At 38.4% G+C, this 144,179-nt stretch overlaps 1 protein-coding gene, 1 long non-coding RNA gene and 1 pseudogene across 17 annotated transcripts in view; 1 reads left to right on the plus strand and 2 right to left on the minus strand.

Moving 5' to 3' along the window:
- Window positions 1-3,563: 3,563 nt before the first annotated feature.
- On the minus strand, window positions 3,564-51,848 carry LOC147998332 (uncharacterized). 3 transcript variants are annotated; one of them, XR_015646683.1, is made up of 3 exons: window positions 51,750-51,848; window positions 12,204-12,339; window positions 3,564-5,119 (listed from the first exon to the last, which is right to left on the minus strand). It is a non-coding gene; the product is annotated as an uncharacterized LOC147998332 (long non-coding RNA). The 3 variants fall into 3 exon arrangements; XR_015646685.1 differs by lacking the exon at window positions 51,750-51,848 and adding an exon at window positions 27,120-27,217 and having other exon boundaries at window positions 3,822-5,119; XR_015646684.1 differs by lacking the exon at window positions 51,750-51,848 and adding an exon at window positions 50,868-51,092 and having other exon boundaries at window positions 3,830-5,119.
- Window positions 51,849-60,264: 8,416 nt separating this feature from the next.
- Window positions 60,265-61,280, plus strand: LOC147998333 (uncharacterized; annotated as a pseudogene).
- A 20,446-nt stretch (window positions 61,281-81,726) lies between these two features.
- Window positions 81,727-144,179, minus strand: part of Il13ra2 (interleukin 13 receptor subunit alpha 2) — a 64,141-nt gene continuing 1,688 nt past the window's right edge. Inside the window, exons 1-14 of one of the 14 annotated variants that reach the window (XM_087599021.1) lie at window positions 144,028-144,179; window positions 141,141-141,204; window positions 108,464-108,627; window positions 108,230-108,309; window positions 106,491-106,611; window positions 96,416-96,530; window positions 94,660-94,811; window positions 93,556-93,709; window positions 92,905-93,025; window positions 89,693-89,877; window positions 87,841-87,986; window positions 86,401-86,545; window positions 82,705-82,820; window positions 81,727-81,928 (exon numbers count right to left, since the gene is read on the minus strand). The exon at window positions 144,028-144,179 is cut by the window's right edge and continues 108 nt beyond it. In XM_087599021.1, the coding sequence (XP_087455147.1) occupies window positions 81,872-81,928; window positions 82,705-82,820; window positions 86,401-86,545; window positions 87,841-87,986; window positions 89,693-89,877; window positions 92,905-93,025; window positions 93,556-93,709; window positions 94,660-94,811; window positions 96,416-96,497 (1,158 nt within the window). In that variant the 5' untranslated portion in view covers window positions 96,498-96,530; window positions 106,491-106,611; window positions 108,230-108,309; ... (1 more) ...; window positions 141,141-141,204; window positions 144,028-144,179 and the 3' untranslated portion in view covers window positions 81,727-81,871. Of the gene's footprint in view, window positions 81,929-82,704; window positions 82,821-86,400; window positions 86,546-87,840; window positions 87,987-89,692; window positions 89,878-92,904; window positions 93,026-93,555; window positions 93,710-94,659; window positions 94,812-96,415; window positions 96,531-101,145; window positions 101,267-103,944; window positions 104,130-106,490; window positions 106,612-108,229; window positions 108,310-108,463; window positions 108,628-114,988; window positions 115,522-125,196; window positions 125,555-127,881; window positions 128,010-141,140; window positions 141,562-144,027 lie in introns of those variants that run through there. The other 13 variants (XM_087599019.1, XM_087599020.1, XM_087599014.1 and 10 more) reach the window with 13 other exon arrangements.

Here is a 144,179-nt window from a genome sequence, read left to right on the forward strand (position 1 = left end):
CGGGTCTGCACCAGATGGTTAGTGTATGTGTTAGGATGGTGTATTCAGTTTAGGGTTTTTATGGAACTCCTGAATGTATGAATGGCGAGTCTCTGATTCATGCACCTGATGTTGGTGCTTTAATGAAAGCCATCTACCTTCAAATTTTTCCTGAAAATAAACTTTGCTCATATTCCTTCTCAAATATGAAAGTTTGAGGTTTAATAGCAATAATTTTATGTTTAATTAATCATGGCAAATGACATAGTACTATTTTAAAAGCACAATGTGCACCATAAAACTATCTCGGATAAAAGAATATAAACCTTTTAATCATGTATTTTTAAATTCACTGCTCATCATAACCATGTGGAAAGCTTTTAAAAAGTACAGATTCCTTTTGTCAGTCCTGAATATTTTAATTTAATTAGTTTCTAGTGAAAGCACACATCGGTATCTTTTTTAAAGTTGAGCAATTGACACAAGCCATACCAGTACTGGGAGAACATGTGTTAAATGCAGAACAAAAGAATAACTCAGCTATAGGATCAAAAGAAAAGATAGAAGTCAGGGACTTAACGAGAAAAATTCATATGCTCTTGCAGGCCTGTCTACTGCTATAATGATGATACATGTGTGTTTAAAAGGAAGGTGATAATGCCTTTATCAAGTACCAGGAGGGCATACAAGAAAGAGTAGAAAAAAGAGATTTACCAAGCATGCATTTGCTGCAGTACACAAACATGCAGGAACATGAATGCACTGTGAATAAATCTACCTTGGGTAGGGAGGTTGTTCTGATCAGAGGAACAGAAGGAGTGTTCTCAGGACAAAACGGCAACCAACAGATTGGGAAAAGATCTTTACCAATCCTACAACTGTTAGAGGCCTTATATCCAAAATATACAAAGAACTCAAGAAGTTAGACCGCAGGGAAACAAATAACCCTATTAAAAATGGGGTTCAGAGCTAAACAAAGAATTCACAGCTGAGGAATGCCGAATGGCTGAGAAACACCTAAAGAAATGTTCAACATCTTTAGTCATAAGGGAAATGCAAATCAAAACAACCCTGAGATTTCACCTCACACCAGTGAAAATGGCTAAGATCAAAAACTCAGGGGACAGCAGATGCTGGCGAGGATGTGGAGGAAGAGGAACACTCCTCCATTGTTGGTGGGATTGCAGACTGGTACAACCATTCCGGAAATCAGTCTGGAGGTTCCTCAGAAAATTGGACATTGAACTGCCTGAGGATCCAGCTATACCTCTCTTGGGCTTATACCCAAAAGATGCCCCAACATATAAAAAAGACACATGCTCCACTATGTTCATAGCAGCCTTATTTATAATAGCCAGAAGCTGGAAAGACACAGATGCCCTTCAACAGAGAAGTGGATACAGGAAATATGGTACATCTGCACAATGGAGTACTACTCAGCTATCAAAAACAATGACTTCAAGAGTGTGGCCAGGCGGCTCAGACGACAGAGCAGGGCTTTTGTTCCCAGTGGACTGTGTAGAGTGTACATGTAGTCTCTTGTCTTCTGCTCAACATAGCAACTCTTGATATTCAGGTGAAAGGGCATAGAATCGTGCTTCTGGCCAGGCTTTTGAACTTATTCTCAGCCCTAGGTCAAAAGAATCTGTCCCTGATTTCCCCCTTCCCCCTGTCCTCCATAGAAGAAGGATCTTTCCCTGGAGGAAATTCAGAAGAAACTAGAAGCTGCAGAAGAAAGACACAAGTCACATGAAGCAGAAGTTTTGAAGCAGCTTTCTGAGAAGCAGGAGCATGAAGAAAAGAAGTGCTCCACCAGTGGAAGGGGAAGCCCTGGGTCCTGTTAAGACTGAACCCCCAGTGAACTAGGTTGTTGGGGGGAGGGTGGCAATGGGGGGAGGATGGGGAGGGGAACACCCATAAAGAAGGGGAGGGGGAGGGATTAGGGGGATGTTTGCCCGGAAACCGGGAAAGGGAATAACACTTGAAATGTAAATAAGAAATACTCAGGGCTGGGGATTTAGCTCAGTGGTAGAGCGCTTACCTAGGAAGCGCAAGGCCCTGGGTTCAGTCCCCAGCTCCGAAAAAAAGAACCAAAAAAAGAAAAAGAAAAAGAAAAAGAAAAAGAAATACTCAAGTTAATAAAAAAAAAAAGAAGTGCTCCAGAAAGCAATCCCAATTCTGTCCCAACATCACCAGATGCTACTGTACTTGGTTAATAAACTGCACAGTGCTATTAAAAAATGACTTTGTGAAATTCACAGGCAAATGGATGGAACTTAAAAATATCTTCATGATTAAGGTAACAGAGTTACAAAAGAACACATACAGTATATACTCATTGATAAGTGGATATTAGCCAAAAGGAAGCTCGGAATATCCATGACACAAGTCACAGACCATATGAAATCCAACAAGAAGAAAGAAGATCACATCAAAGTGTGGATGATACAGTCCTACTCAGAACGGGGAAGAAAATAGCCAGATGGGAAGAACAACAATATCAACCAACCAGACCCTCACCAGCATCTGCTCTCACCTGAGTTTTTGATCTTAGCCATTCTAACTGGTATAAGGTGAAATCTCAGGGTTCTTTTGATTTGCATTTCCCTAAAGACTAAGGATGTTAAGGTCATCCAGAGGCTGCCCCACCTGGGGATCCATTCCATATGCAACTACCAAACCCCAACACTATTGTGGATTCCAAGTGTATGTTGACAGGAGCCTGATATAGGTGTCTCCTGAGAGGCTCTGCCAGAGCATGACTAATACAGATGAGGATGCTTGCAGCTAACCGTCAGACTGAGCACAGGGACCCCAATGGAAGGGTTAGAGAAAGGCCTGAAGGAACTAAAGGGGTTAGCAACCCTATAAGAAAAACAACAATATCAACCAACCAGACCCCCAGAGCTCCTGGGGACTAAACCACCAGAGGACCCATGGCTCCAGATGCATATGTAGCAGAGGATGGCCTTATCTGGCATGACTGAGAGGGTAGCCCCTTGGTCCTGTTGAAGCTTGATGACCCAGGGTAGAGGAATGCTAGGGTGCTGAGGCTGGAGTGAGTGGGCAGGTAGGGGAGCACCCTCATAGAAGCAGCGGGAGGAGGGAGGAAAGAGGGGACTTGTAGAGGGGAAACTTGGAAGGAGGTTAACATTTGAAATGTAAATAAAATAACCAATAAAAATGAAAAATGAGAAAAGTATGGAAGAGGAAGTTCTTAGGATAAAGTTACTCCTAAAGTTGAAAAAAATATTTTCTCTCCCATAATCAGTATTTCCAAAATTTCCCCAACTATGACCTCATTTTACCGGAGAAGTTTTCACATGACCCCAATTCACAGATATGTTGGTTACATTTTTGTTGTTGTGATAAAATACTATAAAAGAAAAGCAACTTATGGGAGAAAGGTATGTTTACAATTCCAAAAGGTCACAATCCATCAAGACATAAATGGCAACTGGAGTGTAAGGCCCTAATGGCTGTCAGGAAAACAGAAAGATAACATTGTGTTTTTACACAGGAAACAGAAAATGAGATACTAATTGCGTACATATACGTCTAGCAATCATGGCAGAAAGTATTTTAAAAGCCTTTATTTTCTGTAATTAAGCCATTATGCTTCTATGAGAGTAGAAAATTTCACGTGTGTAGTAAAATTACCCTAATTCAGGTTTCTCCTCTTGGGAGAGTTGTTTATCAGATATGCTATATATCACACATTTGCATTATGATTCACAACAGTAGCAAACTTAATGTTAGGAGATATCATGAAAATAATTCTATGGTTGGGGGTCACCACAAAATAAAGAATTGTATGAAAGGGTCAAAGAATTAAGAAGACTGAGAATCAGTGGCAATACTTGGCCAGAATATTTATTTTATTTAACCTGATACACAAACATATTTACATCTAAAAACGTAGAATGGTTGCGACAGCTATAATCCTGTTTCTGTAACAGTACCATGGCCATAGCTACTGGCTTCTCAACCTGTGGATGATGACCTCCACATGGATTGTGTATCAGATATTATAATTCATAACAATAGCCAAGGAAATGATTTTATGGCTGAGGATCAACACAAGGTGAGGGTTTGTATTAAAGGGTCACAGTAAAGTTGAGAACCACAGGTCTCAGTCATAACTTACAACAGACTCTAAACAAGTATGAGCTATTATCTCCTGACTCATGGTATAATATATACACAGCATGAAAGTCCAACACTGTGTGTTTCGAACACACTGTTCAGCTCAACACTGCAGTAAAGTCACCTGATACAGCATGTACAGATACTACCCATTCACAACACATTTTATTTTAAAGTAACCTTTTGGGATTGGGCATACCAACTCTTTAATTGGTGTCAAGCTTAGCATGATCCCTCACATTTGGTCATGCTACCCTACATTGTAAGGTTTATGAACTTTAAGGACATTTAAAGATATTTACGACATTTAAGGCATGAAGTAACAGATGTGGGGATGTTTTAGCATCAGAAATTACTCTTTATGTGATTTGGTTACAAGCTGCCCATATTTGTAGAGTGCTGATAAGCAAAGAAAGGTATATAAAGAAATAAAAAACATAATCAAAAATATTTAAAGAAATATAATTTGCATAAAATAAGTACTTGAGTCACTTTGATGAACTTAATTAAAATACTTTACAGAAGGACCAACACTACAGGTAAATAAAGACTTAAGCAGCAATTGTTAGAATCTCCAGAAAGTTTTAGCAATGAATAAAGGAATATTATTTTCATTGCATAGAGCCGATGCTTAAAACCTTTTAACTATAAAAGTGGCACAGGTCACAGTGTGAAATCTTTGAAATCATTTAATTTTATGTATCAATTGTACACATAAATGTATTCCTAGACTAGAAACCTATAGTGATAATCTAATAGAAAGCTTTCCAATATAAATCATTTCATAATATTTTGACTTCATTCCTTTTAGTGTTTGTTGGTTTTTGTTTCAGTTTACTTTTTTCTTTCTTTGATTTGTTTTTGAGGCAGGATCTCCTGTCGCTGAGGCTGACGCAAAAGTCCTTGTGTAGTCTTGTGAACTCCTGATCCTACTGCCTGTACCTTCCAAGGACTGAAAATGCAGAAATGCACCTCCATATCTGGCTTGATATTTCTGTAATTATAAAAATAAGACGTATTTATATATCAGCAAACACTTGACTAACATGCTCCATATATTAAGAAAGTGTCACAAAACAACTGTTAGGGTTCTTTTCCTTCTCTACATACCAATTTGAAATATCCTTAAAATACATCTATTTTGATTAGCAAATCAATTCAATTCATTTCCTCACATTTTCTATTATCCATGAGAATGCAAGAAAAAGGATTAATAGAAGTTAAGCTTCTTTTAGACCTTCGTTTTGGGGAAAATTTGTATCAAATCTTTGCAACTGTTATAAACTTGTAGAATTTCAAAATTTCCCTTGCCATTCTAGGAATTTGAGTGTATTGCTAGATAGTACAAGATAAACCTACTGTAATCCACCTAGAGGACCATCAAGATAGCGGTGAATGAGTTACTTCAAATGACCACAGAAAGTCTACTAAAGATTTTTCAAAGATCTTGTTAGAGTCAACTACAAGCAAGTTTTCTGTGGATTTATTCTCCTGAATCATTATTCCACAACCAAACAGTATACCGAGGCTGTTAAGGCATCAGATGGTAAAGATAACTTGTTTCATCTCTTGTCAGCACGGCAAAGTGACTAAACATGAATCCACAAAACCAAACAACAGTCAGCAAGGGGTTCACCTGAGTCTTCAAACTAGCAGGTGTTTCAAATATGCCTTTTTAGAAGCTGCAGCCAAGACAACAAAACAAACCAAGGCCTCTCTCTCTCTCTCTCTCTCTCTCTCTCTCTCTCTCTCTCTCTCTCTCTCTCTCTCTCTGTCTCTAGTGTACCAAAGGACAACTTCAGAGGCCATCTTCTATTGGCTCTTTTAGTATTTCAGTGATTTTATTTATTTTTTTATTTCATTTATTTTCACTAATTTATTAATTTATTCATTATATCCCAATATTGACCCTCATCTCCACCTAGTCCCCACTTCTCACACCTCTTCCTCCCATTCCCCCAATCCCCTTCTCTTAATAATTCACCTGAAACAACACCTCTCACTGAGCTGGGAACTAGTCTGGTGGACTCAAACCACAGTGATCCTTGAGTCTTTGCCTCCCACAACACTGGAGTTCCAGGCACAGGTGCTTCAATCTAAACTCAGGTTCTCTTGGCAATTTGATGTGTGTGTGTGTGTGTGTGTGTGTGTGTGTGTGTGTGTGTGTGTGTGTGTAATAGTGTAATATAGATAACTGGATGGATGGGTGGGTGGGCGAGTGGATGGATGGATAGGTAGATAGATAGATAGATAGATAGATAGATAGATAGATAGATAGATAGATAGATAGATAGATAGTGTGAACATAATGTGTTTGGTTATTTTCACCTCATCACTACCTCTTATCACTCCTCCCAGTCCCTCTGAACCCCATCTTCGCTACAACTCTCCTCTCCCATTTTGATGTCTTTGTGAATTTACTTATGGTTGCCCATGTGAGCATGGGTGCTGAGATTCTCAATGTGAGACATTGTAAAGGGGAAAATATATAAATACCGCAATATTGGCGAATTCTCAGAAAAACTAGACCATAACTTTTTTTTCATTTGAAGTTTTACTGTAAATCCAGAAACTAAGAAAGGAAGAGTCCAAGGGGGGAAAGTGATTCTATGTGTAGTGTGTCATTAGAGAAAAATTTATGTCCTTGGCTCTATCCTTTGGGGAATTGTTCTGGCACTTGGATTGCTCTATTCTCCAATAAGAACTAACTTCACTTCCCTAAAAGCCATGACCATGACTATTTGGGAATGAAGTTCCCTAAGGCCTTAGTTTAGATTGGCTTGCCTCTTGTTTATACTTTCCAAAGCTGTTTGACACACAATCTTTGAAGAATGGTCCGGATGGATAGCTAGGAAGTTATTTGCTCCCAGGCATTGAATGGACGAGAACTTGCTTGCACAGTATATATGGGTTCTATGTTTTCAATATTTTGCTCACCATTTAACTCCCCACAGGTCCTCTACCTTTACATTCTACTGCTGTGGGACAGGGAAACTGTCTCTGAATGACAAGACTGACTCTGGATGTGAATCCCATGCGTAATTTTACTGCTAGTTACAAGACAAAGATCTTTGTTTACTATGTGAATATATTCACCATTAGCTGGAAATCTGTAGACTGTTATTCGGAAGTCATGAAGAAATTAATTTCACTCCTAAGCCACCAAAAGTAAAACAAAATCTAGGGCAAAGGTAGTGCTTCAGGGAACATCACTTAATGCTTTAGATACAATGAGAAAAAAAAAAAACAGTGGAAAAACTCCAGGGCACTGACTCTCAAATGCCTATGTATGCACTATTCTGGATCAGTGGTATCATAACAACAGGGGAATTTGTTTTTAAAAGAACCAGTACAACTGGAATACTATGCCCTATGCTAATCACTCATTCCAGTAGAGAGTCATTTACTAGGGTTGCTGTTTATGTTTCAATAATCTCCTGTCTCAGGTACTAAGTCAAACATAAGAAACAACATTCCAATGTATTTCATACAGTGGTCAGATCATCTTGGTTTATTCCAAAAGCACTGCTAAGGTCAAAAAGAAGATAATTTTTTATATATAGTATAATTTCTTTAAGAAAAAAATCCAAGTAGTCACAGTGAAAGGAATGTACCATACTGACATAATATTAACTCAAGAAACTTGGTGGATGTGGGTTTATGGGAACAGTATACTATTTATTTTTAACTTTTGCCAACATAAAACTGGTGTAGAATAAATAAGCTTATGTTTAAAATCAGATCCTTGAATAGAAGAGTCTTGAAGTTATAAAATACAAAAACTATCATTATCAATTTAAATTTCCCAAAACATATTTGATAGATGGACTGTTTTGCAAATGAGAAAGTAATGATTAGGGAATACAAATGACCTGCCTTAACCTGTAGCTAGTCAATTCCAGAACAGACTCTATCAGGTTTTCTCCAACTACAATCCTATTATTAATGTATCAATAATGTTATATATTAATATGAAATACTGAATTAATACATTAATAATGTGAGATATTATTATTATCATACAATATAATACCATTACAGTTAATATATAATTATGTATATCATATAATTAATATGTACTATGTAATGTAATGTTAAACATTACTAGCAATATATAATTATATATTATATGATCATAATTATAATTGCAATTAATAAGTAGTTATATATTATATTATTGATCTATAATATATGATCTATATATGATGTTATAGATCAGTAATAGTATATAATATTAATATATACATTTATAACTATGTAGTATAGCTATATAATATAAATAATATAAAAATGATGCATACAAATAATATCTCCTATTATTAATATATTGATTTAACTTGCCATATTGATTACAATAAATGACTCAGTATTGCTATAGTATTATTAAAAGGAGTTACATTTTACTTAAAATTCTGTCATTTTTTTCATTTTCCCTAATATACTTTCTATGCCTTATCATAGCAGAGTGAATTTATCCATTGTATCTGTTATGATTTCATTTTGACTTGATTACATCTCCAAAGATGAAATTTCTAATTAATACCACAATCATAAATTTTTGGGTGTGTCTTTGAGGGCAATATTTGACCCACCACAAAGCCTATCTTTTCTGATAAATATAACCATTCTATTATTTTTGTACTCTCTTGTGTTTTTTTCAAACAATTAGTGTCTATGAATCTTAGATGTCTTAGACACTTACTGTGGGATCATGCTGTGTTTATCCACTCTGTTAATCTAGCCATTTAACTGAGTTTTCAGTCCATATACATGTAAAGTAATTGCTGATAACTTACATGTGCCAGTCTATGATTGCTTTTCGGTGTTCCTTTTTCCTCTGATCTATTCTCCCAGCAGTGTTGTTTATATTTCCGTAGGTACAATCTAAAATATCATTTTAACCAGTGTGCTGCTTTTACTATGATCTATTTTAGTTATGAATGAATTCAATCAGAAACAAAACACTCTTTTGAGTTCCCTTTCTATGTCTTTCTTCTATGATGCTATTTTCAAATTACATTCATAGAAACATAATGGCAGAAAATGAAGTTTTATAATTCTATAATTCTACTTTTATACTGTAGTTAACTTAAATCATAAAAGGTTTTTAAAGATCACAAACAGCCACAAGAGCTATTTTAATTTTGTTTAACTACATTAATTATATTAGTATTTACCGATATAGTTATTGTTTATTTATCATGATTATTGTTATTATTACTGTTTATTTCTGTGTAGCTGTTCTGTTCTACTCTATGTATATCCTATGTATATTATTTTGTATAGAGCAGGTATGCAAGGAAATAATAATCTCAGATGTTTTTCCTCAGTTAGTAATGTCTTAACTATTGTTTTAACTTATCAAAAGATAATTTGAATGAATTTTGTCCATTATGGATTTCTTCCTGGACAGAGTCTTCTTTAACAACTCTGTGTCACATGGCTTCTTGTTAGCTCACATACCTTTTTCCAAGAAAAATGCCAATTCTTTCTATCCTTTTCAAGATTCCCTCTCTTTGCTTTTCAAGAACTTGACTCTGTTTTGGCTGTGAACTTTCTTTATCTTCATTGGGGCTTTTTGAGACTTCTGGATAAGTCTTTCATCAATGTTGTACAGTTTGCAACCATATATTTTCAAGAATATTCCCTTCGTTCTCCTCATTTCGTCTATGCAGACTGTCTCGGCTGATTTACATTGGTTGCTAAGGGTGTATTCACTTTTGCTTTGTGTTACCTTCTGTATTTCAACACAACAAATGTGTTTTAAAATAGTTCCATTTTATTTATTTGCTCGTTTCTTTGTTTGAATGGGGTTCCATGCCAAGAGGTATCTAGAATTCAGAGGACCGCTTGTGGCAATCTGTTCCCTCTTTCTATCAGGTGGGTTCCAGGATAGAACTCGGGTTCTTATGAAAGTTCAAAGCTGAGCCACCTCACAACTCAACCTCAGTAATTAGACCATGATTTCTTCTGAATTTAGTCCTGAGTTCTTTATGTTGAGAACAGCCATGAGCAAAGAAAACTATCCATCATTAACTGGCAAAATATCAGGTGAGTTGCATTCGTGCCAGTGAAGGATGAATGAATGCAACCAGATGGTAAGAAGGTTAATCCAAAATACATGAAATAAATGAAATTTATTAGTTAACAATATCAAAAGTTAAGGGCACTAGAAGTAAACTAACATATCTTCTGGCCATGAAGAGATTTTACCTAGAAAACAAAAGAACCTGTGAATGTGTGGCTTCATGTACTTTAGTTTTTCTTATGTCTCATTCCTATCTCTTCTCAGGGTTGTGAATTTTCTAGTGTAAAGTAAACAAATGGTGTGGAGTGACTTATTTATAGGATTCTAGTGTCAAACATTAGATTTTATGTCCTTGACAACTGTGGGGTAGATTAAATTTTGAATGAGAGAAAACAGGCCAAATAATATCGACTACTTGGCAAGAAGTTTGAATTCTCCTGAAGGAAGTGGAATACAAGTAGATTTTAGACAACATATATGAGGTTTAATAGTAAATGCACTGACAACAACTATACTTGGCAAATTTCAGACTTCTTTATATTCTCAAATTCTTTCTTCTCTCCCCCTGCCACAACTGTTGTTGAGTCTTTTTTTTAATTGGATTTTTTTAAATTTACATTTCTAATTTTAGTCCCTTTCCTGGTTTCCCGAACATAAGGCCCTTATCCCATCCTCCTCCTCTTCTTCTATAAGAGTGTTCCCCTCCCCAACCACTCCCCCTTCTCACCCCACCCCCGACATTTCCCTACACTTTGGGTGTCCAGTCTTGGCAGGACCAAGGGCTTCTCCTTCCATTGGTGCCCAACAAAGCCATGAGTCTTTTAAAGGATTATTTCATTTCAATTAGTAGACTTTTATAATTAAAATTTTCAATTTTTCTTGGATATTTTTAATTTACATTTCAAATGTTATCCCCTTTCCCGCAGCATCCAACCACTCACCCCTTCCCCCCTCCCCACCCTGACATTCCCCTACACTGGGTGGTCCAGCCTTGGGAGAACTAAGGGCTTCTCCTCTCTTTGGTGCCCAACAAGGCCATCCTCTGCTACATATGCAGCTGGAGCCATCGGTCTCTTTGGATAGTGGTTTAGTCCCTGGGAGCTCTGAGTTTAGTCCCTGGGAGTTCTTGTGGGGTTGCAAACCCTTCAGCTCCTTCGATCCTTTCTCTAACTCCTCCACTGGGAACCTTTCGCTGTTCACTGGTTGGCTGTGAGCATTCGCTTCTGTATTTGTCATGCTCTGACAGAGGCTCTCTGGAGACAGCTATATCAGGCTCCTGTCAGCGTGCACTTTTTGGCCTCAGCAATATTGTCTGGGTTTGTTGGCTGTATGTATATGGGCTGGATTCCCAGGTGGAGCAATTTTTATGTTATTCTTTATTTGGTGAGTCAACATTCTCAGGAATCATTTAAAGACTTTATCCTATTGTGGTAAAAATTAGAAAGGAACATTTTCTATCAGTTCCTGCTAGTCAGAACTGCTCACTGCAGTTTCTACTCTACCAATGCAGTATATAAGCCGTCCTTTCCTATGTGTCTGTCTCTCTTTTAGTCGCCCTCTCCGCAAGGTACCCTAGGTGGTAGTTACCATGCCTGGCGCGCGCCCCTCCTTCTGTGGGCAAGTTCTCACTCCTCGGGGACAACAGAACCAGATCAGCATGCTCCAACTGTCTCTCAGCCATTTCTTTCACACACTGTCCTCCTTAGCCCAGAAAATCAAAGTTCCAGAAACTTGTAATTTAGCAATTAGATATACATGTTAATTCCTCAATCCACAATACATCCACACAATGAATTCACTGCCAATTAATAAAGTTATAAATGGCCCACCTAGACAAGATGCAATTGACCTAGTCCACCTGGATCTAGATCATCCTGCTTCGTCCTCGTCTCCATCTTGATTTCTCCTGCTCCTCCTCCTCCCTCCTTCCTAGACTTTTCCCCCACCTACCCTTCCTTCTCATCCAATGATAAGCTACACCTTATCCTGGACCTGCCTTGTTGCATATGACATCATCATTGTACACTTTATACATACTTCCTCTTAGTACCTGGAGAGTATTTTTAAATAACTGACAACTGAGGCAGGACAGACGGCTCAGCAGGGAATGGCTCATGCTGCTCTTGCCAGAGGATCCAAATTTGGTTCTCAGGACCAATCTTCAGCATCTCACAACCATCTAGCACCTGTAATTTAAAAGAGAAATGAGGGCTCTAAGTTCTTCCAGGACCCACAGCTCATATGCTCATATATGCACAGGCATAGATCCACATACATGTACATAATTAAAATAATAAAAATAAATCTTTAAAAAGAGAAATGAACCTAACAACTGGGTATAGTGGTGCATGCCTGTAATATCACCACTTGGAAGGCAAATGAAGAAGGAGGATCATAGGTTCCAGACAAGTGATAACGACCCAGAAGGCCCAAGAAGATGTGAAGCTATGTAATAAGGCCCAGGTTTTTTAAAAGATGTTTACAAAACACAACAATAAGACAATAGTGGGTGCTAGGACTCGAAAATTTATCATCTGCAGCAGTAATGCACACTTAATCATGGAGCCATTTTTCTAGCCCTTCAGTTGGATACATTTTATTTTGTGTATGATTCTGTATGATTCTTGGTTTTGTAGATGATTTGTAATTTGGAAAACAACATTTTATCAATTGTTGATCTTAGAGCCTGTGCCATTGGTGTGCCGGATTTTGCAGGCACATGGATGGAACTAGAAAATATCATTCTGAGCGAGGTAAACCACACCCGAAAGGACATGCATGGTATGTACTCACTGATAAGTGCATATTAGCCATAACGTATTTAATACTCATGATACACCCCACAGAACCAAAAAAGCTAAACAAAAAGGAAATTCCTACTTAGAAGGGGGAAACAAAGAAACAGAAGGAAGGGCCTGGGTGAGAGAAGGGGAGGAGAAAAGAAAGCAGGGGTAGGATCAGGTATGAGGGGGAGACAGGACAGAAGCCCAGAGGGTGAGGAGAATGAATGGAATCTCTAGAAAGTCCCAAAGACCTGGGATTGAGGAGGTTCCCAGGACCCAGTGTTGGTGAAATTAGCCAACATGCCCAACAGCAAGGATATATAAACTGAAAAGACCACCTCCACTGGTTAGACAGGGGCTCCAGTGGACGGATGGGGACACCAACCCACCTACAAAACTTTCAACCCAAAATTTTCCTGTCTGAAAGAAATATAGAGACAAAAATGGAGCAGAGACTGAAGGAAAGGCTATCCCACCCCAACTTGGGACCCATACCATGTGCAGGTACCAAACCTTGACACTACTGATGCTATGTTGTGCTTGCAGGCAGTAACCTGGTGTGGCTGTCCTCTGAGGGTTTCTATAAGCAGCTGCCTGAAACAGATGCAGATACTCATAGCCAAGTATTGGACCGAGGTCAGGGACCCCTGTAGAAGAGTTAGAGGGAGGATTGAAGGAAATGAAGGGAATGGCAGCCCCATAGGATGAACAACAGTAGCAGGTAATCTAGAACCATGGGTGCTCCTGGAGACTAAGCCACCAACCAAAGATCATGTAGAGGCTGGTGAGAGGCCCCTGGCACACATGTAGCAGAGGCCTGCTTTGGCCTCACTGGGAGAAGATGGGCCTTGTCCTCTAGAGGCTTTGATGCCACAGAGTGGGGGGAATTCCACAAAGGGCACACTCTCAGATGGGGTATGGAGGAAGAACTCTTCCAAGAGAAGACAGGGAATGGGGGAAACATTGGAGTGTAAATAGAATAAGTAATAGAAAGAAATGAAAAGTAAGTGAAACATACACCCCAAAGGAATCTCCACTTTGAATCATGTAAATTGTCAAATTTATAAATCAAATCTCCTGGGTATTTTTCATTGCTCTTTTGTTTTGTTGCTTTCCAAAATACTGTAAAGTCTTTTTTATTTGCTATCTATGGCTACCATGAATGTCTGCTTTCAGACACCAAGAAACAATTCATAGATCATATGAAGCTCAAAAAGAAGGAAGACCGAAATGTGTATACTTTAGTCTTTCTAAGAAGGGGTAACAAAATACTTAACGAAAGAAACATAGGGACAAAGAATGGAGCAGGCACTGAAGGAAAGGCCATCCAGAGACTGCTCTACCTGGGGAATCCATCCCATATACAGCCACCAAACCCAGTCACTATTGTTGATGCCAAGAAGTGCTTGCTGAAAGGAGCCTGATTTGGATGTCTCCTGAGAGGCTCTGCCAGAGCCCTACTGATACAGATGAGGATGCTTGCAGCTAACCATTGGACTGAACATGGGAGCCCAATGGAGGACTTAGAGAAAGGACTGAAGAAGCTGAAGGGGTTTGCAATCCATAGGAAGAACAACAATATCTACCAATCAGGACCTCCAAAGCTCCCAGGGACCAAACCATGAGTATGCACGAAGGGTCCCATGGCTCCAACCACATATGTAGCAGAAGATGGGATTATCTGGCATCAATAGGAGAAGAAGCCCTTGGTTCTGTGAAAGCTCATTTCCCCAGTGTAGGGGAATGCCAGGGCATTGGGGTTGGAGTGAGTGGGTGGGGGTGGGAGCATCCTCCTAGAATCAGGGAGAGGGGTAATGGAAGAGGGATGAAGAGGATAACATTAGAAATGTAAACACATAAACTATCCAACAAAATATTAAATAAAAAAGAGTAGATAGAATTAGAAGAGTGAATAGACTCAGGTGCTATAATAACTTAATAGATTGGATAGAATTTTCCTTAAATTTCTGTTACTGATTTAACTGCTTAAGACAATCATAAAATAATTAAATAAGAATATGTTAAATAATAAATAAGTGAGGCAATTAGATTGCAAATGACAATAGGATAAACTTCACACAAAAATATTATTTCTTCTTTAATGGAAAATAATTTTTTCATACAATATATCCTGATCAGAGTTTCCCCTCACTTCTCTCTGCCTAGATCCTTTCCACCTCCCCATTTTCCAATTCTATACCCTCTTTCTCATTTTCAGGAACCAACATGAATATTAAAAATAGTTTAGTCAAACAATACAACAATGAAAAGGCAAGAGAAATGCATATGTGCTCTCCCCACCCTCACCCCACACCATAAAGACACAAAGTTGCAAACCATAATACATAAGCAAAAGACCACTAAGGTTTTAAGAAATTACACAAACCAAGCAAAATGAGACAAACAGGCAAATTACCATGGAATTTGTTTTATGCTGGCCATCTACTGCTGGACATGGAGCCTTTCTTAATTTTGGTTTGTTTGCCCAGTAAGACTCCATTGGAGAAACTACTTTTTCCTTTGCAAGTAGATATCACCTAGACATAGCTTCTTGGTTAGGGATGGGAGATTGTGTCTACTTCCTCCTCTCAGCACTGAGCTCTTGTCTGGCTTGAATTTCTGTATGCCTTACAGATGCTACCACAGATTCTATGACTTTGTATATGCATCAGTCCTCTTGTATGCAGAAGACACTGTTTTCTTGAAGTCATCCATCCTCTCTGGCCCTTACAATATTTCTGCCTGACCTGAGAGGATGGGTTTGATGAAGACATTCCATTTAGGATGTTCCAAGTTCTCATATTCTCTGCACATTAGGTTTAAATTAACTGAATAAAAATACAAAATAGAATAACACATATATTCTGTCTCCAAAAATTCACTCTAAATACAGACACCATTTATAAGATTTATTTTTAAAAAATTGATTATGAGGACTATTTAACCTGTTCCTGCCCTCTTGTTTCCTTTCAAGTGCCCTTGACTTCCTGTCTAGGAAGAGACACTAGTCTCCCATCATCAAGTTTACTCCACCCAAAGGGTTACTATCTAGACATATGAAAAAATTCTAAAGTAAATGTCAAGTGAATGCCCAAGCTAATTGAATATGGGGCATGGGCCCTCACTGGCCAACAACTCCGAAAAAGCAATTTATTTCTGCCACTGATTTTTTATTTGTTAGCCTCTGGCATCAAGTATAGGTATTATTATCCCATAATAGAATGATCCCATTTTAACTCTTTCATATGTATGTATGTATGTAGATATATTTTAGGAAATTTCTAGAGTGGTAGGTTCCCCTAAGACATTTAAAAAACCCTTTAGTATTATTTGTTTCTCCCAGCTTGCTTTTCTACTCTGCTGCCCCTCTCCCCCATCCCAATCTATCCCCCCTGTTTTATAATTCTCTTTTAGCTACTTATACCAATGTTTTCTACTTCCTCCCTTTTAAAAACGTCTTTATATGACTTCATAGTAATGCCTGAACACAGACTATTTCATCTGTTGAGTAGTACATCCAGTCTAACAATGACTTTCTCCTAACACCATGACTCTAGCAGGTGTTCCGTCCAAAAGACTAGATACCTTAGCAGGCCCAATCTAGTGTTGGAGTTCTTCAGAAGTCCTAGAGAGCTGCCAGCTTTCAGTCTAAATTGGAATTCCTAATTAGTAGGTTCTTACGTCAGTTAGAGGTAATGGGTCAGGACAAAGGAGATGAACAGGAGGCTCTATCCTTAGTTTTGGCAATAGTTAACTTGTGGGGAAGGGAGGGTAAACTTTCTCTAAGAGTGAATCACCTAAGGCATCAACATTCCTCCAGTGGAAGTTCACACGCACAGGCACATTTATTAGGACACCAGAAGTTGCCATTCATGGCTGGGGAGGGAGTAAAAGGGAAAGTGAATGAGACTAGGAAGAGTTGCAAAACAGGAGGGTGAAAATGATAAAAACACACTACACAAAATTTATAAATCACTAATAAAATATATAGAAAAGAAAGAAAAAGTCATTATAAAAAGAGGAAGCATAATAAAATTAGAAAGACCATACTAATATTTAGGCAAAGAAAATAATCAGACACAGATTGTTACCAGAGAGTAAAAGGAATCTTTTAGAGTCGTAAAGGGAATTTATCAAGAAGATATAAAACTAGTAAATAAAATTTACAGGAGAACATCAAAATGCATAAAGCCAAAACTGGAAAGTTAAAAAAGAAAAAGCAAACAAATTCATACAGTTGGAGATAGCAACCTTTTTCTCTGTATACTTACCATAAAAATATTGACTGAAAATCAATTCATATAAAGATTTAGTAACATCAACATCTGACTTGACATAATGGATGCTCTCAGTGAGATAAACTATATAATCTGTCTAAACTTTGCCTTGGAATGTTTAAAGAGCTAATAAAATTTGGTTTTCTGTAATATTTTTATTTTTAAGTTACTTTATAAAGTAGCCCATTTCCATGAGGCACTTTCATAAATATCTCATTTTGGATGAGACGCTTGTCCCCTTTCCACCTAAAATCTTCTTCCTCAGCCTCCCACTTTCCCCACGTTACCACCCACATCCTGTCTCCACTTCCAAGTTCATTCTATTGTTCTTCCCATTGCTCTCCCTCAAAGTCTCTCCTCCCAAACTATGCTGCTTTCTAATTCCTTAGTTTTCACTCACATTTACTTCCACCTACCTACCGATATTTACCAGTTCAAACCTAGGATCTGCATATGAGAGGGAAAAGTACCTTTTCTCTTTGTGAAGCCCTTAGAACAGTCCCCATTTGTACCATTTTCTTTCTAATCAGGTTTCTCTTCATGATGAGAAGAAATCTCATGGGCAATATTTTCTTTCTTTTTTAAATTGAAAATAGATATTTTTTCATTCAATATATTGAATATCTATTTACTTACTGAATGACAAGTGGGTAGATTCAATTTCCTTGCTACTTTGAAAACATTAGCCAAGATCATGGATGTGCATGTATGTCTATATTGGGATGTGGAGTACTATTAGTTTATGGAAGTAGTGCTATATTTTTGAAAGCTTGAAATCCAAGTCAATTATTTGATATTATATAAAAGTGAGTTTGAAATTAACAATAAAGTCTAAAACAAAAAATCCTCCAACATATGAAATTTAAATAAAAACTTTGATCCTGAAGATTTTTCACCTCATGAACAAGCAAACCATAGAATTGTTTAGATAATAATTTAATTAAAATAAAAAAGTTCTGCAAGTACATTTAAGACATAGCCTAAAGTTAGTATTTGAAATTTTTTTACAGATGTATGTAGTCAAAGAAAGGAAGGATGCAGAAGCTTCTCAATGTTAAAAAAAGGGACACTGAATTCCACAGTCTGGCAAAGGAAGACGTTGAAAAATTATATAGCTAATATGAGATTCCACCTTACACCTATCAGAATGGCTAAGATCAAAACCTCAGGTGACAACAGATGCTGGCGAGGATGTGGAGAAAGAGGAACACTCCTCTATTGCTGGTGGGATTGCAAGCTGGTACAACCTCTCTGGAAATCAAACTGGAGGTTCCTCAAAAAATAGATTTACCTGAAGACCCAGCAATACCACTCTTGGGAATACAACTAAAAGATGCCTCACCATGCCACAGAGGTACATATTCCACTATGTACATAGTGGCCTCATTTGTGATAGCCAGAAGCTGGAAACAACCCAGATGTCCCACAACAGAATGTATACAAAAAATGTAGTTAATTTACAAAACGGAGTACTACTCAGCTATTAAAAACAAAGACTTCATGAAATTCACAGATAGATGGATGGAACCTGAAAATATCATCTTGAGTGAGGTAACTCAGACCCAAAAGAACATGAATGATATATACTGACTAATAGGTGGATATTAGCCAAAGAAAAAAGTACAGAATACCCAAGATACAGTCCAAAGTACTCAGAAAGTTCAGCAAGATGAAGGGCCCAAGTAAGGACACCTCAGTCCCACTTGGGAGTGAGAAGAAAGCAATCACAGGAAGGGGAGGAAGGGGGGACCTGGGTGGGAAAGGGGACATGGAAAGGAAGAGGGGAACAGGACTAAAGCCCTGAGGGCCAGCAGAAAGAAATAGGCAACCTTGGGAGGTAGAAGGGAGGGGACCCTCCAGAATGTACCAGAAATCCTGGGAGGTGAGAGACACTCAGTTCTCAAAGAAAGGGACCTTAGATGAAATGCCCTAAGTGGGGAGAGGGAAGACATTGAGCCCACCTCCAGCAGAAAGACAGGGCATCGAATGAGGGATGGGTTGCCATCCCACAGTCAAAACTCTGACCCATAATTGTTCCTGTCTGAAAGAACTTCAGGGATGGAAATGGGAAGAAGCCTGGGGAAAAGAATGTCCAGCAACAGGCCCAAAGTGGAGTTCAGCTCAAGAGGAGGCCCCAAGACCTGACACCATTACTTAAGCTATGGGGGGTTCACAAAAGGGGCCTATCATTACTGTCCTCTGAGGCCCCCAACACATATACATCAGAGGACTGCTGGTTCTGTGTTCAGTCAGAGAAGATTCACCTAAACTTCAAGAGACTGGAGGCCCCAATGAGTTTGAGATTTGATGTGGTGGGGAGTGGGGTAGATAGGGACATCCTCGTGGAGTCAGGGAAGCAGGGAGGAGGTATGGGATGTGGAATAGTCAGAGGGTGGACCAGGAGGGGAATAAAATCTGGAGTGTGAAAAAAAATTAAACAAAAATAAGGGGAAATTTTCATAACAAACCAATGGGGGAAAAAAGAGTTTTTCGTGGATTGCTGCTATATGTTCTCTTCATGTTTCCTCAAAACTTGAACACTTAGAAAGATCATGACATGTTGTATATCCCAGAGTTGATAAAACAGTCTGTACGGAACATCACTAAAACAGTATTATCATTTATAACCTAGGGAATAGATGAAAACAAAGATATAATATTTATGTTTCAAAGCTACTAGGTAATAACCCACATACCATTCTGCTTACTCGGCCATTTTATCTTGCTTCCCTAGTGAAACATGTCAAGCATGCCCTATATAAGATGAAGTCCACGTTTCTCTACATGTGGAAAAGATAAAAATTAATCCACAGTTCACTGGTCAAAGGTGATAGGATATAGCTTCTCAAATGGTTTCAAGGCACGATCTTTTAAATGATTTAAACCTGGCTCCAAGTAAGTCACATTTCATAATCTTTTTATCAAAACAACTGCCAGGACAGAAAGATTTTTAGCATGCCTCATAAAAACAGTTCCTTCAACTCTACTTTTCACTTCACATGAAATGTTCATTCTATTTTACTGGCTGAGCAGGGAATGGAATAACAATGTAACATTTCTATCTACTATGGTCTTCACATACTGTCATCCACCACAAGTCCCCCTGTTTCCAAAGTTGAAGAAACAAAAGCTCTCTTATAAATAAGTACAAGGAAATTAGATTAAAAAGTCCTCTTCATCAAAGCCTAATTTTTCAAGAACCAAAGGGCTCCTCCAACTTTAGCCCCAAAATCTTTCATATTAAGGATTCAAACTATTTGTCTTTCACTACCATAAACACATTTCCGAAGAATGCTTTGACTCTGCTGAGACCACCCTAAACCCGATCAGACACATCTCTCTCAAAATGAAAGAAAGATCAATATTAAATAGTGAAAAATACCATATTATCATATGTTTCCCATGTGCCTTTCTAGGAAAACAGGAGGGCAAAGGTGATATGAAGTGGGAAGTAGAAAAATGAGGAGGGAGCTCCAACTGAGCATGTGGGTGGAGGTCAGTACCAAGGAGGGGTTACAGACAACACGAACTCTTTTATGATAAAGGCTCAGGGAATCATATTATTTTATATTTACCGAACTACTTATGCACAATACATCGCGCGCACACACTCACACACACAACACACACACACATACACACACACACTCACACACACTTTCACACACACTACACACACACCAACATACACAGTCACACACACACTCACACACATACACACTCACACACACACTCACACACATACACACTCACACACACACACTCACACACACACACTCACACCATACACACACCCATACACACACACATACCAACACCCATACACACACACATACCAACACCCATACACACACACACATACACACACATACTCACAAACACACACACACACACACACACACACACACCCCACACTGCACATTATTTACTGTAAGTACTATTCTTAAGTCTTAGGATAACAGTTTGATTATACCTTTAAGGAACCTTCTTTAGATTTTTGACAGTTTATATTCGAAATAATAAGTGTCATTGATTGTATATTTTACAATATTGTGATGACTATGAGGCATGCTTACCCATAGAATAAATTAATTACTTATAGATAGCTAATGATTGGAATTCTAATAAAAACATTTTCCCAAATGTCTAGTTCAAAATCACCCAAGAACTACCATCCATTTGTACTTGGCCACCATGGTTTAATAGGCATGCATTGCTGACACCCAGTGGAAAGCATGTATAAAGCAAGTCATTTCAAACCTGAGAGGTTTCTTCCTATGTTACCTAATGTTGTATTTTACACAAAGGTACTCATCTAAAGAATTTTTGAAAATCTAGATATTTCTAAGAAAATATTGCTCATTAATGTTTCATCAAGAACCAATGGGTTTTGACCTCAAACACTGGGAGTTCAGGGGAGGCTAGTATAATTTTAGTGTGATTTAATGCAAAACTGAGGTCATAATAATACTGTATTCGCCTTAATATCAAACACACTGTGAGGTCGTTTGTCTTCCACATGAAAAGTTATATCCCTGTAATTATTGGAAGAATGAAAAGGGAGAAAACAGTGGAGGAAGAAATTTTCCCATGGAACCCAATATTTTGTGTTTTTCTGGCACATTAATCTTCACAGACATTTTAAATGCCTTAGGAAACTTGAATGCAAAACAAGTCCTTGTCTTCTCTTCATTCTTTTTTTACTGCTAAGATTAGCTTCCAAGAGTTTAAGACAGAATCAATAGTCTTTTGCCTTAATTGTCTAACTCCTAAAAGCACAGTAAGTCATTTTGCTGTTCAGGAAGTACATAAAAACTTCTCAAGTGACAACTGGAGGTCACTGACACCATCACCATGAATCTTCTTGTCAAGGGTTTGAGCAAAATAGTTGCTATGTTTAATGTCAAAGTGGCAGCTGCTCTGGAAATTTGTCAACTGAAAACCAAAACCATGTTACAGGACAGCTGGAAGAGATGTGTGTTTGTGCTGATAGTGAGCCAGCAGAAACAAGAAGTGTGACTTTGATGTTTCAACTTTAAGTGAACGGCAGAGTGATCACAGCCCTTAGCATGGTGTTTCTTTAAATCCTTGATTTTAACCAGGCAGTAAAAAATGTAAAACAGCCATGGTTCTTGACATAGGTGTGGCACAGTTTTTCCAAGTGCAAATTGTTCCCAAGTCTTAGGAATTGCTATGATTTTCACTTGAAATGCAGAATTTAAGTAATTAAGGAAGAGTCAACATTTTATGTGAAGTAGGGTTCTTCTGCCTATTGCCTATATAGGTGTTCTGAGAACACTTAAGGTAAGCTAGGCTATGCTATAATGTTTGGGGAGTTAAGTGTACTGGCATGAAATATTTATCTTAGGGTTTATCAGGCATGACCCCTATTCCTGTCTGTATGGAAAGCTCTGAAATCACACAGCAAAGCATTATGCCATATCCCTTCTTTTTGTTTGTGCTTTTATCTTTTGTTATTCATTTTTAGTTTTGAGACATTGTCTCCACTGACCTCTGACACAGGTTCCTCCTATTTGGACTTCTCCAATGCTGGGATCACAGGAGTGTGCCAGGTTTCCATTGTATTGTTCCTCAAGAGAGGGGATTTTTTTATCCAAAAATGAGAAAATAATCTGTGCAATATAGTGAATTTCTTTATAAGAAATGACAATAGGACTGATTTCATCTTATTTTTCTACTTCATAGAGCCTGGGGGAAAGACAATCAAATACAACTAATTAGGGACCTATCCTCTAGAATCTATGGTTGAGTATTGCCCTCAATGGGAAAACTTGTTTCTATGTAAAAGGTTCTTTAATTCACTGACTGCATTTTGTAGAATAAGAACCAAATTAGAAGGAAATTAGAATATATTTATAGAGACTTTTTAAATTACCATAAGACATAATAGAACAGTACATCTCACGTGTCAAAATCCAAGAATACCATATTCGTCCATTTTAGAACTATATGAAATAAAAACTAATTTTAATACCCTTATTTTGAGAAAAGTGAGACATAAAGTGGTTGAGGAAATTGTCTAAAGTGATATCTTTAGCAAGGATTCATGAAACTATCTGAACTTAAGGAATAGAAGCTCATAGCTCATACTGTTTAGCAAAATGTTATATTTTGAGTAGATTTTTGTCTTGCTTTTACAGATTAAAGCTCCAAAAAATGAGGGAAAAGTTAAGTAGCTCTGGGTAGATACTGCTTACCCATGTTGGTTACACTAAGACTCTGCCATCATCCAAGATCGTGAAGCCAGGCTGAGCAAACCATGTTGAACAAGCTAGTAACCAGAACCCTCCATGGTTCATGCATCAGCTCCTGCCTATAGGTTTCTGCCCTGTTTGGATTCCTGTCCTCACCATCCTTTGGTGGTGAACTGGAAGTGTACTCTTGAATAAACCTTTTCTCTCCAAAAAATAAAAATGAAATTCTTCAAAAACAAATACTAAAATATACTTAATCATTATCTCTAGGAACAAGGGTTGTGCTTGGTTTTTATTTGTTTGTTTTGACACTGGGTCTTGTTATATAACCCAGGCTGCCCTAAAACTCTACAAATCTATCACATCTACTCACAAAGTAAGATTATAGGTAATAAAGTAAAATAACACTTGTACAATATCTTCAAAAGGTCCTGAAAAAAATCATCCACAGAACACAACTAGGGATGCACTACATCCTCAGATTTGGTATCTATGCCCCACCAATAAATTGTAAACTCGGGCACAATTTAACCTTAATGTCTCTGCCCTGGTTTATAACAAAACAATTAGGATAATTTAGTTACAATGGCTGTCAGATATTGCACACTATGAGAAAGGTATAGTAAAAAGTGATTTATACTCACATTTGCAACAAATCAATGAAATAGATACCATATTTAGGTGCATGCCACTGAGGTACCGAGACGTTAAAATATTTTATTTAATTTAGTGAAAAGAAAATCAATCCTTTATTTCACGTGGTGCCTATTCCTAAACATAATGTCTATTAATTAGAAATTTATGGAAACCTTTGGGAAATGCTGGGTTTTGCCTTCCTTAGCACTGATTACACAACCAAAAGGGAAATATGCTGCGAATGCAGGAAAATGTAAGAGTAGGCGAGTCCTCTTCGCAGGAGGAAGCGGGTCAGTTCTACCTGGAAATGTCATAGATTGGCTTGAAGAGCTGAAGAAAGACCGAGATAAAGATAAATGTCCGTCAACTATCCAGGGGGCTATGATTCCTAGTGAGAGATTAAGGCAGAGGCAGTCAAACACTTTTTCTACTTCACAGTGGGAGACAGAATGCCCTAGAATGGACACACATTCCATTGAATTCAAACTCCTGTTAAAACCTTAAAGGAGAATTTACTTTATCTCATTTTCAGTCTATTTTGTGTTGTGCTACATAATACCATGGGCAGGGTAATTGACTGTCGGCAGAAGTATCATAGGGTAATACTATATCTTATTGTTGTAGAAAATGTTAATATCAATCCAGGGATTCCACCCTGCCTTTGACCATTTAGTTCCTGAAAAATGATACTCATAACCTTTTATATTTACAATAGGCCTTAATCATCACCAGAACTAGTGCAGATATCTACCCTTTATGGTATTGAAATCCATTTCCTATCAATAATCCAGAGTTATTACTGTTTCCTCTGGACTGTTCTTCTCTCCCATTGGCCAGCCCTTGGCCATGTTTTTGTAGACTCCTAACCCATAGGGTCTTCCACTTCCTCCTTCACCATCTTCTCTCTCCTCTTCATGGTTTTCCTCTGACCCCAAGCCCAGGAATTCTAAACCCTGATTATGTCCCTTCTTCCCAGCTATTAGCAGTCTGCATCTTTATTTGCCAATTAGAAATTACTTAGGGGCAATGTCACATAGCATCACTTTGGACTCTCTCATCTCTGGGGCAACTAGATGATAGGGACCAACACTTAGCCTTACAATATACAAAGAAGACTAAACCTTAACATCTTATAAGCGGGGAAGTCCAACATGCACAAGCATCTAGCATCTGGCAACAACATTTTGTAGGTGTTATCATATGATATAAGGAGAATAAACAAGAGGAGGCTGCGGCTACCGCTTTCCACTTTAACCAATACCACAAGTATGTGTGGAGTCCTTTTCTCTTAATCATTTCTTAAAGGTTCTGATTTTTCACGGTGTCACTAAGTTATTTAAAATTCAACATGAGATTTCCAGAACACAAACATTCAAACCTCAGCACCCTTCAAAGACTGTTACTCTTCCATAAATAGCACATATGAGATAGGTCAGATTATATACTACAGTGTAGTAGGCAAGGGCAGAAGTCTAGTACCAGAGTGCTTGTGTTTTTATTTTCATAATAATCAAGTGGCCATGGTTTGCTCTGGGGTGTAAAATATAGATAATAATAGTTAGCTTAGGGAAATGGTTCAGAGAGTCTGTGTTGGAATCCTCAGAGGCTATGTACTGTAATCCTAATGAGGTTGTGGTAAACATCACTGGTGCAGATACGAGGATCTAAGGAAGCTGTGTGTCACAGCCTAGCCCATAGTGGAGAACATCAAAGAAAAACTCATCAAGCAGGACAAAAGGCTTGGTCTGACAACTGAAATTGTCCTTTCACATCCTCAAGTGTCCTCAATATGTCCATACGACACATGAACTTACATGGGCATGGGAGGAGAAAAAGAAAAAAATGAAATACACATCTAGGGTATTTATATTTTAGAAGAAAGCTTCCCAGTAAAAGATGATAAATTCATAACTAGTTCCTTAACAGCCACCACATAAAAATGATTTACTTAAGATCATTACTGATATAATTCTAATGTTTTCTCTAGTGAAGTTTTTATGAATTTTGTACTCCAATTGCGATTAACAGCAGGTACGATGTTATTACATTTTCATCCAGTCTCAATTTGAATGTCCTTAAATGGTTCTCTGTATCATTTATAGATTTATTGTATCTTTATTTTTAAAACATAGAGTAGAGCATTTAACATACGATACATACACATTTTAAGGCTTAATTTTGGCAATAAATTTTCTAGTCATGTGGATAGATATAGGTACCATACTCCGATACATGCTACACCTATCTATATATTACAAATCCTCAGAGCCTTCAAAATCAAGAAACAACATTGAATTTAGCTTATTATGGCTCAAGAATACAACAGGAGGATTTTCTTTGTTTCTTTGTTTGTTTGTTTGCTTTTCTATCTGCTTGCCTGTGCCTCCTGAGTGCTGAGATTAAAGACCTGTGCTGCCCCTGCCCAGCTAGCAACAGGACTTTCAGTATGAGGAACATTGAGGATGAAATTTTTTTCCATGTAGAATTTCCACTTAAATTTCTGTCCTTGAAGTTTTCTTTCAAAATAATTTTTCACACAAATGAAGCAATAAGCTTCCCCAGCACTAAAAATAAGCCCACTTAGGGAAAGCTAAAATAATCATGGGGGGTGCTAAGAAAAAATTTAGAATGAATAGCTTAAATAGATTATATTTAAATTATCAGGAGAATCACGTCTGCTTAACAGGAACATGTTCTGCGGGGTTATTCTTTTAACGCCTTTAAGGATCAAGACTTTATAAAACCCAATCACTTTCTAAACAATATAGCTGTGAACAAGTAACTTTTCCAGTATTTGAGCTTCTGGTACTTAAAAGTGTAAAAACAAAAGCACATTTAGCCCAGGGGTGAGGTAAACATTAGATAATTTAGATACTTTGTGCATATCAGACATGTATGAAATGCTCAATGATAACTAGCGACAGTCCTCCTTAAGAGAAGTAGTAAGATTTCAGAGGCCTCAATCAGGGAATGGTGTTAGGAGAAAGGAGATGTAGGTAGAATGAAGCTCAACATGATGGCAAGACAAAGGAACGCTGTTTGACAGAGTACACACCTTTAGAACGCATGTCCTCATTTCAGATCAGGTCTCAAGTTGGAACTGAAACTGGACTTTTTGATTCTTCCTTAGAGCCCATAAACTAAAATTACACTAAAGTAATTTTGTTGAGAACCACAACATTATGTTACTATTTAGAAGCCTGAACACGCACTTATAATCCAGTCTTGGCTGGATTATACACATTCTCCCTGGAAGGTTCCCCAATTCTGATGACAATGTTTTCCCACCTGGAGATTATTAAAATTTTGCATGACTCTAAGTTAAGGGCCACTCCTCTCAATCTTGGGTTCCCTGCCAAATTTCAAGGCCTCGTTAGGTGGCTTTCCTTTCAAAGAAGTGGCACAGTTCAGCTTGACCTGATTTTAAGGATAAATAATCTGGGGGAGGAAAACAGAAGAGTACATGATGTGATCTGCCTTGGAGCCAGGATATCTTGTGCATCCCTAAGGATAGCTGTTATTTTTGTTACTGCCGAGGATACAGCTTACTCTCTGATGCTCTTGTGACAGAGTGGAAATTCCCAAACACAACACCCAGAAGAAAAGCCTGGGATGTATACAGAAAATGGCAGTTGATGCAATTTGACAGAAGCAAATGTCCTTGCAGAGCATGATAGGGAATAAATAGGGAAATGGGTCAATGCCTTCTTGTGGAAGGCTTTAAGTGGATAAATAATGTTATTTAATACATCTTAGGATGCATTAGAAAAAGAGAAAATTGACCTTGGGGCTGTGCTTCAGAGGGGAAGGATGCCGAGAATAGAAGCTGTGGCCCCATGCACTCTGTGCATGCACTTCCCCACTAATACGTCCCGATAGCCCCAAAACTTAGTGCTTGAAATACAAGAATGGAAAGGGGCCATTTGAAAAAAAAGTAGCTCAAAACCTGGTAAAATGCTGCAGGAAAAGAAAGCCAATATTTTACCATGGTAATAGAAAGAAGAAGTAAAGAGAGAGTCTGGGGAAGGAAATTCAAGAGGCTTATTATTGATTGCATTGGGCTCCAGAAAGAGGAAAGGGTTAATGTTAAGATGTGTAAGCCTGAGTATGTATGATGGTGCCACATCAAGATGAACTGAAATCAGAGGATCGCTCTAAAGTGTGGCAGGAAGAAAGACTTGTTTTAAGGTACAGATGATGGTGTTAGCTGTTACTGTCTGAATGTGAACTGACCCTACAGGTTCTTATGCTGACTGTTCAGTCTCCAGTTGTTGCTGCTCTTTTCAAGGCTGTCAAGCTTTTTTAAAGGTGGGTGCTGGCTGCCAAAAGCAGACTATAGTACACCGGACTTCAAAGATTCTGTCTGTCCCTGATGTAAGGCTCCAGTTTTATCGCCTGGTTCACAGTCGCTGAAAAAATGCTTTTCCATATGATCCTGCTGCTATGGGCGAGGACGGTACTGCTCTATGCATTCTCTGCCACAGTGAATTGAAATACCCTTTTCTGGGGCTGGAGAGGCTCTGAGTAATGAACAACCACCTATAACTCTCATTCCAAGGAATTCAATACCATGGGATCCAAGTTTACTCATACTCCCTTGCACACACTTATACACACATTTATAATTCAAAATAATGAAAATAGATTCTTAAATACCTTTTGCCACCACAGGCCCAAATAAGTCTTTCTCCATTAGGGTGTTTGTCTCTGTCAACTATTTTGGTTACAGCAACACAAAATGAACTAATTTAGAAAGTCAGGATCAGAAGTTGGGCACTGGTGTGATAAATAGGATTATGTTGTTCTTGGAACTGATTTGTAGACGGAATGATGAAGAGTTTGGACAGGTGGGCTGGAGAAGCTCTCAACTGTGCTAATCTCTATTTAATGAGCTTTTCTTTAAACCCAAAATTCTGGTAGATATGTAGAGAAAAAAAGACAGTACTTGTGAAGTTTCAGATTGAAATAAATACTATATTGGAGATTGGTTTAAGAGGCATACTTGGTACATTCTGACAAAGAGTATGTTGTCATGTTGTCTGGGACCTGAAAATCCAAGGAAGGCACACTGTAAAGTAAGAATCAAGTTATTTGCTGGGGGGAGAATTTTTCCTTTGTTTTGTTTTTATTTTATTACTTTTACTTTTTACAGACCAGACATTGCCTTCTGCCGTGGTTCCCCTCCCAGAATTCCTCATCCCAGTCCTCCTACCTACTGTTATCAAGAGGATGCCCTACTTCCATGGAGCCTCAAGTCTCTCCAGGGTTAGGAGTGTCTTTTCACACGGAGGCCAGACCACCCAGTCCTCTGCTGTACATGTGTCTGAGAGGCCTTAGACCAGCTAGTGTATGCTGCCTGGTTGGTGGCTCAGTGACTGTGAGATCTCAGAGGTCCAGATTAGTTGAGACTGCTGGTTATCCTCTAGGGTCACCCTCCTCAGCTTCTTGAGCTTTTCCATAATTCAAACTTAGGGGGTCCCCTGCTTTGATCCATTGGTTGGAGGTAGGTATTTTCATCTGAATCTCTCAGCTGTTTGTTGAGCCTCTCAGAAGACAGCCATGCTAGGCTTCTGTCTGTAAATACACCATAGCATGAATAATAGTGGCAGGCCTTGTAGCCTCCCCTTGAGATGGGTCCCAAGTTAGCATAACAGACTGTGATATGGTTATTGCTCTACGTTCATCCGGATCTACACTGAAAATTAGAAGGAAAGGGGGAAGCAAAAATATGAAAAAAATAAAATGTGGTAAGGGAATAATTTTGATGGCTGTTGTAGATATATCAGCTGTAGGCAAATCATTGTAAATATTAAAGATATTAACTCCATCGAAAAGGAGTGATATATTTTCCACTGGTGGTAATTAAAAATATACCTCGAAGGAAAGACCAACCCCATCCCTCAATGTTTCCAAGAAAAACTTGCTGCATTTTGCTTGAAAAAGATAGAGCAAAAAGAATGATAATCCTAAAATAAAAGTTTAGTCAAAGAAGTATATTTCTGGATCTGGACTCAGGCATTTGGAAGTCACTAGAGATATGTTTCAAAGAGACCTGGCTATATCTTAGATGACTACAGAATCTAGAATTATCCATATTTCACTAGTTTTGCACAAAGGCAGAATGCAAAAGTCATAATTATTGATGCATTATGCAAAAAAATAAAAAAAAAACAGAAAGTTCTATGAGGCTAAGCAGGGTTAGTTTCCATACAGACTGCTTCAGAGAGTGCGATACATGAAGCTTTGAGGATGAAGCCTAAATTGCAATGGAGATGAGATATCAGGAGCATGGGATGTCTATTAGGGCAAGCTGTTGACAGTAAGGGGAATTGGTCAAAAAGAAAGCATTTATGGGTTGCAGGAGACAGGGCCATTGGACAGGACAACACAAATCCCTTGAATCTCAAGTAATGCTATCATGTATTCTGAATGTAATACATGGAGCTTTGGGATTTAATGTTTGTTCTGCTACCTTTTATTCTGTTTCACCATGCTTTCTTCTTAGAATTGGACTATTTATTCTGCATTACTGTATGTTGGAACTGTGTAACTTTATTTTTTTTAAATAGGGGCTGCTAGCAGCTAAGAGTTTGCAGTGAGTCTCAAAAAAGTTTTTCTTGTTTGTAAACCACGTTGGAATTGTTCAGATTATGGTGATCCCTGAAGATAGACTAACTGGACCTATGAGGGTCACAGAAAGTTATTGTTTTCATCTAAATTGCCACCCATGGCCTCAAACTTTAAATGCTTATTCCACAGACTGTAATTATATATTAAATATTGTGTAATCTTCGAGCGGTAGACTCTCACATGGAAAAGACTGTTACTAAGGACAAGGCTTTAAAGTGTATATCTGCCCCCTACCAACAGGAATAGACTAGTTCTCACCACCACACTAGTATAGCCATGATAACCTACCATCGCCATGAAAATGTAAGTCCAAATAAAAATATCCTCCGTAAGACGTTTCTTTCATTATTCTCATCACAAGAACACAAAAAGAAATAACTTACATAGCTGCTATGGGCTCTATATAACCTGGAATTGTTGCCTCCAAATTGATTCACACACATGTGGGCAAAGTTCTAGAGTGCTTTTTCCCAGGCTGTTAACTGTAAACAAGGCATCTGGGACTACCTCAACCCAGTGACTGGGTTGTAGGATCCATATGTTTTAGATCTCCAACTTATGGATACTAAACAACATACTAATAGAGAATTTGTGAAAAATACATGGCTTAAATGGTTCTTTAGTGATGGGACAATGACAACAGACTAGAAATAAACTCCTGAAAAACTTAGGCTCAGGTTGCCATCTAATACTGAATTAGGAGAACTGATAAGAGACTATGATCATTAAGATCAATGTAAAGTTCCTTTCACTTTAACTTTACTGACAGTCAAAATATTTTTTCCTAGGGCCAGTAAGGCAGTTTAGTAGGAAGACACACTTGCACACAGATGAGATGACCTGAATTTATTCCCTGGATCCCACAAGATACAAGGAGAGAACTGACTCCCAAGAAATAGTCTCTAATTTCCATATTGAACTTAGTGCACTCTCACACAAACATGCATATGCAAACATACATACAGTGACTCACACAACAAAAACTAAACTAAAATTTAAAACAAAAGCTTTCTCTTAGTTGTATAATAAACACAAAACAAAACTCAACTGAAGCAAAAATGATAAAGAAGAAAAACACGTAAAAACAGAGGAAGTCCATAATAGTGCCAATTGAAATTATAGTATAGCTAGAAACCAAGGGAATAGAAATCACAATGCAGGGGTAGGGAGATACCTACGTAGCCAAAGTACATTTAGTGCAAGCCTGAGGACCTGTTTTCAGTCATCAGCCCACACATACAAAAGTTGGAAATAGCAGCATGTGCCTGTAATCTCAGAGCTGGATAGAGATGGGACAATCTCTGAGGCTGGCTTGCCAGGCACTCTAGCTGAATCAGCAAGCTTTAATTTGAGGAACAGAGCCCATTTTCAATATAAGGTGGAGAGGAATAAGAAAGCCACTCCACACTGACCTCCTGCCTCCACACACACTTGAGCGCATAAGAATATGCATCTGAAGATGTCTGCACACACACTCAAACTCACAATGCGATGTGATTTCACTCCAGTGAGGACTGCTGTTATTACAAAGACACAATTGATTGTGAAAACGCAGAGAAAAAGGAACTGCTTTCAGAGGGTATAAGGAATGGAAACTTGATACAATTGGATAGATGTTAAAAAGAATAGTGATGTTCCTAAAAATAAATAAATAAAAACACCACATGATACAGCAAAACACTACTAGGTACTTATTTAAAGGAAATAAAATCAGCATATTGCCTACTCTAACATTATTCAGAATAGTCAAAAATTGAAGCAACTTATGTGTCTAATATAATAAAGAAAAATGATAAAGCAAAATAACGAAAAATGACACATATAAAGAATAGAATACTATTCAACAATAATGAAGAGTGAAATCATCTCATTTGCAATAATATGAGTAGAAGTGGAGGTTGTTATGTTGAGAGAATTAAGTGTGACATAGAGAGACAAATATTGTGCAATTTTGCTCATAAATGGAACGTAAAGTAAGGGACCACATAGATGTTGAGAGTAGAACAGTGCTTACAAGAGGATGGAGAGAGGAAACATGGGAGAATTGATGTTAATCAGTGGGTACTAAGCTATGGCTAGATGTGAACAATGTGTTTTGCTGTGCTATTGCACAGCAGAGTCACTATAAATAACAATAATATATCGCACATTTAAAATGTCTAAAAAGGATTTTGAATATATTTACCCCAAATAAAAGATCAGTCTTTGAGTACATAGACAATTTACACTTCTTATATGAACATCACACTGACCTGAATATGATACCTAGAATCCATAAGTGGAAGAGGAATTAGTGAAGAGTACTTCATAATATAGTTTTTATATTTGATACTACCATAAAGTAAATGTAGCTGAGCATTTCCAGTATTTCAGCTAAAGAGAAAGAAGATGATTTCAAGTTCAAGGTCAGCCTAGTATAGAAAGTGGACTCTGGGTCAACCAGTACTATAAAATAGATCTTGCCTCAAATGGCCAGACTGCAAATAAATGTAATTTAATTTAAATATATAAAATGATAAAGCAGCCACCACCTGGCTAGATAAGGGTGTTTGAATTGGCTCCTTTGCACTATGTTTGTAAAGGAAAGTCCCCTCAAAGCTTTTGTATTTCTCAACTGATAGTTTTGCCTCATGATAAAGGTGATACCTACAGCAAACTATTGTTTGCTCACAGACCAAGAGAGGAGAGCACCACAACCACAGAAGACCATTTAAAGTTTATGGTCAGAAACATAGTGAACATTAAGTGCCAAGCTTTAATGATATCAAGAGGATAATGTGACTCCTGTTTTCTGTAGAAGAAATGACGGATTTGCTTTGATACTGTGGGCTGGCAGAAAACTAAACTGGACTCATATAGCATTAGCAGGATCTCTGCCTGCTTCTTTTGACCATGAAAATTAAAACCGACAAAGAAGAGACTAGAGAGGGGAAAGCACAGTAAGGCTAGTAGAAGCTTTTCTGGTTCTATCAGAAGTCAAGGCAGCAAATATGAGCCCATCACTTTATGATTTGGTACTACTCTAAGATTGAGCCTTTTTTTTGGTTTTGTTTTGTTTTGTTTTGTTTTTCAGGAGCTGGGGACCGAACCCAGGGCCTTGCGGTTCCTAGGCAAGCGCTCTACCACTGAGCTAAATCCCCAACCCAAGATTGAGCTTTTTAAAAGTGTATTTCCATGTACCAGTAGCAATCAAATGATAACATTTTATTTATTTAAACCATGCTGATTCTGAGGAGGAACGAGCTTTCTCTGCCCACAGTAGACCTGATGGGTGTGCTCATTAAGAGAAAATGAAGAGCCTCTTCCATTCATCTTGTCACTTATGGAAAGAAAAAGATGTCATTTGTAGAATGCTTTGGTCATTTAACACAGTCTTAAAAGTAAATCAAGACAAAATTATTTGCACTGATTTAATTCAAAAGCAGATGTAGTAAAAAAAAAAGTAATACGTGTCATTGGCAGTGACATTGAAAATAAGAAAATTGAGCAAGCAAGATGGCTTATCAAGTAAGGGTCCTTTCTCCCTGTGTTGATGCCCTGAGTTCAATTCTGGAACCCTGACTACCGACTGTCTTTCTTAACATTATCCTCTTACTCCACAACTATGTTATAACACACACACACATACACACACACACACACACACACACACACACACACAAATTTTTAAAATGTAAAAATTCTAGCAAGCACTTACTAACAAACATAAGGAACAATACGCAAAATTCTACAACTATAAAAATGTGAAAGTCCAAGACTGAATATAGCAATACATATTTATATTTTTCAGCATTAAAAATGCTAAAACAGGAAAAAGTTATGTTTGAGATCAAAAGGGCATGTATAGCATGTTCGAGGCCAGTCTAGGATAAATAATTATACTTTATTTCAGAAAATACAAAATAATTAATCAATTAATGTAGTATTGTTTTACTATAATAATGGCACTTGTCTCCCACAAAAGTAATCCCAATAAAATTCTCAGTAAATACTTTTATGGAAATTGGAATTCTTGTAACAAAAGAAGAAATATAGCAATGCTGGACTTCACACAATCAGATATCCAAATCCATAAAGCTGTATCTTAAGACAGTGTGCTTTTTTAAGAATAGCAAAATATACCAGTGGAATTTAAAAAATCCAAAATACATACATTCTAGTTCCTTATTTATCACGCTGATGACAATGAAGAGAAATACAGCTTCCTTCCACACACGTGTGTGTGTGTGTGAGTGTGTGTGTGTGTGTGTGTAAAATCATGCTACAAGTGTGTGCAGGTCACAGGACAACTTGAAGTAGTTGCTTCTTTCCTATCTTGGGGATTGAACTTGTGTTGTGAAGGAGAATGACAAGCGCCAGCCTTTACCTGCTGAATTACCTCACCATCCCTGGAATATTTTTTCAGTGATGTTGATAGATAAGTTTAAACAGAAAAACATGAAAATCAAGAAAAACTTGATATTACTAGGGACATTTTTGGTATCCTGTAGGTGCAAATATAAAATCATGAAAATGGAGAAGGTAGCTGTAAGTCTGCAGATCTGTGAATAAGAAAAGTTATTTTATTAATCATTATCGCGTTTCACTACAAATAAAAAAATACCAAAAGAACTCAATCAATTTAAAGGACAGTTACATTGATTTTAGTACATGATTTAAAGTTATACTACCATGCTCATTTTGTTTCAGTGCTTCTGGTCATGAGGTGAGGCAGAAATTCCTGCTGAAGAACAGGTAGTAGATGGAAGAAGTTTCCAAGCTCATGGTAACCAGGAAGCAGAAAAAGAAAAAAAGGGGGAATTCCCAATCACTTCCCTGAAGCCAGGAGGCCCAACCTACCAAGATTTCTCCCATTTTTCAATAGTATAATAAACTGTGACTCCATCAACAGACTAATCCCTTGAAGAGATCAACACCTTCATGACTTCCCAAAGACTTCAACTCCGAATACTACTGTGGAAGCGTCTTAGTTACTGTTTCTATTGCTGGGAAGAGAAACCATGATCAAGACCACTTTATAAAAGGAAGCCTTTAATTGGAGATTGACTTAGAGTTTTAGAGAGTTAGTTCATAATCACCATGTAGAAAAACCAGACAGACACGGTGCTGGAGCATGGCTGAAAGCTTTCCTTCCTGATCTGTAGGCAAAACACACATACACACACACACACACACACACACACACACACACACACACACACACAGAGAGAGAGAGAGAGAGAGAGAGAGACAGAGACAGAGACAGAGAGAGACAGAGAGACAGAGAGAGAGAGAGAGAGAGAGAGAGAGAGAGGAGACTAGAGTTGGTATGGCCTTTTGAAACCTCAAAGCCCACCCCCATTAACACACTTCCTTCAAAAAAAGTAACTACCCAAACAAGACCACACTTCCTAATCCTTCTCAAAGTTTATTAATTGTGTATTGGTCATGCAAACATATGATCTTAAGGGGCTAGTCTCATTCAAAGTACTAGACGTGGCATTTAATACTTAATACACAGATCTTGCGACAACACTTCATATCATATGTAAGACAGAATGTTTAAAATACTCTCCAAAAAGGCAATGACTAATAAATAACAATAAATATAAGAATATATGTTTATTAATATCAAAAAAGAGACAAAATGTCATATAACAATGTGTGTGATTACTGATATCTTAAATACGTAAGACTGATACTTGTAGACTTATATTTTGGTAAAATCTACTTGAAGTATACTTAGATGTTTTAACCTTGCTTCTAGTCCACCACCCACCAGAGGTAGTGGAAAGGAAGATCAATAGGCCAGGAAAGGATGTGGACCAGTTTAGAACTAGTTCTTCGGAGCACATCCTGTCTGTGTTGTGAGGATATCAGCAGTTCAGTTCACAGGAATCAGCAGCATCAGCTTGATTCACTCACAAACACCATTCAGGAATCAACAACGCCAGTTCGATCTAGAAGAATCCTTGAGGCTCTGCCAATTGGCGTGAGTTGGTAGAAGCAGCCAGAAGCTGCTGGAAAACCAATAGAAGTTCTTTGGTGCATTTCTCCCTACAAAGTCACAACAAACAACCATCAGCAAACCGTGGAAATGTCAACTAGTACCACAGAGCATCGTCCACTGTCTGCTGGGTTCTATTTATACCCTTTCTAAACATCACGTGTTCTCTCAAGCATCTGCTCCAGCTAAACATCTAAAAAGCTTGCAGCCAAACACCTTGTCTCTGCTCTCAGCAAAGTATCCTCCCATGTGTCTGCTTAAGTAAAACAACCTTTCATAAGACAGTTTCCAGAAAATCATTGCATGGCACAACTGAGTCTCCAAAGAAACCAGAAATTTCTGCTTCAGATAATCAACTCTTATTTATATGTATAAAGAATACATACAGTTAATAATAAATTACATATGGCATTAGATAGACTATAGAAATGTAGACAGAAGGTTTCAATAACTGTGCTTGCAAAATATGTATAGCCAATAAACACACAAAAATCCTAATTCTCAGTACTAATCAAATTTTAAGATAGAGATAAGGATACAATTTTTAAAAAGTATCAGAAAAGGAAAAGCTGGAAAGACTGATAAAACTGACACAAGAACCCACATAGAGCAGATGGAATTCTTACAAAGCACAAATGGAAATGGTAAATGTTATATATCTTTTGGGGAACCCATGAGCTTTTTCCACAAAGTTAAACATACCATTACCATGTGACTCTAAAATCTACTCCAAGAGACTTAACTGAATAACAAAACCATGTGTATTAAATTAATTGCAGGTGAATATTTATTGCTACTGTTTTTAACAGCCAAAGGCACCATCAATCAATTGACTTGCAACGCAATGCACAAATAAACAATTTATTATGTATCTGCTATAGTTGCAATCTGAGGTTGTTCCCAGTTTTAAAAGTTGCTTTCAGACTTGGTAATGTTAAAAGTAGTAGAAACTTTAAGTGGTGGATTTAGACAAGGTGTTTTCTAATCAGAGGGGAGGATTATGTTAAAGGGGATTGTGGGGCTTGGTTTCTTCTTTTTATTTCTTTTTTTGTTGTTGTTGTTATTAACTTGAGTATTTCTTACATAAATTTCGAGTGTTATTCCCTTTCCCGGTATCCGGGCAAACATCCCCCTCCCCCTCCCCTTCCTTATAGGTATTCCCCTCCCAACCCTCCCCCCATTGCCGCCCTCCCCCCCACAGTCTAGATCACTGGGGGTTCAGTCTTAGCAGGACCCAGGGCTTCCCCTTCCACTGGTGCTCTTACTAGGATATTCATTGCTACCAATGAGGTCAGAGTCCAGGGTCAGTCCATGTATAGTCTTTAGGTAGTGGCTTAGTCCCTGGAAGCTCTGGTTGCTTGGCATTGTTGTACATATGGGGTCTCGAGCCCCTTCAAGCTCTTCCAATTCTTTCTCTGATTCCTTCAACGGGGGTCCTATTCTCAGTTCAGTGGTTTGCTGCTGGCATTCGCCTGTGTATTTGCTGTATTCTGGCTGTGTCTCTCAGGAGCGATCTACATCAGGCTCCTGTCAGTCTGCACTACTTTGCTTCATCCATCTTGTCTAATTGGATGGCTGTATATGCATGGGCCACATGTGGGGCAGGCTCTGAATGGGTGTTCCTTCAGTCTCTGTTTTAATCTTTGCCTCTCCCTTCCCTGCCAAGGGTATTCTTTTTCCTCATTTAAAGAAGGAGTGAAGCATTCACATTTTGATCATCCGTCTTGAGTTTCCTTTGTTCTAGGGATCTAGGGTAATTCAAGCATTTGGGCTAATAGCCACTTATCAATGAGTGCATACCATGTATGTCTTTCTGTGATTGGGTTAGCTCACTCAGGATGATATTTTCCAGTTCCAACCATTTGCCTACGAATTTCATAAACTCGTTGTTTTTGATAGCTGAGTAATATTCCATTGTGTAGATGTACCACATTTTCTGTATCCATTCCTCTGTTGAAGGGCATCTGGGTTCTTTCCAGTTTCTGGCTACTATAAATAAGGCTGCGATGAACATAGTGGAGCACGTGTCTCTTTTATATGTTGAGGCATCTTTTGGGTATATGCCCAAGAGAGGTATAGCTGGATCCTCAGGCAGTTCAATGTCCAATTTTCTGAGGAACCTCCAGACTGATTTCCAGAATGGTTGTACCAGTCTGCAATCCCACCAACAATGGAGGAGTGTTCCTCTTTCTCCACATCCTCGCCAGCATCTGCTGTCACCTGAGCTTTTGATCTTAGCCATTCTCAATGGTGTGAGGTGAAATCTCAGGGTTGTTTTGATTTGCATTTCCCTTATGACTAAAGATGTTGAACATTTCTTTAGGTGTTTCTCAGCCATTCGGCATTCCTCAGCTGTGAATTCTTTGTTTAGCTCTGAACCCCATTTTTAATAAAGTTATTTGTCTCCCTGCGGCCTAACTTCTTGAGTTCTTTGTATATTTTGGATATAAGGCCTCTATCTGTTGTAGGATTGGTAAAGATCTATTCCCAATCTGTTGGTTGCCGTTTTGTCCTAACCACAGTGTCCTTTGCCTTACAGAACCTTTGCAGTTCTTTGAGATCCCATTTGTCGATTCTTGATCTTAGAGCATAAGCCATTGGTGTTTTGTTCAGGAAATTTTTTCCAGTGCCCATGTGTTCCAGATGCTTCCCTAGTTTTTCTTCTATTAGTTTGAGTGTGTCTGGTTTGATGTGGAGGTCCTTGATCCACTTGGACTTAAGCTTTGTACAGGGTGATAAGCATGGATCGATCTCCTTTCTTCTACATGTTGTCCTCCAGTTGAATCAGCACCATTTGCTGAAAATGCTATCTTTTTTCCATTGGATGGTTTTGGCTCCTTTGTCAAAAATCAAGTGACCATAGGTGTGTGGGTTCATTTCTGGGTCTTCAATTCTATTCCATTGGTCTACCTATCTGTCTCTGTACCAATACCATGCAGTTTTTATCACTATTGCTCTGTAATATTGCTTGAGTTCAGGGATAGTGATTCCCCCTGAAGTCCTTTTATTGTTGAGGATAGCTTTAGCTATCCTGGGTTTTTTGTTATTCCAGATGAATTTGCAAATTGTTCTGTCTAACTCTTTGAAGAATTGGATTGGTATTTTGATGGGGATTGCATTGAATCTGTAGATTGCTTTTGGTAAAATGGCCATTTTTACTAAATTAATCCTGCCAATCCATGAGCATGGGAGATCTTTCCATCTTCTGAGGTCTTCTTCAATTTCTTTCCTCAGTGTCTTGAAGTTCTTATTGTACAGATCTTTTACTTGCTTGGTTAAAGTCACACCGAGGTACTTTATATTATTTGGGTCTATTATGAAGGGTGTCGTTTCCCTAATTTCTTTCTCAGCTTGTTTCTCTTTTGTATAGAGGAAGGCAACTGATTTATTTGAGTTAATTTTATACCCAGCCACTTTGCTGAAGTTGTTTATCAGCTTTAGTAGTTCTCTGGTGGAACTTTTGGGATCACTTAAATATACTATCTTATCATCTGCAAATAGTGATATTTTGACCTCTTCTTTTCTGATCTGTATCCCCTTGACCTCCTTTTGTTGTCTGATTGCTCTGGCTAGAACTTCAAGAACTATATTGAATAAGTAGGGAGAGAGTGGGCAGCCTTGTCTAGTCCCTGATTTTAGTGGGATTGCTTCAAGTTTCTCTCCATTTAGGTTAATGTTAGCAACTGGTTTGCTGTATATGGCTTTTACTATGTTTAGGTATGGGCCTTGAATTCCTATTCTTTCCAGGACTTTTATCATGAAGGGGTGTTGAATTTTGTCAAATGCTTTCTCAGCATCTAATGAAATGATCATGTGGTTCTGTTCTTTCAGTTTGTTTATATAATGGATCACGTTGATGGTTTTCCGTATATTAAACCATCCCTGCATGCCTGGGATGAAGACTACTTGATCATGGTGGATGATTTTTTTTGATGTGCTCTTGAATTCGGTTTGCCAGAATTTTATTGAGTATTTTTGCGTAGATATTCAAAAGGGAAATTGGTCTGAAGTTCTCTTTCTTTGTTGTGTCTTTGTGTGGTTTAGGTATAAGAGTAATTGTGGCTTTGTAGAAGGTATTCGGTAGTGATCCATCTGTTTCAATTTTGTGGAATAGTTTGGATAATATTGGTATGAGGTTTTTTATGAAGGTCTGATAGAATTCTGCACTAAACCCGTCTGGACCTGGGCTCCTTTTGGTTGGGAGACCTTTAATGACTGCTTCTATTTCCTTAGGAGTTATGGGGTTGTTTAACTGGTTTATCTGTTCCTGATTTAACTTCGGTACCTGCTATCTGTCTAGGAAATTGTCCATTTCCTGAAGATTTTCAAGTTTTGTTGAATATAGGTTTTTATAGTAAGATCTGATGATTTTTTGAATTTCCTCTGAATCTGTAGTTATGTCTCCCTTTTCATTTGATTTTTTTAATTTGGACGCACTCTCTGTGTCCTCTCCTTAGTCTGGCTAAGGGTTTATCTATCTTGTTGATTTTCTCAAAGAACCAACTTTAGGTTCTGTTGATTCTTTCTATGGTCCTTTTTGTTTCTACTTGGTTGATTTCAGCTCTGAGTTTGATTATTTCCTGCCTTCTACTCCTCCTGGGTGTATTTGCTTCTTTTTGTTCTAGAGCTTTTAGTTGTGCTGTCAAGCTGCTGACATATGCTCTTTCCTGTTTCTTTCTGCAGGCACTCAGCGCTATGAGTTTTCCTCTTACCACAGCTTTCATTGTGTCTCATAAGTCTGGGTATGTTGTACCTTCATTTTCATTAAATTCTAAAAAGTTTTTAATTTCTTTCTTTATTTCTTCCTTGACCAGGTTATCATTGAGTAGAGCATTGTTCAATTTCCACGTATATGTGGGCATTCTTCCCTTATTGTTATTGAAGACCAGTTTTAGGCCGTGGTGGTCCGATAGCACTCATGGGATTATTTCTATCTTTCTGTACCTGTTGAGGCCCGTTTTTTGACCAATTATATGGTCAATTTTGGAGAAAGTACCATGAGGAGCTGAGAAGAAGGTATATCTTTTGCTTTAGGATAGAATGGTCTATAAATATCCGTTAAGTCCATTTGGCTCATGACTTCTCTAAGTCTGTCTACATCTCTGTTTAATTTGTGTTTCCATGATCTGTCCATTGATGAGAGTGGGGTGTTGAAATCTCACACTATTATTGTGTGAGGTGCAATGTGTGTTTTGAGCTTTAGTAAGGTTTCTTTTACGTATGTAGGTCCCCTTGTATTTGGGGCATAGATATTTAGGATTGAGAGTTCATCTTGGTGGATTTTTCCTTTGATGAATATGAACTGTCTTTCCTTATCTTTTTTGATGACTTTTAGTTGAAAATTGATTTTATTTGATATTAGAATGGCTACTCCAGCTTGCTTCTTCTGACCATTTGCTTGGAAAGTTGTTTTCCAGCCTTTCACTCTGAGGTAGTGTCTGTCTTTGTCTCTGAGGTGTGTTTCCTGTAGGCAGCAGAATGCAGGGACCTCGTTGCGTATCCAGTTTGTTAATCTATGTCTTTTTATTGGGGAGTTGAGGCCATTGGTGTTGAGAGATATTAAGGAATAGTGATTATTGCTTCCCGTTATATTCATATTTGGATGTGAGGTTATGTTTGTGTGCTTTCATTCTCTTTGTTTTGTTGCCAAGACGATTAGTTTCTTGCTTCTTCTAGGGTATAGCTTGCCTCCTTATGTTGGGCTTTACCATCTATTATCCTTTGTAGTGCTGGATTTGTAGAAAGATATTGTGTAAATTTGGTTTGTCATGGAATATCTTGGTTTCTCCATCTATGTTAATTGAGAGTTTTGCAGGATACAGTAACCTGGGCTGGCATTTGTGTTCTCTTAGGGTCTGTATGACATCTGTCCAGGATCTTCTGGCTTTCATAGTTTCTGGCAAGAAGTCTGGTGTGATTCTGATAGGTCTGCCTTTATATGTTACTTGACCTTTTTCCCTTACTGCTTTTAATATTCTTTCTTTATTTTGTGCGTTTGGTGTTTTGATTATTTTGTGATGGGAGGTGTTTCTTTTCTGGTCCAATCTATTTGGAGTTCTGTAGGCTTCTTGTATGCCTATGGGTATCTCTTTTTTTAGGTTAGGGAAGTTTTCTTCTATGATTTTGTTGAAGATATTTACTGGTCCTTTGAGCTGGGAGTCTTCACTCTCTACTATACCTATTATCCTTAGGTTTGATCTTCTCATTGAGTCCTGGATTTCCTGTATGTTTTGGACCAGTAGCTTTTTCTGCTTTACATTATCTTTGACAGTTGAGTCAATGATTTCTATGGAATCTTCTGCTCCTGAGATTCTCTCTTCCATCTCTTGTATTCTGTTGGTGAAGCTCGTATCTACAGCTCCTTGTCTCTTCTTTTGGTTTTCTATATCCAGGGTTGTTTCCATGTGTTCTTTCTTGAGTGCTTCTATTTCCATTTTTAATTCCTTCAACTGTTTGATTGTGTTTTCCTGGAATTCTTTCAGGGATTTTTGTGTCTCTTCTCTATGGGCTTCTACTTGTTTATTTATGTTTTCCTGGAATTCTTTCAGGGATTTTTGCGATTCCTTTCTGTAGGCTTCTACTTGTTTATTAATGTTTTCCTGTGTTTCTCTAAGGGAGTTCTTCACTTCTTTCTTGAAGTCCTCCAGCATCATGATCAAATATGATTTTGAAACTAGATCTTGCTTTTCTGGTGTGTTTGGATATTCTATGTTTGTTTTGGTGGAGAATTGGGCTCCGATGATGCCATGTAGTCTTGATTTCTGTTGCTTGGGTTCCTGAGCTTGCCTCTCGCCATCAGATTATCTCTAGTGTTACTTTGTTCTGCTATTTCTGACAGTGGCTAGACTGTCCTATAAGCCTGTGTGTCAGGAGTGCTGTAGACCTGTTTTCCTCTCTTTCAGTCAGTTATGGGGACAGAGTGTTCTGCTTTCGGGCGTGTAGTTTTTCCTCTCTACAGGTCTTCAGCTGTTCCTGTGGGCCTGTGTCTTGAGTTCACCAGGCAGGTCACTTGCAGCAGAAAAGTTGGTCTTACCTGTGGTCCTGAGGTTCAAGTTCGCTCGCGGGGTGCTGCCCTCGGGCTCTCTGTGGCGGCAGCAACCAGGAAGACCTGCGCCGCCCTTCCCAGGAGCTTCAGTGCATCAGGGTTCCAGATGGCCTTTGGTGTTTTCCTCTGGCGTCTGAGATGTATGTGCAGAGAGCAGTCTCTTCTGGTTTCCCAGGCTTACATGCCTCTCTGAAGGTTTAGCTCTCCCTCCCACGGGATTTGGGTGCAGAGAACTGTTTATCTGGTCTGTTTCCTTCAGGTTCCGGCGGTGTCTCAGGCAGGGGTCCTGCCGCTCCTGGGCCCTCCCCCATGGGAGCCCAGAGGCCTTATACAGTTTCCTCTTGGGCCAGGGATGTGGGCAGGGGTGGGCCGTGTTGGTGGTCTCTTCCGCTCTGCAGCCTCAGGAGTGCCCACCTGACCAGTCGGTGAGGTCTCTCTCCCACAGGGTCTGGGAGCAGAGAGCTGCTGCAGGCCGGGATCCGAGGGTGTCGGGGCTTGGTTTCTTAATTTTCTTTTTCTTTACTGTATCCCGTGCCATGAGGTAAATGGACTTTTTCACTATTTCACAAGGTGCCACCATAGGTCTAAATCAAGATGCCAGTCGTGGATTGAACCCCTCAATACAATGAGCCCAAACCAACAATTATAAGAATAACTGCAGTGTTTTCTTACACCAAAAAAAAAAAATAACACAGCATAACAGCATATTAGCAATGGGAAATTACTTTTAAAAACTATTAGTACATTGATAATGTAGATCGATCTCTAACTCAGCAAGAAAAGTTATACTTATCAGATCCAAAAGAATGTGTGTTCACACAGTCCATTATAACAACTTTTTTGAAAAGAAAAATAATGGAACTGGGAATATAGATTCATGGGTACCACTGGTTCACGAAGGTGTAAGAGTCTGAATGCAAAAGATCAAAATGAATCATTTAAGGATAATGAAAACAAATATATTGTCAGTGTAATGGCATTTCCACAGGTGCAAACATTTGGATGAAAGGGTTTAAGATTACCAAACCAAGACTACTTGCCTCAGACTCACGGCCATCCTCCTGCTTCAGTCTCCCAAGTGCTAAGATTACCATAATGCACTAACATGAGTGGGAATATTTTAAGCCTTATCTAATTGTATTTTTCAAAGTACACTTTGCAAAGGGATGTGAATTAAACTTTACAAAGCCAATTTTTAAAGGTCAATAGCAACGTGTAAAAGAGATTGAAATAACTAATGAATTTTTCTATTGAATGCGATTTAATTAATGGTAAAATATTCAATGCAAGAGAATAAAAAATATATTTCAATACTAAAAATATAACTGTTTCACAAAGACACTGTTAAGTACAAAACAGTGCATACCTGTCCCTCAGTTCAGAATCGGCCTTTGAAAATTGCAAACCTCAGCTATTTAAAAGATGCACAATTAACCTTTGTCCTGCCAAGGCTGGACCCCACAGTGTCGGGGAATGTCAGGGCCAGGAGGCGAGAAGGGGTGGGTGGATGGGTGGGGGAACACCTTCATAGAAGAAAAGGGAGGGAGGATAGGGGAGTTATGGAAGGGAAACCAGGAAAGGGGATAACATACTCAGCTATTAAAAACAATGACTTCATGAAATCCATAGACAAATGGATGGAACTAGAAAACCTCATCCTGACTGAAGTACCCAATCAAAAAAAAAAAAAAACCCACACATGGTATGCACTCACTGATAAGTGGATATTAGCCCAATAGCTGGGATTACTCAAAATACAATCCACAGACCTCATGAAGCTTGAGAAGAAGGACGGCCAAAGTGTGGATGCTTCAGTCCTTAGAAGGGGGAACAAAAATATTAATAGGAGGAGATATGGAGACAAAATTTGGAGCTGAGGCTGAAGGAATGGCCACCTAGAGACTGCTCCACCTGAGAATCCAGCTCATATACATACAGTCACCTAACCCAGACACTACTGCTGATGCCAAGAAGTACATGCTGACAGGAGCCTGATATAGCTGTCTCCTGAGAGGCTCTGCCAGAGCATGACAAATACAGAGGCAAATGCTTGCAGTCACCCATTGAACTGAGAACAGGGTTCCCATTGGGGGAGTTAGAGAAAGGATTGAAAGAGCTGAAGGGGCTTGCAACCCCACAAGTACAACAATACCAACCAACCAGAGCTCCCAGGGACTAAACCACTACCCAAAGACTACACATGGACAGACCCATGGCTCCAGGTGCATATGTAGCAGAGGATGTGCTTGTTGGGCACTAATGGGAGGAGAAACCCTTGCTTCTGCCAAGGCTGTACCCCCCCAGTGTAGGGGAATGTCAGGGAGGGGAGGCCAAAAGGGATGGGTGGTTGGATGGCAGAACACCCTCACAAAAGAAGGATGAGTGGGGATGGGATAGGGGGCTTATGGACAGGAAATCAGGAAAGGGAATAAAATTTGAAGTGCAAATTTAAAAATATCCAATAAAAAAGAAAAACATCCAATAAAAACTCCATAATTAAAGGACTAAAATAATCAAAGATACAATGTAGAAAAATATTTAGAAAACATAACTAGATGTGAACACCATGAAAAAAATTATCTGTAAAGCAATAAGAAAACTGTCAAAAATGAAAATCAGCATTTTCAGATCTCTTGCAAAATCGCAGATGGACAGCCATTCAGGAGAGGGTTTCAAGTTGGCTCCTGTGAAAAGTACTTTTTTACTTACAGTATTTCTATCCCCACCCCTTTTTTAATAGTTAGCTGTCATGTTGGAAACCAACAGCCTGGCAACCACTGAGTAAACAACGTAGGACTGAAAGTACTTTAAAGCCTCATTCCCCAAGAAATGTCCTGGCTTTATGTGAATGGTAGTTCTCCAGAACACCCTGTTGAAAATTGCATTATTTATTGGACCATGTTCTGGGCTTGCCTACAGCTAAAACTTTTCTCCCAAGGAAGTCAAATGAAAGCATTCCGGAGTAGTTGTTTGCATTTTAGGTTGCCCAAGAAGGTTGAAAATTGTTGGTGCAAATATTGAGCTGAAAATTCGTGATGTCCCCATAAGGGATTTGAAAAGTTACAGCACATTCATAGGAATTGAAAAAGTCACAAACAAGAAGTAAAATATTTGAGCAATATCTTCTGATTTCTGTCTGAGTAATGTTTAAGCGTTCCAGCAAAATGCAAACAGAGATGCTCAGTAACAACTGGCTAAATAATTGGTTCCAGGAACTTAAGGAAATTTCTGTCTGTCAGTTTATAGCTCAGTGAGAACAGACTCTAGAGACTACATACAGCAAAGAATACACACTCTTCAGAAAGAGTCAGCAAGGACAGGAAAAATCAAAACAGACAAATACTATAGCTGGATATAAATCTAATTTCTGGTGTTGACACATTCATTAATATTAGCTAACATGTCCATTTTGGGGTGAATAATATATGCAAGGTGCAAAGAAACAACAGCAAAAGCTGAATAGCCCATATTCAAGAAAAAAAAGAAATTATTGGAATTATTCCTAACGAAGACAAATGCTAGACATACTTGCTAAAACTGTTACAACAAGCCACGTCAAATATGGTCAAAGAATTAGAGGATATTGTGCTCTGAAAATTAGGTACAAATTATTTTAAAGAAGTTAAGACAAAGAGATCCTATGAAATCTAGCAGTAAGAAAATACTTTAAATGGAAAAGTCACAAAGTGGTACCACAGCAGATTTGAGTTACCAAAGAGTAAACAAAAATGTAAAACAACATTGGAAGACACATATCTCTGATTTTAAAACTTGCTACAAACCTACAGAGGTTAACGCAATATGGTACTGATACAGAATACAAATCTGTACACACCTTTGAGCACTGCAAACAAGCATTCAAGTGAAAACTTGTTTATAGAAGGCATAGTTATTTCTAATAAACAACTGAAAATGACTCAAACGTTCATCATTTGATGAGCAGATAAACAAAATGTAGTAAATGCAAACAATGGACAATGGAATATTAATCACTTATGAAAGGAATGAAGTATTGATTCATGCTACGACTCAGATGTATTTTGCAAGTTTCATTATAAGTGAAATCTGTCCAGCCCAAAAGGCAACATGCTGTATAATAGCATTTACATGACATGTCTGCAGTAGATAAATCACAGAGACAATGTGTAGAGTGATAGGCATATGGGACCGAAAAAATAGGAATGGCTGCTAATTTACTTTTGGCATGATGCAAATGTTATAGAATTTACTGCAATGTCTGAATACTGAGGTCATACACCAAAAGCTATTGAACTATACACTTTGAATTAGTGATCTTTATCTGTGCTGTTTATATAAATTTTTCGAGATTTTTATTTTACATGACTGCCTACCTCAAAGTACGTCTGTAGTCATCTTCATGCAATGGCCATCAAGTCCAGAAGGAGGCACTGGATCCCCTGACACTAGTGTTAAATGTGGTTGAGACCCACTGTTTGGGAGCTGGGAAAAGAATGCACGTCTTGTGTAAACGCATCCAGTGCTCCTACTCTCTGAACCATCTCCCCAGCCCTTTATGCAAACTTTATCAGTATAATTTGTTTAAATATATTTAACATTTGTTTTAAAAAAGAAACTTAAAAAGTAATAGAATAAATCATCCTATTCCAGTATTGTTGATGACTCAGTTGTTAATTACATACAAAACTATAATTCACCAAAACAATTTAGTATGCTATAGAAAGCCTGAATTGTCCTATAATTATCAAAAGCTTGAAACACTTCTGAATTTTTCATATAAAGGAAATAGTGGACTTAGATTATTTTTGATATCTAATGTCCCACTAACCAGGGGAGAATTACTGAAATATCATTTCATATTTCCAGATACCAGAGAACAAAAGATTAATTTAATCCTAAGCTTAAAACAAGACAGCTTGATGTAAAAGACACTTTATAGACAAGTGTCATGAATGAACACAGATAAATTAGCAACTAGCCCATATGAGATATTGCTCAGTACCTAGAGCACAAGCTGGTCTTCCAGAGGACCAGGGTTCAATTCCCAGTACCCACTTGGAGGTTCAAAATCATCAATATCTCCAATCCCAGGGATATAACACCATCTATTGGCCTCCAAGGACCCAAGACACCCACTTAGTGCATAGACACACATGCAGACAAAACACCCCTTTATAAATGTGCCAAATACATAAAATTTGAAAAAAGGAAATAGAAACTAACTATACATAAAAATACATCACTAAAGTCAGATTTGTCTTAGCAAAGCCAAACTGGCTTAATGTGACCAAACCTATAAATAGAATTCATCCTTTTGGGACATTAAAGACAAAATAGACATAATGATCATTTCATCAGATATGTCTTATTTAAAATCTTACTGAAAGGGGAAATTCAGGAGGAATCAATCCTATACCAAAAAATACAAGTGGCTAAGGGATGCTAAAAGCAAGAGAAATAGTCTTCCCAAGGGAAGAACACACCAATTGGCTAGCAGATGCCAAACGCTCATCCCTGAAAACATACTTTAAAGTAACATTATCCACATTGAACACATTATATTTAGAAATAGGTTTATATAGATATATGTGTTACAAGAGGCCAAGAACTTGAAAGGGAACTAGGAGGGGTACATGGGAGATTTTGAAGGAGAAAAGGGAGGTAGAATATATATATATATATATATATGTGTGTGTGTGTGTGTGTGTGTGTGTGTGTGTGTGTGTGTGTGTGTGTTTGTGTGTGTGTGGCAGAAATGATTTTAAAATCTTACCAAATAAAAGAACTTTGCTAACCCAATAAAGTCATCTATCATACCCTATAAGAAATACAATTCTGAATGTTTCCTTTAAAATAAAGAAGAAAACAACAATACTCTTTTTGCTGCTTTCATCATACATATAACGAGCAAGTCATAGAAAACAAACAAAAATAAAAGTCATCAGGTCAAAATGTAAGAAAACAGAAAGGAAATAAGAAGGATACTGCTAGTACTCACAGTAACCTACTGCTTGCTGGTGTGCTATTGAGAAATATTTATGCTTCCTTTTCATAGTGTAGCAATTTCCCAGTAACCTCACAATTAGGTGGAATTATGAATCTAAATTTCAGTAAGAAAACATGAGTGTAAATGATGTCTGTCATTTCTTAGTCATAACAGTTAAGAAATGAATATGCTTGTGCACTCATTTATCTGGAAGCAAAGCCCTAGGACATGGCTGGACTTTAAGAAGAAAAGTTCCCTAAGTCCTCAGCTAACAGGTCAAAGGTTAATCTCTACATGTACACTGCACTTTACTTCAATGGCCAATTATGATTGAGTTCAGATCCTCCTAGTTTTTGCATCTCTGTGAGAAAATCGATTCTTCCTTAATATTATAAAGGATATAATTACCAATAAAGACAATACAGAAATGTGGATGTGTAAGCCAAATAAACCCTTTCCTCCCCAACTTGATATTTGGTCATGCTATTTCCTTGACACTGTGATCCCTAACTATAAAAATGATTCATATTATTTACCTGAAATTGAAATGGGAGAGACAAGAGAGCCTAGGGAGGAGAGAGGAGAGAGGAGAGAGGAGAGAGGAGAGAGGAGAGAGGGGAGAGGGGAGAGGGGAGAGGGGAGAGGGGAGAGGGGAGAGGGGAGAGGGGAGAGAGGGGAGAGGGGAGAGAGGGGAGAGGGGAGAGAGGAGAGAGAGAGAGAGAGAAGAGAGAGCGAGAGAGAGAGACTCCCTACTGTGTTGTTGATAAGAGGAGTCCAAGAGAGTCCCATAATGACATGTGATATTGATATTACCCTTGGCTTCCTCAAAGAAGTTGATGGTAAGTTCTTCTTGCAAAAGAGACCATGTAGTTCAGACACAGGATTTGAAGGACCCAAGTAGGATGTGACCTGAAAGGCCTCCACCTTGAAGACTAGTTTTCATAGTAACAGAAAGGTGCTAGGCTAGTCTCCAAGGGAAGGAAGTAACAAACAGTTGTACCCAGCTGCGAAGTGGAAACTTCCAGTTCTTTGGAAAGTTAGTTAGGTCAAATGATGTTTTGCTGGAGTACAGGTGAAAGGATGTCTTGCTAAAGTAAACACATGAAAGAATATTTCCCCGAAGCAGACACTGGTGAAAGGATGTTGTGATATAGCAGACACATGAAACAACACTTACTGAAGGAGCCCACAGACAGTGGGAGACGAGCCCTGAGCTTTGGTTTGGTTTGTACTGCCTCGCTAAGCTTCATTAATGAGGTTCATCTTGCATTTCATTGTTGAGTTCAACTTGAGAGGAAGTCGCCTAAGAACTGCTCCTGAGGTTCCCTCAGCAGCTTGCTTCTTTTGCGCCCTCACTTCAGGCTGCTTGGCAAGTCTGGTAGTTTCCTCAGGATTGCACTCCAGCTGCCTGGTGTCTGCTTGCTGAAAAGACTGGATCATAGCTGCTGGTTCATGCCTGCCTAGAGGACTGGTCTGCATCTGTTGAATCATATTAAGCAAACATTCCAGTGTTTGCTATGGGACTGAACTGCTGCCCAAGAACATCGAGTTCACCCCCAAAGAACTATTGCTGACTACGTCCACTTCCCCTCTATCCTAATAACTTTTCTCTTTTACTAGCTCTGTTGCAGTAGATTAAAAAGGAACGTTTCCTATGAGTTCCCGCGAGCCAGATCCACTCATTCTAGCTGTTACTCTACCACGTAGTATGTAAGCCACCCTCTCCTGCCTGTCTCCCCTCTCCACAGGGTTCCCTAGGCGGTAGTCACCGTGCCTGGCATATGCACACACACACACACACACACACACACACACACACACACACACACCTCGTTCTGCAGGCCCTTGCTCATTCTCACTCCACGTGGCCAAGGGAACCAGGTCAGCATGCTCCAACTGCCTCTCAGTTATTTCTTTCACACACTATCCTCTTCAGCCTGGTCAATCAAAGTTCCAGAAGCTTACAATTTAGCAATTAGATTTACATGTTAAATTCCCAGTCCACAATACAGCCACACAATAAATTCGCTGCCAATTAATAAAGATTTCAACCGCTCACCTAGACAAAACAAAATCGACCCAGTCCACATGGACCTGGGTCATTCTGCTCTGTTGTCTCCATCGTGACTTCCCTCGAGCCTCTTCCTCCCCCGTCCTTCCTAGACTTTTCCTGCGCCTACCCTTCTTCCTCATCCAAAGATAATAGGCTACATCTTATCTTGGACCCATTGTGCTGCATGATGATATCACCCTACATGCTCTGATTGTTGGTGGACTAAAGTAGAGGTTGAACTCTTATTAAAAGGAGGTTGTAAAATATTTATGCCTACACAGCTGTGATATCTCTGTACCACAATGACAAGCTTGGAAAAATATTGCTAAGTGTGGAACAGAAGAACTTTTGTCCTAGCTATAACCAACAGCCCTCTAATTAGATTTAATGCCTGCTTAACCAGGAGGGAGACTGTACCTGGCACTAGAAATGTAGGTCACTACCCAAGGAGGGTGAGGTCACACATCATTAGAGGAGAACATATTTTGAACAATAATAACTCAGCACAATTTCTACATGAATTCTACTTAACTTTCTATCTACAAACAAAGGTAGCGTTCATACCCCATCTAAAAAGCCAGTCAGTCACAATTCAGAGAATAATTGACCATGCAGTGTCTGGCCCCAAAGTATACATCCACAGCATGACTCTTGTACCTTAGGCTCAGAGAGCTTCGTGTAGGAAGAGGAGGGACTGTAAAAGCCAGAGGACCAAGAAATCTGCTGTGAAACTCTGTGTAAGTCCCCTAGAAAAGAAAGGTAAGCATCACACATTACACTTCCAAAATGAAACTGCCTAATCAAGAACTGAACAGCGACAATGCCAATCAATATGCTAACTTGGAAGGGAAAAATCTCACAGGGTTTCACCTCTAAACAAAGAATCACTGGAGGCAGAAGGAGGGAAGGTCCTGGGTGGGAGAGCAGAGTGGGGGGAGGGAGGGCAGGTTCAAGTATGGGAAGAGAGAGGAGAGAATCCAGAAGGCCAGAAAAATGAATAAAAATATGTAGGGGGGGTAGGGAAAGGGAATAATCACTAAATAGACCCAGACTCCAGGGATTCAGGAGACTCTCAGGAATGACTTTAGCCGAAATATGCAACAAAGGGGACATGGAACCTGGAGAGAGCACCTCCAGTAGACAGGCCTACTCCCCAGTTGAGGGAAGGGGCCACCCACCCATCTCAATTTTTTTTTTATTAACTTGAGTATTTCTTATATACATTTCAAGTGTTATTCCCTTTCCCGGTTTCCGGGCAAACATTCCCCTCCCCCCTCCCCTTCCTTATGGGTGTCCCCCTCCCAACCCTGCCCCCATTGCCGCCCTCCCCCCATAGTCTAGTTCACTGGGGGTTCAGTCTTAGCAGGACCCAGGGCTTCCCCTTCCACTGGTCCTCTTACTAGGATATTCATTGCTACCTATGAGGTCAGAGTCCAGGGTCAGTCCATGTATAGTCTTTAGGTACTGGCTTAGTCCCTGGAAGCTCTGGTTGCTTGACATTGTTGTACTTTTCGGGTCTCGAGCCCCTTCAAGCACTTCCAGTTCTTTCTCTGATTCCTTCAACGGGGGACCTATTCTCAGTTCAGTGGTTTGCTGCTGGCATTCGCCTCTGTATTTGCTGTATTCTGGCTGTGTCTCTCAGGAGCGATCTACATCCGGCTACTGTCGGTCTGCACTTCTTTGCTTCATCCATCTTGTCCAATTGGGTGGCTGTATATGTATGGGCCACCTGTGGGGCAGGCTCTGAATGGGTGTTCCTTCAGTCTCTGTTTTAATCTTTGCCTCTCCCTTCCCTGCCAAGGGTATTCTTGTTCCCCTTTTAAAGAAGGAGTGAAGCATTCACATTTTGATCATCCGTCTTGAGTTTCGTTTGTTCTAGGGATCTAGGGTAATTCAAGCATTTGGGCTAATAGCCACTTATCAATGAGTGCATACCATGTATGTCTTTCTGTGATTGGGTTAGCTCACTCAGGATGATATTTTCCAGTTCCAACCATTTGCCTACGAATTTCATAAACTCGTTGTTTTTGATAGCTGAGTAATATTCCATTGTGTAGATGTACCACATTTTCTGTATCCATTCCTCTGTTGAAGGGCATCTGGGTTCTAGATGTACCACATTTTCTGTATCCATTCCTCTGTTGAAGGGCATCTGGGTTCTTTCCATTTTCTGGCTATTATAAATAAGGCTGCGATGAACATAGGGGAGCACGTGTCTCTTTTATATGTTGAGGCATCTTTTGGGTATATGCCCAAGAGACGTATAGCTGGATCCTCAGGCAGTTCAATGTCCAATTTTCTGAGGAACCTCCAGACTGATTTCCAGAATGGTTGTACCAGTCTGCAATCCCACCAACAATGGAGGAGTGTTCCTCTTTCTCCACATCCTCGCCAGCATCTGCTGTCACCTGAGTTTTTGATCTTAGCCATTCTCACTGGTGTGAGGTGAAATCTCAGGGTTGTTTTGATTTGCATTTCCCTTATGACTAAAGATGTTGAACATTTCTTTAGGTGTTTCTCAGCCATTCGGCATTCCTCAGCTGTGAATTCTTTGTTTAGCTCTGAACCCCATTTTTTAATAGGGTTATTTGTTTCCCTGTGGTCTAACTTCTTGAGTTCTTTGTATATTTTGGATATAAGGCCTCTATCTGTTGTAGGATTGGTAAAGATCTTTTCCCAATCTGTTGGTTGCTGTTTTGTCCTAACCACAGTGTCCTTTGCCTTACAGAAGCTTTTCAGTTTTATGAGATCCCATTTGTCGATTCTTGATCTTAGAGCATAAGCCATTGGTGTTTTGTTCAGGAAATTTTTTCCAGTGCCCATGTGTTCCAGATGCTTCCCTAGTTTTTCTTCTATTAGTTTGAGTGTGTCTGGTTTGATGTGGAGGTCCTTGATCCACTTGGACTTAAGCTTTGTACAGGGTGATAAGCATGGATCGATCTGCATTCTTCTAAATGTTGCCCTCCAGTTGAACCAGCACCATTTGCTGAAAATGCTATCTTTTTTCCATTGGATGGTTTTGGCTCCTTTGTCAAAAATCAAGTCACCATTGGTGTGTGGGTTCATTTCTGGGTCTTCAATTCTATTCCATTGGTCTATCTGTCTGTCTCTGTACCAATACCATGCAGTTTTTATCACTATTGCTCTGTAATACTGCTTGAGTTCAGGGATAGTGATTCCCCCTGAAGTCCTTTTATTGTTGAGGATAGCTTTAGCTATCCTGGGTTTTTTGTTATTCCAGATGAATTTGCAAATTGTTCTGTCTAACTCTTTGAAGAATTGGATTGGTATTTTGATGGGGATTGCATTGAATCTGTAGATTGCTTTTGGTAAAATGGCCATTTTTACTATATTAATCCTGCCAATCCATGAGCATGGGAGATCTTTCCATCTTCTGAGGTCTTCTTCAATTTCTTTCCTCAGTGTCTTGAAGTTCTTATTGTACAGATCTTTTACTTGCTTGGTTAAAGTCACACCGAGGTACTTTATATTATTTGGGTCTATAATGAAGGGTGTCATTTCCCTAATTTCTTTCTCGGCTTGTTTCTCTTTTGTATAGAGGAAGGCAACTGATTTATTTGAGTTAATTTTATACCCAGCCACTTTGCTGAAGTTGTTTATCAGCTTTAGTAGTTCTCTGGTGGAACTTTTGGGATCACTTAAATATACTATCATGTCATCTGCAAATAGTGATATTTTGACCTCTTCTTTTCTGATCTGTATCCCCTTGATCTCCTTTTGTTGTCTGATTGCTCTGGCTAGAACTTCAAGAACTATATTGAATAAGTAGGGAGAGAGTGGGCAGCCTTGTCTAGTCCCTGATTTTAGTTGGATTGCTTCAAGTTTCTCTCCATTTAGTTTAATGTTAGCAACTGGTTTGCTGTATATGGCTTTTACTATGTTTAGGTATGGGCCTTGAATTCCTATTCTTTCCAGGACTTTTATCATGAAGGGGTGTTGAATTTTGTCAAATGGTTTCCCAGCATCTAATGAAATGATCATGTGATTCTGTTCTTTCAGTTTGTTTATATAATGGATCACGTTGATGGTTTTCCGTATATTAAACCATCCCTGCATGCCTGGGATGAAGCCTACTTGATCATGGTGGATGATTGTTTTGATGTGCTCTTGAATTCGGTTTGCCAGAATTTTATTGAGTATTTTTGCGTCGATATTCATAAGGGAAATTGGTCTGAAGTTCTCTTTCTTTGTTGTGTCTTTGTGTGGTTTAGGTATAAGAGTAATTGTGGCTTCCTAGAAGGAATTCAGTAGTGCTCCATCTGTTTCAATTTTGTGGAATAGTTTGGATAATATTGGTATGAGGTCTTCTATGAAGGTTTGATAGAATTCTGCACTAAACCCGTCTGGACCTGGGCTCTTTTTGGTTGGGAGACCTTTAATGACTGCTTCTATTTCCTTAGGAGTTATGGGGTTGTTTAATTGGTTTATCTGTTCCTGATTTAACTTCGATACCTGGTATCTGTCTAGGAAATTGTCCATTTCCTGAAGATTTTCAAGTTTTGTTGAATATAGGTTTTTATAGTAAGATCTGATGATTTTTTGAATTTCCTCTGAATCTGTAGTTATGTCTCCCTTTTCATTTCTGATTTTGTTAATTTGGACGCACTCTCTGTGTCCTCTCCTTAGTCTGGCTAAGGGTTTATCTATCTTGTTGATTTTCTCAAAGAACCAACTTTTGGTTCTGTTGATTCTTTCTATGGTCCTTTTTGTTTCTACTTGGTTGATTTCAGCTCTGAGTGTGATTATTTCCTGCCTTCTACTCCTCCTGGGTGTATTTGCTTCTTTTTGTTCTAGAGCTTTTAGGTGTGCTGTCAAGCTGCTGACATATGCTCTTTCCTGTTTCTTTCTGCAGGCACTCAGCGCTATGAGTTTTCCTCTTACCACAGCTTTCATTGTGTCCCATAAGTTTGGGTATGTTCTACCTTCATTTTCATTAAATTCTAAAAAGTTTTTAATTTCTTTATTTCTTCCTTGACCAGGTTATCATTGAGTAGAGCATTGTTCAATTTCCACGTATATGTGGGCATTCTTCCCTTATTGTTATTGAAGACCAGTTTTAGGCTGTGGTGGTCCGATAGCACGCATGGGATTATTTCTATCTTTCTGTACCTGTTGAGGCCCGTTTTTTGACCAATTATGTGGTCAATTTTGGAGAAAGTACCATGAGGAGCTGAGAAGAAGGTATATCTTTTGCTTTAGGATAGAATGTTCTATAAATATCCGTTAAGTCCATTTGGCTCATGACTTCTCTTAGTCTGTCGACATCACTGTTTAATTTCTGTTTCCATGATCTGTCCATTGATGAGAGTGGGGTGTTGAAATCTCACACTATTATTGTGTGAGGTGCAATGTGTGCTTTGAGCTTTAGTAAGGTTTCTTTTATGTATGTAGGTGCCCCTGTATTTGGGGCATAGATATTTAGGATTGAGAGTTCATCTTGGTGGATTTTTCCTTTGATGAATATGAAGTGTCCTTCCTTATCTTTTTTGATGACTTTTAGTTGGAAATTTATTTTATTTGATATTAGAATGGCTACTCCAGCTTGCTTCTTCTGACCATTTGCTTGGAAAATTGTTTTCCAGCCTTTCACTCTGAGGTAGTGTCTGTCTTTGTCTCTGAGGTGTGTTTCCTGTAGGCAGCAGAATGCAGGGTCCTCGTTGTGTATCCAGTTTGTTAATCTATGTCTTTTTATTGGGGAGTTGAGGCCATTGATATTGAGAGATATTAAGGAATAGTGATTATTGCTTCCCGTTATATTCATACTTGGATGTGAGGTTATGTTTGTGTGCTTTCATTCTCTTTGTTTTGTTGCCAAGACGATTAGTTTCTTGCTTCTTCTAGGGTATAGCTTGCCTCCTTATGTTGGGCTTTACTATTTATTATCCTTTGTAGTGCTGTATTTGTGGAAAGATATTGTGTAAATTTGGTTTTGTCATGGAATATCTTGGTTTCTCCATCAATGTTAATTGAGAGTTTTGCTGGATACAGTAACCTGGGCTGGCATTTGTGTTCTCTTAGAGTCTGTATGACATCAGTCCAGGATCTCTGGCCTTCATAGTTTCTGGTGAGAAGTCTGGTGTGATTCTGATAGGTCTGCCTTTATATGTTACTTGACCTTTTTCCCTTACTGCTTTTAATATTCTTTCTTTATTTTGTGCGTTTGGTGTTTTGACAATTATGTGATGGGAGGTGTTTCTTTTCTGGTCCAATCTATTTGGAGTTCTGTAGGCTTCTTGTATGTCTATGGGTATCTCTTTTTTTTAGGTTAGGGAAGTTTTCTTCTATGATTTTGTTGAAGATATTTACTGGTCCTTTGAGCTGGGAGTCTTCACTCTCTTCTATACCTATTATCCTTAGGTTTGATCTTCTCATTGAGTCCTGGATTTCCTGTATGTTTTGGACCAGTAGCTTTTTCCGCTTTACATTATCTTTGACAGTTGAGTCAATGATTTCTATGGAATCTTCTGCTCCTGAGATTCTCTCTTCCATCTCTTGTATTCTGTTGGTGAAGCTTGTATCTACAGCTCCTTGTCTCCTCTTTTGGTTTTCTATATCCAGGGTTGTTTCCATGTGTTCTTTCTTGATTGCTTCTATTTCCATTTTTAATTCCTTCAACTGTTTGATTGTGTTTTCCTGGAATTCTTTCAGGGATTTTTGTGTCTCCTCTCTATGGGCTTCTACTTCTTTATTTATGTTTTCCTGGAATTCTTTCAGGGATTTTTGTGTCTCCTCTCTATGGGCTTCTACTCGTTTATTTATGTTTTCCTGGAATTCTTTCAGGGATTTTTGCGATTCTTTCAGGCATTTTTGGGATTCCTCTCTGTAGGCTTCTACTTGTTCTCTAAGGGAGTTCTTCACGTCTTTCTTGAAGTCCTCCAGCATCATGATCAAAAATGATTTTGGAACTAGATCTTGCTTTTCTGGTGTGTTTGGATATTCCATGTTTGTTTTGATGGGATGATTGGGCTCCGATGGTGCCATGTAGTCTTGGTTTCTGTTGCTTGGGTTCCTGCGCTTGCCTCTTGCCATCAGATTATCTCTAGTGTTACTTTGTTCTGCTATTTCTGACAGTGGCTAGACTGTCCTATAAGCCTGTGTGTCAGGAGTGCTGTAGACCTGTTTTCCTCTCTTTCAGTCAGTTATGGGGACAGAGTGTTCTGCTTTCCGGCGTGTGGTTTTTCCTCTCTACAGGTCTTCAGCTGTTCCTGTGGGCCTGTGTCTTGAGTTCACCAGGCAGCTTTCTTGCAGCAGAAAAGTTGGTCTTACCTGTGGTCCCGGGGCTCAAGTTCGCTCGTGGGGTGCTGCCCACGGGCTCTCTGCAGCGGCAGCAACCAGGAAGACCTGTGCCGCCGTTTCCGGGAGCTTCAGTGCACCAGGGTTCCAGATGGTCTTTGGCTTTTTCCTCTGGCCTCCGAGATGTGTGTGCAGAGAGCAGTCTCTTCTGGTTTCCCAGGCTTGTCTGCCTCTCTGAAGGTTCAGCTCTCCCTCCCACCCATCTCAAAAATTTTAACTTGGAATTGTTCCTGTCTAAAGGAAACACGGAAACAAAAAATGGAGCAGAGACTGATGAAAAGGCTATCCAGAGAACACCCCACTTTGGGATCCATCACATCCACATACACCACACCCTGACATTATTGCTGATGCCAAGATACACTTGCAGACAGGACCCTGGCATGGATGTCTTCTGCGAGGCTCTGGAAGCACTTGACTAAGACAGATGCAGATACTTATAGCCTACCTTTGGACTGATCCCAGAGACCCCAAAGGAAGAGTTAGGGGAAGGACTGAAGGAGTTGAAGGGAATTGCAACCCCATAGGAAGAACAAGAGTATCAGCTCACTGGACCCCTCAGAGTTCCCAGGGACTAAACCATCAACCAAAGAGCATACGTGGGCCAGTCTGTGGCTCCCACTACAATAGAAAGAAGACTGCTTCATTTGCTATCAGTGGGAGGGGAGGCACTTTGGCCTGTGGAGTCTTGCTACCCCCTCAAGTGGGAGTGGATGGGTGGGGGAGTACTAGCTTAGAGGCAAAGGGGATGGGGAATGGGGTGAGGGGTTCATGGAGGGGAGAACTGAAAGGGGGACAACATTTGAAATGTAAATGAATAAATAATCAAATAAAAAAAAAGAAGAATGCTGAGTGAGGGACAATACTGTGAATTAGTTACCAGCTCTGAAATCATATACATGCAAGCAACGCTAAGTAGATTCAGAAAATTGTATTTATACATTTATGTGTTTGCACATATGTGTACATGAGAGTATGTGTGGTTCATGCATGTAACAACAATAATTAAGGAAAGAGACCATAAATTTGAAAGGGAATCAGGAGTAGAGAATGTGGCTGGGAAGGGAAGGGGAGAGGAAAGGATGTAATTGCAATTTCTAAAAAAGTTAAAATTAGCTATGGGCGTGTGCCCCTGTGGTACTCCAGCCCAGCCAATGGAAGAATCATACAATGAGGCAGTGATCAAAGTCATCGAGCAGGAGTGGACATGTTTGGGTTTCCAACAGCTACCCTGCTGGACTGCCATGGAAGATACACCCAGAATGTAGCATTTTTTAGTGAGTGCGCCAGCTGCTTGCTGGAATGACTTCAGAGACCCTGTAAGAACATGTATTCGTTTGGTGAAGCTCGCTGTTCTTTGGGTCGCAGGAAAAGAATTGGAAGGAAGAGTCAAAACAACTTGAGGCTTGAAAACAGTTTGATGCTGGACAATGGTGGTGCATGCCTTTAATCCCCACATTTATGAGGCAGAGGCAGGTGGATCTCTGTGAGTTAACCTATGTGATGACAGAAGCCCACAAATATGATTCTTCAGAGGCCCCAGGATCCTCAAGCTGGGACTTCCAGAGTTCTTTCAGAAGAGAGAAGCTGGAAGAAAAGTCCCCAGATTCTAAGGCATTCCAGGAAGACTCACCTGGAGTGAAACAGGAGGTCTATGATTGCCAGGAGTGTGGGAATTTTTTCCGTCAGAAAGGTAGTCTAACATAGCGAGAGAATCCATACTGATCAGAAGCCCTTTGAATGCACCCAGTGTGGAAAAAGCTTCAGGGCCAAAGGCAATCTAGTTATATATCAGGGAATACACATGGGAGAGAAGCTCTACCAGTGCAGAGAGTGTGGGAAAAGCTTTGGTCAGGGAGGCAGTCTAGCTGTCCACGAGAGACTCCACACCGGACAGAAACCCTAAGAATGTGCCATTTGCCAGAGAAGCTTCAGGAATCAAAGTAACCTTGCTGTTCACCTAAGAGTCCACAGTGGTGAGAAGCCCTGTAGATGTGACTAGTGTGGAAAAGATTTCAGTCAGAAAGGAAGCTTAATTGTTCACATCAGAATTCACACGGGTCCGAAGCCCTGTGCTTTCACACCAGGGGGAATTGTATTGTGCATGGAAAAATCCACACGGGAGAGACACCCTATCTCTGTAGCCAATGTGGAAAAAGTTTCACTCATAGAGGGAGTCTGACTGTGCACCAACGAAGCTGCTCACAACAGCTCACTCTGTAAGCACTCTCTTCAAAGGCAGTTCTTACAAATTAAGAGTACAAAACCCTCTGTAATCAAGAATTTTATCCAGTGTCGTAGGGTAAGTGAAAGTTCTTTCAGAAGGACGAGCATTTAATAGGGCAAACTGACTTTTTCCCTTTCCCCCAAATGAGAGATGCATGGTCTGTAGTTTTAATGCAAGAAAACTATTTCTTTCCTAAAAACTTTTCAATTCCATTAAAGATACCTTACAACGTTATACTTAAAACTGAGTATAGATTCCAAATATGACCTAAAATATAACATTTTGTTCTCTTATCTTTATTGAGTCTATTTCTGAAGACACCCATACTTGAGTCATAGAACAGGACGAAATCGAGTTGGTAATGACTTAAATATTTCATCCTGCTGGCCAGTTTTCATAGTGCTAGAAGGTGCTATGCAGTCTACCAGAGGAGAAGAATTATCATTATTCATACCAAACTATGAACCCTTCAAACTACAACAATGATCAGCATAAGAAATGGCCATGGGTGGAACTGTAGCTCAAATAGTATATGTGTAACAAAACAATCGCTTATTGGATTTAAGCCCCACTGCACAGATGAAACTCAGACCTAGCACAATTATCAGACCAAGCACATATAGCTAGCAGTCATAGGCCCTAGAGGTGAAAAGACTATTATCATGCTGCTAAATGAACACATGATGAGACTGACTCCTAATGACTTAGCATTAAACCCACAGACCATGCATCTCTCGTCCTTCATCTAAGAAGCTTCCTATGTAGTAGACTGTGATTAACATAGTGACCCATAACTGGCCAAGGTGCAGATAATAAAAGACAACAGAATGCACAGCCTTAAATGGAGCATATGGACCTCACCCATTCCCCCCTCCCAAGGCTCAGAGATCATTGAAAAGGAGAGCAAAGGAATAATGTAAGAATATGAAATGGTGGATAAATACAAAGAAACATCTTCTGGATAGAATTGGCCCAATACATCCACGAACTCACAGCAGTTGCAACACCACATTTAAAAAATCCTTTGCAAACCCAACTCAGACGAAAATTCAGCATGGATGTTGAAGCTGGGCACAGAATTCCATTCTAAGCCTGGGAAATATTGACAACTTTTCTAAGAGAACAAGACAATTTTCTTTTAAGAGTGTAGATCCGGGAAGTTGCTATCTCTCCAGCTGAAGTACAGTGATATCTGGGCACTAGACTTTGGTCTTGAATAAATGCCTTTGAAGAAGACACAAAGTTAAGTGAGTAGGGAGGTAGAGCGATGAATTTAGAAAGAGTTGAGGAGCAAGGGTCAATGGGAACCAAACACATTGTATGAAACACTCAAAGAACTAATAAGATTTTTTTCTCAATTAGACCTAGTAAGTACAGTTTACCAGGAAAGTACTGAATCTCTGTAGGTTTTTCTTAGCCCTCCACTCTCTGACACCTCTGACCAAGCAATCCAGTCTGATTCTCCTTCTCTTGTCACATGCTTGAAATTTACTACGCTTCCTCAGCTGTTAGCCTTTAAACCCAGCCCTTCTGATGGCAGACTGCGAGTGTTTCAGAAGGAAGCCTGCTCTGTTTGTTTTTTCTGGGCCTAATCTTTCTAAAATCTAAGAACGGGAACATAAGTCTTCAGGCAACTGGAGTTCATGTGCATTGTCAACATTTCCATACTTCTGTAGGTGATTTCCCCGAGTATTTTCTACAGAAAGTTTTTCAACATGAACTCGTAGATTGCATAATGAATTACAAACACAGAAACAACTAGTCAAAGCTAGTCACTCTCCTCCAAATGCTGCATTCCAAAACTATCGAGTCACTTGGAAAGATACAAAGGAGTTTAATTGTGAAAATCATATACCAACAGCTTTATAGGGTGTGTCAATAATGGATTCATCGATGAATCAGTGATATATGCTCAGGGCTGTTTAGAAATGAGTCTAACAGTACATGGGGACAGAATGTCACCAATTTCATGAAAACATGTTAGATTTGGAAAGCAATTCTAGAGGTAACTTAGTTCATTAAAAAGGACAAATAGGGTAGGAGCTCAGTGCCAGAGTGTGCACAGCTTTTGAAAGGCCCCGGGTTTAATTCCCAGAACACAAACAAACAAACAAACAAGCAAACAAACAAACAAACAGAAGACTAATTCTATAAGAAACTTCAACCAGAGGGATGTCAAAGTTAATACAAGTTAAAGAAAAAACATGCTAAATTCCTTGCTAGAAGACTGTTCATGTCATCTGAATGTACAAGGTGAGTAAAAGAAACCTTCTGAATGCTGTTTCAACTAATGTATCCCAAGTAACATGTAGCCAATATTAGTACTTCAAACATACTTCAGGGAATCTGAAACATGTCAAAGATGCATAGAAAAGACTAAAAATAGTGTGTGAAATATCCCCATAGTAGCAGAAGTGTAACTTTGGCAGTTCAAGTACCACAACAGTGTGGTAAGTCTGGAGCTCTCTCTTCTGCTCTTGGATTCTTTAATCCCTGGGGATAAATGCCATTACAAACATAAGCATAAAACAGTCTCCTAACATTCGTCTTCTCTCCTTCTTTAATAAAATTTACCTTCCTAGAGCAGTGGCTTAGAAACAGACAAATGTGAGGCTAAGAAACACCTTTGGGAAGGAATGCTGATAGAATTTCAGGGGTGAGCAGAATGTTTGTAAAACATGTTATATGTTACAGTACATTAAGAAAGGCCGAGGTTTTGAATTTCAAAGAGAAAATGGCACTTTATCTAAAGGGCATATTGCCTTTAAAAGGTTGTATATATCACTAACTATGAAAACATTTATGAATGAAAAATAACCCAGCTTTACATAATGCTGTCTGAAAGAAACTTCATTTCATTTTACAAAGAGTAGATGATGGTCAGTTATCCATCACAAAGTAAGAGGGGAAGAAAAATGTTCCAGGGATAGGTAGCAGCAAAATTTAAGGATCATACGCATGAGAAGGTCATATCACAAATAACGAACTACCAATAATTCTGTGTGTTAGAAAGACACAGAAAGGATAAAAAAGGAGATGAGTAGAGACATATGCAAACAACATAATGAAAATCTACAAACGGACCAAATCAAGAAGGGAGTCTACATTCACACACACACACACACACACACACACACACACACACACACACACAACTATGACAGTAATAATATAATAAAACATTTAAGATTTAAGCCAGGGAGTTGCAGAAAAAGTATTATTGTTGAAAATGGTGAGGAAATCCACACGTCTTTATAGAGGGAAGTTTTTTATTGTGCTTAAATTTTTCTATTAATTAATTTCAGCGATCTTAAGCATCATGGCGTATTCTAGTTACTGAATGATTAATGTACAGGGCCTAAGGAGAGCTGCTGACAATCTAATTCACTCAGGAATTAAGACACAGTGTACAAGAATGGCACAGTGATTCATACAAGCCACATAAATTCTTGATGTCAGTAGTGCCCGTTGAGAGCACATTTCACAAAGACCTCCAACGTATTTCTGTAGGAAAATCGTGTCCTTGGGAATACTTTATTTTTAAAACATCTTGACGTTTGTAATTCTCTAATTAAAGAAGAAGTGGGTTTTTATTTTCATCTTTATTCAATTTCTCTGAATTCATCACTGTTCTGGAATTAGTTATTTACCAAGAAATTGAAGAATTTCTCTCTTTACTGTAATAAGGTGTAAAGGAAAGAAAAGTATTGTTATAGCTTTTTAGATGATCTAGAAACAACTGCAACGTAACAACTCTAGTGACCCTCATGCCTAATCCACTATAATATTGTTTAGTATATAGGGAGTCACCTCAGTGAATGTAGACTCTAATATTAGAGCACTGACCCAGTTAATTTCCATGAGACCTATATTACTTCAATACCTGATGATGACTTTTGGTGCCATAAATTCTTTATCACCATGCATGTATAGAAACATAACTGATGATTCTAATGGAAAATATGCAAATAGTTCAGTACCCTCTATCTGGTAGACAGCATGTATTAACTCATAACTGTACAGAATTCTTTTTAAAAAATTCCATTAGCAGACTGCAAATTTCCTCCAGAATTGTCTAGTTTCCTTAGTGTTTGAATGTGATATGCAGGCTGCTTAAGGAGAAAAGAAATTATGAACTTCAACACCAACATGGTAAGCAAGATGTGCTTATGTGTACTATATTGGCATGAAAGTTATGGAGGTAAGCACCAATTTTCTGATTACATTTCAGGTCTACATTGCAGGAGGAAATTTATACATAGTACTATAAAACTAGGCAAAAATATATTTAAAGAAATCCTAGGCCCAAGAAAGAATTTACAAGTGTTTTATAGCTAAATTGGCATGTTACAAAGTTCTTTTTAAATATCTATTCTTAAATTCATACATTAGTGTTGCTTTCAGCCTTGGTCAAGAAGTTTCTATTTGAAGTAAAAATAGTTAAGCCATAAACTCATAGCTCATATAACTAGCAATTGAATTCTTGACTCTACAGAAAACATTCATAACCAAACCTATATGGCTCAGGGAACATCATAAAAGATGTGGTGGTAGCAATAATGTAAGACATGGAATACAGGGTGAAAAGTACCAGAAACTCTCTTCTGAGCACAAAATAGACACTGCAATCATGAACTCATAGCAGTTAGGACTGTTTATACTGGTTTCATACAAAGGTAGAACTTCTGGAAGGAAATCATGGACATGGTAGGTAGTCAGAGAACACTTCTATGTCCTACTGAACTATAGGCTACTGATGGATTCTGAGGGAAGGGCATCATTGTCTTAAGTTGTATAGCTACTCATAAGGTCACCATTCCAATGGCCTCTAGATTGTCTTGGTGAATCTCAGTGAAACAAAAAGGTGAAAAGGGCATAAATGTGGAAAAGGACTTGAGGTGAGGGAATGAGTGGCAAAGGTTGGGTAGGAGTGGCAAAACTGGTGAATATTTGACAATAATCAGAATACATTATATACATATGTGTGATTGTCAAAGAACACAAGTTAAATAATAGTACTTATTTTAAATTGGAGGAAGAAGGAAGATGAAAGAACGTGCAGCTAAAAGTAAGGGCCTATTTGAGGGGGCTGATGATTCAGTAGAAGCTTCCTAAAATAAATCCATATATAAAAGAGATCAAAATAAAATTTCCAAATAATGAAGATACTTCACCTCCAATTTAAGCCTCCAGTTCTGGACTAGTTTACATCTAATTGAGTTGTTGGCCAAAGGGGCCTATGGGAACTTCCAAATAACCATGCCATTGCCAAGGGTATTATTTGCTGTCTATAAACTGATAGTGAGGCCCTATAGCTGAAGGCAAGACCCTCATAACTCACTGAACATGAAGAAATTGAACTGGTGCCTACCTAGAGCCCTCATCCCTAATGAATGGTGTTGGCAGGACTAGAGGTTACTCTGCACACTACAGATAACACTAACCCAGCTCAAAACCTCCTATCTATGATGACTTGCCTGGAAGATACACTAATGTGACACTGGCAAAGACTTGTGAGTGTAACCAACAAATATCAGATTGGATTTAAGACCCACTCCATGAGATGGGACCTTTCTCTGACACTGATTACGTCATTAAAAGTCATGAGGCTAGAAAAACCAGGGACACAGTAAAAGACCAAATGCTACTGTTGAGCTAAATAAATGTACTAAAAAAAAACTACCAAAGACATTCTTTGTCCCAGAGATCAGTGTCTTGCTCAGACATCATCAGAGAAGCTTACTCCTGCACTAGATGAAAATAGATACAGAGACACACAGCTGTACAATATGCAGAAAGGGAGAGACCCTAGAACACTCAGTTCTAAAGGAAATATTGCTACCAGTCCACTCCAACATTCAGGAAAATCTGTGAAAGATGAAAATGTAAGCGCCATGGGGGAATGGAGGACACCGAGGTCACAAGTTCTTCTAAACTCAACAGGACTGAGCCACACATGAATGTACAGAGGCTGAGGCAGCATTCACACAACCTGCATAGGTCTGCGACTGACAAAGTCACAATCCTGAGAGGGGACATGGATATGAGCTCCCATTCTAACCCAGAAGTTATCTTCAGTTGATAAACAACTCAAACTGAAAAAAAATAGTTTTTTTTTTCCCTAAAGACACTAACGAGGTACACAAACCACTAAGGTCAGTCCTCATGCTCAACAGATGTCCAACAGAAAAGGAACTCAATGGCATTTTTGGAGATTTTTTTGTCCCATAATGTTTTGTCAAAGCATTTTTAAAAGCTTACAGGTCCTTTGTGTACATTTTGTGGTTTCTGGCTTTGTGCTTTTATGGAATTTGTGTGTGTGCAAACATCTCCAAATCTGCTTCTCGTGCTTTTGTTTTACCTCTCTTTCTTCTGTTTCTTTGTTTGTTTTGTTCTATTCCAATTTGTTTGGTTATTTGTTTTATTTTATTATTAATTTTCAGATGTCTGTTTTCTGAGGGGAGACAGAAAGGTTATGGATTTTGATGTGAGGGCAGTTGGGGAGAAGATGTTGGAGATGAGTTAAGAAATTGGAGACAAGAGACCCTGTGAGAGAGAGACCCAACCGCCTGGTCAGGTGGGCACTCCTGAGGCTGCAGAGCAGAAGAGACCACCAACACTGCTCACCCCTGCCCACATCCCTGTCCCAAGAGGAAACTGTATAAGGCCTCTGGGCTCCCGTGGGGGAGGGCCCAGGAGCGGCAAGACCCTTGCCTGAGACACCGCCAGAACCTGAAGGAAACAGACCGGATAAACAGTTCTCTGCACCCAAATCCCGTGGGAGGGAGAGCTGAACCTTCAGAGAGGCAGACAAGCCTGGGAAACCAGAAGAGACTGCTCTCTGCACACACATCTCGGAGGCCACAGGAAAAAGCCAAAGACCATCAGGAACCCTGGTGCACTGAAGCTCCCGGAAACGGCGGCACAGGTCTTCCTGGTTGCTGCCACTGCAGAAAGCCCGTGAGCAGCACCCCATGAGCGAACGTGAGCCTTGGGACCACAGGTAAGACCAACTTTTCTGCTGCAAGTGACCTGCCTGGTGAACTCAAGACACAGGCCCACAGGAACAGCTGAAGACCTGTAGACAGGAAAAACTACACGCCCGAAAGCAGAACACTCTGTCCACATAACAGGCTGAAAGAAAACAGGAAAACAGGTCTACAGCACTCCTGACACACAGGCTTATAGGGCAGTCTAGCCACTGTTAGAAATAGCAGAACAAAGTAACACTAGAGATAATCTGATGGCGAGAGGCAAGCGCAGGAACCCAAGCAACAGAAACACAGACTACATGGCACCATCGGAGCCCAATTCTCCCATCAAAACAAACATGGAATAACCAAACACCCCAGAAAAGCAAGATCTAGTTTCAAAATCATATTTGATCATGGTGCTGGAGGACTTCAAGAAAGACATGAAGAACTCCCTTAGAGAACAAGTAGAAGCCTACAGAGAGGAATCGCAAAAATGCCTGAAAGAATTCCAGGAAAACATAAATAAGCAAGTAGAAGCCCATAGAGAGGAGACACAAAAATCCCTGAAAGAATTCCAGGAAAACACAATCAAACAGTTGAAGGAATTAAAAATGGAAATAGAAGCAATCAAGAAAGAACACATGGAAACAACCCTGGATATAGAAAACCAAAAGAAGAGACAAGGAGCTGTAGATACAAGCTTCACCAACAGAATACAAGAGACGGAAGAGAGAATCTCAGGAGCAGAAGATTCCATAGAAATCATTGACTCAACTGTCAAAGATAATGTAAAGCGGAAAAAGCTACTGGTCCAAAACATACAGGAAATCCAGGACTCAATGAGAAGATCAAACCTAAGGATAATAGGTATAGAAGAGAGCGAAGACTCCCAGCTCAAAGGACCAGTAAATATCTTCAACAAAATCATAGAAGAAAACTTCCCTAACCTAAAAAAAGAGATACCCATAGACATACAAGAAGCCTACAGAACTCCAAATAGATTGGACCAGAAAAGAAACACCTCCCATCACATAATTGTCAAAACACCAAACGCACAAAATAAAGAAAGAATATTAAAAGCAGTAAGGGAAAAAGGTCAAGTAAAATATAAAGAAAGACCTATCAGAATCACACCAGACTTTTTGCCAGAAACTATGAAGGCCAGAAGATCCTGGACTGATGTCATACAGACCCTAAGAGAACACAAATGCCAGCCCAGGTTACTGTATCCAGCAAAACTCTCAATTAACATTGATGGAGAAACCAAGATATTCCATGACAAAACCAAATTTACACAATATCTTTCTACAAATCCAGCACTACAAAGGATAATAAATGGTAAAGCCCAACATAAGGAGGCAAGCTATACCCTACAAGAAGCAAGAAACTAATCGTCTTGGCAACAAAACAAAAAGAAGAAAAGCACACAAACATAACCTCACATCCAAATATGAATATAACTGGAAGCAATAATCACTATTCCTTAATATCTCTCAATATCAATGGCCTCAACTCCCCAATAAAAAGACATAGATTAACAAACTGGATACGCAACGAGGACCCTGCATTCTGCTGCCTACAGGAAACACACCTCAGAGACAAAGACAGACACTACCTCAGAGTGAAAGGCTGGAAAACAACTTTCCAAGCAAATGGTCAGAAGAAGCAAGCTGGAGTAGCCATTCTAATATCAAATAAAATCAATTTTCAACTAAAAGTTATCAAAAAAAGATAAGGAAGGACACTTCATATTCATCAAAGGAAAAATCCACAAAGATGAACTCTCAATCCTCAATATCTATGCCCCAAATACAAGAGCACCTACATACGTAAAAGAAACCTTACTAAAGCTCAAAACACACATTGCACCTCACACAATAATATTAGGAGATTTTAACACCCCACTCTCATCAATGGACAGATCATGGAAACAGAAATTAAACAGAGACATAGACAGACTAAGAGAAGTCATGAGCCAAATGGACTTAACGGATATTTATAGAACATTCTATCCTAAAGCAAAAGATATACCTTCTTCTCAGCTCCTCATGGTACTTTCTCCAAAATTGACCATATAATTGGTCAAAAAACCAGCCTCAACAGGTAAAGAAAGATAGAAATAATCCCATGCGTGCTATCAGACCACCATGGCCTAAAACTGGTCTTCAATAACAATAAGGGAAGAATGCCCACATATACGTGGAAATTGAACAATGCTCTACTCAATGATAACCTGGTCAAGGAAGAAATAAAGAAAGAAATTAAAAACTTTTTAGAATTTAATGAAAATGAAGGTACAACATACCCAAACTTATGGGACACAATGAAAGCTGTGGTAAGAGGAAAACTCATAGCGCTGAGTGCCTGCAGAAAGAAACAGGAAAGAGCATGTGTCAGCAGCTTGACAGCACACCTAAAAGCTCTAGAACAAAAAGAAGCAAATACACCCAGGAGGAGTAGAAGGCAGGAAATAATCAAACTCAGAGCTGAAATCAACCAAGTAGAAACAAAAAGGACCATAGAAAGAATCAACAGAACCAAAAGTTGGTTGTTTGAGAAAATCAACAAGATAGATAAACCCTTAGCCAGACTAACGAGAGGACACAGAGTGCGTCCAAATTAACAAAATCAGAAATGAAAAGGGAGACATAACTACAGATTCAGAGGAAATTAAAAAAACCATCAGATCTTACTATAAAAACCTATATTCAACAAAACTCGAAAATCTTCAGGAAATGGACAATTTCCTAGACAGATACCAGGTATCGAAGTTAAATCAGGAACAGATAAACCAGTTAAACAACCCCATAACTCCTAAGGAAATAGAAGCAGTCATAAAAGGTCTCCCAACCAAAAAGAGCCCAGGTCCAGACGGGTTTAGTGCAGAATTCTATCAAACCTTCATAGAAGACCTCATACCAATATTATCCAAACTATTCCACAAAATTGAAACAGATGGAGCACTACCGAATTCCTTCTACAAAGCCACAATTACTCTTATACCTAAACCACACAAAGACACAACAAAGAAAGAGAACTTCAGACCAATTTCCCTTATGAATATCGACGCAAAAATACTCAATAAAATTCTGGCAAACCGAATTCAAGAGCACATCAAAACAATCATCCACCATGATCAAGTAGGCTTCATCCCAGGCATGCAGGGATGGTTTAATATACGGAAAACCATCAACGTGATCCATTATATAAACAAACTGAAAGAACAGAATCACATGATCATTTCATTAGATGCTGAGAAAGCATTTGACAAAATTCAACACCCCTTCATGATAAAAGTCCTGGAAAGAATAGGAATTCAAGGCCCATACCTAAACATAGTAAAAGCCATATACAGCAAACCAGTTGCTAAAATTAAACTAAATGGAGAGAAACTTGAAGCAATCCCACTAAAATCAGGGACTAGACAAGGCTGCCCACTCTCTCCCTACTTATTCAATATAGTTCTTGAAGTTCTAGCCAGAGCAATCAGACAACAAAAGGAGGTCAAGGGGATACAGATCGTAAAAGAAGAAGTCAAAATATCACTATTTGCAGATGACATGATAGTATATTTAAGTGATCCCAAAAGTTCCACCAGAGAACTACTAAAGCTGATAAACAACTTCAGCAAAGTGGCTGGGTATAAAATTAACTCAAATAAATCAGTTGCCTTCCTCTATACAAAAGAGAAACAAGCCGAGAAAGAAATTAGGGAAACGACACCCTTCATAATAGACCCAAATAATATAAAGTACCTCGGTGTGACGTTAACCAAGCAAGTAAAAGATCTGTACAATAAGAACTTCAAGACACTGAGGAAAGAAATTGAAGAAGACCTCAGAAGATGGAAAGATCTCCCATGCTCATAGATTGGCAGGATTAATTTAGTAAAAATGGCCATTTTACCAAAAGCAATCTACAGATTCAATGCAATCCCCATCAAAATACCAATCCAATTCTTCAAAGAGTTAGACAGAACAATTTGCAAATTCATCTGGAATAACAAAAAACCCAGGATAGCTAAAGCTATCCTCAACAATAAAAGGACTTCAGGGGGAATCACTATCCCTGAACTCAAGCAGTATTACAGAGCAATAGTGATAAAAACTGCATGGTATTGGTACAGAGACAGACAGATAGACCAATGGAATAGAATTGAAGACCCAGAAATGAACCCACACACCTATGGTCACTTGATTTTTGACAAAGGAGCCAAAACCATCCAATGGAAAAAAGATAGCATTTTCAGCAAATGGTGCTGGTTCAACTGGAGGGCAACATGTAGAAGAATGCAGATCGATCCATGCTTATCACCCTGTACAAAGCTTAAGTCCAAGTGGATCAAGGACCTCCACATCAAACCAGACACACTCAAACTAATAGAAGAAAAACTAGGGAAGCATCTGGAACACATGGGCACTGGAAAAAATTTCCTGAACAAAACACCAATGGCTTATGCTCTAAGATCAAGAATCAACAAATGGGATCTCATAAAACTGCAAAGCTTCTGTAAGGCAAAGGACACAGTGGTTAGGACAAAACGGCAACCAACAGATTGGGAAAAGATCTTTACCAATCCTACAACAGATAGAGGCCTTATATCCAAAATATACAAAGAACTCAAGCAGTTAGAACGCAGGGAAACAAATAACCCTATTAAAAAATGGGGTTCAGAGCTAAACAAAGAATTCACAGCTGAGGAATGCCGAATGGCTGAGAAACACCTAAAGAAATGTTCAACATCTTTAGTCATAAGGGAAATGCAAATCAAAACAACCCTGAGATTTCACCTCACACCAGTGCGATTGGCTAAGATCAAAAACTCAGGTGACAGCAGATGCTGGCGAGGATGTGGAGAAAGAGGAACACTCCTCCATTGTTGGTGGGATTGCAGACTGGTAAAACCATTCTGGAAATCAGTCTGGAGGTTCCTCAGAAAATTGGACATTGAACTGCCTGAGGATCCAGCTATACCTCTCTTGGGCATATACCCAAAAGATGCCTCAACATATAAAAGAGACACGTGCTCCACTATGTTCATCGCAGCCTTATTTATAATAGCCAGAAACTGGAAAGAACCCAGATGCCCTTCAACAGAGGAATGGATACAGAAAATGTGGTACATCTACACAATGGAATATTACTCAGCTATCAAAAACAACGAGTTTATGAAATTCGTAGGCAAATGGTTGGAACTGGAAAATATCATCCTGAGTGAGCTAACCCAATCACAGAAAGACATACATGTTATGCACTCATTGATAAGTGGCTATTAGCCCAAATGCTTGAATTACCCTAGATCCCTAGAACAAACGAAACTCAAGACGGATGATCAAAATGTGAATGTTTCACTCCTTCTTTAAATGAGGAAAAAGAATACCCTTGGCAGGGAAGGGAGAGGCAAAGATTAAAACAGAGACTGAAGGAACACCCATTCAGAGCCTGCCCCACATGTGGCCCATACATATACAGCCACCCAATTAGACAAGATGGATGAAGCAAAGAAGTGCAGACCGACAGTAGCCGGATGTAGATCGCTCCTGAGAGACACAGCCAGAATACAGCAAATACAGAGGTGAATGCCAGCAGCAAACCACTGAACTGAGAATAGGTCCCCCGTTGAAGGAATCAGAGAAAGAACTGGAAGAGCTTGAAGGGGCTCGAGACCCGAAAAGTACAACAATGTCAAGCAACCAGAGCTTCCAGGGACTAAGCCACTACCTAAATACTATACATGGACTGACCCTGAACTCTGACCCCATAGGTAGCAATGAATATCCTAGTAAGAGCACCAGTGGAAGGGGAAGCCCTGGGTCCTGCTAAGACTGAACCCCCAGTGAACTAGACTATGGGGGGAGGGTGGCAATGGGGGGAGGGTTGGGTTTCTTTCTGCAGGCACTCAGTGCTATGAGTTTTCCTCTTAGCACAGCTTTCATTGTGTCCCATAAGTTTGGGTATGTTGTATCTTCATTTTCATTAAATTCTAAAACGTTTTTAATTTCTTTCTTTATTTCTTCCTTGACCAGGTTATCATTGAGTAGAGCATTGTTCAATTTCCACGTGTATGTGGGCATTCTTCCCTTATTGTTATTGAAGACCAGTTTTAGGCCATGGTGGTCTGATAGCACGCATGGGATTATTTCTATCTTTCTGTACCTGTTGAGGCTGGTTTTTTGACCAATTATATGGTCAATTTTGGAGAAAGTACCATGAGGAGCTGAGAAGAAGGTATATCCTTTTGCTTTAGGATAGAATGTTCTATAAATACCTGTTAAGTCCATTTGGCTCATGACTTCTCTTAGTCTGTCTATGTCTCTGTTTAATTTCTGTTTCCATGATCTGTCCATTGATGAGAGTGGGGTGTTAAAATCTCCTACTATTATTGTGTGAGGTGCAATGTGTGTTTTGAGCTTTAGTAAGATTTCTTTTACGTATGTAGGTGCTCTTGTATTTGGGGCATAGCTATTGAGGATTGAGAGTTCATCTTTGTGGATTTTTCCTTTGATGAATATGAAGTGTCCTTCCTTATCTTTTTTGATAACTTTTAGTTGAAAATTGATTTTATTTGATATTAGAATGGCTACTCCAGCTTGCTTCTTCTGACCATTTGCTTGGAAAGTTGTTTTCCAGCCTTTCACTCTGAGGTAGTGTCTGTCTTTGTCTCTGAGGTGTGTTTCCTGTGGGCTGCAGAATGCAGGGTCCTGGTTGCGTATCCAGTTTGTTAATCTATGTCTTTTTATTGGGGAGTTGAGGCCATTGATATTGAGAGATATTAAGGAATAGTGATTATTGCTTCCCGTTATATTCATATTTGGATGTGAGGTTATGTTTGTGTGCTTTTCTTCTCTTTGTTTTGTTGCCAAGACGATTAGTTTCTTGCTTCTTGTAGGGTATAGCTTGCCTCCTTATGTTGGGCTTTACCATTTATTATCCTTTGTAGTGCTGGATTTGTAGAAAGTTATTGTGTAAATTTGGTTTTGTCATGGAATATCTTGGTTTCTCCATCAATGTTAATTGAGAGTTTTGCAGGATACAGTAACCTGGGCTGGCATTTGTGTTCTCTTAGGGTCTGTATGACATCAGTCCAGGATCTTCTGGCCTTCATAGTTTCTGGCAAAAAGTCTGGTGTGATTCTGATAGGTCTTTCTTTATATTTTACTTGACCTTTTTCCCTTACTGCTTTTAATATTCTTTCTTTATTTTGTGCGTTTGGTGTTTTGACAATTATGTGATGGGAGGTGTTTCTTTTCTGGTCCAATCTATTTGGAGTTCTGTAGGCTTCTTGTATGCCTATGGGTATCTCTTTTTTTAGGTTAGGGAAGTTTTCTTCTATGATTTTGTTGAAGATATTTACTGGTCCTTTGAGCTGGGAGTCTTCGCTCTCTTCTATACCTATTATCCTTAGGTTTGATCTTCTCATTGAGTCCTGGATTTCCTGTATGTTTTGGACCAGTAGCTTTTTCCGCTTTACATTATCTTTGACAGTTGAGTCAATGATTTCTATGGAATCTTCTGCTCCTGAGATTCTCTCTTCCATCTCTTGTATTCTGTTGGTGAAGCTTGTATCTACAGCTCCTTGTCTCTTCTTTTGGTTTTCTATATCCAGGGTTGTTTCCATGTGTTCTTTCTTGATTGCTTCTATTTCCATTTTTAATTCCTTCAACTGTTTGATTGTGTTTTCCTGGAATTCTTTCAGGGATTTTTGTGTCTCCTCTCTATGGGCTTCTACTTGCTTATTTATGTTTTCCTGGAATTCTTTCAGGCATTTTTGCGATTCCTCTCTGTAGGCTTCTACTTGTTCTCTAAGGGAGTTCTTCATGTCTTTCTTGAAGTCCTCCAGCACCATGATCAAATATGATTTTGAAACTAGATCTTGCTTTTCTGGGGTGTTTGGTTATTCCATGTTTGTTTTGATGGGAGAATTGGGCTCCGATGGTGCCATGTAGTCTGTGTTTCTGTTGCTTGGGTTCCTGCGCTTGCCTCTCGCCATCAGATTATCTCTAGTGTTACTTTGTTCTGCTATTTCTAACAGTGGCTAGACTGCCCTATAAGCCTGTGTGTCAGGAGTGCTGTAGACCTGTTTTCCTGTTTTCATTCAGCCTGTTATGTGGACAGAGTGTTCTGCTTTCGGGCGTGTAGTTTTTCCTCTCTACAGGTCTTCAGCTGTTCCTGTGGGCCTGTGTCTTGAGTTCACCAGGCAGGTCACTTGCAGCAGAAAAGTTGGTCTTACCTGTGGTCCCAAGGCTCAAGTTCGCTGGAGGGGTGCTGCCCACGAGCTCTCTGTGGTGGCAGCAACCAGGAAGATCTGCGCTGCTGTTTCTGGGAGCTTCAGTGCACCAGGGTTCCTGATGGTCTTTGGCTTTTTCCTCTGGCATCCGAGATGTGTGTGCAGAGTGCAGTCTCTTCTGGTTTCCCAGGCGTGTCTGCCTCTCTGAAGGTTTAGCTCTCCCTCCCACGGGATTTGGGTGCAGAGAACTGTTTATCGGGTCTGTTTCCTTCAGGTTTCGGCGGTGTCTCAGGCGCAGGGGTCCTGCCGCTGCTGGGCCCTCCCCCACGGGAACCAGAAATGATCACTCTTTAAAATTACTATCAGTTGCTGGTGAAGATGCAAATTAACAGGTACATGCATTCGTTGCTAATAGAAATGCATTTTAGAAATGGTTTAACAAAATATTGACATGTTCTCGCGCATGCACACTCACTCACACGCACACACACAAATTATGGTATGCCACAAAGGAAATGTCCCTATCAAATTGCAGGAATGTGAACTACAGAATCAATAAGGAAGTATTGAATTATAACAAAAAATATAGCATCAATATGTATGCATTCACAATCATATATCTAAATGTGAATGTTATGACTTAGATGCAAAATTCACTCCCCACTATCACACACAGTCTCATATGTTTGACAACTTGGTTTCTAGTTGTACTGCTATTTTAGGAGGTGGTAGAACTGTTGGGAGATACCTTCCCATTCTGGGTGTCTCAGCCACATATTCTCTCACCAAAACATTGTACCTAGTCTTTCCTGTCATAGATGGACTGCTGCCACTGAAACTACCAACCAAAATTAGAAATTCAATTCAATACTTTCTATTACAGGGGTGATTTTTTTTCTGGTTTTCTCCTAACAAGAGGGGTTTTCTTAGCTGCTTGAAGCTTTTATTTCTAAAGAAGAACTGTCCATCTGTTCTCATGTGTTCCCAACACTATCATATAGCTCTTCTATTGATTGGTTGCTAGCAAGATCTCCATTTTCATAGGGTTTTTCTATTTGAATTTTATCATTCTTGTTGCAAAATAAAGTTAGTTCTCTTAGGAGGCATTATAGAAGTCTCTATTATAATAGGTTAACTCTTACCATTAACAGACACTGTTTATCACTGCTCTGCAGATGGAGGCAGACCTCTATAGCTCTTGCACCTGGCACAGCAAAGCCATCCATAGACTTCCTGGCTCCTCTTCTCCTGTCAGTATGAAATCTCTTTATAAACAAGCCGAGGTAGGGATTAAGGGAAAAGCATTACTGGTCAGCTAAGAACTGGGTAAGGTTTCTGTTCTAGATGTGGTACCCTATGTACAGAAAGAAGTCTCAGATTTTAATTCCTGTAATACAGCATCTGCCACAGTAGGTGAAGATGAGAAATATTGACCACCATGCCTCAAAGGAGAGAAACCTTAGAATTCTACTGGCAGCTGGGATAAAGTGGAGCCTCATGCTAGAGGGTACACTTATCCAGAGTTCCCACTCTTCTGTTCTAGAAGTCAATAAAGAAGGTTCAGTTGTTATGAATTCTAAGTATTCTAGGATACAGTAGGATTTTTATGAGTAAATTCTTGTCAGCTTCTTATGAGCTTTTACCCAAGTGGCCATAGGATTTAAATTTTTATTTACTTTTTAAATATTTCTCAACTGTTACTTCGTTTGACAGAGTAGGGCAATAGAGGTCATCCTGCCGCCAATCCGGAAGTGTTTTTCAAATGATATGGAACCTCTTCTCTAAAGATTAAGAATTTAAACTAATCCATTATATTTTATTTCTCCTTCTGAGGGAGGTCAGGGCAGGTAGGGGTGGGAACAGGAAGGATCAGGAAGAGGGGAGAGTAACAAAGAGAGAGAGAGAGAACAGGGAGAAATAACTGTTATTATTAGGGGGGCATTTGAATGGGCAGTGTGAAAATCTAGTGCAATGGAAACTTCCTGGAACATTTGAGGATGATTCAAGCAAGGACCCCTAGAAATGGACATGGAGACTGAACTGGCCATTTTCTCTAACCAGGTAATGCTTCTAGTGTTGTGACTAGAATACTAACTCAGCTACAAAACCTTTTTAGCTACAACCTGTCCTGCCTACAAAATATGTGGTAGCAATGGTAGCTCAGAGTTTGTGAGACTGGCTAACAAATGACTGGTCTAACTTGAGGACCATGCTACGATAGGGAGTTCATGCTTAGCACTACCTGGATGGCCAGGAACCAGAAGTTGGATGGCTCAGAGATCTAGAGTAGAACCAAAAATGACTAGCCAAAAAAGAAACAGAGAGAGAGAGAGAGAGAGAGAGAGAGAGAGAGAGAGAGAGAACAAAATTTAAAAAGTAAATGAAATGATTCCTAATGATTAATGATGTTCTATTATATTCATAGGTCAGTGCTTCGTTCAATCTCATCAAAAAGGCTTCCTCTATCAGGTGATAGGAGCAGATACAGAGAGCTACAATGAAACATTGAAACATTGGAGCTTGGAGAAACCTACAGAAGAAAGGAGGAAGGATTGTAGGAACCAGAGGGGTCAAAGACAGTAGGAGAAAAATGTCTCACAAAATCAACTAAGCAGGGCTTGGAAGGGCTCACTTAGACAGAAATAACGATCAGGAAGCCTGCATGGGTGTGACCTAGGCCTTCTGCACATATGTTATTGTTGTTTAGCTTGGCATTCTTCTGAAAACTACTGTCTCTGATTCCTATGCCTCCCCTTGGAACCATTTTCATCTTCCTGGGTTGCCTTGTCCAGTCTTGATGTAAAGGCTTTGAGTTTGTCTAATTGCACCTTGTTACGGCATGTTCTGATGACATTCCTGTCTGGCCTGCTCTTTTCTGAAGGAAAACAGGATCTGTGGATCTGAGGAAGAAGCAAAGCAGGGGTGGTGGAATGTGAGGAGTGGAGGGAGGGAAAGCTGTGCTCAGGATGTATTACGTGAAAGAATAAACAAAATTTAAATTAATAGACTGGAGCTTTGAGCTCTTTATCAACCACAAATACTGTTAGGAATTTCCCTGATACAGAGTAGTCTCCATTAACTAATTTCTATCAGAATGAAAAGAAATTGGCCTTTATTTTGGAGGCTCTGAAAGTCAACCAATATTTCAGATAAATGAACTGTTTATTATCTAAGTATCTGGACTCACGTAAGCCAAATACCTTGGATATAGGCTCATTGTGGCCTTTACCAGACACCTTACTCAGACTTCTGTAATCCAATTTGGATCATAATTTGGATATTTGAGGGTATGGGTCTTCAGTTTCTACACACCACCTTCAACCTCACATTTTCTGATTATATTTATTTGCCTGTAAATTGGCAACAGGAAGCCACCATCTTACTGTAAATAAAAAAAGCACCCATTAGAGGTTGGTTTTCGTTAAGTTACAGAAATATAAAACTGGAAACTTTTTCACAAGACTTTTCTCTCTCTTTGTGAATAAATATGACTAACTTGAACTAAAATTATAGTTGCAAATTCTTTAATGAAGCAAATATATGTAGTTGTCATGTTAGCAATTTTCAATCAGAACATATGCTTTATGGAGGATGTGGCCCAGTTGCAATGCGTCATGGGTCCAAACCACTAGCCCTCTTTGGCATCACATACATTTTCTTCGCAGTTTCCGCCCTTCCCAAAGACCCTTGAAGTTCATACCTGCTCAAGGCTCACCATCAGACCTGGGTACTGCCTGATAAGCTCTTTACAGAGAAGTTCTTTATACTTTCTATCACTCTTATAGGATACTGAGAGAGTAGTTAATGGTCTAAATGCAATTGGTTCTTTATTCAAATTTGTAGTCTATTTTCCCTTACATATTTTTAAACCTAATTATTTCACCCAGGTAGCTACATTATTTAACATTTGTGTGTATTTAAAAAATCTTCTTACTAATTTCAGACACATGTTTTTTTATGATCATTGACATATCTATCCTGTCTTGTATTTGTCGTCCCAAAACCCACAACATTGACAAATGTTAAGAAAGGCAAGGCAACAAGAAAGCTTAGCAGTGTATGATCTCCATGACCCAGGGTGGAAAGAGAGAACTGATTCTTGAAAGTTATGCTTGGACCTCCACATAAGATTCTTAACATATGTGAGTGCTTCTATACACATACTAATATTTTTGAAATGAAAAGCTACCTATAAAGAAACATAGGGATCTTACCATGATGTATGAGTTCTGACATTTTCTATTTTTTTCTTTTCATCTTTCTTATTATTGGACATTTTTTATTTACATTTCAAATGTTATCCCTTTTCCTGATTTCCCATCTAGAAATTCGCTCTGTCCCCCTGCTACTATGAGGGTGCTCCCCCACCCACCCACTCCCTCCCACCACCCTACCCTGACATTCCCCTACACTGGGGTATCAAGCCTTCACCGGACCAAGAGCCTCTCTTCCCATTGATGCCCGGCAAGGCCATCCTCTGCTACATATGTGACTGCAGCCATGGGTCCATCCCTATGCACTCTTGGGATAGTGGTTTAGTCCCTGGGAGCTCTGGAGGGTCTGGATGGTTGATATTGTTGTTGTTCTTATTATTGTTGCTGAAAACCCTTCAGTTCCTTCAGTCTTTTCTATAACTCCTCCATTGGGGAGCCCATTCTCAGTTCAATAGTTTGCTGCGAGCATCTGCCTCTGAATTTGTCATGTTCTGACAGAGTCTCTCAGGAGACAGCTATATCAGCCTCCTGTCAGTATGAGTTCTGAAATTTTCAAGTATAGTTCCTACTCATGTCATAGTTTTCACCCTTATAGAAACTTTTTCTTTTATAAAATGTGATACCCACACAACTGGGAATATATTCAAAGCTTCCTTTATACTTATTCATGGTGAGTTCTTTAACCCAGAATTTAGTTTAAAAGAACCATCCATAAAACCATTAAATCTCTTTTTTCATGGTTTGGCAGTATCTCCATAGGTTAGTTCAAGTTGGAAGAACATAGTATCTTATTAATACAACATTGAATAAAATCTGACCCATCTCTTGATGGATCTACATATAGATCTCTCACCACAAAGTTATTAGGAAACAAAGCAATTACTAGGATATAGTAAATTTACTATTGCTAAGGGTTTGTGCCCCATAAAGTATACCTAAATGCAATAATGAAGGTGACCATGATATCACACATGTGTTATGCCAGTACTTGAAAGACTGATTCACAACTATCACACACTAAGCCAACTTGAGATACATATCCAACACTTTACTCAAAAAACCAACAATATTAGGACAAACACTGATTTGCAAGAAGATGTATTTGAAAGTTGAAGAGACATTGAGTTTAATATGACTCCTGCTGGCTGACTCTATGTGAGGAAAAGAGTAGTTTAGCAGAGCGTCTCTTCATAAGCATACATTTCTTTGTTCAAATCCACATGGAGGCTCTGAAATCCAAAAAGAACTCTGTCACTAGCAAGTAATGATACAATTTCACTAGTATTAACAATTCAGAAATTCAATGAGCAGAAAAGTGAAACATTCCATGGACAGGCCTTATTCTATCTTTACAAAACACAGTATTAAGATGTTTTGCTCCAAACAGGCTCCTTAGAGCCTACGTCATGGCTAGTTTTAAGTGTCAACTTGATACAATTCCAAGTCATCTGGGAAGGGGAATCTCAATGAGGGATTTTCCAGGTCATGTTGACCTATGTGAGGGATAATCTTAATGACATGAACGGGTATAAGAAGACCCAACCCACTGTGAGTAGCACCACTCCCTTGACTTGTACCCTGGACTAGGTAACAATGGAGAAGCGAAGTTGAGTGGTAAAGCGTGCATACATTTATTTCCCTTTCATTTTCACTATAAATGTATGTGACCAGCTTTTTTCGGTTTCTGCTCCCCATGTCACTTTCCCCCCTCCCAATCTGTTTTTCTCCAGGAGGTTCATGCACTGTGTAGTTTTCTAATCTAAAGATTTGCAGCATTTCATGTTCTAAAGTATTTTTCTCCTATTTTGACAGAATTCAATGCCACTCCCCAAAGCATGGGTTTTCAGGATCAAATTTGAATGACTATTTTCTGAGGATATTACAACAATGCATATAGTATCAATTGTACCTCACAGTGAGCAGTCAAAACTATGAAATGCAGGCCTATGCATTCTGAATGTATTGATTTGTATATTACTGTTTGACATAACCTTCAACAACTTACCAGTGTGGGTTCAGGGTCTTCCTTTTCCACAATAAGACAAAGAAGTAATAAAAGGAATATAAAGAAAAGACAAACTGGTACTATAAAAATAATCTTTGAGTCTGGCCCTGTGTAACCTAAGATTAAATAACACAACAAAATGAGAAATGTTAAAGGTTTATAAAGGTTTGTGAAACATTTAATACATAAGCAAACTGTCAATAGTACAGAAATGGAATTAAACTGACATACTTGTCAATCTACAGATGCCACAGTTGGGACTGAGTTTAGCATACAGAAAACCTATTTTGACATACTGTGTGATATCTATCCCATTTCAATTAGAAAAATAACTCCCAATACGATATAACTGTGCTTACAATTTCATGTTGTGATACTTCTCATTAAAAACCTGTAACACATGAGTCAAGTGATTAAACAAATAAGTCCTATGTGTTCCTTAAATCTCAAGAACAAGATCTGTTCTTAAGATATACGTATCGTTACAAAGATACACCCAACGCTAATGAAGCTCACTTCACAAGGTCACCAACTAAAATTTGTCTCATGCTTTAGAGGCTGAACTAAAAGACAAGGCATGACATTGCTCTTTGGCATTTTAGGTATAACTTCTCTTTTCTCCTTTTTTGTAGTTTTTTCCCTATTTTATTAGTGGTAGTGGTTGAACACCAGGCCTTGAGCATGCTAGGCAAGCATTCTAGCTTCAGAAGATCACCAGACCAAGGCATGAAGTGTTAATTTTAGTTCTGCATAGAAAGAACAAAGGAGATACTTAAACTATACTTTTAAACTAAACTTTTCCAAGTCTAGCATGTCAGACTTGTCTTGGAATAACACACAGCCTGTTAAATTTTAGAGCCAGACCTATACATCGACCTCCATTTTAATATGTCTTTAACTTATTCCCTTAGGGGCTTAGTTTCTTCTAGAAAATTTTGAGCCAAATTTAAATGCTTAACATAGTAAAGATTTACGGGGGCAATTGCCGGAGAAGTAAGAGATAGTATAAGTCTCCTGACATGCTGAATTTACAATAACAAGGCAGATGGTTTCTTTCCTGAGGCTCTATTTATGTTCTCTAGTCTAGATGATTCCTAAGAAGTCATTTTGTGGCAAAAACATTATTGTTCTACATATTTCTCCCATGAAGTCCAGTTTGTGTTGCCCAGTTGTTCATGAAAATGGGTCCTGACCTGGAACATGGCCAAATGATCAGGGGTCATGTTATTAAAGAAAGCATATTCTCTTACTGCCAGTGTGTATCAAATGCCAACTCAAAGGTGGAGGAGTAGAAAGGTGATGGTGCAAGGGTGGATATGGGATGAGTAGAGGGGGTTAATATGAACAAAATATATCAAATAAAATTGTCACAAAAAAGACAAAATAGTATTAGAAATAAAATCATCTTTTAAACGAGCACTTGAGTGTGGTGGGTGAAGTGAACTCAGATTTTTACTCTCAAGAACTGTAGAAAAATGAATGTGATGTTTAAACTGAATGTGTGTGTGTGTGTGTGTGTGTGTAATTGTCTTAATTTTCTATAACTTGAGGTGCTCAAAAAGAAATGAGCACCTAAAACTATGAGCAATCCAAAATGTCTTTGCTCGTACCTTGTAAGTCTAAATTAAGACTCTACCAGGAGATGCCTGTCAAGGAAAAAGAAGTCTAGGTCCCCTGCATGACTGGTTCGAGATTATATGTAATGCAAAGAGATGAGATGTATGTTTTGATAATCTGGTAAAGAAAATCACCATATCCACTTGATATAATTTTTAGACAAATGACAAAAATATAACTCAACACACAGAGAGGGAGAGGGAGAGGGAGAGGGAGAGAGAGAGAGAGAGAGAGAGAGAGAGAGAGAGAGAGAGAGAGAGAGAGAGAGAGAGAGAGTTTTCCAGATTTCCAAAAGTGGCTTCAAAAGGAAAAAATGGGATGGATCCCTAGGTGGAGTGGTCTCTCAATGAACTATCCTTTAGTCTCTGTTCCATTTTTTGTCCCGACAGTGTTCCTTTGGACAGGAACACTTCTGGGTTTAAAATTCTGAGGTAGGTGGAAGGCCCCATCGATTAACTGAGGGCTCTGCCACTCTGCTGGACGTGATCTCTACAGGTTGTACCTCCCCTAGGGGGATAGTACAGGTCTGAGGCAGAAATGGGTGAACCGGTGGAGAAGCACCCTCATAGAGGCAAGCGGGAGGGGGTAAGGGGATGCTGGAGTGGTGGAGAGGTAACCGGCAATGGGGATGTCATTTGAAATATAAATGAGTAAAATTATTAATAAAAAAGAAAAATAGAAAAGCTGAAAAACATGATAAATAAATAATTCAAAACATAAGAAAGTAAAAAATGTAGAAGCAAAAAAGTATTCTTTGTATTTATGCATACATCTTTTGCTTGAACTCTGGCTTACCAGTACTACTTTCCTGCATAATCTCTACAGGTTGTATAATATATTTTGCTTGGTTATTATTAAATTTTCCCAACTTGGGAATAATGTAGACTTGACAAGAGTAATAAGTGCTGCTGAATATCTAACTCTGAAATCTGACACATAGTAGATACTTTAAAAGGATTCAGTTATCAAAATTGAACAATGATTTTGCTGTATTTATAGGGAAGTAGAGACAGCCACTCCAGTATCGCAGAAACATGTGAAAGTCCACTATGTTTTATCCTTACATGCATATATAAATAACTACATAAGGACTGTTGAAGGGATTTTTCTTCAATTTTGAATAATTATTAGTAATTTACAATAATATAAATTTATTCTGAAATAAATCACACTATGTGTCACCTTCTAGGCTTTGTATCCCTGTGAAATTTGAAAACATTTTTACCATAAATCGCTTTCCATTAGTACAGAAAATAATGTTTTTTAACTAAATATAAACTCTGTCCTTGTTAGTTTTCATTTATCGGCTTGACATGCTATAGAATCATCTGGAAAGATCATCTAGATGAAAGACTGTATAGAGAAGGTTAGCCGGTGGACATGCCTGTGAGGCACTCTCTTATTTGGGTTAACTGAGATGGGAATACCCACCCTGAATACAGCAGCATTATTTCCGGAAATAGGCCCTGGACTTAAATGAAAAAGAGAGAGGAGAGAGGGGCCTGCGCAGTAACAATGTGAATGCACCTATTGCTTTCTGCTCGTAGCGTGGATGTGAGGAGCAGTTTGGAATTTCTGCCAACTAAACTTCTTCTTTACTGTGACTGACTCTAATCTGGGATTCTAAGCCAAATAAGCTCTCTTTCCCCAAGTTGCTTTTGTAGAGAATATTTTGTCATAGCAACAGACATGAAACCAGGACAACATCTCAATTTGAACAATGACCGGTAAGTATTAGACAATTGGAGCAAGCTACATCCTTTTTGTTAAAATTTCTAGTGAAAATTGAAAACACAAAAAAGTACTGATTAAAATGGACTCTGGACTTTGCCCTAAGAACTATGAAATGCTTATAAAAGACAAACAAAAGCTATTCCCATTAAAACAGAACAAGATACCTAGTTCCAAAGGAGGGTTAGATTTTCAGTAAGCCTATCTGCTATTGAAGTAGTTGCTTTTTCTCCATTTACAGATAACGTACGAGATTATTTGGTCTCCAATTTACAACTGCAGCGAGAGGAAATACATTTTGTTCCCCAATGGCCCCAGTTACTTAGTTCTCATCCTTTTAGTGCATACCTTCCCAGCATTCCTCTTCACTCCATTCACTCCAAATCCCATCATCTGCACAATATATATTGATTTTACATCTTACAAAAAAGCACAGGTCTTCACTTTCATTTGCTCTCCTCTTCAGCTTCATATCATTTTTATCTGTGGCAGACTGAAAGCCAAGGAAAACTGTGGTGTGTTTATTTGAACTCAGGACAACTGCAGAGATTTCGAAAACCTCTCTGCTTCCAAATGTTTTTTGGACATAAAACAGCAGCATTGAGTTACTAGAAAGGTCCAACCCTAGCAATGTTCCCCACTCTACACTAATTTTTAAAGGCATTCTTCTTCCACTCCTTATCTGTATTTAATTTTATCTTTTGTCCTGTTATAATAATAGGTTACTTGTAATAAGAAACACCATGTGTAATAAGTCATAACTACATAGTTTAGTGTTCTTTATCTCCAGATGAGTGTCAGATGTTTGGGGATTTATAAATGGGAAAAGGCTTAATGAATTAGTGAATGCTAATTTTATGGAAATCAAAATATTCATCTTCCAAATGCATCCCCTCCTCTTTTTGGTTTGACTAACATTTGAAGTCTCATGCAATAATGCTCAGGAAACGACACAAAGCTATCACTTCATATATAGGACTACCACAAAATACTCAGATGTTCTCACAGGGACCACAAAAAGAAAAAAAAACTAAATAAATTACTTCCAGTTTATACTTCAAATTGCTGCAGAGTTCTTCTTGTACACGATGATTGCTTTTTATTTATTTAACTTATGTACAGACTCCTGAAAATATATACTATAGACTTAAGTGGACTGCGAATCAAATTTTGAATCTACTTCAAACTATTTGACTGCCAAGTCAAATAACCAGTCTGGGACATGTTTCTCACCTGTATATAAATTGAGTCACTGAAAACTAATAGTTCACATTCCTCTCTCTACCAATTTCTAAATAGGAAATAAACAAATCAAAGCAGGATATACCAAGGTGGGCTTAAAGTAATCAATGTATCATTGACGTTTGGAGTCTCACAGTGATCTCCTTCGTTACAATCCTTTCTTTTCTAGGAAATCTCTTGTATACGTGAGGACTCTTAATTTGACCTCATGGTTGTACGTAAAGAAGTGCTTTGTGTGTGGGGTGGGGGTGCGTGCACACATGTGTTTTGTTGGCAATCTGTTTCAATTTCTTGGATAAATTTCATTTATTAAAACAAATTGAAAACAAGTGACTAGATCGTCTCCAGGATATTTGCAACTTTGGTTTAATATACATATATTTCCTTTGTTGACTGGATTTGGCCTTCTGGAAAGTTTGGAATTTCTGAAATATTTATCATGGTATAACTGTCTTTTGAACAGCAACACATTTTGATTATCCAATATCGTATTACATTTTTAAAAATTATATTTATGATTTTGGCAAATAAATACAATATCCATACCTCCCAAGAAATATCATCTTCTCGGACCACAATTTCATAAGTGTAACAGCTTGGTGGAATGGGGCCTCCAGGTGTGCTCCATTTCATTCTAATGTCAATAGAGTTCTCCACACTAATATGAAGGAATTCTGGTGGCAATGGTTTAACTGAAAAGCAAAAGGAAACTATCTCAACATGAAAGTTGCTAAGTTAGCAACATCCCTTGACAAAAGCTTGGGACACTCCATAAGCAAAACTTTCGGGGACAAACTACATGGGTCAAGATTATTCTCATGATGTGTCTGAAAACCAAAGTGGCCTGCCATCAAGATGGACTTTTTGAAAAATTTTGTTATTTGAGAAACTCTCCCTCTCTCTCTCTCTCTCTCTCTCTCTCTCTCTCTCTCTCTCTCTCTCTCTCTGTGTGTGTGTGTGTGTGTCTGTCTGTGTGTGTGTGTGTGTGTGTGTGTGTGTGTGTGTGTGTGTGTGTATCCAGGGTTTCTCTGTGTAGCTTGGCTATCCTAGAACCTGCTTTTTTTTTTTTTTACGAGTTTCAGGAAAACCAATTTATTTGACTGTGCTTATAAACTATAATAATCAGCTCTATATAATCCAATGGTGTCTTCCTAGAGAAAAATCAGAATTTTGTCTCTTTATTATCAAGTAGTGTGTGTGTGTGTGTGTGTGTGTGTGTGTGTGTGTGTGTGTGTGTGTGTGTGTATCCAGGGTTTCTCTGTGTAGCTTGGCTATCCTAGAACCTGCTTCTTTTTTTTTTTTACGAGTTTCAGGAAAACCAATTTATTTGACTGTGCTTATAAACTATAATAATCAGCTCTATATAATCCAGTGGTGTCTTCCTAGAGAAAAATCAGAACTTTGTCTCTTTATTATCAAGTAGTGTGTGTGTGTGTGTGTGTGTGTGTGTGTGTGTGTGTGTGTGTGTGTGTTCAAATGCCATAATTCCCTTGTCTTGTGTTGGTTCCTCAGAAAATTGCTAATGATGAGATTTTCTAAGTAGGGTAATAGTTCTATAAAGTTATTAATAGTTTTCTTCTAAATTTATTAAACATGTATTCCTGAAAAAACCTACCGTGTATAAAACAGATCGGTGTGCATTTGTGGACATAGAGGAAGTATATGACCTCCCTAGCCTTTTCAGTTTGACATGACCTAGATTCATCCAAAAAAGACATCTCAATGAAATAATCTGTCTTCAACATCCTGTCTGTAAGAGACTGCTTTGCTAATTGATTTAGAAAGACTCAGTCTATTATTGGTGGCACCAATCCCTCTGAAGGTTCACTCAGGATGTTTGTAGACCAGGCTGGCCTTGAATTCAAGAGGTCCACCTGCCTCTGCCTTACAAGCATTGGAATTAATGGAATGTGCCACCACCACCTGGCATGGAAAACTAATTTTATCATTTTTTATAAAGCCCACACTGGTATTTAAGGCCAAGGGGAAAAAACTAAGAAGACCCAAATCATTGCAATTATTTTCCCATTTTTGCAACTTTAGAAACAGCCAAACCACTTTTACTACAATTACTATTTTGACTACTTTCTAAGTAACACATATATTGTGGTCAGTATACACCTAACATTGCACCAGTTCTGCTTGATTCTAGAACCTTTCACACTTATAACTGTTAGAATTAAAATTAAAATTCAGAAGAAATAAAACTGTTTTGGTTCTCAGTCATTTATCATTCAAAGCCATGATTAATAGAGCCTATAGGTTGCCTCATGCCTCTAGCTTTGCACTGCCATCACTATAATAAATCTCACTGTCTCCTCTTGCCTCTCCTGCTCACTGAGAATCAGCCTAAAGGAGAATCATCGAGTTTTAAGTTGACATCATTTGCTCAGATCACCTATATTTTGAAGTTGAAAAACCATGTAGCTGGATCTGATAGGCTCCAGCTTTGAGGATCCATTAACACGAATAAAAAAATCTTTATAATCTGATGAGTCCAAGTTGGAAAGTTTGCATCCAACGTTTTTCTCATTATCCTGGAGGTAATCAGCACACTGTAAGGCATGATCCAAGCCCTCATACCTATAACACAAGAAACAGTTTGGGAATTGTTTAGTAGTATCTTTTTGTATCTTGGTGCTCAGTTTTAAATCATCTTATATTATATGAAATACACATATAAGCACAGTATATTCATTCAGTAGATTATGCATACACAAACACACACACATATATATATATACATATATAAACATATGTAACAATAATTATTTTTAAAAGATGTCATGATTTTTGAGAGAAATTGAGATGTTGCAAGACCAGTTGGAGGGAGGAGAGGGAGAGGTACAAATGATGTAAGTATGCTACCCATGTACAATGTTCTCAAATAAATAGAAAAAGTCAAGTCCTAAAATGGACAACATGAAAAAGAATCTTTTAACAGCATACCATGCTTTAGCACACCTACTATGTGCTGCGTGATATAGATTCAAGAGCAGGAAAAACAGAAAGAGTTGATTTCATGGAGATTCAGTTCAGTGTTAATCTTCATGAAATCTCAAAGCAATTTAACCATTATTCACCTATTTAGTTTTTGTTGACTCATCAAAGTTTGTGAATTAAAGCTTTAGAATACTTAGCCTTGTTAATATTTGACTAAGATAATTATCTGAGTAGAAATAAGATATAAGAGCAGATATTTAATTTTCCTAGGTTTTAATTTTAGTTTACTAAAATAAAAAGAAATTCTCTGACGTTTCAACACTGTGATATAAGCCTGAAAACTCATGACTAGAGGAAGAAGTGAAATGAACAAAGCAAAGTGCAGTGTGGAGTTTTTATCAATGAAGTGTAGTTTTCCCTTTGTCTTAAGCAAGAGGTTTTACCATGGCATTTTAAAGTTAACTTTGAATTAGTAATATTTCTATTAGTAGTATGATGGGGATAAAAAGCCTTGTCAGCAACTGAATTTTAAATCAGTAAATCCTGACTTGTTTTCTAAAAAAAATAGCTTGCAATGAAAATATGATTTTGGTTTTAAAAGCAGTCAAAAATCCCTTCTGAAATGAGACCAGCATAGCAGCTGATAAGGAGCTAGTGAACATATCTAGACTCTATTGAATGCATCTTATTCTGAGTACCCTATTTTAGGGACGTGTTTATAAATTTTAATCTTCTGGCTATGTTATCTGCTTACAGTGAGGGAGACTTCATATCCAAGATTGACTGTGTTTATTCATGAGTCTTTGACATTGGATTTCACTATACATTATCCTGGAACATACTGTATAGCATAGTGGTCTGCTGTCAATCTCGTGACTGTTTTGCATTAGCGTCCCAAATTCTGGGATGACCAGTACACATCAATATGCCCAACTGTTGCTTAGGTTTACAAAAGTTGACTGTGTGACTTTGTGACTGGGAAAACTGACATACCCTCTGTAAAAATGTTAATCTTTATTTCTCCCCATTTCACTGAGGGAGGGAGGATAAGTTAGGTTAAACATGAACTGTGATGTGAAGAGTGTCTTCCTTGACTCTTTGATTTGTTGTTTTAAAACTAGGCTAGTGTGTTTCATTTATTAAATGTTTAATATTTATTGATTTAATAACAAAAAATTTAGAAATGTGTCTGTCCAATTTAAGATATGGAACATGAAAGATTCCCCCCAAGAAATTGTTTGCTCAAGGCTACCCAGCTATATGATGCCAGAGCAGGGTTTCAAACCCAGTTCTCAAAGGCACTACTCCTTTACGCCCAGTCATTTATATATTGTGTTTTTCTTTTAAAAGATGCAACCAGAGTATGAACTTAGAGTTCACAATACTACAAGCGTGGCTTCTTTTGTTTTGTCTTTCTTTGGTAAATGTACAATCTCTGTTTTTTTTCCATTTATCAGTGTTACCATCCTTGGTTTCATTCATTTAGTTAATATTTAGCATTAATCTATTGTGAGTGTGGCCTTCTGTGATTACTTAAGGGAAATGTAAGAATTGGTTCACATCCAGCCATCTTTAAAAGAAAAACTGGAAGAGACAAAGTATACACGTATGTGATAAATTGTTGTATCACCTGAGCAATAAATTGCAAAGATGAACGAAAGCTGGCGTGATCAGCAGTCAATGAATTTAGATATCAAATGGGCCTAAAGGATGAAAAAATGGTTACAGAGTGAGGCAGAAGCCCTTCCAGATTGTAATGCACAAAACTCAAGCCGTGGATAAGGAAAAGATGTAAAGATTGATCGATACAGAGTAGCATACTGATCCTGGCCATAGCATACTATATAGTTTTGGAAAGGTAGTGACACAGTGAAGTAAGAACTTGAAAGGCAACCTAGATTTAATCCTGGGCATAATATGCAGCCACTGGGGGATACATGATCATGAGATGGTGTATAAAAATGAGAAGGAAGACAAAGGTGGCTCCAGGGTGCAGAAATGAGCAGGAAGAAAAAAAATGCTACAATCTGAGCAGTCGCCATTTGGGAGGTCATGGCAGTTGTCCAAGTGAGGAACGAGGGGAGTCTAAAGGAAGGTTCTTACAGTAGAGACGGGAAATGAAAAACAGATGTGCAACTTAGCAAAAGAATGTCAGAACGTGGGTGATTGTATTACCATAAAGCAATTAAGGAGCTGGCTGCTGGTGGGGATGGGGATGTGGGGTAACCTATGTTTCCAGTGGTCAGTCCCCCCGCCATGTGCCACATGCATGCCCACACAAGCACTAGTTAAACTCATCTGACCACAGCATGAGAATTAAAACAAACCAAAAAGACAAAATAGTTGGAGAGGATTTGTTGAGAGGGATGGAAGAAAGCAGGGGAGGAGAGCGGTGAGTCTGCCTAGAATGTATTAAATCTGAATAGAAAATAAAATCTTCAAAAGATTCTATGTTTTTAAAGCTTCAGAAACAGTTAATTAAGAAACAGTAAGAGGATCCAGTTTAACAGATTGCTGCACTTAAAAAAGATAAATGTTATAAAAAATACTCAAACTTTTAAAACAATAAACCCAGCTGTAATTCAGTAGAGATATGGTTGTTTGTACTCTGGACTAATCTTGACAGATGTTCGCCCAGTGTGAGATTCTAAGTATAAAAGTACTTACCAGAAAAACATAGTATAGTTCGTATCGGAATGTACTGTCTTGCCAGGCTTCCAAGAGCAGACCAAATACTGCCAGTTATAATATATACACTTCATGTCCTGAATTTTAGTTCCCAGGCTTCCTATGAAATGAGCAAACTATGAAGACCTAAGAGACATGGTGACAGATCATCTATGCAGTCACTGCAATTTGACTTCCTTTGGCTGTGCTCCTTCATTTAGCAATCAGCATAATGAGAAAGATTGCAAAAGGAAGCTACCAGAAATCACTTCACCAAAAGAAGTATGTGCAAACTGGAAAACGATTGAGGGCTCATTTACTAACACTAGGTTATGTCAAAGTATTAAATTAAGTATTCAAAGATGCTCTCAAGGATTGACCAAATCCCCATTCATGTTAACTAATATACCTCCATACTGAGGACTCTAATAATAAGATGTAGACTTAGTTTTTTTTAAAAATTTTGTTTATTTAATGAGGTAGAAAAGGTCAAGTCACTTCTACTAAGAAAGAGTCTATTTATGTCTAATTGCCACAGGACTTACTGTGCATAAAGTCATCTCTATGGGTCAATGATCATAGAGGTTAAGGAACTTATTCTCTATATGGATTTTCTGATAATATCAAATGGGAAAAGGAAACTGATTTAACCTTCATCTGCTATCCCATAAGAAGCTTCTGTCCATGGACTTTGAACTTCTGATCCATTTGTACAATGCTCTGACAAGTGCGTACGTATCTTTCCTTCAATGCCTTTATTAAGATCAAACCCATCCTTGTAAATTAGATTCCTAGTAATTATGGTCTGTTTGACAAAAAGAAGAAAAAGTCCAGTTTAGAAATACATTGAATGGTGATTCACGTTAATAAGACTAAACAATAATTAATATCTATGACAATAGATATATTTCTCTCAATAATAACCTCTGTATATGCTATTATTCAATTAGGTCATTCAAAAACAGAAAACATTTAGTAAAGGAAAAGGGTCTATGATAGAAACATGAACTCTTAACTTGGAGTTAAATAGATCATTTGACAAACAATGTGGGTATTGCATGGTTATAAGATGCATCATTTCAGATATACTCTAAAACCTTCAGGAATCCCATAAAATAAAAATGTCTCAGAGGCAACTGGAGAAAATTGAACAATTTTTAAGTATTTCAAAAATGAAAAAATTAATCTATGAGAGAGAGTCTTATATTTTGGAAACCTAGCAGAGTATCTTGTCTAAAATGTTGTTCAATAAGTATTAAACTTGAATTACTCATTAATACTACCCAGCAGAATTACAGAGCTAAAGGTATACCCTTCTCAACAGAACTCCAAGTGAACACAATAGTTGGCTTTATTAATATCTAATAACTCAATAAGCTTTCACTGAGATCTTGCCATCCATATAAAGAACAATGCTATGTTCTGTGATGTATATGCAAAGAGTTATCTCGACACCAAGAGTTTTGTTAGGATTATAGAAATTAAACTAGTAAAAGGAGAAATCATAAATTGTGGCAAAATGTATAAATGTTCTTCAAGTTCATATCTCTGAGTTCTAGGTTTTTTGTTTTCTTGTTCTTCTGGGTAGTCTTATTGAATAAGATGAAGAAAAGAACACAGAAGGTTACATGGCAGCTTTTCATATAGTCACTAGAACTGTTAAGGCACACAAAGCCATGGTTACTGAAGTCGGGGGTTGCAAGAAAACACCTAATGATCACATCACTCTGATGTTACCAGCCATGCTTTACTTACTTTCCAACTGTCACTGTCAACATTTCGGTATTTTAACTCATATTCTAGCTTGCATTCCTTAAAATTGTCCATGACCACGGGAGGTTTCCATTGCAAATAGAGATAACCCAGTAATCCAGGATCCAGTATTTCAAAATCCTGAGGAGGATTAACTGAAATGAAATAAGGAAAACATCTTTTTTTCCTGTATTTTCTGAAGAAGCTCGTTGAATGTGAATCATTTCCAAATGAGCATCAACTGATTACTAGCTAAAAATTCTAGCACAGTGAGATAATATTTTACTATAAAATTGAATAAAGTTCTAATAAGAGGCTATAAATAGAAAAGCCTTGAAACCATATGCTATCTAAAGCGAAACTGTCTCATAGAACTATGTATCTAATGATTTCAGTTATACAGAATCCTGTACGTGGAGATGGAAGAATAGTGGTCACCAAAGGCACGGGATCTCTCCATCAGAGAATAAACATTTTCTGGAATTTTATAGCCGTAGTGGTTTCATAACTTTGTGGATATACTAACATAATCTCAAAATGCTACATTAGAAAAGGGAGATGTATACTCAGGATGCATAGGTACAAAGATCTCTGTAAGTTCAAGGTCACCTTGTTCTACAAAGTGAATCCAGGACACACAGTAATATTACACAAAGAAACCCTGTCTCAAAAATACAAAAAATATCCAAACAAGACAAATGAACAAACAAGAACACAAAAAACCCAACCACTACCACCAGCAAGAAAAATATAAAGAAATGTTTTTGTTATATTAATAAATTTGAAGTTCATAATATTCTGTGTATCTGCCCTTTTTTAAAGAAAACATGTGAGGAAAGTGTGTCTCTTTAGGAACTAAGGCTGTACACTTGTCATGGAGAATTGTTAGTGGACAGATACACCAGAATTTGTATAATATTATATAAATGATAGTTATATAAATGCCTCAAGCAAAAAGAACCACTCAATACTAATTCAGTATTTTGTTATGATTAGCATAATAATTGTGATGGATGCCTAAGCGTCTTAAGAATTTGGAGGACAGATAAGTCCTCTGAGCAGTCTGTAAAGTTAACTAAGTCTATAGCTCACTGAAGTTCAGAGCTATCTCCAGAGTTTGGAAAACCAAGCCTTTCCTACAAAGCTTCTAAGTAACACATCAAATAGCATTACAGTACTACATGTTAGCCTTTGCCTAATTCTCTCTGATGAATGTTGTTCATTTCCATACTTGAACTTGCCTAGGGACTCCACATCTGAGCCTAGAGTCTCCCCAATAAAAATGACACAACAGCTTTGTTGTTTTCTTCCTTAAAGTTAAAAATCCATGTCAAAATAAATGTTCATTAGACACTGAAAAACTCACATTATTTGTATTGAAGCATGCAATACTTCAGTATACACTGAGGTGTTTAACGTCCATTTCCTGCTTTCTCCGATTGTCATAAAGGAAAGCATAGTAAGACTCAAGTTGTGCTAGGAGAATATAATTTCGAATATTTTAGTGATTTTCTTAAAAATAGCCTATACAAGAGGTCTGGCAATTATCATATGATGTATCACTTAACCCAAGAAAATATGATCAGTATTTACCTTACCTATCCATATGGGTAGCTACCAAGAACATATATATTTTTTTATATCATGGCAATAGTACTGATGTTATCTACTGGTTTTACACTTTCATGATATATGCTGGAAACTCTGTTCATATCCTTGAAGACAACTTCATTAAAATAGATTTAATTTATTCATTTACCTTTTATCTCCAAAGAATGACCAGTTATTGTACAAAGAAGAAAGAGACACAAGCATCTGGTATTCACAGCCATCAAAGCCATTTCTCCGAAATTTAGTGTGCTAAAAGTTCCACTCTAAGAAGAGAGAAGATAACAGTGGGGTTTTATGGTACTTCAAATAATCATGTGGGTAAATGTAACTAATAGTATTTCTGGGAGCTCTCTGTGTACTTTCTAGCAAGACAGGAAAACAGTGCCCCTTGAACCATGGAAGTGGAAATGAACCTTGGAGTTAAGGCAATTGTAACAAAAGGATTCTGGTCCACTGAGAATCAAGACTAACCCAAAGAAAACTGGAAACACTCGCCCATACACATGTATTGAGACCCTGACAAGGATAAAATGACCTCTAGAAGCCTTCCTTTTGAAATCAAACCGAGGAAAATGTCTGTGAGAAGAAGTTTGAACAGTTCTGTGTTCATACGAAACATTTTTCCTAAAAGCAAATGAAACCTACTATTTTCTAAGAATAAAATAGTATTTGAAAGTAATCTCTCTTAAAATTTTTTTCAAAAGTCTACATAAACACCACAGAAAACTAAAAACGTTATCCTTGTACTTTATAATGATTAAATCATTGTTGGCTACACACATCTATTCTGGATTTGCCCATTTTTCCTATCAGTAAATATCATTTCCTTCTCCTAGCTTTCAAGTGTTTCTCACCTCTTCCCTCTTGATCCAATGTCCTCATTACAATTTTTACTCTATTGATATTGTCATCAAGACCCATATCCAGCCATCCCTGTCTCCATTACCAGGTTCCCAATACTCTCAAGTGGACTGATACTTCTCAGGGGAAGATCAGAGCTTTTCTTTCTCTTTAAAACGGTGGCAGCCAAGATTGCCAGTGAACGTGATTGTTGGGGGGAGGGGGGTAATGGGAGGAGGATGGGGAGGGGAACACCCATAGCGAAGGGGAGGGGGAGGGGTTAGGGGGATGTTGGCCCGGGAATAACAATCGAAATGTAAATAAGAAATACTCAAGTTAATAAAGATGGAAAGAAAAAAAAAAACAGTGGCAGCCATGCATTGCCACAGGACACAAGGTGGTCTTTGAAGAACACTGTTTTATGATCAAAATCTAAAGATTAACCCCTACAAGTCGGTACATTTTATACATGTATAATAATAAATTTTAGTCATTTTCTCCCTCACTACCCTTTCTAGCCTCCCTCACTCCTGCTGAAGCACCACTTCTCAACAACTCCCCCATCTATATTCTGCTGATGACCCACTGAGTTTAATTAGTGCTGTATAAATGAAAATGGGGAAGACTTTGTTTACCAGAGTACGGACAACTTATTAGTGTCTACACTACCAAGGAAAATAATATATTCTTCCAAACCAGCATTAACTGTTGTGAGCTGCTCAAGAAGAGCTGATCTTCCCATCTTTGCCAGTCTGCTGCAGATAGTCACATATTCAGGTATGTCGTAGCCAGAGGACATTTTAAAGCTCTTTCTCCATATTCTGGCTCCTATAGCCTTTCCACTCTTTCTTAAAAGTATACATGAATGTAACAAGGATTAATGAAAAAAATAGTCTGTGAACTGAAAGAAAAGAAGGAGAGATATATAGAAAATTTTGTATTGTAATAAAGAGAAGTGGGGAAAGATGCAATTATCAAAAATCTCAAAAGTAAAAGAAAATTAAATTTTTTTCTAAGACAGATTATCATACTTAAATTCACATATTTTTCTTTGAGTCTGCATTTCTGAAAATTAAAACTTAAACATCTAAAATCAAAACAACCTCACACCAGTCAGAATGGCTAAGATCAAAAACTCAGGTGAGATCAGATGCTGGTGAGGATGTGGAGAAAGAGGAACACTCCTCCATTGTTGGTGGGATTGCAAACTGGTACAACTGCTCTGGGAATCAGTCTGGAGGTTCCTCAGAAAATTGGACATTGAACTACCTGAGGACCCAGCTATACCTCTCTTAGGCATATACACAAAAGATGCTCCAACATACAACAAAGACACATGCTCCACTATGTTTATAGCAGCCTTATTTATAGTAAGCTGGAAAGAACCCAGATGCCATTAAACAGAGGAAGGGATTCAAAAACTGTGGTACATCTACACAGTGGAGTACTACTCAGCTATCAAAAACAATGACTTCATGAAATTCATAGGCAAATGGATGGAACTAGAAAATATCATCCTGAGTGAGGTTATTCAATCACAGAAAAACACGCTTGGTATGCATTCATTGATAAATGGATATTAGCCAATAAGCTCAAATTACCCAAGATGCAATCCACAGACCACAGGAAGCTCCAGAAGAAGGGTAACCAAAATGCGGATGCTCCCACTCCTTCTTAAAAGGGGAAAAATATCCATAGGAGGGGATATGGAAGCAAAGTTTAGAGCAGAGACTCAAGGAATGGCCATTCAGAGCCTGACCCACATGTGGCCCATACATACACAGCCACCAAAATTAGATAAGATGAATGAAGCTAGAAAATGCATGCTGAAAGGGACTGGATATAGATCTCTCCTGAGAGACACATCCACAACATGTCCAGTACAGAGGTCAATGCTAGCAGCAAACCACCAAACTGAGAATAGGACCCCCTTGGGGGGAATTAGAGGAAGTATTGAAAGAGTTGAAGGAGCTTGCAACCCCATAAAAACAACAATGCCAACCAACCAGAGCTTCCAGGGACTAAACCACGACCGAAAGACTATACATGGACTGACCCAGGGTTCCAACTGCATATGTAGCAGAGAATAGCCTTGTTGGGGTACCATGGGGAGGGGAAGCCCTTGGTCCTGCCAAGGTTGGTCCCCCAGTGTGGGGTTATATGGGGATGGGCAATAAGGGGGATGTATAAGGGGAATACCCGTATGGGGGAGGGGCAGGGGCAGGGGAAGGAATGGGGGCTTATGGACAGGAAACCAGGAAGGGGAATAACGTTTGAAACGTAATTAAAGAAATATATCTAATAAAAAATTAAAAAACTTATGCATCTAAAGATATGTGTACCATCTTTCTTTTATCCTTCACAGTTTAAGTGAAAGGTGTAGTTCTTCTCTTATCATTCCACCCTCTTCAACCAACTCCCCATAAACATTCTAATATCGGTAAGCTTCAACAATTGACTATTATAATCTTAGGATCCAATTATCAGATGTAAGTAGAGGGTTTAAAAATCATTGGTCTCATTCCCTTCTATAGACTCTAGTTATCAACTAGAATTTCTTTGATCAATCCAAAACATTTAGGCATAAAAAATATTATAGATAGCTCTAGGAGCCCTTTTTGGAAAAGTTCTCAACAGATGTTTCTGAGATATAAACCAGGATCCAACCTGCACTTTCCCAAAAGAGCACAAAGACATTCTTATCAGTGGCTTACTCGTTATAGGACTGTCACTAGAGCACTGAGACAGGCATTGGTGCACTGGTTCTAGTAGTTTTTCACAAGGTATGTGGAGATCTGAATTTCAAAGAGATAATCATCATCATCATCACCATCATCGTCATCATCATCATCATCATCATCATCATCATCATCATCATCTCCTACAATGCATCCTGAGCACTATTGGCTTTATAAGCATCATTTGACACTATATTTAAAACTCTCTTTGGCCAGGTATACTACATTTATGATACCTTAGAAACCAGAGGTTGAGACAGGAAGAAGTAAAACAACATGCCTCAGGTCACACAGAATGTAAATGCTGAAACATGGATTTAAATCTAAATAATGTAGAGCCAGTGCCCTGGAGAGTGAACAATACTGGGTGTTTTCCAAGCCTAAGAGCAATAAGAAAGACAACTTCTTGTTTCTACCCACTTGTTTTGATGTAGCTCTTTAGGGACACAGTTTCCCATTGGCAGTCTCCTTTGGAATGGAAAGAAAGTCTCATTTCTCTTTACAGCCATTCTTCTCCACTTCTTCAAACTAATAACAAAACTTCTTCTCTCTAAGGTGAATACTGCTGAGGCTGAGGCTGTTCAGTGATAGAATGTCTCCCTGGTATGGGATCCAGCCCATATATACACAGCCACCAAACCTAGAAGCCAAGAGGTGCATGCTGACAGGAGCCTGATATAGCTGTCTCCTGAGAGGCTCTGCCGGAACATTTCAAATACAGAGGCGAATGATAGCAGCCAACCATTGAACTGAGAATGAAGTTCACATTGGAGGAGTTAAAGAAAGGACTAGAGGAGCTGAAGGGGTTTGCAACCCTATAAGAACAACACCCAAAGATTACACAGACCCATGGCTCCAGCTGCATACGTAGCAGAAGATGGCCATGTTGGGCACCAATGGGAGGAGAAGCCCTTGGTCCTGCCAAGGCTGGACTCCCCATTGTAGGGAAATGTCAGGAGGTAGGAAGAGGGTGGTTGGGGGGAAGTGGCCTCATAGAAGAAGGGGAGGAGGATGGGATAGGGGGCTTATGGATGGGAAACAGGGAAAGGGAATAACATTTGAAATGTAAATAAAAATATCCCATAAAAAAAGGGAAAAAAAGCTCTTGGTTCCATTCCCAGGAACCACACACACACACACACACACACACACACACACACACACACACAGAGAGAGAGAGAGAGAGAGAGAGAGAGAGAGAGAGAGAGAGAGAGAGAGAGTCATTCATGCTTGTACTTGCACACACACAAAGAATTGGCTGGATAATCCTTGCATTATTGGAAAAGTTCCAGGTACTTACCAATAATATGGTTTCTCAAGAAATGTCTTATCACAGGCAGATATCACAAAACCTCTTTGTCCTCTCCTCTCTTCTCCACATTAGACACTAAATTGAACCTCTACTGTTTTCCTTCCTGCCCAGATAATAAAGAACACTGGAAAACTTAAGATAGGTGTTCCTGAAATAGCTAGAGGGCCAGGACAAAGATTCTACAAATCACAAAAAAGGTTATGGGTGGTGCTAAATGACTTCTTAGGCAAATTTCTAATTATGACAAGGTAGTTTAAAGGCTGACAATATTATTTTGGGAAAGTATAAATTTATAGCTGAGAAGTTTACTAATTTAAATATCTACCTATATGTCACTGGTGCTTAAGCTACTGGGCTTAGAAATGAGTTATGTTTCTACCTGGGATTTCATGTTGTTAAAATCAGATTCTGAACATGCAAGGAAGATAAAAATAATAAATTGCTCTATAGAAATGAAAGAGGCTTACTTACAAGGATCTTGCTACTGTCAAAACTTCAAATTAAATTTCTTCTATTTATATATCTGGCTCCCCCACAAATGAAGTTTTTATATGCAAGTGTTGATAAGTAGGCACTCATAATTAATCTCCAGGTTTGAATACCCTTGCTGATCAATTATCTGTCTTTGTCAATATTTAAGAATAATTTTTGTGCTTGTTGAGCTTCCTATAGTTTATAAGTAGCTTATTGAATCACTTTAGCCAATAGATTTGTAGACTCAATGTTGTAAAAAAGTAAAAACAAAGTGATGTGACTGGTTCAAGGCCCCAGAGATGACAAATCTACAGAAAAGAAATGAGGAAAGAAGGAAGAAACTAAATAATATCCAAAGCCATTTGCTCTTGACCTTCTCCCGAGGCTGCAACCCTTTAATACAGATCCAAATGCTGTGGTGACCCCAACCATGAAATTATTTTCGTTGCTACTTCAGAACTGTAATTTCACTACTGCTCTGAATCCTAAGGTAAATATCTGTGTTTTCTAATAGTCGTGGGCAACATCTGGGAAATGGCCATATGACCTCTAGATTGAGATCCATTGTTCTAATTTAATAAGATATAGTGTGGTGCTTTTGTTGATAAAAGAAAATATCAGTTTTCTATGCTGGCAAAAATAGTTTGAACTGTCTAAAACTACCATCTATTTTTCTTCATCATATTTACTTACAAAAAAATGACTAAGTTGCTGAAACAAATAATTATTTACAATAAACTGACTAATAGAATTTGACATTGTCAATAAGTAGCTTGTTTATTTAAAATACTTTAGGATAAAGAAGAATTAGAGTTACAAAATTTTATACGTTCTATTCACATTTTAAAGCATTTAAAATTATAAGCCAAAAACAGGTCTTGGGAAGAAGAAAATACTAGTATGAGAAAAGGAAGAGAGAGGAGCAAGGGAGAGGAAGGGAGAAGGAGAGAGAGAACTGTGATTCCTTGATTAATTGTGTTCTGTAGATGAAATGAGAAAGCAATTTGGTTTACTTGAGAAGATGTTGACGTTAGAAAAACAAAATAGATACTGTAGTTTAGTTGTCCCTTACCAGGGGTAAATTTCTGTACCAGAAACATCATATGGATTACCATACTTAAATCTCTCAAGTATGGATAGGTGATTTTATTACCCCAATATTACAAATGAGCCGTTTGAAGTTTAGAAAAAAGTACATTCCTGAACGTCAAGCAGGCTATAGAAGCAAAGATGCTGATCTAATTCTTAAGCCCATGCAGGCACCTTTTAAACATAAAACAATCTTCCAACTAGTCTAGAGACAGTCAGGTGTCTCCCAGTCAAGTTATCCCTAGGATATTGTTCCCAGTTTCATCAGGTGATCCTTCTTCAGCGTTTCTAGTCATGGTTTTAGGATGTGACTCAAGAGCACCACATTGCTGAATAACTAATCTTTCAAGGACAGCATCCAACAGTGTAAACTATTCATAGCTTCTGGAGTATGGCCATGACTCGGCATCAGAATCAGAGCGTCTGGAAGTTGCCAGGTCTTGAGACCTAACAGCAGGCTGAGATTGATTCATGCCTCACTAATACTGCAATCAGCCCCTGAACAAGTGGTGAGTCAAACATAGTTTTGATAATAACATGTAAATAACATGCCCTACATAGATAAGCGCATAAGGATTTGTGAATATGATTTCACACAAATTAAAATAAAGAACTTTAGACAAATCTATCAAGGTTGCCATCAATCAAATCATGTAAATAATCTTATATCAAACATAACACATAAGGAATGTACATATATATATATGTTGAATAGTTAAGGTTATTGTATATAAATTAAATATAGACAGGATTGTTATTTTAACATCATTAAAATGCATTACTATATTTACATCCATGCAAATATTGCATGCTGATATAAATGTTTACTAATATTTACAGAATATGTTGAACAAATCTTATCCAATCATTTATTTCTCCTTTAGATGGCCTCTGCTATGGTAATTGAGTTCATCCAGCAAGCAAATATCCTGAACTCTTATAAAAGCTACAGAATTTGCCTTTGACATTCCCTTGTAAGCTCTACATTGCAAGCATATATTTGCAATCCCCCCACACACTGCAGAATCTGTGCTCTGTTAACACAATTCAAAGCTTGTCATGAATTTGGCTAAATCGGATCTTTATGATTTTATAATCCCGACCAACAAGCCCAAAAGACACTTTTAATAGCAACCCACTAAAAATTATGGCTTCACATTTTTTCATAAGGCATCAATTAGAAAGTAATTATTAAAATCAATAAATGGTTAATTTTAAATATACCTTTTAACAGAAGAGCAAAGCACTGTCTTGAGAGAAATCACTGTTCACGGTGTAACAAGCAATCTTTCTTTCTCTCTCTCTCTCTTTCTCTTTCTATCTTTCCCTCCTCCTTTCCTCCCCCTCCTCCTTCTCCTCCTCCACACTCCTCAGATGCTTTCAAAGACTGGATTGTAAATAGTGTGTCCTGTACCCAAAACATTCACATCATGAAACGACTTCAAAGGCAAGGAACAGGCTGTGGTCCAGCCCCTTAATACTCATTGCAAACACAATGCATAATGTGCAACAGTGACTTTTAGAATCCTTGCAAATTATTCTGTCAGTTTGTTCTTCCATCTCTAAAAGATACAGACTGGAAGATCCTGGAACTGGTATTTACTATCTCATAACACATTGCATCATATTATATCTTCAGTTATAGAAGCAAGTGTGAACAAATACAAATAAGTACTTGCATCGCACATTTATAATATGGAAATTAATTTAGGAACCTATTATCTGCCACATAGTGCTATAAGTACTGGAGATAAAACAGTGAGCAATAAAAAGTATTTACCTTCATTTCTTGTGTTGGAAGCAGATGGTGAGCTCATCAAATAATTATAAATTGTGCAAAGAAAAGCTAAACAGAATATCACGAATGAAAGCGATGGTGGCTCAGTTTTGATAGAATGATGAGGGAATGCCTTTCAGAGAAAGTGACACTAAGATTCTCATTGAGGGAATTAACAAGGGTAAGATACACGGAAAGAATTTTCCAGGGAGAAAAAAATTGCACAATCTTAAGCCCTATAGCAGTAATAAGCTTAGTAGTTCCAGGAATAGCAAGGCCAGTGAGGCAGAGAAAAGGAAATACTGGTTCGGGTACTGTGTTTTGATTTGAGGTGTGTGTGTGTGTGTGTGTGTGTGTGTGTGTGTGTGTGTGTGTGTGTTTGTCATTTTGCATTTACAAATAAGGTCCATGCAGCTGGAGCTGGGCTTAAACTTGCTATATAGTGGAAGCTAACCTTGAACTTGTGATCCTCCTGTTTCCACTCCCAAGTGTTGGAACCAGAGCTGTTTACCATCACCCCAGGTTTAGGAACAGAAAAGGTTAGAAGATATTTCCATCTATTTACCATGGCAGGGTTGTCACATAGTAAATGTATCATTTATTTGTAGCAAAATATGACAGCTGTGGGCATATTTATTTATGTATCAGTATAGCGTGTATATGTCCGTGGTTATACATGCGTGGTTATGCACGGATATGTAGAGAAGAGAAGTTGGCATCATTTATCTTCCTCAGTCACTCTCTATTGTACTCTTTGAGACAGGATCTCCCACTGGACCTGGATTTGGATCTTGGCATTTGTCTAACAAAAGCTATGGATCTTCCTCTATCTGCTTTCTCAATGCTGGGATTAAAGACCCATGCCCACATGCCAAACCCTTTACATGGATGCTGGGCATCTGAATTCGAGTCTTCTTGCATGTGCAGCAAGCATTTCAGTGATTGAACTGCATTCTTTGTCTAATAAAGTATATTTTAAAAGGCAATCCTACCAAAGGAAGTGAGAGAAACAATGACTTGGGGGAAAACAGTAATTGGGGCAGGTTGCCAGCAATGGCAACGCAGGAATAATTCACTGGTGGACTGGGTGTTGAGTTTCAAAGAAAAATGCCTCAATTTTGGCTTTGGCATCAGATAATTATTTCTGGGGCCTGAGACTGATGATTAAGAGTTCACTTTGCGGGGTTGGGAATTTAGCTCAGAGTTAAAGCCCTTGCCTAGGGAGCGCAAGGCCCTGGGTTCAGTCCCCAGCTCCGAAAAAAAAAAAAAAAGAGTTCACTTTGCAATCATTGCCTTTAATGTGCCTAATGAATAGCCAAAAGTGAGCAGTGGAAGGGGGCAGTTAGATACTTGACTTTAGAGAGTAAAGAAAAGCCATTGCTAAAGGTGAAATTCTGAGAGCCACAAGAACACTGAAAGTATTCAGGCACAATGTAAGTTACTTATAAAATACTGTAGACATGTTCACACAGCCAACACCATACAAATAAATTCATCTCTGTTCATTCAAACATGTAGGCATTTCTATCTTCCAGTAACCAACGAATTCTGCAACAGACACTATCTGGAAATCCTCTAATTTATTTCAGAAAGCATACCAGTTTGAGGGCTGGCACAGCTTAACTAAAAATCAGGCCTCCAATAACCTCCTTCTTGAGTTACCCTGATTTTCTATATCTCACAGAACTTAGAAATATATCACTTAAATATCTCCAGTTATTATAAATAGTATTACAGAATATGCAGATAAGTAATTCAGTGGAATGAATGGTACGTGAGACAGGCAACAGGGCTTCTGGTCCTCCTCCAGGCACCTTCACAAACTCAGTTACACAGCAGTATCCTGAACCCAAATATTTGGATTATGAAAGGGTTAGTGCAGAGGCACAATGATTAAATTGTTAGCCATTGATAATCAACTTAACCTTCAAATTCTCCTCCTTCCCCTAGACATGAGACAAGAGTGTCTGTGTTTTGAGGAGATGAGGCTTACCTCTTAGGCAAGCCCAAGTACGAGTTGTGTTGCAAGAAATTAAATCTTCAAACAAAGAAGATCCTTTACATCAAAATGATCATATAAGTCAGAAAGGCAAGCTTTCTCCCGTGTGTGAAATCTAAAACAGAAAAAAATATTTGACATGAAAGAGTAAAGATGATTATTAACTAAATAGAAGGGACTAAAAGGGAGAGGAGGGAGGATAGAAGATTGTAAATACAGGGTGAGTTGCATCAAAGCATGTTATACACATGTGTGTAACATGATGAAATGTACAACTACATACAATTGATACACAGAAACAAAAATTTGAGGACAAATACATAATGCCAAACTATTACAGTCCCATTGAATCACAAGTAATGAGTTCAATCCATCTTCACATTATGACCAAAGACCATGAAAAGGTGCCTCAAATTTTCAGATTTTCAAACTACACAATATCTTTTTTGAGAAGTTAGCTGTCCATTACAGGAGTTTTATATAGGATGAGATCTCTTATTTATACTCTTTTTAAAATATAGACATAGGAAGTCTTGTAGGAAGGCCTACTCCCATCTTGCCATTCCTTACATTGTTGTTATGCATGCTTAGTAACAGGGTAGTTACATTTTAGAGATGCAGGTCAGGATAATTTAATTTTATATGTCAAAGAGAACTATGAGAAATATAAGCATTCATCTGAGGAAATTGGAATCTTCTTCAACTTTGGGTTGGATTGATGATGTCTCAGTGGGTAAATTGCTTGCCATGTAAGTATGAGGACCCCAAATCAAATCAGCAGAACCCATGTTAAAAATGGCATTGGTGTTCCCTAATTCTAGTGTTCCTGCAAAAAGACAGACAGAAAAATCCCTGGATGTTCCTGGGCTAGCTAGCCTGACTGCTGTATTGGCTGATCTCAAATAAGGTAGAAGACAAAGCATCAAAATCATTTTTGTCCTCTGACATCTATCTGTGTACCATGGCAAATGTGCATTTACATGTACACTTTCACATGAGTGCACACATATCATTCATAAACATATATTATGAACACTCATGTATTTACACTTATGTACACATATAGACATTCAAACACACACAAATGACCAATGTTTAGCTTCACCAATGATTACCAATTGTTTTCCATTTGTTAAAATCCTTTTGTGAAGCTATTTTTAGCTTATTGTATTTCTAATTAGTGTTATTTTTGAAAAACTGGGGCCAAAATCATAACTCAGTGAGTAAAGTTAGTTGCTGCCAAATACAATGACCAGAGTTCAATTAGTCAGAATTCATATAGAGGAACAAATGAAATTATTACCAAAAGTTGCCCTGTGACCCCTATAAAAATATGGTACTTATGGTCACACATAATACCTAGACATACACAAAATACAGATAGATAGATAGATAGATAGATAGATAGATAGATAGATAGATAGATAGATAGATAGAGACAGACAGAAAGAAAGAAAGAAAGAAAGAAGAAGGAAGGAAGGAAGGAAAGAAAGAAAGAAAGAAAGAAAGAAAGAAAGAAAGAAGAAAGAAAAAAAACAAACCGAGTGAAGGAATGAAACAGCACTTAGGAGTGTTTGCTGTATAATCGTAAGGGCTGGAGTGTGGCTCACAGCACCTGTGATACGAACTAAACATCCTTCAGTATAATCTCATAGCAACTTAAATTCACCCAGAAATGTGTTCACAGGGACATAGAAAGAGAAATAAACAAGGGAATAAGTAAATAAACCTACCACATCTCCAGAAAATTGAACATCTCTAGTTTCTGGAAGCACTCTGAAGTTTCATTTGTTGCCTTCTGTGTATGATTTCTCTAGAAAGTAATGAGAAGCAATTTTAACTATATTTTAACAGAAATCCTTTTAAAAACTGTTTGCTGATTTAAATATAATTAAAGGTCTGAAATAGTGAGGCACCCGAAATAAATTCTGAATTAAAGATATAAAATAAGAACAAAGAGAGAGTACCTTTGTTCTATGAGACTGTTTATATATCCTTTTCCTTTTCCTTTTCTTTTGTTATCTTGAAAACTGTCAGGGATAAAACAATGTAGCAGAACACAGTCCCAAAGAGTTCTAGTATGTGCTTTCCTCTAGACAGGATTGTGCTTATTCTGCTTTAGCCTGGAAGCCTGTTTGGAAAGCAAAACATGGAGAGTAGTACAACTTCAGTTCCTCAAAGGTAGCTTCTTCCTCCTGCCCCTTGATCTCCAGGTTCACTCCTCTTGCTTTCTTCTTTCTGATCCCCCCTTTCTCTTCTATCTTTCCCTCATTTTCTACTAAGTGTATAAAGCAGACACTTGTCATCAGTCACTCTATTATTAGTTCCTTGCCTTGAGTTTTTCCATTTAGGGTGTGGATGGCAAGGTCAAATGACTTGACACCTTGTTTAGAAAAGTTAGATGCTATGAACAATCAGATTCACTTGAACTTAGCGCATATATATATATATATATATATATATATATATATCAGAAAGAGAAACAGTAGGAAGACAATCTCCAGATGTTATACACACCAAATAAATAAAACACATCAATTATGACAGGAGATACACAGGTCCAGTTTCAAAAGAAAACACTGTAGAGTGAACCATAGCACACCAACCAATCCCTTTGCCATGGGTCACTCAATCAATGTAATTGAGATACACTATGTCTAGGAGATTGCCAAGAGACAAATTCTCAACTAGGTTCAAATTCAGCTCAGCATATTGCAGCCTCGATCAATACAGTTTACTTCCAGTGTATTTGGACCCTAATCTAATATCTGTGGTAAATTCATTAATTTGTTACTGGCTATCTGTATTGACTCTTTGCAATGACTCTTTCATTTGCTTTGTTACTCGAATAGTTTCTTTAACCTCCATTAAAATTTGTTATCTACAATAACAAGTAAAATGAAATAAAAATTTGCATTTTTGGTTGTCATGAATGCACATGAAACCAGGAGTATTCAAATGAGAAAAGCTCATGAAATCAACGTGCCTTGTGAATCTACTCGCGTTCGTTGAGATCGGACATTGTGTAAAGACACTGACCTAACTTTGTTGCTAGAATGTACTCAAAAATTATATGTTTCCTTTTTCCACCACTGAAAGCCAATATATGCTTGGATAAGTTATTGTTATTTTCCAGAAAGTAAGGATGCTTTTCAATTTTTAAAATTTTGGTTTGGGGTTTCTAACTATGTCCAGAGATGACCCTGAGATAAAACTATCTGTACACAGGTCCCATAGGTAGAGAGCTAGATTCTCAGAACTGGAGACAATCCTGAGAGCATAGGAAAGACAACCCCTTTTGTTCACATTCCTACTGCAAGAGGAAGCTGCATGGAACCCTGAGGAAACAGGAGGCTAAGAGCACTATGGGAGAAGATACTTTCACTTTCCTACTGCACACAGAGCTGAACCTGTGACACAGCTCTCTGTACTCAGTTCCTGCTGGGAGAAAGCTAGTCTCCAGGAAGGGTGACAAACAGGCTTACAAAAGGGTCAAACGAATGTCAGAAAGAGCAAGACCAGATAACACCAGAGATAAACAGATGGTGAAAGGCAAGTATAAGAACCTACGAAACAGAAACCAAGGCCACTTGGGATCATCAGAACCCAGGTCCACCACCACAGCAAACACTGGATGACCCACAACCCTGGAAAAGCAAGATTTGGATTTAATATCACATCTCCTGTTGATGATAGATGATTTTAAGAAGGACATAAGTAATTCCCTTAAAGAAATACAGACAACACAGGTAAACAGATAGAAGTCCTTAAAGAGAAAACACAAAAATCCGTTAAATAACTACAGGAAAATACAACCAAATGGGTGAAGGAATTGAACAAAACTGTACAGGATAATAAAATGGAAATAGAAACAATAAGGAAAATACAAAAGGAAACAAACCTGGAGATAGAAAATCTAGGGAAGAGATCAGGAGTCATAGACACAAGCATCACCAACAGAATACAAGAGATAGAAGTGAGAATCTCAGGGGCAGAAAAAACCATAAAAAGCATAGACACAACTGTCAAAGATAATGTAAAACACAAAAAGCAGCTAGCCCAAAATATCCAGTAAATCCAGGATACAATGAAAAGATCAAACCTAGAATAATCAGTATAGAAGAGAGCAAAGAATTACACCTTAAAGGGCCAGTAAATATCTTCAACAAAATAATAGAAGAAAATTTCCCTAACCTAAAGAAAGAGGTGCCAATAAACATACAAGAAGCCTACAAAAATCCAAATAGATTGGACCAGAAAAGAAATTCCTCCCATCACATAACATTCAAAACACCAAATGCACAAAACAAAGGAAGAATATTAAAAGCAGTAAGGCAAAAGGTCAAGTAACATATAAAAGCTGATCTAACAGAATTACACCAGACTTCTCAACAGGGACTATGAAAGTCAGAAGAACCTGGGCAGATGTCACACAGACACTAAGAGAACTCAAATGTCAGCCCAGGCTTTTATATCCAGCAAAACTCTCAATTAACATAGATGGTGAAATCAAGATATTCCATGACAAAACCAAATTTATACAATATCTTTCCACAAACCCAACCCTAGAATGGATAATGATAGAAAACTACAAGGCAAGGAAAGAAAGAAATCCAAAGAAAAAGCAAGAATGTAATCTAATGTCAACTAACCCAGAAGAAGATAGCTACACAAAAATAATTACATCTCTAACAACAAAAGTAACAGGAAACAACAATCATTTGTCCCTAATATCTCTCAATATCAATGGAGTCAATTCCCTAATGAAAAGACATAGACTAACAGATTAGATGTGTAAAGAGGACCCAGCATTTTGCTGCATACAGGAAACATACTTCAGTGACAAAGACAAGCACTACCTCAGAGTGAAAGGCTGGAAGAAAATTTTCCATGAAAATGGTCCCAAGAAACAAGCTGGAGTAGCCATTCTAATATTTAATAAAATGAACACTCAACCAAAAGTTATCAAAAAGGATAAGGAAGGACACATCATATTCATCAAAGGAAAAATCCACCAAGATGAACTCTCAATCCTGAATATCAACGCTCTAAATGAAAGGGCACCTACTTTCATAAAAGAAACCTAGCTAAAGCTCAAAGCACACATTGTACCTCGCACAATAATATTTGGAGACTTCAACACCACTCTCTCATCAATGGACAGATTACGGAAACCAAAACTAAGCACAGACACAGAGAAACTATCAGAAGTTATGAACCAAATGGATTTAACAGATACCTATAGAATATTTCATCCTAAAACAAAAGAATATACCTTCTCCTGAGCAACTCATTGTACATACTCCAAAATTGACCATATAAATGGTCACAAAACAGGCCTCAAAATGTACAAGACAATTGAAATAATACCACGCATCTTATCAGATCACCACAGACTAAGGTTGGTCTTCAATAACAGTAAAAATGACAGAAAGCTGGCAAACACTTGGAAGCTGAACACTGCTCTACTAAATGATAACCTGGTCAAGGAAGAAATAAAGAAATTAAAGACATTTTAGAATTTAATGAAAATGAAGACACAACATACCCAAACTTATGGGATACAATGAAAGCAGTGCTAAAAGGAAAACACATAGCTCTGAGTGACTCCAAAAAGAAACTGGAGAGAGGATACATTGTCAGCTTGACAGCACACTTATAAGCACTAGAACACAAAAAGCAAATACACCAAAGAAGAGTAGAAAGCAGGAAATAATCAAACTCAGAGCTGAAATCAAACAATTAGAAACAAAAAAACTATACAAGAATCAACAAAATCAAGAGCTGGTTCTTTGAGAAAATTAGCAAGATAAACCCTTAGGCAGACTAACCAGAGGGCACAGAGGGAATATCGAAATTAAAAAAAATCAGAAATATAAAGAGAGACATGACAACAGAATATGAAGAAATTCAAAAAATTATCAGATCCTACTACAAAAGCCTATATTCAACAAAACTGGAAAATCTGGATGAAATAAACAGTTTTCTAGAAAGATTCTAGGTACCAAAGTTAAATCAAGAAAAGATATACCAACTAAACTGTCCCATAACTCCTAAAGAAATAGAGGCATTCTTTATAAGTCTCCCAACCAAAAAAAGTCCAAGACGAGATGGGTTTAGTACAGATTTCTTTCAGAGCTTCATAGAAGACCTCATACCAATACTGTCCAAACTATTCCCCAAAATAGAAACAGAAGGAACAGTACCCAATTCTTTCTAAGCAGCCCAATTACACTTATACCTAAACCACACAAAGACCCAACAAAATGCAAAAATACTCAATAAAATTCTCACGAAACGATTTCAAGAACACATTGAAACGATTGTCCACCATAATCAAGTAGGTTCCATTTTCCATGCAGGGATGATTCAATATAGGGAAATTTATCAATGTAAACCACTATATTAAAAAAATTTTAAAAAAACCCATATGATCATTTCATTAGATACTGAAGAAACATTTAACAAAATTCAACACCCCTTCATGATAAAAGTCCTGGAAAGAATAGGAATTCAAGGCCCATACCTAAACATAGTAAAAGCCATATACAGCAAACCAGTAGCAAACATTAAACTAAATGGACAGAAACTTGAAGCAATCCCACTAAAATCCGGGACTAGACAAGACTGTCCACTCTCTCCCTACCTATTCAATATAGTACTCGAAGTCCTAGCCAGAGCAATCAGACAACAAAAGGAGGTCAAAGGGATACAAATTGGAAAGGAAGAAGTCAAAATATCACTGTTTGCAAATGATGAGATAGTATATTTAAGTGGCCCCAAAAGTTCCACCAGAGAACTACTAAAGCTGATAAACTACTTCAGCAAAGTGGCTGGGTATAAAATTAACTCAAACAAATGACTAGCCTTCCTCTACTCAAAGGATAAACAGGCTGAGAAAGAAATAAGGGAAATGATACCCTTCACAATAGTCAAAAATAATATAAAATACCTTGGTGTGACTCTAACCAAGCAAGTGAAAGGTCTGTATGAGAAGAACTTCAAGTCTCTGAAGAAAAATTTGAATAACATTTCAGAACCTGGAAGGATCTCCCATCCTCATGGATTGGCAGGATTAATATTGTAAAATTGTCCATCTTGCCAAAAGCAATCTACAGATTCAATGCAATCCCCATCAAAATACCAATCCAATTCTTCAAATAGTTAGACAGAACAATTTGCAAATTCATCTGGAATAACAAAAAACCCAGGATAGCTAAAACTATCTTCAACAATAAAAGGACTTCAGGGGGAATCACTATCCCTGAACTCAAGCAGTATTACAGAACAATAGTGATAAAAACTGCATGGTATTGGTACAGAGACAGGCTGGTAGATCAATGGAATAGAATTGAAGACCCAGAAATGAACTCACACACCTATGGTCAATTGATCTTTGACAAAGGATCTAAAACTACGCAGTGGGAAAAAGACAGCATTTTCAACAAATTGGGCTGGTTCAACAGGCAGTGAGCATGTAGAAGAAGGCAAATTGATCCATTCTTATCACCCTGTATACCGCTCAAGTTCAAGGAGATCAAGGACCTCCACATAAAACCAGATAAACTCAAACTAATAAAAAATAATGTGGGGAAGATCCTTGAACACATGGGACTGGGGAAAACTTCCTGAATCGAACACCAAAGGCTTATGCTTTAAGATTAAATGGGACCTCATAAAATTGCAAAGTTTCTGTTAGGCAAAGGACACTTTCATTAGGACAAAACTGCAAGCAACAGATAGAGAAAATATATTTACCAATCCTACACCCAATAGAGGGCTAATATCCAATATATACAAAGAACCTAAGAAGTTAAACTACAGAGAACCAAATAGCCCTATTAAAAATAGGGTAGAGAGCTAAACAAAGAACTGTCAACTAAAGAAAACTGAATGGCTGAGAAGCACTTAAAGACATGCTCAACATTCTTAGTCGTCAGGGAAATGCAAACCAAAACAACCCTGAGATTCCATCTCACACCAATCAGACAGTCCAAGATCAAATCTCATGTGACAACAGATGCTGGCAATGATGTTGAGAAAGAGGAATACCCCTCCATTATTGGTAGGATTGCAAGCTTGTACAACCACTCTGGAAATCAGTCTGGATATTCCTCAGAAAATTTAAAACAGTACTACCTGAAGAGCCAGCTATACCTCTCCTAGGCATATACCCAAAGATGTTCCAACATACAACAAGGACACATGCTTCACTATGTTCATAGCAGCCTTATTTAAAACAGCCAGAAGCTGGAAAGAACCCAGATGTCTCTTAACAGAGGAATGTATACAGAAAATGTTGTACATATACACAATAGAGGACTACTCAGCTATTAAAAACAATGACTTCATGAAATTCATAGGCAAATGGATGGCACTAGAAAACCTCATTTTGAGTGAGGTAACCCAATCACAAAACAAACAAACAAACAAACATCGTGCATGGTATGCACTCACTGAAGAGTGGATATTAGCCCAAAAGCTTGACTTACCCAAGATAAAATCCACAGACCTCATGAAGCTCAAGAAGGACAACCAAATTGCGGATGCTTCAGTTCTTCTTAAAAGGGCGAACAAAAATATCCATAGGAGGAAATAAGGAGAAAATTCTGGAGCAGAGACTGAAGGAAAGGCCATCCAGAGACTGCCTCATCTCGGGATCCAGCCCATATACATACAGCCACCAAACCCAGACAATATTGCTGATGCCAAGAAGTGCATGCTGATAGGAGCCTGATATAGCTGTCTCCTGAGAAGCTCTGCCAGAGCATGACAAATACAGAGGAGAATGCTAGCAGCAAACCATTGAACTGAGAATGGGTTCCCAATTGGAGGAGTTAGAGAAAGGACTGAAGGAGCTGAAGGGGCTTGCAACCCCATAAGAACAGCAATACCAACCAACCAGAACTCCTAGGGACTAAACCACTACCCAAAGAGTACACATGAACAGACCCATGGCTTCAGTTGCATATGTAGCAGAGGATGGCCTTGTTGGGCACCAATGGGAGGAGAAGCCCTTGGTCCTGACAAGGCTGAACCGCCCCCCCCCCCGCCCCATTGTAGAGGAATGTCAGGGCAGGGAGGCAGGAAGAGGTCAGTGGTTGGGTGGGGGAACACCCTCATAGAAGCAGAGGGAAGGGGGATGGGATAGGGTATTTCCAGAGGGGAACTTGAGAAAGGGGATAACATTTTAAATGTAAATAAGTAATAAAAGGTCTAATAAAAAAAGATTGAAAAAAATTTCAGTAAATCTCAAAAAAAAAAAAATTGGTCTGACCAGGTTTTACCTTTTTCAGTCAGGCATTAAGTCCTCAAACTTGCTATGCAGCACACAGCAGCCATTACTTTGCTACAACCTACTCCATCCTGGCTTCAGACACATGATCCTGCAGCCTCTGGTAGCAGACTACTAAGATTACAGAACTGAACCTCCATGCCCAGTGCAATGTTCCTTTTCCATGTAGTTTTCATTAATCCCTTGGCTTCCGAAGAATCGTCTCCATATACAAATTGAAGACTAAAGCTCTATTTCAAGGAGTTTTCTCTTTCAGAGTTATTTTTTACTCATTTGTACAAAGAGCTTCCTCATTTCTCAGCAGCCTGAATACCATCATGGCAATGAATTCAGTGATGTAAAAGTACTGGTGTTTTGCGTGCACCCTCCCCTAACTTAAGGTCTCTAAATGCTTCTCTTAGTCCTAGGGGATAGGTGTGTATGCCTCACGTATTACTGCTTTTGACAGCTGTTTTGAACCTAGGCCTGAAACTTTCCCAAATGTCATGGGAGCTTTCTTAACAAAATCAACCCAAAAGGTTTTGTTTGTATAATCTATCCTTAAATTCACCTTTGCTTACTATACTACTGCTGACACACATGGGCATCGATCCAAACCGTCATTCCTCAGTCATTTCCCCAACTTCCTTTTTGTACTCAATGCTGAAGACAGTTAGAGCGTAATATTGACTGTCCTGAGTGCTATTTGATGGAGCCGAGGAAGAGAAACTATTATTTTGAAGTGTGGTATTCCTTTGTTACCAGTCATATTTAAGGTGGTGATGCCATCAGCTTCAGACATTGAGGAAACAAAGTTTCAGCTGGCACATAACCGGGCAAAAAGAAGCCCCAGATTTTAGAATGGTATTTCAAAGTGTCCTTTCAGATCCATGAACCATGTTACTAAAGTTCTTGGCTAGAAGATGCAAATGGCGGGCTTACCTCTTATCTTTGAATTTGGCCTTTAAAGAGAATATACCTTTCCTGCCCTTCTCATCTTTTTTTCATCCCACTACAGAATGGTCTTGGTACAGAGCTTCCTTTGATCAAGCAGATGAGTGGAACACCTCAAGCATGATAGAACAACTAGTCCAGTGAGGCCCAAGACAGTTGTTGACCTCTGACAATGAAACTATGAACTCTCCGTGCAACTCTTTCCCCACTAACCCTAGGCTATGAAATCAAAGCAAAATTTTGTACTTCAACTGAACCTGTAATTTAAAAGTCGAATTAGATGTCAACTTGGCAATGTGTATAAAAATGTTTGAAAGTTTACATTGATGTATTTATCCTCAAATATCCAAGTAATCTAAGAAGAAATCATATACACAGTGCTACCATGTGTGTTCGATATAACCTTAGTGCCTGAACCTTGCCAAGCATTTTTGCAAAGAGCCTCATCTAATCAGGCTGTACAGCATGTCTCTCGGTTAAAGGTCTCATACATACTATATATACATCAGGCATACAGAACCATCAACCTTAGTTTCCACCATACAACTACAACATCTGAAAGTGACAAAACACATTATGACAATATTCCAATGCTCCAGTGTTACTCTTTGTGGTTTTTTAAGAGGCTTTTAAAGTCCTTGAGTTTGTAAACAAGAGGAAATACATATTGAAGGAGCTTCTCTGGCTTGCTGGAGGTTCTGTTATTATGATGATATGCACATAGCCTTAATCCTGTGTGGCATCCACATGACCCGGCGATTTCAGCTTATCCAGTGTAGTTTGCGTATTACCACAATGTCCCAAGTTCATTTCCTCTTGGTGAAGCAATGCTCTTTCTATCAATGGTATACACTATTCTTCCTGCAAAATTGCTAGATGAAGAAAAACAGCTCATTCCATAGCTACAGTTTAATCAATGCTAGATAACCAAAGTCAAACTGTCTTTGGAGAGAGAATTACTTATAAGGCTGCGCCTGTTCCATCAGGAGATCACCTCAGCTTAGTTGAAAAGATCCACCATAATTCAGTCTGCGGACTGTTTGTGTTTCCTTTTACAAGGGACTTGGAGCATCATTGAATCCTAATCTAAGTGTCTGCACATGTATCCCAGCCACCTTTTATGTGATATTGTTATAAATCAAGGGGTACAGGAAAGAAGCCTGTGAAAGACTAGATATGATTGGGTTTCCATCTATTTTCCTATAGGGATGTGATGATCTGTGCTGTTTGAGGACTATCCAGTTTTGGGGCTACCAGTATCCAGTCAATAAACCTTCACTTATGATCTGTAAGTAAGTTGGATAAACTCATGGGTTCCCTAGAAAACATTTTGGTGGAATCATATGTTGGTTTGTCATTGTAACTTTGGGAGGAGTGGATAGACATTGGTCTCAACCCTTGTAGTTGAATTACACCTGCAGAGAGTATGGCTTATCTTATTTGACTGAGTAGCTAATAAGTTTTTTCTAATGAATGGTGCCTCCTACCCCTCCAAACCACTGCACACCTCAGATGAATGTGGGATGCTGACTCTTCAGGACATCCTGAGCACTCCTCATTCTCTTGAAACTTTGTATAGAAAGACAATGAGGCACCTAAGCAGAGCTACTAGCACAAGCTTGCCTTCTCCCAATATACTTCCATCCCAGCATGTGTTTTTCAGTATTGTCAGTCACCATTTTTCAGCTTGGAGAAACTTTCAGTTCACACACCTATATTTCCTTTCCCAATTCATGAGCCAGATTTTGCCTTATTTCTATCTTTATATTATTCAGACAGCCTTACCTCCCTGTAAACTCAGGTGCCCCTTTGTTTGATCATAACATAAAAATGTGGAGGCCTGCTCTTTTTGGGAAGAGGAAACAGAGGGGGCATGGATCTGAGGAAGAGGGGAGGTTGGGAGGAGCTGGAAGGAGTGGAGGAAGGGAAAACTGTGGTCCGGTGTATTTGATGAAGAATCTACTCTCATTAAAATAAAATGAAATATATTACATCCCTATGTAAATCTGACTTGTATTTTCTCTGGACTTGCTCCTGAGCAGGTAATAATTGTTGGTTAAAGGACCTTCACAGTAAGTTAGGTCCAAGACATAGCATTCAAGGTTAAACTAGCCCACTCTAGTATTCATAAACTTACTACCTGTATATTCTCTTACATACATGTATTTTCTTTCACCCCTTATATACCCTTGATTTTTACATTGAAAGGAAAATGGAGGGTGGAGGAGATGACTCAGTAAAGTGCCTGCTGTGGGAGCATGTAGATCTGAGTCTGGATCTCCAGCACATGTAAAAGATGGACATAGTCGCAAATCAAAACAACCCTGAGATTTCACCTCACACCAGTGAGAATGGCTAAGATCAAAAACTCAGGTGACAGCAAATGCTGGAGAGGATGTGGAGAAAGAGGAACACTCCTCCATTGTTGGTGGGATTGCAGACTGGTACAACCATTCTGGAAATCAGTCTGGAGGTTCCTCAGAAAATTGGACATTGAATTGCCTGAGGATCCAGCTATACCTCTCTTGGGCATATACCCAAAAGATGCCCCAACATATAAAAAAGACACATGCTCCACTATGTTCATAGCAGCCTTATTTATAATAGCCAGAAGCTGGAAAGAACCCAGATCCCCTTCAACAGAGGAATGGATACAGAAAATGTGGTACATCTACACAATGGAATATTACTCAGCTATCAAAAACAATGCCTTTATGAAATTCATAGGCAAATGGTTGGAACTGGAAAATATCAGCCTGAGTGAGGTAACCCAATCACAGAAAAACACACATGGTATGCACTCATTGATAAGTGGCTATTAGCCCAAATGCTTGAATTACCCTAGATGCATAGAACACATGAAACTCAAGACGGATGATCAAAATGTGAATGCTTCATTCCCCTTTTTTTAAAAGTGGAACAAGAATACCCTTGGGAGGGAATAGAGAGGCAAAGATTAAAACAGAGAAAGAAGGAACACCCATTCAGAGCCTGCCCCACATGTGGCCCATACATATACAGCCACCTAATTAGACAAGATGGATGAAGCAAAGAAGTGCAGGCCGACAGGAGCCGGATGTAGATCTCTCCTGAGAGACACAGCCAGAATACAGCAAATACAGAGGCGAATGCCAGCAGCAAACCACTGAACTGAGAACAGGACTCCCGTTGAAGGAATCAGAGAAAGAACTGGAAGAGCGTGAAGGGGCTCGAGACCCCATATGAACAACAATGCCAAGCAACCAGAGTTTCCAGGGACTAAGCCACTACCCAATGACTATACATGGACTGACCCTGGGCTCCAACCTCATAGGTAGCAATGAATAGCCTAGTAAGAGCACCAGTGGAAGGGGAAGCCCTGGGTCCTGCTAAGACTGAACCCCCAGTGAATGTGATTGTTGGGGGGAGGGCGGCAATGGGGGGGAGGATGGGGAGGGGAACACCCATAAATAAGGGGAGGGGGAGGGATTAGGGGGATGTTGGCCCAGAAACCGGGAAAAGGAATAACAATGGAAATGTAAATCAGAAATACTCAAGTTAATAAAACAAACAAACAAACAAAAAGATGGACATAGTCATGGAAGTAAATGAGAGAGAGCAAAGAGCTAGGCAGATACCCAAATGATGGAACTAGAGAACTTCAACCTGAGTAAGGTAACCCAATGACAAAAAAAAAAAAACAACACACATGTGTATGTACTCACTGATAAGAGGATATTAGCCCAAAAGCTCGACTTACCCAAGATACAATATACAGACCACATGAAGCTCAAGAAGGAAGACCAAAGTGTGGATGCTTCTGTCCTTCGTAAAATGGAGAACAAAACACTCAAAGGAGGAAATACAGGGACAAAGAGAGTGGAGCAGGGAATGAAGGAAAGACCATCCAGAGACTACCACACCTGGGGATCCAGCCCACGTACAGTCACCAAACCCAGGAAATATTGCTGATTCCAGGAAGTGTATGCTGACAGGAACCTGATCTAGCTGTCTCCTGAGAGGCTCTGCCAGAGTCTGACAAACACAGAGGCGGAGGCTCGCAGCCAACCATTGAACTGAGAACAGGAACACTGTTGGAGGAGTTAAAGAAAGGACTGAAGGAGTTAAAGGGGCTGCAACTCCATAGGAAGAATAATAGTATCAACCAACCAGACCCCAGAGCACCGAGGGACTAAACGACCCACCAAAACGTACACATGGAGGGACCCATGGGTCCAGCTGCATATGAAGCAGAGGATGGCCTTAATTGACATCAATGGGAGGGGAAGCCCTTGTTCCTGTGAAGGCTAGATTCCCCAGTGTAAGGGGATTGCCAGAGTATAGAGGTGGGATTGGGTGGGTGTGAGGGGGAGCATCTTAGAAGCAGGGGGAGGGGAGGTGCCATGGGGGGGGAGAGGATAACATTTTAAATGTAAATACAAAAAGTATCCAATTAATAAAAAGATTAATACCTTTTTACTATGTCTCTGAATTTACTCTATGCCTCATGTCATCTCTTTACGCATTGTAAGAAAGTATACACAGTTGGTTTGAAAATCTCAATTGAGTTATGTAACTTCCAACCTAAGAAATATCCATAATTCCTGTCTTATTTTAGCATTCAAGAATAAGAATGAGAATTCTTGGTTTTGTACTCAAGGCTCTAAACATCACAGGACCTGGCTGGTTCTTCATCTGCTTCATAGGAACCAGTGTACTTGTGTTCTATGCTCACACTATAAGTACTATATATGGTATTTTTTGTTTTCCCAAAGATTCTTTGGCAAGTCATCAGACTTCCAATGTAAGACAAAGTTGCCAATGAATTATTACATCTTTGATACTTACACATTATCAGTTACAGAAGTATTTTTCTCAGTAAGTTTTTTTTTGTCAGTTGTAAGAATAGCAGACTTCCTGAGTGAACTAACCCAATCACAGAAAGACATACATGGTATGCACTCATTGATAAGTGGCTATTAGCCCAAATGCTTGAATTACCCTAGATCCCTAGAACAAACGAAACTCAAGACGGATGATCAAAATGTGAATGCTTCACTCCTTCTTTAAATGAGGAAAAAGAATACCCTTGGCAGGGAAGGGAGAGGCAAAGATTAAAACAGAGACTGAAGGAACACCCATTCAGAGCCTGTCCCACATTTGGCCCATACATATACAGCCACCCAATTGGACTAGATGGATGAAGCAAAGAAGTGCAGACCGACAGGAGCCGGATGTAGATCGCTCCTGAGAGACACAGCCAGAATACAGCAAATACAGAGGCGAATGCCAGCAGCAAACCACTGAACTGAGAATAGGTCCCCTATTGAAGGAATCAGAGAAAGAACTGGAAGAGCTTGAAGGGGCTCGAGACCCCAAAAGTACAACAATGCCAAGCAACCAGAGCTTCCAGGGACTAAGCCACTACCTAAAGACTATACATGGACTGACCCTGGACTCTGACCCCATAGGTAGCAATGAATATCCTAGTAAGAGCACCAGTGGAAGGGGAAGCCCTGGGTCCTGCTAAGACTGAACCCCCAGTGAACTAGTCTATGGGGGGAGGGCGGCAATGGTGGGAGGGTTGGGAGGGGAACACCCATAAGGAAGGGGAGGGGGGAGGGGGATGTTTGCCCGGAAACCGGTAAAGGGAATAACACTCGAAATGTATATAAGAAATACTCAAGTTAATAAAAAAAAAAAAAGAATAGCAGACTTATCAAAGAAAGAAGAGGAAAGGAAAGGACATGATTTCCTACAGCAGGGCTGAACAATTTCTATGGTGATTATCTTAAAACACAAGGACAATCAATACATTTTAATAGTACATATGGATGAGGTCATCTAATTTTCTCTGCCTCAATAAACACGAGTTAGGAGTACTCAAAATGTGAGAGCAATTCATCTTTACTTAACTCTTTAATCTATGATACTTCAATTTCTCAAGCCACCACTCTGCAGGTCAGTTCAAATTCCTTCCACTTACCCTCACCACAATTTCACCAGCATGTAACACATGCTAAAGAGTTTTTAATCTTTTATTTAATCTCCTGTATTCTATCTGTATCACGGCATATTTCCTGCAGTGCCATGATGTTGGCCTTCAGAGTCTCTTGCCTGAGCAATTACTATAACTGCAGATACATATTCTAAGTTGAGATACATCAAGTTCAGACCATTCTCCCTACTGTAGTTGCTGCAATCTTTGAAAAGCTCAACTCTGTACAAACTCTCCTAATGACGTCTCACTGTTTTACTAAACGATTTATAATGAGAACTCTGCATCTGATGTGCTTCTCTAAGCATCTCACTGCGGTGACTTTCTTAATCTGCAGCACATCACTGTGGGAGGCATAGTGATTTAATCCTATTTGACAAACAAATAACTTGAATTACAAATATGCTACATCAGTGCATGGAGTCCCATGAGTTAGCAAGTGATGGAAATGAGATGCAATGTCACCTGGTTCTTTTGTGACAATATGCCTTTAAGCTCTATACTGCTATTGTCTCTCATAAAAGAATACACAGGGTACATGTATATTACATAACAATGACGATTAAAGAAGAGGCTTTGAATTTGAGATGGAATGAGGGACATGGGAGGAGTTTGAGGGGAGAGAGATGTATAAATATGAATTAAATACCTGTGTGTGTAGTTCGGAAAAAAATCCACAATTTTAAAAAGGAACATACAAAACCTCTACGTGGCAATCAATGATTTTTACTCCTAGTTCCAAACTAACAAGTTCAATCTTATCTTCAGTATTGAGGTTTTGAAAAATAGGACCTGTTTTGTCCCTAAGCCTTTGTCCAAGTAGTGTCATAAAGATCAATTGTGGTTTGCCAAATTAGTTGTTAATGGACTACTAATGAATGTAGCTTGTGAATAATTTTTGGGTTGGTGTTAATGATGTGACATTATGAACACACCTGTGTGCCCTCCATCTGAATGTCGGAATAAGGAAACAATTGTCCCATGGGATTGGAATTTCCCCAGAAATCTCATGTTTGAAAAGGGAAAAGGCTAAAGCCTGGTGCCAGTCAAAGAAGGAACTTATCTCCCAGAAAGATACTTTACATACTTCTGATAATCTAACCTTATCAGTACAGTGACTTTCTTAATCTACAGCACAGCATTGTGGGATACATGGTGATCTAAACACATTTGCCTGAGAATAACTTGAATTACAAACATGCTACATTAGTGTCTTGGAGATTCCTTTAAACTCTGCTGCTATTGTCTCTCAAAAAATAATATAAAATGTACATATATATGCACATAACAATAATGATTAAAGAAGAGGCTTTGAATTTGAGAGGGAATAAGGGTTATGGGAGGTGTTCAGATCATCCTGAGGAGTCAGTCACTAAAGCCAAGATAAGGACCAATCAATAATTGGCAAGAGCACACCATGACCAGAACTGCTGCTTAGTTATACATACCATTTGCCTCTATTTAAAGCTAAACCTACTGTCAGAACCCTAATGACAGCCTTGAGGTGGGACAGGGTTACAGATCTTTTTGTTCCCCTTGCAAATGTAGTCATCAGTGAAGAAATATTTTTCTGTTCTTTATTATTTGTCTCTTTTAATTATTCTATTAAGGGTAGGTGGCTCGTCCAGATTGAAGTATGATCATCTCCTCTCTATTCTGTACTGAATCATAAAGAAATAGAATTCTACAATATTTTTAAAGGAGCTCTTCATTAGTAAAGTGAACAACCTTCTCAAATGTTAAATATGTGAGCTTGGAGATAATGGCTCAGTAGTTGAGAGTACTGACTGCTCTTACAACGAACCCGGGTTTGATTTCCAGTACTTACATGGTACCTAATAATCTGCAACTCCGGGTTTGGGGATCCAGCTCCCTCTTCTGTCACCCATGGACAAGACTTGCAGCCAAAACACTTACACATGTGAAACAAAACTAAATACATCTAAAATAAACCTAAATGTTGGGACAAAGATACAAAGATAAGAGCTTTTGTTTGTTGAATTCTCATTCTCCCATTTCAAGAAGAAAACTAGGGTCATCGTTCTGGACCAAACAGGGTACATGATACTCTATTTCCAGAACCCAAATTGGCAATGCCAAAATCAAAGCTTCACAAGAAAAATACAAGCTTGAATGTAAGTAAGAGAAAAGGTCAAGAAAAAAATAGAATACTAGGAGGGAAGAAAGTGGCATATGCTTAGTTCAATAATTATCCAGATGTCTAGTAAGAGTAAATGGAGACAGAAAAAATGACCACTCACTATTTGATGCCAATGAGTTAGTAAGTCAAGTAAAGTCAGATGGCTTTCCTTGAATGTAGTAGACCTTAGACACAAGAAACACAGTTCCAGTAATGACCCAATCTCATAAACATAGAAGAGAACTGGCAGCAGAAAATATAAAACAAACAAGTCTCATATGAAACAAAGAGGTAGATTAGAGAGTATATCAAGAAAATACTGGGAGATTAGTGACAATATTCAAAGGGGACTTACCAGAATTTGAGCATCATCCAAGGCTTAAAATAGTTGTATAACACAGCAGTCACCCCAACAATTTACTAAAATTGTGTATTTTCCTTTCCTGGAAGGATGCTGACTATAAGATAGCTTGATAAACATTTTAAAGTGGCAGTTTCTTTATACTCACATTTGTTTGTGTCCCACAAACTCACACAATGGCTAATTATAAAATAAAATGGAAAATTCCAGGTAAGTAGTAAGTACTTAGAAGCCAAGAGGACAGGTAAGTACTCAATGTAATCTTCGGAGTTGTGGTCCAGTGTGAGGCATTAAAGAGATTGGGATGTGATCTGTCTCACAGATGAGAAGGAAATCTTGACAAGATGAGGACAAATTTGGAGGAGAATGGTGTGGGAGGGAGGGAAAAGGGAGGGACAGAGGGAAGGAAGGAGGGAATTTGCCATAGCCACCAAATAAGATGCAAAGTAGCTGCAAAGGAGCTGGAGACAGTCCAAAAGGATCGTAGATGCTTGTGTCTGATTAGTAAGAATTCATTCTTCAGATCTTAGCTGAGGTTTCACCTACAGAAGCTACAACGGGGCCACTTTGGTTCATGCTTTTGACATCCAGACTATCTTTCCTGTGGTGACTTACTTTAATACTAATATTCACAAGATCGTCTGATTACTATCTACTCCATATCTGATCACTTGCCACTGTATAGATTAACCTTTAGTTTCCAATCTCTGAAATATAAAGAACGGTAATCTCCTTCTCTATGGCTACTTGTTCCACATCTTACAGGTATTGTACTAAGTGACTGCACATATGTTTCACTCAAGAGACTGAATCTCTGAGAGCTCAATCTTCATGTACATGTTCAAGACTAAGGACAATGTGAATTCAATCCAGGCAGTCATCAATCTGAAATCTGAATTCCCTCTTCACTTCTGCACTGTGCCCTCAGGTAGTAGGCAATTAAAAGTTGACACATGAACTCTCCTAAGGTTATATGCTTTTTTACATAAGTTTGTCTTAACTTCCCTACTTATAAATAAATCAAAACGAATACATACTTTACATCCAAATGAATGACCAGAAATAAAATATTTTGCAGAGCTACAATTAAAACCCAATGAAGGTAATATTCACAGCATGCACACGGCCTCTATCTTCTGAGTAATCTTCTGAGTGTCTAGTCATCTACATTCTCACTGGATGTGACACTGTACGTTATCCATCTCTCCAGCAGAGGTTATAGTGTCACTAACAAAATGGAATAAGGGAAAGAGACATATAAATCTGAGCAAGGTCTTTCACCTCTCCACATCTGTATTTTCTTACACAGACAGGAAAACAATAGCATTTGTTCCCATACAGCTTGTGGAATGATTAATGGAACAATACATACAAAGACAATGCTGGAACACTCAATATAATAATTCAGTTGTTTCTCCTTCTGCTTCTTCTATATTCAAGGGCCACGTTCTATGAATTCCTTGAAAAAGTACCCCAGAAGCATCTATGACACTTCCACTCTTACCAGGAGGTAGCAAGAATAACAAGCTATCCTGAGAGCAGGTTTCATTCACCAGTAGATTATTGGCATTATAAGAATTTCTGCCTCTTCTTTGATTTCTCCTGCTATTTAAGTAATCATATGCAACAGTTAGATGACCTTCCATAATACCAGGCATAGATAGGTTGAATATCTGGCTTACTTTATAAATGAAGAAATTAAGATAAGGAAAGCCAGTAAACAGGCGTATTCAAGGAAGATCCAAACAAAAACCTGTGGTTTCAGTGTTTAGTTTAGTGCTATCCCTAATAGAACGCCCAGCAATGCCAATAATAATAATACATTAGTATTATTCTTGAGTATCAAAATTCACTATAATATTCTATGATCTCAGTATAGTATATACATGTATAAAATATCATAGTGAAACCCACTGTTTCATTCACATAATAAATGCTAACAAAGAGGGAATAAAATAGCAGAGTAAGCCCTTGGTGGTGATGTTCTGGTTTTCTGTGCCCTTTTGGTTACAAAAAACCAAATTAGCATGGAAAAGAAACCTAATTGAAAACAACTGCAGTGTAGAAAGTGACTGGCATATTTCAGCGTTAACTATTAAAATTTGTTCTTTCGGGAAAATATTAGATGCCGGCCAGTATACTTTAAAACCAAGTTGGTGAAACTTGACCTTTTCTTTTAAAAACCCTATGAGTCATGTAATTCGAATATATGAATAGATGAAGGCACACATGCAGAGGATGTGCATGTTCTCTGAAATGAATCAAACAGCAAAAATAAATCATTTCTCATAGACAGGATATATGGTTGTCTCTTAAGAAGGAAATGCTTCTGCAAAATGGAACCTTCTCTTTTATACTAAATTATCACGCAGAAATTTGTCTCAGAGGACTCTGGAAAGCAAAGATTTTTCAAAGGATCACTGTTGCTTTAAAGAGGTAAGGTTCTATAAAAAAATACAGGTTAATGAAAATTGAGTAACAGTATTATTCATGACATACTAATACTAATTCGGACATGCAGTATTTCCCCAAGTCTTTCCATTAAATCAAGTCTTAGCCATATACACAAATGATTCATGTGCCTTTAAGCAAAGAAGATTAAAGCCAAAGAAGCAATTACGCAAAACAAGTTACTTCTCATTACCAAATTTCATCCCCAAATGAAACTTCAAGACTTACTCAATGTGAATAATGTGTCCAGATGTAATCAAATTCTTCTGAAATAGCACTGAAGCCTGCCTCAAGGAAGAGCTTCTAAGCTTAATGGGTTTTCAATGACCTTAGAACTAAAGCTTGTGTTTAAGTAGGAGGAGCTTTAGCTTTAGCCACACACACAAAAAAAAGTACTAACCATCATGAGAAAATTTGCATTCAAAGCAAATCAGCCCTCAAAGTTATATTTTCTTAAAAAGTCTCAGAGGAAATTATATCTGAATGACTTTTCCATTTGATTACTTCCCGATATAGCCTCTTAGCATGTCAGTGTTATTGAACTATGTGACTCGCCATAACACAAATCAAATGATAATCTAAAGGTAAGTATGTGGTTAATAGGTTTATGTTTTCTCAGTGTATACTGTGCAAAGGCATCATTGTTTTGAATGTTAAATACCTTTATGTAGAAAAAGAGCAATTACAAAACCTGGGTTCTATTCTGAAGACTTGCGTTAGAGTCAGCTCTGGAATTTTGTGCAGTTTCCTAAGCTCCCTTGAAACTGGAAATAAGTATTTCAGGGGCTGAAGACGTAGCTCAGTGGTACGATGTATGCTCAACATGTGCATGGCAGTAGGTTCGTTTCCAAGAACCAAGAAAAAAGAATGAAGAAAAAAATTATTGAATGGCTCCTCAGATGCCATCCATTTTATGGTTGCCCAGGGGAAATAGAGACATTTTCTTCAGTGTCGTAATCACTGACACAGTGTCCATACTCCAGAAAACAACCACTTATCCATGGTCCTCTAAACTCAATAGAGAGGTAGGGAAGAGGAAAGAAGGAAGGAAGGAAGAAAAGAATGAGGGAAGGAGGAAGGGAGGTACAAAGAAAGAGGAAAAGGAAATTTCTGATCATGGAAGGGGGACTGGTTAGGAAGGGTTAGGAAATGCGAAGACAAGAAAAGGCCATAGGGATAAGTATGTTCAAAATACATGCATGTATGAGAGTGCCATAATGAAACATACTGTTGTGTATAATTAGTAAATAATAGCAAACACATTTTCCTGTTAAGCCATTTAACCTCTATTTACACAAAAATTGCCCCTTCCTTTTCCTAAGAAATAGTCCTTTATGGGCTGGGGGTGGAGCTCCCATACATGTGTCTGAAAGAGCCTGGTCTTGCAATCCAACATTACAAAACATACAACTTTAAATTGATGGAAAATAATAGAGGATGGCCAACATTCCTTCTGTTTCTGAAAGTCCTGATATGATGTTTGATACTATAAATAAAATTCATTAAGTGTCATGTTGTAGACCTCAGAATCCTGGGATTAAAATGTGTGCCACCACATCCAGCCTAATGTTTCTCCAGGTTTGAAGTTAGGAAGGTAGAAAGAAACTTCAACTTAGAGAGTGAACGTGACATCAGCTAATCTGTCTGTTTTGCAGTCATTTTTGTCTGACATTGCTTATCAGAACTCTGTGTGAGAGTTTAGTATCAGAATTTGCTGACAAGGAAAATAAATAAAAGGAAATCTAGATTCAACCTTTCCTTTCTTTTTTCCTGAGATTGCAATTTCAATTAACTCCAGGAAGTTTCTTTCAAGCCTCCTGCTTCCTGCAAATCTTTTGACAGTTAGAGAAGTATGTTATAACTCATGTTCAATACCAGCTTTGTGGTGTTCAATATCTTTCAATAATTCAGTGCCTGTCATAATAGATATAGAAAGCATTAATTAAATTTTGTTAATGAGCTTCTGTTTTAAATAATAATACACAATCCTTCTGTTGTTGGAGGTACTAGATAGTCCCTTTTATCTTGATGTTAAGTTTTACTGCTTTGTGTGAGGAAGAATTCTACCTCAAACTTTTCTGGTGACAGGGATGTACATAGGATTAAACCACAGTGCCTGAGAGCTGCTTTAGATAAAAAATAGAAAGAAGTCTGAAGAGTAATGAGTGAGAGATCCTGGTTTTGTTGTTTCGCTTTGTTTGCAGGGGGAGAAAAATAGAACAAAGATGACGTCAATCTCTGGCCTGTGCACATGCATGCATAGCAATGCTGCAGCATGAACACATGCGTCATACATGCAAGCACACGCACGATTTTTAATTAGGCTAATTAAAATCCATCTTCCATAAAATTGACATCTATTTTTTGTGCTTTGTATACTTACTGAACTGCTGTAGATTTTATATTAAACAGTTGAGTGGCAGGAAATATATCTCTTTCTTTGTGCAGTATTCTATAATTCCAATTACTCTGTTGAGCACCAAAGCAGGAAATGGTTATTTTAAACCACTATTCAAATGGCAGTTGTTTCTAGAATCCCTGAGGATACCAAAGTCCTCAGATGGCCCAGACCTTACATAAAATGGTTGATATGTTTACATAGACTTTATGTGAATCATCTAAAAATACTTTCATTCATTTCTAGATGAATTGTATTACCTATATAGAGTAATATATAGTAATTTCTATATGCTATATATAGTAATATAAAGAAAATTCTATGTACATGCTACGTACATACTATGTTATGCTATACGATTTAAGAGTTAATGACAAGAAAAATCTTTCTATGTTTAGTCATATTCAATATCTGTGTTTGATTCAATCCAAAGATATGGAACCTATAGAAAACAAGACTTCACTACATCGAATGCTTTAAAGAGTTACTGTCTTTTAAAGGTTAAGAGGTATTAAATAGACAGAAAAAGAGAAAGAAGAAAAAAGGACAAAATATGGCTACATGTACACACAAGGTTTACAACAGAATTCAAAATTTAATAACAATGCCTAAACATTCATATAAGCATATGAGACAGAGTCTATCAAGGCTGCTTAACTTCCCCTCAAATCTAGTTTTATTTTGCTGTAATAAATCTGTAATCTCCTCCATTACCAAGATGCAGTAGCAAGAGTCCAGAGCTGACATTACCCGGAAAACCCCTTGACCTGGGATATACAGTTGGCAACAAAAGGAGCTTGTTCTCAGGTGCTTTTCAGAAGCAGGAATGAGGACCAAACAGGTGTGAATGCAAACAGCAGAGGTCAGCTGTGCCAACCTGATTCTGTTCACGCCCACTCACTGCTTGGCTACAGGGCATCCAAGTTCTAAGTACCAGACAGATGAGTTCAAAGCTATGGCATGTTATCTGAAGTCAAGTTGGAGGAATGGAAACTAGAAACTGTTGGATGTTTACTCCACAGTATGAGAATATTAGGTAGCCAGTTACATATCACCAGGACTGGAAGACCCTGGGGCTGGACTCCTCTCAGAACCAATAGCCTGGAAAACCAAAATCAGGTACTGCAGAGCTCTAATCACAGCTTGAAGGAATGGAAGCCAACAATTTCTCTGCCCCAGTACTAAAGTATTCTGAAGGCCATTAATAGATTGCTATCTAAACCCAAGCTCTTATAAGATTATTATCTAGCAGGAGTGTTTCTGATGGTGAACAAGGACATAACATCACCCCCTTTCCTTATAACTGTCAAAGCAAATGTGTCTGTCAGTCATTCAGAGAAGAAAATGTCCCTTAGGGTTTATTGTTCTAGAAGCTTTAGAACTACCTTTTAAAAGTCTTTCTAAAATAGTGCTAGAGAGAAGGCTCAGAAATTAAGAGAACTGGCTGCTCTGGAGGACTCAGTTTTGATTGCCAGCACAAACATGGCAGCAATCAACTGTCTGCAACTTCAGTCCCAGGAATCTGATGGCCTCTCCTGTTTGCCTCAGTCATCAGGAACACACATACCATGCAGACATAAAAATGTATATGTAACATATACAGCCACCCAATTAGACAAGATGGATGAAGCAAAGAAGTGCAGGCAGACAGGAGCCGGATGTAGATCGCTCCTGAGAGACACAGCCAGAATACAGCAAATACAGAGGCGAATGCCAACAGCAAACCACTGAACTGAGAATAGGTCCCCCATTGAAGGAATCAGAGAAAGAACTGGAAGAGCTTGAAGGAGCTCGAGACCCCTTATGAACAACAATGCCAAGCAACCAGAGCTTCCAGTGACTAAGCCATTACCCAAAGACTATACATGGACTGACCCTGGGCTCCAACCTCATAGGTAGCAATGAATATCCTAGTAAGAGCACCAGTGGAAGGGGAAGCCCTGGGTCCTGCTAAGACTGAACCCCCAGTGAACTAGACTGTTGGGGGGAGGGCGGCAATGGGGGGAGGATGGGGAGGGGAACACCCATAAGGAAGGGGAGGGGGGAGGGGGATGTTTGCCCAGAAACCGGGAAAGAGAATAACACTCGAAATGTATATAAGAAATACTCAAGTTAATAATAAAAAATGTCTATGTAGACAAAATGCCTATGCACATAAAAATACATAATAGTTTTTTTTAAGTCTACCTAAATGTAGGGCAAGAAAATAGTCTCTTTGACCATGGGAGACTCCCATTGCTTCAGACACTGCTTTCCTTTACTCTACCTCTCTTTGACACTAGACTCTGCCTGTCTCTTATTAAAAAGGACCAGAGGTCACAAGATCCCCATTACAAGACCAATAAACTGTAACAGAGAAGACCATTGTCTTCTAAAAGAATTTGGAAGAGAAAACAAGTAACTCTACCTGTGTCATGAAGAGGATGGGGCTCTTCAGGCACAGAGGCTTTGGAGGATGATCCCTGGTAGTGTCACTAAATAGCAATTGCAAAACACTTAAAATGCACTGAGATTTTAGGTCCGTGCCCTCACAAAATCCCTTGGAATTTCATGAAAGATATAAATGAGTTCTTTTCAAACTTTTGTTAATGTTCTGAGTGTTTTAGAAAAAATTCAAATCTGTCTTTTAAATTATGGTAAAAGCCAGGCATGGGTAGTAGATACTTTTACGACCAGGATTTGGAAGGCTGGTGGATCTCTGTGAGATCAAGTGCAGCCTTGTCTACTTAGTGAGTTCAATGCCAACCCAAGCTGTACAGTCCTCCCTCAAAAACAAAAAAATGAAATGAAACAAAACACCAATGGCACAGATTCTTCCCCAGGTTGTATATAAATACACATTTTTCTCAACTTAAGGCTGCATTTTCCAATTCCTTCCCATATAGGTGTGAATATGTGGTTGTAATTTAGACAATAATATGCAGAAGGGTAAAATGTGTAATCTTTTCATCAAGTTTTAACAAGAAGAGCACATATCCTCTTCCCACCTTTCCACCCAATCAGCAAGATATGGCATGGATATGACAATGGGATCCTTATTTGACCACATACATAAGGTCAACATCCTATAAGACAGCAAAGTGACAAGTTAGAATGACCCTGGACATTTGTTGACCCACAGCAGTGTTGTGTGCCTACATTTTGGTCTACCTTTGATGTGTCTGGATTTTAGATGTTTACCATCCCTTAACTAACATTGAACTATGTCTGGGTTGAAGACATGTATTAATATTAAGACATTGCTCTTCCCAAAGGTTATTTGCACATGAAATCCAAAAATCAAAGACTGCACAAAATGTAAAAGGAGAATAGGGGAATGAACTTTTAAGCATAGTGACACTAAGGGTTTTTTTTTGTTGTTGTTGTTGTTGTCATGGTTTGTTTTGCTTTTTTCTTTTTCTTCTTTTTCTCTTTTTTGGTTTTGCTCCTTGTTTTTACCTCCCATTTAAACTTAGCAGAGCAGTTATTGTCTAGTATGTTATTTCTGTAGATAAGACCCTAACCAGGATTCCTTGTGTCTCTTAATTTGGTATATAATTTCCTTATGGGCAGAAGTAGTGTGCCACTTACCTCTATCTGCCCAATTCTAGAGCAGACATTTGCTACATTAAAAAACAAAGGTCATGTGTAGAAGAGATTTTTGTTTTGGTTTTCTTGGGGATTTTGGAGTATTTTTTGGTTTTGGGGGCCTTTTTGCTTTTTGTTTAATTTTTGTATGTTTGTTTATTCTGGTGGTGCAAATAACTCCAAAGCAGAACTAAAAATGACAGAATGGGATGCACTATTGGCTCACACAAGAATTTCCATTTATCAAACTAAGAGAAGCTAAACTCAAAGTTCACTTGTATGAGACACATTCTTTCATTCATCATGATCTTTGCTCATCACAAAAAACTCGAGGTACAAATAGTATTACAATAGACCCCACTTGTCAGTAGAGGAGGGTAGCTCCTGTGAGTCTTAGTAAATAACTGAGACCACGAATAGTATAAACACATTATGAATAGTATGATGTTCCTATATATACATATCTATGGTAAATTTTATTTATACATTATGTACAGCAAAGAAAAAAATAACACAAAATAATTAGAATGATTTAACGGTAATAACATAATAACTATAAACTTTCCTTCTTAAAATATCCTGATATTAAACTTTAATCACATTTTCTTATCAGTAGTTTATGATAGGTTAGTGAATTTATGGAAAGTCACTACCCAGATAAGAGAAAGTATCTCAGAAGAGAATTTTAGGGTACCAGAATTTCAACATTTAACAAACAGATCTCAAGAATGTTTATCACCAAAAGGCACTTTCCTCACTCCAACACAATCAGTCACGCTATCTTCCAGAAACAGCCTGCCAACATGCAGAAGGACAATGGAAAAAATAGCATTTGTATCTTAAAAACAAATGAATTTGTTACAAGTAATCAAGTCAACTCAGATTTGCTGAGTAAATTTTTACCACTTCTTTGCAGTGCGTCTCATGTAACTTAAGCTGCCTAAACCCACTTTGCTGCCAAGGAAGACCTTGAAATCCTTATCTACTTGTCTCCAGGTACCCATTTCTGTGATTATAGGTATGCACCTTCAAACTCAGTTAATGAAGAGCTGGGAGTTGAACTCAGGGCTTTGTGCATGGCAGGCAACAGTCTACTAACTAAGCCATAATCACATCCCTATTGCTGCTTTCTTTTATTCATCTTTTTCTTCGTTTTTATTGGTTATTTTATTTATTTACTTTACAAATGTCATCCTCCTTCACAGTTTCCCTTCCACAAGTCCTTATCCCCTCCCCCTCTCCCTCTATGAACGTGCTCCCCCACCCACCCGCCTACTACTGCCTCAGTGCCCTAGCATTCCCCTACCATGGCTCATCAATCCTCCACATGGCAAAGCCTCCCGTCCCATTGGTGTCCAACAAGGCCATCCTCTGCTACCTATGCAGCTGGAGCCATGGGTCTGTCCATGTGGAGTCTGTGGTTAGTGGTTTAGCTGCTTTCTTAATCAGAGCATGACTTCACTTTAAAAACCGGGGGGATGTCCTTCAATATCGTTCAAGTTTGAAACAGTTACTTAAAATGCAAGGAAACTGCCTTGGAAGTGACGCTGCCAAAGAATATAAATATTTCACAGCACAACATAAGACATATTATAACCTTGAAATAGATTTTATAAGATCAATTATAATCTAGCAAATTACCTATAAAGTATTTTGTTAATTATATTTCTAAGTTTGTTGCTACACCTCCATAAACATAAATTTCTGCAATGGCATTGCACAGATCTAGAGACATACAGAGCTCAGTTGGTAGAGTGCTGGATTCTGTCCTGTACATCAAACACAACAAAAATGAAAATATATTATAAAGTGAAATTCCATTATAGAGTGAAATCCTATATATTCATTACTGAGATTAAAATGAAACAACAAAATATTTATCAATATGCTATAATATGAGATCTAACCTGCCTACCCTCAAAAATCAAGAAGGGTCCTATTAATAGAATATTAATTAGACGAGACTGAAGCCAACCTGTAAACTTAGTCTACCTGCTTTTTGAATGGACAGCAAATCTCTGTGCAGAAAGGAGAAACCAGATGGAGTTAGAGACAAAGCCTTATACGTATAAGAACTCAGTAGGCATTTGAACTATATCACATTGCCTCCTGGTACTAAATACTCTTTCATTTAGTGCACTCCTCTAAAACTAATGCATGGAACTTTGCACACCATTAAATCTATAAATTCATCTAACTCAACTGAGCTACTTTTTAAGCTTTACCAGATATAAATCTTTTCTACTTCAATTTTTTTTGGATAGCAGAAATTACAAAATAATTCATTTCATTTATCTCTTTCAAATATCTAAACTGTCTTATAAAATACAGTTTACTAACCAAAAGAGCTTCGGGAAATAATCATATAAAACTTTTCCGTAGCATTATGATCATTTCTGTTTTCTCCTTGACAATGGAGTGTCAGAAATGAGCACATAATCAAGTTTTTAATGATTAACAGGAAACACGAGTGTGCACATGTGTGTTCTAGGATTGAACGTCCAGCTGGACACTGAACAAGCAACAGAAAGTTCCCAAAAGCCAGTGGGATACTATCATTTCAAAGAAAACTAATGATAAAAAAATGAGCATTAATTTTTTCAAGTTGTCATTTTACCAATGCATATTAGTTTTAAAGATGCTTAAATGAGCTGCTAAATAAGGTTTTGAAAAAAAATAATTTATGAATACTTTCATTTAACTCAAAGAGAATCACAGATGTTATAGATCATATTCACCATACATTAACACTGACATTGAGGTGGCGAGACTGCCAGAAAATATAACATTTGGATGATTTGATCATTTAGAGTAACACCATGATTGCGTGAACTAGTATAGCTTGGTTATTTAACTCTGTCTTTGTCTCTGGCTGCCTTGACTGAGTATTGTCTTTTTTACCAGTGTTTTTGCTATGGATCTTCCAAATTTGCTGAGATGACAGGCATGCGTCACCACACCCAGCCACATCTGGCAGTGTATCTTTGAAAACATATTTTAATACTCTCATCAGACTAAGACCTACTGTCTCATTGGTTATTACCATTCAGTTGTTCTTCCAGTCATTTATTCAATAAATAGGTATTAAGTGCTGTGCTAAACAATTAGAACCCAGAGACAGACAAACCCATGCATTTATTGAAATTGCATTCCTGTAATAAGAATAGATCGTAAAAAGATAAAACAAGCAAAAATATTTTTGTAATAATAATATCATTTATTCAAAGTTCAGGTAAAGTTGAAATATACTACTTAGTGACAGAATGCCTTATTTTTTTATTAACTTGAGTATTTCTTACATATATTTCAAGTGTTATTCCCTTTCCCGGTTTCCGGACAAACATCCCCCTCCCCCCGTCCCCTTCCTTATGGGTGTTCCCCTCCCCATCCTCCCCCCATTGCCGCCCTCCCCCCATAGTCTAGTTCACTGGGGGTTCAGTCTTAGCAGGACCCAGGGCTTCCCCTTCCACTGGTGCTCTTACTAGGATATTCATTGCTACCTATGGGGTCAGAGTTCAGGGTCAGTCCATGTATAGTCTTTAGGTAGTGGCTTAGTCCCTGGAAGCTCTGGTTGCTTGACATTGTTGTACTTTTCGGGTCTCGAGCCCCTTCAAGCTCTTCCAGTTCTTTCTCTGATTCCTTCAACGGGGGACCTATTCTCAGTTCAGTGGTTTGCTGCTGGCATTCGCCTCTGTATTTGCTGTATTCTGGCTGTGTCTCTCAGGAGCGATCTACATCCGGCTCCTGTCGGTCTGCACTTCTTTGCTTCATCCATCTTGTCTAATTGGATGGCTGTATATGCATGGGCCACATGTGGGGCAGGCTCTGAATGGGTGTTCCTTCTTTCTCTGTTTTAATCTTTGCCTCTCCCTTCCCTGCCAAGGGTATTCTTTTTCCTCATTTAAAGAAGGAGTGAAGCATTCACATTTTGATCATCCGTCTTAGTTTCGTTTGTTCTAGGGATCTAGGGTAATTCAAGCATTTGGGCTAATAGCCACTTATCAATGAGTGCATACCATGTATGTCTTTCTGTGATTGGGTTAGCTCACTCAGGATGATATTTTCCAGTTCCAACCATTTGCCTACGAATTTCATAGACTCGTTCTTTTTGATAGCTGAGTAATATTCCATTGTGTAGATGTACCACATTTTCTGTATCCATTCCTCTGTTGAAGGGCATCTGGGTTCTTTCCAGCTTCTGGCTATTATAAATAAGGCTGCGATGAACATAGTGGAGCACGTGTCTCTTTTATATGTTGAGGCATCTTTTGGGTATATGCCCAAGAGAGGTATAGCTGGATCCTCAGGCAGTTCAATGTCCAATTTTCTGAGGAACCTCCAGACTGATTTCCAGAATGGTTTTACCAGTCTGCAATCCCACCAACAATGGAGGAGTGTTCCTCTTTCTCCACATCCTCGCCAGCATCTGCTGTCACCTGAGTTTTTGATCTTAGCCATTCTCACTGGTGTGAGGTGAAATCTCAGGGTTGTTTTGATTTGCATTTCCCTTATGACTAAAGATGTTGAACATTTCTTTAGGTGTTTCTCAGCCATTCGGCATTCCTCAGCTGTGAATTCTTTGTTTAGCTCTGAACCCCATTTTTTAATAGGGTTATTTGTTTCCCTGCGGTCTAACTTCTTGAGTTCTTTGTATATTTTGGATATAAGGCCTCTATCTGTTGTAGGATTGGTAAAGATCTTTTCCCAATCTGTTGGTTGCCGTTTTGTCCTAACCACAGTGTCCTTTGCCTTACAGAAGCTTTGCAGTTTTATGAGATCCCATTTGTCGATTCTTGATCTTAGAGCATAAGCCATTGGTGTTTTGTTCAGGAAATTTTTTCCAGTGCCCATGTGTTCCAGATGCTTCCCTAGTTTTTCTTCTATTAGTTTGAGTGTGTCTGGTTTGATGTGGAGGTCCTTGATCCACTTGGACTTAAGCTTTGTACAGGGTGATAAGCATGGATCGATCTGCATTCTTCTACATGTTGCCCTCCAGTTGAACCAGCACCATTTGCTGAAAATGCTATCTTTTTTCCATTGGATGGTTTTGGCTCCTTTGTCAAAAATCAAGTGACCATAGGTGTCTGGGTTCATGACAGAATGCCTTATTAACATACTCAAATCCCTGCATTCTATTCCGAGCACTGGAGGGAGGAAGAGAGAGCAGAACATAGAGGGTTCCAGACCAGCTTTGGTTCTTACATAAAAAGACTGCCTCAAAAAAGGAATTCAATACAATATAATGAAAAGGGGTTTTAGTGAGAGATGAGTAAATTAATTACTACAAAGCATCTATGATGTTCCTGGACTATGTGGACATTATTTGGCGGAAAGTTTTTTATTTGAAGGCGTATAGCATGATGAACGAAAGAGCATTTCCTTGTCCATTAATTTGTCAGGTCTTACTCCACACCATCTCTGAAAGCTATGGTACTTAATATTAATGTACTTCTCTGTCAAAGCTGAAGTTATTTGTTCTAATAAAACCCAGCTGATGGAATTGAGGATGAGTAGCAGTTCATCTCGTAGATGGCTTCCCTAGTGTATATGAAGCCTAGGGTTCATTTCTAAGTACCATGTATACTTGGTATGATGATATGCTCCTGTAATTCCAGCATTTGAGAAGGTCAACGAGATAAGCCATTCACATGAAGTACTCAAGGAGGCTACATGGAGAAGGAGCAGGTAGGTTTAGTGTTTCAATTGCGTGTTTGCACAGTAGGGCAAATCCTTTTCTTGAATGTGGGCACGAGATACAGATACACTCATCCTAAGTTTTCATGATGTGTGAGGAGCAGTGTCTGAATGCATTAATGCATACATCAGTGAAATAGCACTCTCACAAGACAAAATAAAGCAATGATGAAATATCAAACAAGAATGAGAAGGGAGAATGGGAACTGTTAAACGACCAGTGACCTTCTGCCAGAATAGACTGTACTGAATGAAAACTCTGCAATTGTTTTCATAAATCTATAATGGAATCAACTTCTGTAAATAGTTACCAAAAATTCTTCCAGTTTCACTACTGAAATATGAGGTTACTCCTCTGAATGGAATAAAACAGTATCTCAGGATAGATATCCACAATCATTCAAACTCCTAAAATATCAGACACTAAATAATAAACAGATCTCCTCCCTGGTTTATTGATTCGCTCCACATGCCAGAATGAACTGTAGAAGCACAGATTTCCATAAATAGAATGAGAAAAAGTCAGTCACTACTTTCACTGACTTCTGATGGTTTGCTAACTCGTGTAACGCAACAGCATGATGAAGGAAAGCTTGCGGATTTGAATGCATCACTCTTATTTTTGCTATGTGTTGAAGTATTTATAAAGGTTTCAGACCCCTTTCACATGTTAATGAGTACTAAATTGCTTTTTCTTATGACTTATTGCATTGAACTAGAATCTTCCTCAAAGAGTAGGAAGGCAAGCAATCTAATGATAAGTCCAGTAAAGTAATATATAAAATGTTCAAAGCAGAAGATAATAGAATCTTCCTATTTATCACGTACATCATTCCTTGTTTGAAACCCCATAGCATAGATTCAGACAGAGTCATTTTAAAAGTTCTATTCATAAGGCTGTATCATGAACAGGACTACAAGACACATTTCATATTTTATCTTTGTGTGCATATCTACTGGAGATCCAAAAGCCAGAGGAAGGGAAACAGGAGGAAAAGAAAAGGGACAGAGCACTTGCTGGTGTGTAGGAATGACTTACCAGCTTTGTTCACATTATTTATCAGTGATATTGGCCTTTTACATTATCACTAGGCTCTCAAACTACTACACTGCCTCACAATTCTTACTTGTTAGGTTGTCCAGATACCTAATGACACAGATGGGGCTTCAAATTCACATGATGTTGTTTGCTATGGTCATTTTAGAGAAATTAATGGCTATGATAATTTTTCATAAGATTTAATGAGATTTTTTGCAGCCAATAATTATCCTGCTGATTTCCTTAACTATTGTCTGTGATATTTAAAGCATTTTTTACTATACTTATCAATTGTTTTGATTCTCAATCATTAAAAATCAGCACCTACCTGCAATCCTAGATTTTCAAAAGGTAAAGGCTATCTTTAAAATAATATGACATATTACAACACTGTCCCGTGGTGCCTTGACTGCACCTTTCATTAAAAACATTCTTCTTCACTCTGTCTCATTTCATCATGGCTGCTACAAATGAATGGACCAATAGATTCTCACATTTAACAGGCATGCACCTACTCCTGATAAGTAACAGAGCAGAGCAAGACACGGTGGTGTGTGTTATTAGGTACGGGACCTAGATTTTGGCCCAAATTCTGTCACCACTATAAGCCTGATAACATCTTTTCTTCTTCTTTAGTATTTCAGTTTTTAAAATCATGAGGAAGCAGTGCTGAACATCATAGTCAACTCCAATTACTCACCAGAAAAGCCCTTTAAACCATCTTTGCCTTCACCACAAAAGCAGTCACCTTACAGAGTTCATTACAATTTTAAGAAAATGTAAACCTACCTTTCAAAATACGGGTGGGATCCAGGAACTTCTTGCAAATCGCTTCTACAAGTGTTATGCAGATCTATTATAAAGGACTAAAACAAATCAGCTAACAAGAATAGAATTTCTAGTCTGCTAACTTCCTGATATCTGTGAAAGGATAATTACTCAAATAAATGCTGATTTCTTTTTGCAAAATTTAAAATATTTGAGATAATGGAATGTTTGTGGACTGGCATGGCTCATGCTGTAATTATAATCTCCTCTTCCAAAAGAAAATGGATGATATATATCTATTTCATACAAGCACCCAACAAGAGATGAAAACAGTGCAATGTATTATTATATGAAGACAGCACAATTCCCAAAGAACTAGTGTACAAGATTCTAGTCCTACAGAAGAAAGCTTGGGGTCAGTAGGTCTTGCTGTGATTCTCATAGCATCAACAGATAAGACTCTCCTATTTATACTCCCCTCTAGTGAAAGATTCCACATTCCTCATGAACCATTTCCAGTGTTTCACAATAAAGATTTCTGTTTAAGTCTAACCCAAATCTCTCATGACTCTTCTTGAGTCTATTGCATCATTCAAGAATAAAGAGAGGACTGAATGAATGTCTTCCACATCTGAGTCATCAGTATATTTTTAAGGCAAGAAGTAGGTTAGCCCTCAGGCGTCTCCTCTTACTTATCAATGAATACCATTCTTCACCAATCTACTCTGAAGACCCCTCTTGTGTTCTGTGACTGACCTGATGTATATAGCTATGCCTTACTTCAAGGACTCTAGTAACATCTCCCTAAAGAAATGTTGATCTTTTTATATTCAGCATATAGAACCTTCTATAATCTACAGAGCTGCTCTTTCAGAATATTAGGCACTCTAGCTGAGATTACCTGACCTATTATTGTATTACCAAAGTGTAAGAAATACACATTAAAATATTAAAAATTCCTGGTTCCAGCTTACAAACAAAAAGCAAGAGCATTGAGATTTTAGCCTTGTGGTATCCTGTCCAGAGGCCAAGAAAGTATTCAAGTGGTATTTCTCAGGAAACAAATGTTTAGACTCCTGGGAAGAAGCCAGAAAGCTGGAGTGTGATGTGGTTCTTGGCTCCCCAATTATTATGTCACCAGAAAAATATTTTGGCTGAGTATTAGATTCTCGTCCTCATTTCCAGGCCACTGCAGCCTGTAAAGTTATATGCTTTGGAGAATTTCACAGTGCACTCCAAGGTGCATTTGCATGGTAAGCTTGTCATATGTTATACATCTGAAATTTGATCTTTTGGAATTTCTGAAGGTATTGTAAACATAAAAAGCTGCCTTCTTATATACTACTCAATAAAAAGAGAACTGATGCCTCTTTAAGCCTTCTGTCTTCCACTCCTAAATCTGATTCAGCAAGAGAAGTGACTGGATTTTGCTGTATTTAATTGTGATATGGCTTACAGTTGAGGAACAAACCCTAAACACAGGCTGACTACCAACCCCTTGTTACCCCCCGCAGCACAACTACAATTGTTCCTCAGTATATATAATTTTAAAAATGCCTTACATACGGTATTTATATGTGTGTGTGTGCATGTGGTGTGTGTGTAAAATCAGATGACAACTTGTGGAAGACGATTCTTTCTTTTTAGAGGCCCTGCGGATCAAACTCAGGTCATTCAGATTGGTGCCAAATAACTGTGCCTAGGTGCCATCTTGACAGACCTGACTTAAATTTTAATCGACACATTAAAATTGTATCTATTGATTGTACACATTGGCTTATTTCCAAATACTTATGTATCGTATAATGATTAAATGAAGGTAAGTAATGCATTACTCCCCAATAGGAACAATTTTGTGTTGAGGACACTAATATACTTTAATATATCAATGCTATTATAAATAACATGAATCATTTCTCTGTTGGACTAAATAGTACTCCATGGTATATATGTGCCATATTTTTGTTACCTGTTCATTAGTTGATGGACACTTAAATTATTTACATTTCTTGGCAATTATGAATAGTGTTATAATAAACATTGGTATGTCTCCTCTCTTTCGACATTTATTTGAATAATCATCTAGTAAGGATTCCACTGTATTCTCTGGTACAGTTCTAGCTGCAAATTTTGAGACATCTCCATGCTATTCTCCACAAATGTGTGCACCAAGATAGTACAAAAGCTCCATTTGCTCCAACATCTACAACAGCAGTTACCTTTTCTCTGTCTGGTAACAGCTCTTCTAACAGATTCCTATTTTTACATTTGAAATCCCACATCGTTGTTCTTAATAGCTGATATTTTGCTAAATGTTACTAGTTTGTAATTTCTTCCTTGTCTCCCTCTTCAACATTCTTATCTCTGGGAAGCAGATAGCTGTACTCTCTAATTAAATCTCAAGTGCCTACAACAGATCAACGGCCTCATAAGTATGCTCTGAGTGGATTAATGAAACAAAAATATCACTATGAAGGAGACCAAAAACATTAGATTGATACTATAACACGTTTCATTTCCATAAGCTACTGGATCCAACCTTCACCATTAGAGCTATAAGCTGATGATGCATTTATAGTTCATGCAGTTACATGTTTCCATTGGATCATGTTTTATTTAAAAACAGTACTTCATTATGTTCATGCTGCGTATCACCATCATTTATACAGATATTCCCATTCATATGCAGGGCATCGCATGTATTATTTATAAGCAGGAGATGGATATCTAAAGCAAAGGTATAAAGTGAAAAGGAAAAATCATAGAAGGAAAGCAGAAATACAATGAGTGACTTGTGAAGTGTTAGACATGCCAGTGCCCAATGGAGACCTGATGCAAGAGTACAAGAAAAACTAGGGAAAGAAACGAGAGAAAGTTGACACAAAAGGCTAGGAGGAAAAGATCTCACCTGGATCTCTAGTGTACTTTAAGGTTGACCTGGTAGGGCAGCTGAGCCTCAATCAAGTAACTGCTCAGTCCTTGGATTCCTATTCCTCAGATCCCCATCCGCTAACACGACTTATCTTCCAAGGTTTCACATGCCCTGGCCTTTATACAACT

This window comes from Rattus norvegicus, chromosome X, assembly GCF_021556685.1.
Source record: "Rattus norvegicus strain SHRSP/BbbUtx chromosome X, alternate assembly SHRSP_T2T, whole genome shotgun sequence".
Lineage (NCBI taxonomy): Eukaryota > Metazoa > Chordata > Mammalia > Rodentia > Muridae > Rattus > Rattus norvegicus.